Below are 138,549 nucleotides of genomic sequence, written 5' to 3' on the forward strand. Positions count from 1 at the left end.
AGCGCTTAACCACTAAGCCATCTGTCCAGCCCTCATGTTATTCTTATAAACGACCTCCCCCCACACTGCATTACAAGTTTCTTAAGCAAAAACTTCACACTTGGATCCCTTCGTTAAAGAGCTCAGGGGATTCTGAAACAGCTGGGTCCAAGGGTTCACATAACATCATCACTGTGCTTGTGCTCTGGTTTCTTCTGAGCTAATGTCCCAGGAGTTAGGCTCATTCTAGCTGACAACCATCAGCAGCATCTGGCTTACAGCTTCTTCTCCCAGTAGCCTCCTTTGCTTCTTCAAGTGGCAGGGAGGCCTCTGATGATGGAATACAGGATGAGAGATGAGGCGGGGAGGCCAGAAGAGTAGAGAAGAGCAGAGAAGAGCAGAGGGTAAGTGTTGCAGTCCGGTTCACATTGCTGGTAGAAATCACCCAACCAAGAGCAGCTTCTGGGAAAAAGATTTATTTTGGCTCACAAGCTCGAGGGGAAGCTCCACGATGGCAGGGGAAAAGGATGGCATGAGCAGAGGGTGGACATCACCCCCTGGCCAACATAAGGTGGACCACAGCAACAGGAGGGTGTGCCAAACACTGGCAAGGGGAAACTGGCTATAACACCCATAAGCCCGCCCCCAACAATACACTCCCTCCAGGAGGCATTAATTCCCAAATCTCCATCAGCTGGGAACCTAGCATTCAGAACACCTAAGTTTATGGGGGACACCTGAATCAAACCACCACAGTAAGAAAGGGACTACCAAGGAGTTTCCATCTCCTTTCCACCACACACATTGCCCTTGGCCAGACCCAGTAATTTAGAAGGGCCACTTCCTGGAAAGCTCTTTTCTTAGGACCCCAGTCCTTAGAGCTAGGAACAGAGCGCCCTTCCTCCTGGGGTATCCTCACCACTCCCATGACTCTCTTCAGCAGGAAGATTCTTCAAACAGTTGTCAGCTGCAAGTACCAGGTATGTGCCAACATGTCTGGCTGCACAGGGCCCATGACTTGGCCTCCAGCCCTGAAGACTGTCTACTTTGGCAGGTTAAAGGAAAGATAAGAAATTTTTCCTTCAAAAGGATTCTAAGCATCACCTCAGCCTCAAAAACAAAACAATAACAACATGAGAGGTAATAGTAGCCCTGCTGGTATTTTCCAAAGCAGGCTGAGTCTTTTGGATCCATTTCTGTCAGCAATCATTTGGCTTCATTTTCTGGGATGAGGCCAGATTTTCACCTCAAATCAGACAAGAGACATGAGAAGTGGTGGTGCAGGGAGTCGGGGGGGGGGGGGCGGGGGCTGAAGTATCTGAAGTATCTGAAGCAACTGTGTCTGTTGGCATTCAGGAAGAGAGGAGTCTAGACATGACTTTGTCTCAGCCCACTGCTGGCTATGGGATATTGACCAAATCCCACCTTACAGAGCTGAGTGGCTCTGTATGGTAACACATAAAGCCCAGAGACCTGACACAGTAGGGGTCCTCAGTAAATATGCCCGTTCCTCTTTCCTTCCCTTTTCCAGCACATGCAGAGAACCCAGAAGCAGAGTGGCCCTCCTGAGACAGGGAGAACCTGTCATTGTGGAAATGAGTCCTGGGAAGACGACGAGCCTCTCAGAACCCAGCAAAGCTTAGGTCCGGCCTCCCACCCCCCCAACGTTGGAGATTTTACCCTTCAGTGGAAAACTTTCTTTCAGCTAGCCAGAGTGGGCTGCTTACCCTGTAATTGCTACTCAGCTCAGAGACACCCGGGACTCCATACTCTTCCTCTAAGGGTGTGACAGAGGCAGGTCAGTGGTCCTTTCTGGGCCTGGGGGCAAATGTAGCCGAGAAATGAAGCACTTGGCAGCCTCCCAGGCACGCATGCACACACGCACACATCCGCACACACTCGGCGTTCATGCTGACCTATTTCCACACACGGCTCTACATCGCTTAGAGAGAAAAGTCATTCCCGGCTTCTTCTGCCCCCTCTCTCTCTCTCTTAGTTGAGAAATTTGCTTTATTGCTTTTGAATCCACATACTTGTTAAAATGGCTAACAGAGCCAATGGCTACTTTGGGTAAAAACACAGTATTTCAAACCCAAGGTGGGTTATATCCTGTGAACAGGTTTTATTCCCAGGTCATCAAAGCCCTTGGCCATGACCACAGCAACCGCCTCACACAGCAGCACATGCCACATGCTCAGCTTCAGTGTTTTCCCAGCCTGTCCATCTTTCTCCACACAGTAGCAGCTGTCGTGGAACCCTGTGAAGGCAGCTGCCAGCCCCTAGATACAGTCACACGGAGGGTGCAGAGATAAGTCAGCTAAAATCTTCTACAGAATCTCAGGGAAGCGTAAAATGCACCAGCCTAGCTTCTGCTCCTTTTCGTGATCTGGAATGATCTTGGTTTCCCGTGCAGCTTTCTGGAGCATCTCTTCATCAACATTGGCCAGACATGCAATTGACCTGATTCTAGTGAGAGCACACAGTGAGTAAGCCACCGTGTTTCCTCGGTGGTCCAGCATGTTGTCAGGGGAGAAGATAAGGTCATTCACTGGCTTCTGTTTTTGAAGTTGACTTTGAACCCAGGGCTTTGAGAATGCTAGGTGAGCTGTCTACCACAGGGCTACATTCCCACTCCTGTTCCTGACTAGTGTAAAACTTCATTTAGAAACGATTTTTTTTTAATTTATTTATTTGAGAGTGACAGACACAGAGAGAAAGACAGATAGAGGGAGAGAGAGAGAATGGGCGCACCAGGGCTTCCAGCCTCTGCAAACAAACTCCAGATGCATGTGCCCCCTTGTGCATCTGGCCAACGTGGGTCCTGGGGAACCGAGCCTCGAACCGGGGTCCTTAGGCTTCACAGGCAAGCACTTAACCGCTAAGCCATCTCTCCAGCCCTAGAAACGATTTTAAAATTTCAAGTTGCAAACGTAAAATGACTATGAAAAATACCTATAAATCTTCTACCCAGATGGTTACCTGTCACTAACACAAATTCCACTTGTGGTATCATTTGCTTACACACAAGTGCACGTACCCCTTTTATCTGAACTGTTTGGCATCCATTACACAAACTTTGACCCTTCACCACTAGTACTTCATTGTCTATACCTCCCATACTATCCAGATGGGGTAGCCTGGGTCTTTAATCCCACAGGAGGCTAAGGCAGGAGGATCGAGAGTTCGAAGTTAACCTAGGCTATAAAGAGTGAGTTCAAGGCCGGGCGTGGTGGCGCATGCCTTTAATCCCAGCACTTGGGAGGCAGAGGTAGGAGGATTGCTGTGAGTTCGAGGCCACCCTGAGACTACAGAGTGAATTCCAGGTCAGCCTGGGATACAGTGAGACCCTACCTCGGAAAACCAAAAAAAAAAAAAAAAAAAAAGAGTGAATTCAAGGCCAGAGAAACCCTGTTCTACAAATCAGAAAAAGGGGAAATTATTCGCTTACATAACCACAACATAGATATAAACTTCATAAATTTACATTGATATGATATTTTTACCTAAATTATTCATGCTCCAATTTTGTGAGTTGATGTGGATGAAGTTCTTTTTAACACACTCCTCCTGTGCAGGAGCCAGGGTGCTGTTGCGTCTCTCCAGCCCCTTTAACCCATGGCCTTCATTGTCCTTCCTAACACTGTCGCTTTGGAGAACCCAGCCCTCCTGCATCATTGTTTCTCGTGGCCCTGACTAAATACCCGATGAAAGCACCTTAGGAAAGGTTAATATGGGTTCAAGGTTTAAGCAGGCACAGTCCATCATGGCAGAGGCTACTGGGAAAGATGGAAAAACAGAAAGAGATGAATGCTGGTACCGAGCTAGCTTTTTCCTGTTTTATTTTTCAGGACAGCAACCTCTGCTCAGGGTAGGTCTTCCCGCTAACCTCAGTTAAACCTCTCTGGAAATGCTCGTATAGACAAACCCAGAAGTGTGTCTTACTAGGTGATCCCAAGTACAATCAAGTTGCCAGTAAGGATTAACACCCCCTATTAGCCACCATTTGATTGTAATTCTGAGTCCACATACCATAAAATTCACCCAGTTGAAGTGTATATAGTCCAGGGCTGGAGACATGGCTCAGCAGTTAAAGGTGTGCAAAGCCTGATGGCCCAGGTTTGATTTCCCAGTACCACATAAAGCCAGGTGTGCAAAGTGGCACATACATCTGGAGCTCATTCTCACTGGCAAGAGGCCCTGGTGCTCCTAGACTCTGTCTCTTTGTCTGCCTCTCTCTCACTCTCAAATAATGCAAGTATTTTTAATCATGTACAAAATTCAGTGTCTTTTAAATACATTCACAGAGCTGTGCAACCATCACCATACTCAATTTAAAGTGTTTTTCATCAGCCCCAAAGAAACTCTATATCCATTATCAGTCATTTCATATCTTCTTCCAAATTCTTTGGCCATAGACAACTTATAAACTACTTTCTGTCTCTATGGATTTACCTATTCTGGACAGTTTTTATAAATGAAATATGATTGATCATCTGTGACTGACTAATTTTACTTTGTATACTTGTCCAAAGTTCATCCATTTTGCAACATGTATCAGTGCTTTGTTGTGGTCAGATGACATTCCAGTGTAGGCCTACATCACCCTTTGTTTATCCATTCATCAGTGGATTGACATATAATTTGTTTTTATCTTTTTAAAAACTATTTTATTTACTTATTCATTTATTTATTCAAGAAAGGCAGATAGAGAGAATGGGCGCACCAGGGCGTCTAGCCATGGCAAATGAATTCCAGACACATGTGCCACCTTGTAAAGCATCTAGCTTTACATGGGTACTGGGGAAGTGAACCTGGAGAATGTGGTTCTGGAAGGAACCATACTCATCTGAGAGAAGCTATCTCAGGAGACTGGAAGAATTCTTTTTTTTTATTTTGCTTTTCGAGGTAGGGTCTCACTCTGTCCCAGGCTGACCTGGAATTCACTGTGTAGTCTCAGGATGGCCTCGAACTCATGGCGATCTTCCTACCTCTGCCCCCCGAGTGCTGGGATTAAAGGAATGCACCACCACACCCAGCAAGAATTCATTTTACCTTCCAGCTAAGGAGCATAGAGGTTTGCAGAAGGTCTATGAGGCCCCAAGTCAGGCCTATGGCCTTTCATTCCCACTGAAGCAGTCACTGCTATGTAACCAGATGACATTCCAACAGAAAACCTGCCGCTCAAGAATGCTTTCTTTGGGTGGAATGGGAGAAACCAGCAGAATATAGACCCCTAAAAGAATGTGTTCTGTGGGGCTGGAGAGATGGCTTAGTGGCTAAAGGTGCTTGCAAGCCTGGTGGCCCAAGTTTTATTGCCTAGCCACCTTATAAAGCTGGACACAGCATGGCACATGTATCTGTGATCCAAATGCCAGGATCAATAGAGGCATAGCCAGGAGAATTGGGAAGGTCACGGGCCAGCTAGCTTGGCATACACATAAAGTAAAGTGGCAAAACAAACAGAAAAAAAAAAAAAAACCCAAGGGATTTGTCTCAAGTAAAGTGGAAGGAGAGGCAAACATCCCAGGGTTGGTCCCAGACCGCTACACATGAGCTGGGCACGCATGTGGCCATATACACGATAGCATGCCCACAGTCACAATTAAAGAAGTTGGTGGCTTGGGTTGAACTTCTCAAGTCTCCAGGAGTTGAAGGTCTTAACGATGATAACAGTGAACGCTTACTGAGCCCTTCCTACATGCCAGGCAGTGCTTCCAGAGTTTTCCATGTATGAATGAATCCGTTTAGTTCTCTCGGGAGCTGGAGCAGGTATGTTCTGTCACCTTTCCTTACCACCTGAGGACGCAGGGGCACGGAGAAGTTGAGCAACTTGTACGAGGTCACACAGCTCATGCGTGGCAAAGCTGGGGTGCAAGCTCAGGAGTGGCAGAGGACATGAGAGGGCGAGCTTGATGGGAGCAAAGTCTTAGGAGAGGAGCATTTCACTGTGACCCCCCCAATAGCACGGAGTCTCGGAGCAGCACACGAGGGGAGCTGTGAGGAGTGATGCTGAGATAGATGCTGCTTGAGTCGCCCCTGTCCCTCGTGAGGGGCCCTGAGTATAGATTTGCTATCTTTACACTCATGCCCTCATTATGCAAGACTCCAGTTGGGGTCCGTGAGGCAGCTGCTGAGAGCCGCCTTCCTCAAGGGAAGTCACCCAGAACCAGCCTCACGGGTCCCAGCCACCATTGCCATCTTGCACAGTGTGCTCAGCCTTACACCATGACCAGGGACCATACACACACCAGCTGCGTGAACACCCTTTGGCAGTGATGAGTTTGTGGCTGCGCACAGCAGGCTATCCCAAGGCCATGGGGAATGAGCACAGGAGGCCTGGGCCGAGTCATCGAAGCTCTCCTCTTTCCCATCACGCACTTCTGCTGTGCGTGTGGAGTGCGACACATGACCGAGCTCTGTCCTCCCTGTGACATTGGATCCAGTTCCTGCGCAGCAGCGATTCACTTTTGTGACTTCAGAGCAGCCAGCCAAAGCCCAGGGCTGAGGTACGTTTGCATTTCCACTTCTGGCATCTTATAGAGTAGACATTTGAGTAGTCAGACATTTAGTCCAAGTGCCTGACCAAACGCCTGAGGAAAGCAACGTAAAGAAAGCAACTTATGGGCTGGAGAGATGGCTTAGCGGTTAAGTGCTTGCCTGTGAAGCCTAAGGACCCCGGTTAAAGGCTCGATTCCCCAGGACCCATGTTAGCTGGATGCACAAGGGGGCGCACGCATCTGGAGTTCGTTTGCAGTGGCTGGAAGCTCTGGCACGCCCACTCTCCTCTCTTTCTCTCTGCCTCTTTCTCTGTCTGTCGCTCTCAAATAAATAAATAAAAATAAACAAAAATTTTTTAAAAAAAGAAGCTCTTGCAAAAAGAAAAAAGAAAGCAACTTATGAAAGGTTTATTTGGGGGCTGGAGAGATGGCTTAGTGGCTAAGCACTTGCCTGTGAAGCCTATGGACCCCAGTTCAAGGCTCGATTCCCCAGTTCCCACGTAAGCCTGATGCACAAGGTGAAACATGCATCTGGAGTTTGTGTGCAGTGGCGAAAGGCCTTGGTGCGCCCATTTTCTCTCTCTCTCTCTCCCCCTCTTTCTCTCTTTTTCTGTCTGTCAATCTCAAATAAATAAAAATAAACAAAAAAATTTTTTAAAGAAAGGTTTCTTTTGCTCTTGGCTTTAGAGGATTCACTCAGCTCTGTGTTTCTGGGCCCCTTGTGAGGCAGAGCGTCATGGCAGTGGGAGTGTGTGGAGAATAAGGTGGTTCACTTCATGGCAGACAGAAGCAGCAAGAGAGGAAGGGACCGAGGACCAGATATAACTTCAAAGGTCCCCTCCCTCAGATCCACTTTCTCCAGCTGGGCTGTGTCACCTAAAGTTTCCTCAACTTCCTAAAACAGTGCCATCAGTGGGGGGGGGGGGGGACAAGCATTCAGCACAAAAGTCTGTGAGGACATTTCATATTCGAATCATAATACAGGGGAGAGACAGAAAATTTCAAACTGTGCTTCAAAATTATCCTTCAGTCTTGGAAAATAATTTAGGATCAGAGAACAATCTTAAGTCAAGAGGTTAGGTAGCTTCCTGGCACTACAATGCTGAAGCGTTCACTGCACGGGACTACAATCTGGGGGGGAATTTCCCCTCACCATTTTATCAATTTCAACCCCTCACACAAACTCAGCAACATATATCTAGACTAGCCTAGTTACCTAGGCCATAAAAATGAGTCAGGGGCTAGAGAGATGGCATAGCGGTTAAGGCACTTGCCTGAAAAGTCAAAGGATCCAGGTTTGATTCCCCAGGACCCACGTAAGCCAGATGCACAAGGTGGAGCATGCATCTGGAGGCCCTGGAGCACCCATTCTCTCTCTCCTTCTCCCTCCCCCCTCAAATAAATAAATAAATGAACGTAAAAAAATATATTTTTAAATTTTTATTAACATTTTCCATGATTATAAAATATATCCCATGGTAATTCCCTCCTTCCCCACCCCCACACTTTCCCATTTGAAATTCTATTCTCCATCATATTACCTCCCCATTACAATCATTGTAATTACATATATACAATATCAACCTATTAAGTATCCTCCTCCCTTCCTTTCTCTACCTTTTATGTCTCCTTTTTACCTTACTGGCCTCTGCTACTAAGTATTTTCATTCTCACGCAGAAGCCCAATCATCTGTAGCTAGGATCCACATATGAGAGAGAACATGTGGCGCTTGGCTTTCTGGGCCTGGGTTACCTCACTTAGTATAATCCTTTCCAGGTCCATCCATTTTTCTGCAAATTTCATAACTTCATTTTTCTTTACCGCTGAGTAGAACTCCATTGTATAAATGTGCCACATCTTCATTATCCACTCATCTGTTGAGGGACATCTACGCTGGTTCCATTTCCCAGCTATTATAAATTAAGCAGCAATAAACATGGTAGAGCACATACTTCTAAGGAAGTGAGATTATTCCTTTGGATATATGCCTAGGAGTGCTATAGCTGGGTCATGTGGTAGATCAATCTTTAGCTGGTTTAGGAACCTCCACACTGTTTTCCACAATGGCTGGACCAGATTGCTTTCCCACCAGCAGTGTAGAAGGGTTCCTTTTTTTCCACATCCCCACCAATATTTATGATCATTTGTTTTCATGATGGTGGCCAATCTGACAGGAGTGAGATGGAATCTCAATGTAGTTTTAATCTGCATTTCTCTGATGACTAGTGACGTAGAACATTTTTTTAGATGCTTATATGCCATTCATATTTCTTCCTTTGAGAATGCTCTATTTAGCTCCATAGCCCATTTTTTGATTGGCTTTTGATTGATGCATCTGGAGGCCCTGGAGCACCCATTCTCTCTCTCCTTCTCCCTCCCCCCTCAAATAAATAAATAAATGAAAGTAGAAACAAATATTTTTTAAAAATGTGTTAATAGGAAAGAGCTAAAGGCTGGGTAGGAGTGCTCGGGACTCTGACTTCTGGATGCGGTGTGTCCTTGGCATTCATGACTTCAGAGCCACTGTTGCTACCTGCACAATACTGGACTTGTCAACATGCCATGGACGAGGGAGGAAGGGGAAAGAAGGCATCACAATAGAAGAGGGGCTCGTTGTAAAGAAAAGGGTTAAGTGGAAGAGGAATGGAAGACAAAATGTAATGCGAGGGAATCATGATCAAAATATACGGTGTGCACGTGCAAAAGTTGTCAATAAAAAGCTTTAAAAGGATTTAGTAAATATGGAGAAGAGATTCACAGCTTGAAATGACCCAAGTCAATCATTCTCTCTTTTAGTCATTCATTTTTAGGCCAAATGAAAGAAAATATCTAAACCCATATGCTCAGAGGTCTATATAAAACAGCATATCCTTTGCCAAAGGTCGTCTCTGAGTATTTGGTAACATTTTGTTTTGCATTTGTGGCACTGAAACTTCCGGACACTGACAACTGAAACATAGGTCAGCTGCTCCACTTGCAACCGCTAGGTGGCGACATTGCTAGGAGTAGCTTCCTTCACGTGGCGTTTCGGTCCCCTTGGTGCCTTACCTTATCAAGTTCTTGCTGGGCCAGTAAAAGAGGCTGTCAGGGCCAGGGTTGGCAGGCTGGGTCTGGGGATCTAGTGTTTTGTGAAGAATCTGAATTCATGACTCTACTGATAATCTTGCCCTACCTTATCCTCATTGTTTTTAGAAGTATTTTATTTTATTTTATTTATTTGCTATAGAAAGACAAAGGGAAAATATGAGTGGACCAAGGTCTCTTGCCCTTGCAAATGAACTCCAGAATCACGAGCAACTTTATGTGTCCGCCTTTACATGGGTCGTGGGGAACGAATCACACTGAATCATCTCCCCAGCCCCTGACCCCATTCTTTAAATCTACTTTCTTTCTTTTTTTATTTATTTATTTATTTATTTGAGAGCGACAGACACAGAGAGAAAGACAGATAGAGGGAGAGAGAGTGGGCGCGCCAGGGCTTCCAGCCTCTGCAAACGAACTCCAGACACGTGCGCCCCCTTGTGCATCTGGCTAACGTGGGACCTGGGGAACCGAGCCTCGAACCGGGGTCCTTAGGCTTCACAGGCAAGCGCTTAACCGCTAAGCCATCTCTCCAGCCCAAATCTACTTTCTTCATAACACTTAACACTATTTAACATGTTCGGCTGCTTATTGTCCATCTCTCTCCAGTGGAGAGTCCCCAACTTCCAAAGTCAGAAAGACTTTCTTTCCTCACTGCTGTACCCCTAGCCTCCACAATGCCTAGTACTTAGTAGGCCCTCAATAAATACATGTTGTGTAAAGTGAACACATGACACAGAGTTACTAGTAACTAAGGACCATCAGTGAATTCCTCTGATGTGATAACCTGAAAAATCAAGCAATACTGAGTTCCTATCATTGTTTTTAGTAGATGGTCTTGTGATTTTATTTATTTGCAAAGGCAAAAGAGACAGAGATGGGGTGAGCCAGAGCCTCTTACCACAGATGAACTCCACACCTAGGCACGGTCTTGTGCATCTGGCATTACATGGGTTCTGGGGAACTGAACCCAGGTGGTCAGGCTCTGCAAACAAGTGCCCACCGAACCGTCTCTCCAGCTCTGATGGTCTTACTTTGAATTTCATTACTCAGCTAGAGCAAGCAGCTTGTAAATTGTGTGGTTTCGTTTTCTTTTTTGAATTATTTAGTTAGTCATTAGAGGGAAAGAGAGTGGGTGTTCTAGGGCCTCCGGCCACTGCAAACAACTCCAGGTGCGTGTGCCACTGTGTGTACCTTAGCTTACATGGGTTCTGGGGAATTGAACCTGGGTCCTTAGGCCTTGCAGACAAACTCCTTGACTACTAAGCCATCGCTCCAGCCGTAGAGTGCTTTTGTTGTCTAAATCTATTTTGCTTCTAGTCTATTATCTGGGAGATCCGGACAGTACGTATTTTGGACAGGGTCTTGCTCTGTAACCCTGGCCATTCTTGTAGTCACTATGCGTCCAGACTGGCCTGGAAGTCGTGACACTTTCCTCCCCACCCCCATCCCATTGCTGCCATGACAGCTGAGACCACACCTGTGTAGCTGTGTCTCTGTGGCTCCGGTACTGCCTTTGGACACAGGAGCAGCCCTGAGAATGGTCTCCTACAGGCTGATCAGGAAGCCCGAGGGACGAGGTGAGATACCCTAACATTTGCGCACCCGGAGCTGAGCTCACACACCTCTGGAGTAAAGGCAGTCAGAGGAGGGAAGAGTAACTGATGTCTCTAACTTCCCATGGTTGGGGCCCCTCCGGTCTCCCAGGACTTGGACATGGAGGCAGCTGAGGGCTGGTCTGGCAGGAGGCCATGGGTTAGAAGGCGCCCACTGCTTAGCCTCAGCTGGTCCATTCGCCAGCCCCTGGTGAGGAGCGGTGTGGATGTGAGTAAAGCCCATTCCACTGTGCTGAAACGCAGACAGTCCTAGGACCAGCGTCTCTTCCCGCTTGAGACGATGACACCAGGGCCTGGCAGGGGACCTCTGGGTTTCCCTGTGTTTCTGTTGACGAGTAGCAACAGCCGATAGTCCTGGCCATCTTGCTGTCAAGATCTGCCAGAGAGCAAGGGAGTCCTTGCTTCCTGCCTTGCAGCCACCATCCTTCCCTCTTACCTCGTGACTTGAGAATCACTTGCAGAGCAAACTCCAGTGAGTGCCTACGGACTAGCACTTACCCGCTCAGAGGATGATTCAGAGGAAGTTAATCATCTGTTAGTGTGAAGAGGCAAACTCTTCCACTTGCTCACATTGGAAACTCAAGGAAAGGCTGCTGGACCCACAGATGCAGTGCTCTGGTGAGAGACTGTGGACCAGTATCTGGTGCTGGGAGGAAAGGCTTGCTCAGACCCCACCTCCGCTCAGAGCTCGCCCGCCTGAGGAACTAGTTCTTTTGAAGGCAAGGTGGAAGCTCAGCTCTGGTTTCTTCCTCCTGCCTCAAGTCCGGGTCCCTATGCTGCCACCCAGAATCTCAGAATTCAGAGCTCCCCTTCTCTCTTTTTTTAAAAGATTTATTTTATTTATTTATTAAAGAGAGAGAGAGGGAGAATGGGTGCACCAGGGCCTCCAGCCACTGCAAACGAACTCCAGACGCGTTTGGCCCCCTTGTGCATCTGGCTTACGTGGGACCTGGGAAATCGAACCTGGGTCCTTAGGCTTTGCAGGCAAGCACCTTAACCTCTAAGCCATCTCTCCAGCCCAGCTCCCTGTCTCTTATCTACATACACCACCCCTCATAAATTTGGGACACAATGTTCTAAGACATTCTGTGGATGCTTGAAACTGCATAGTGCCAAACCCAGTGTAGACTATGCTTCTTCCTACGGTAAAGTACTTTATAAATCAGGCACAGTGAGAGTAGTAACAATAGTAATATAATGGAACAACAATAAAACATGATCCTTCTGGAATTATTCCTTTTAATATTTTAGGACTCAGGGGTGGAGACTCAGCATACTTACCCCAGGTGACCTTAACTTGGGGAAAGTCCCATATCTTTATTGGGTAACAGTAAGTTTATATGCAGCCTTGACCTCTCCTAGGGCTCCATTCAGTCGCTTGACAATTCTGCCCCACCTGGACAGCATGCCTGGCAATAGGCACCTTGAACCAGACTGGTCTAAACAGAACTCGGTCTGCTCCTCTTTCCCAGTGTCCTGCTGCTGCATCCGAAGCCACTCCCAACTCCAGCATCTCAACACAACGCTAATCAGCAGTTTTGTCACAAATGTGATTTGCGTGTGTTCCCATGAGGACTGCGCCAGGAAGCTTCAGTTGGGGCAGCTCCTCGTGGAGCCAGAGAGACGCCAAGCATCTAGGGACACTCGCTCGTATGGCTGACAAGCTTTACTGGTTGTCTCTGGATGTTCCGCCTGGCATGTGGGTGAGGGCATGGTGACCGTGTTGTGTGTGAGCATCTGAGGTGATGTAGGGAAACTGCTAGAGTCTGAAGTCTGAGGGCACGGACTGGCAAAGTGTCACTTCTGCCATATACCTTCTTCAGTCAAGCAGTCACAGAGCCCTGACTCAAGGAGAGGGGACACAGCCTCCAAGTTTCCTTGGAAAATGATTGGATATCACTCCTTCTGACTAGGCTGAGGTGTGCACACAGGTGCATCCCTGCCCACGCTCTCTGCCTTGGGGTACTTCTCTCTGGAATACTCTTCCTCTCCTCCATCCCGATTTCCCCAGGTTGGTTCCTTCTTGTCATAGTAGTTTTCATTTGAAATGTCATTCCCCCCCATAGAGATCATTTACAGTCCCCAAACCTAAAGTTAAATTAACCTGTTTTAATTGGCAACATAGCACTGAACACAAGCCAGTCATTTTCATGCTCATTATCTGTCTTTTCTAAAATGCAAGCTCCATGAGGGCAGGGCCCTGTATGTCTTGTCCTTGAGGCCCTTGGTGAATCCCCTGGACCTAAAAGAGTGCCTGCTACAGAATAGTTGTTCAATTGGATAGTTACTGACTTAGCAGGTAGCGACAGCTGCCTCGGCCAGCCAGTCTTCTGTGGTGACCAGAGCGTCTCCCCGGGGAGCTAACAGATCTGGAGCCGAAGCTTCAGGATCTCGCGGCGGAAGCCCAGCTCTGGAACATGGCCTGCCACAGGAGGAGGCCTGACAGCCACCGTCTCTACGCTGTCTCCTGCCAGACCCCAGAGCTCGCCCAGCCCCGGCCTTTGGGAATAGCAACACGGAACCCCGCTGTCACAGGCACGGCCACGGAAGGCTTGGACGGGACGCAGAGCTCAGCCCGCCTCGCCTCTAGATCACACGCGTGACTAACTCAGGTGGTAGCAAGTCTGAATTATCCTCTGTTTAGACTCAGAAAATAGGCCAAATTCCAGCTGCTTAGTTTAATGATTTTTTTTTTTTTTTTTTTATGAAGCTGGTTTTGAAACAGGTTCTCATGTAGCCCAGACTGGCCTCAAATTCTTTTTGGACCCAAGGATGACCTTGAGATCTGGATCCTCCTGTTTCCATGTTCCAAGTACTGGGATTAGAGGCCGACAGTAGTGTGCCTGGCATGGTGCTCAAATTCTTGAGAGAAATAAGTTTGGCAATAATGAAATCATCTATTTTTAAGGAGTTAAAAAAAAATTTTTTTGAGGCAAGCCCAACAGACTGGCCTCTTTCTTTTTTGCGAGAGTATGTGAGAGAATTCGCATGCCAGGGCCTCCAGCCACTGTAATCAAACTCCAGACACATGAACCCGCTTGTGCACGTGTGCGACCTTGCACGCTTCCATCACTCTGTGTGTTCGGTTTACATGGGACCTGGAGAGTTGAGCATGAGTCTTTAGGCTTCACAGAAAAGCACCTTAACTGCTAAGCCATTTCTCCACCCAAAATTTATTTATTTATTTTGGTTTTTCCGAGGTAGGGACTCACTCTGGCTTAGGCTGACCTGGAATTCACTGTGAAGTCTCAGGGTGGCCTCAAACTCATGGTGATCCTCCTACCTCTGCCTCCCTAGTGCCGGGATTAAAAGGGTGCACCACCATGCCCAGCTCCAAAATTTATTTATTGGAAAGAAAGAGGCAGGGTGGTGGGGAGGGAAGGAGAGAATGAAGGAGGGAGAGAATGGGTGTGCCATGGCCTCTAGCTACTGCATATGAACTCCAGATGCCTGTGCCACCTTGTGAATCAGGCTTTACATGGTACTGCAGAATTGAACCTGGGTCCCTTGGCTTGGCTGGCAAACACTGTAAATACTGAACCATCTCTCCAGCCCTGTCTCGGCCTTCTTTAAAACTACTTGTTAAACATTTGTAGTACTTGGGTATTGAGAACTGCATGCGTCTTTGTCACTGAGATAACAAAACTGCCATATGCAGATAGTCTGCCCGGGGATCAAAACCAGGGCCTTGTTAGACACGCTCTAGCCCTGGGCAAGCCTTATCCTTAGTCCAGTTGGATTCTTTTTCACCCCTCCATAATGAGATTTCTGCCTGGGGATTAAAATGTTTAAAAACTCCCTAGGACTGAAAATTCAAGCTCATGTGGGAAGCAATGAGGGCGAGGTCCCAGTGTACTGACCAAAAGGACATGACCGTGGAGCTGAGAGAGCCAGAGCGAGGATGCTTTCCCAGAATGCATGCTGCCATTGCGGCCATCTGAGAGTGAGTGCCCTGAGCAGTGCCGCCTGCGGCCTTGGCGCAGACTCACTTCTGCCCTGCGGGGTGGGGGAGGGGAGACGGCACGTGTGCCAGGCTGGGCCTCGCCCGTCACACCGGCCCTCAGGGGACGAGCCTCTGCAGTGCTGACTCCAACTCTGAGCTGGTGAAACCTCCATTCCGTGATGGTGGACAACTGTCATCCACACAGATCACAACCAGGAAGAACTCTCCAGGCCATAGCCCCGTGCTTGGCGTGACGGAGGGCACAGCCGGAAGTGCCATGGCCAGCTCTGTGCATTTGCAGCAGGCTGAGCTGGCAGCTAGGAAGGCAGACAGCATGTTGGCACTGATGTATCTCCAGAAGGGCTTTGTTTTCCTTTCTATTTCTAATTCTTTCTGCTTTTCAGCTGTTGATTTTTAAAATTTATTTATTTATTTGCAAGCAGAGAGAGAGAGTTGAGTGTACCAGGGCCTCTTGCCACTACAAATGAATTCCAAATGCATGCCCCATTTTGTATTAATATCATGTGGGTACTGGGGAATCAAACCCCAGCTATCAGGCTTTGCCAGCAAGCGCTGTTAACCTCTAAGCCATCTTTTCAATCCAGGTTTTTAATTTAATTTAATTTTATTTTATTTTTGGTTTGGCTTTTCAAGGTAGGGTCTCACTCTAGCTCAGGCTGACCTGGAAATTACTGTGTAGTCTCAGAGTGGCCTCGGACTCACAGTGATACTCCTACCTCTGCCTCCCGAGTGCTGGGATTAAGGGCATGCGCCACCACGCCTGGCTTGTTTTTTGGTTTTTTAAACATTCAAGGTGTGGGATCAAACTGGTATCACAGGGGCTAGAGAAAGCTGAGCAAACATGGAGTCCTCCCACATCTCAGGGTGAACAGATATCTGCTGGAATGCTTGCCTGTTTGGCCCAGTCCAAGCCTATAGTTTCATACAGGTGTTCCTTGGGTCAGGATGGGTTTAGAGGAAGTAATATTTCTACAAAGCAGCTCTTCTTTCCTTTCCTTTTCTTCTGCCACGGAGTGTCAGAGGAGGGCTGAGAACCAGGAAGGCCAAGCAAGTCTCCCCTGCCCTGACAAGGCCAGCTCAGCCAGCCTTCCCTGCATCTAAGACATCTATCTGTCCACAGTAAGGAGAAGCAGACACCGCTCAAAGCCATTCTCAGTCCACATCCACAACACTGGGAAAGAAAACCCAAGTTCAGTTTACCAAAATATCTGTATTATCTATAAAAATTGAACTCTAACGAGTCACTGATACAGGAGATAACCGTGTGCTGGCACACAGGAGACAGACAACCACACCCCACAGCAAACATGCTCTGAGTGAAACAAGGGCAAAGTCATTTGTAAGGTCTCAAGAATCTGGACACTTTGGAGCGTAGCAATCTGATGAAAGATCTTGGAAACATCTCTCGGGACTCCTGGGCTGTATATTTAAAATAGTTCTGGGGATGGGCCAGGACGTCAAACAGAGCCTTGATCAGGTTCTTATCCTAAAAAGAACAGGATTTGTGTTACTTGGACAAAATAGTTAAACACTCTCACATTTGGCCAATGGAACCATAATGACCCCACTACTAAATGATAGGTTGACTAGCTGAAAATCACATTGTGAAAATTGTTTCCTCTCCTTTTTATCTTCTTCCTGGTTTTAATTTGCCCTAATTATAATAAGTATGCTATGCATTGCTTTTAGAAAAGAAAGATTAGTATATAGAATTTTTTTCTCAACCAGATAAGATACAATATGGAGATTTGGAGAATATGAGTAATATGATAAATATTTGTTAAAGACATTTTTTTGGGGTTTTTTTTTGTTGTTTGTTTGTTTGTTTTTCAAGGTAGAGTCTTGCTCTAGCCCAGACTGACCTGGAATTCACTATGTAGTCTCAGGGTCGCCTCGAACTCAAGGCGATCCTTCTACCTCTGCCTCCCAAGTGCTGGGATTAAAGGCATGTGCCACCACACCCAGCTAAAGACTTATTTTTATTTTTGGGAGCTAGACACAGAGAGAAAGAGAATGTGTACACCAGGGTCTTTCAGCCATTGTGAAAGAAATGCAGATGCGTGCGCCCCCTTGTGTTCATGCACAACATTGCATGCTTGCCTCACTGTGTATCTGGCTACATCCGACCTGGAGATTCGAACATGTGTTCTTAGGCTCCACAGGCAAGCGCCTTAACTGTTAAACCATCTCTCCAGCCCAAGACTTTTAAGTATTTCAAATTTGGTGAACTTTGGGCTTAAATCATAGCCTTTACTATTGAAGATTAATATAAAAACACCATATGTCCCTGGATTTATAAGCAAGTCCCCCCCTTCTCATCACAATCCTCCACTGTAAATTTCCAATTTAAAAAACACAATATAAGGCTGGAGAGATGGTTTAGTGGTTAAGCGCTTGCCTGTGAAGCCTAAGAACCCCAGTTCGAGGCTCAATTCCCCAGGACCTACGTTAGCCAGATGCACAAGGGGGTGCACACATCTGGAGTTCGTTTGCAGTGGCTGGAGGCCCTGGCATGCCCATTCCCTCTCTCTCCCTCTCTCTCTCTGTCTTTTGCTCTCAAATAAGTAAAAAAGTAAATAAAATTTTTAAAAAACCCACAATATATTCTAGGAGTGGTGGCACACACTTTTAATCCCAGCACTCGGGAGGCAGAGGTAGGAGAATCACATGAGTTTGAGGCCTCCCTGAGACTACATAGTGAATTCCAGGTCAGCCTGGGCTACAGCAAGACCCTATCTAAAAAATAATTAACTTAGCATCACTAATGACAGAAACTTTTTCTTTTCAAGCCAGGGGAAGGGATGAAGGTAACCATGCCCTGGACAGACTCGGCGTCCACAAAATCGAAAGGGGGACTTGCTCCGAGGGTGTGTGGGGAGCTGTGTGGCCACCGTGTCCACTGAGGCAGAGCGTTACTCACCTTCAGTATTTCCTGGTGGTTCTCTGATGCGTAGAGCCTGCCATCTCGAACTATGTCTTCAATGAGCTCCTGGTAGTCTTCTGTTGGAATAAGGAACATATCTTGCTTCGTATGGCTGCATGATTTCCAAACGTGCCCTTCCATTTTTGATAAGGCATTGAAAAGGGTGCCATCCACCGCTGCACTTCCCACTTGGGTACGGAAAAGGCACTTGACACAGAACTGCCAGACTCCCAGCACCTCCGCACAGCCATCATCTGCCCCGCCTCTCTCCTCTCCTCCTAGAGGAGTGCTTGGTGCCTCCAGTCAAGATCCACCCCCCCACCCACCCACCAGATCTAGTTTTCCTTCCCAAATCAAGAGTGTGTGTTTGTATTTTGCCCTACATAAACATGCAGTTATATCTCTGGTCTTTAAAAATGTCTCCCTTGGGCTGGAGAGATGGCTTAGCGGTTAAGCGCTTGCCTGTGAAGCCTAAGGACCCCGGTTCAAGGCTCGGTTCCCCAGGTCCCACGTTAGCCAGATGCACAAGGGGGCGCACGCATCTGGAGTTCGTTTGCAGAGGCTGGAAGCCCTGGTGCGCCCATTCTCTCTCTCTCCCTCTATCTGTCTTTCTCTCTGTGTCTGTCGCTCTCAAATAAATTTAAAAAAAAAAATGTCTCCCTTACCTATTTATTTATTTATTTGCAAGCAGAGAGAGAAGATAGACAGACGGAAAGAGAATAGGCACACCAGGGCTTCCAGCCTCTGCAAACAAACTCCAGATATATGTGCCACGTTGTGCACCTGATTTTATGTGGATATTGGGGGATCGACTCAGTAGGCTTTGCATGCAAGTGCCTTAATGGCTAAGCCATCCCTCCAGCACATCCCTCACCTTTTTTTTGTTTTATTTGAAATACACTGGCTTATTTATTTATTTGAGAGAGAGAGAGAGCAAGAATGAGGCAGACAGAGATGGAATGGGCACACCAGGCCTCTAGCCACTCAAATGAACTCCAGATGCTTGTGCCGCCTTGTGCATCTGGCTTACATGGGTCCTGGGGAATCAAATCTGGGTCCCTAGGCTTTACAAGCAAATGCCTTAACCACTAAGACATCTCTCCAGCCCACCTTTTTTTTTTTTAAATCAAAACTCCTTGGGCTGGAGAGATGGATTGGCAGTTAAGGTGTTTGCCTGCAAAGCCAAAGGACCCAGGTTCGGTTCCCCAGGACCCATGTTAGCCAGATGCAGAAGGAGGTGCATGTGTCTGGAGTTCATTTACAGTGGCTAAAGGTCCTGGCATGCCCATTCTCTCTATTTTGCCCATTTCTATCTCTTTCAAATAATTTTTTAAATGTTTTTAATTTTTTTTTTAATTTATTTACTTGAGAATAACAGAAAGAGAAATAGGCAGATATATATAGAGGGAGAGAGAGAGAATGGGCACGCCAGGACCTCCAGCCGCTGCAAACGAACTCCAGACGCGTGCGCCCCCTTGTGCATCTGGCTAACGTGGGACCTGGAGAACTGAGCCACGAACCGGGGTCCTAAGGCTTCACGGGCAAGCGCTTAACCACTAAGCCATCTCTCCAGCCTTCAAATAATTAAAAAAAAAAAAAAAACTCCTTGAAAGAATAGTCAACCTTCACTGTCTTTAGTTTACTTTTTCCTCCTTTCCTCAACCCACTGCAATCAGCTTTTGCCCTCACCACTCCTCCAGAAGGGCTTGTTGAGGGCAGTAGTGGCCTTCATGGTTCCATCTCAACAGTCAACTCTTGGTCCTCGCTCTTCGTGACACATCAGTTGCATGTCACCTGGCTGGCCCCCTCCTTCTCCACCTACCTCTTCTTTCAGCTTCCAGAACACTTTATCTTTTGCTTTTCCTGCTACTCATTGGCTGCTCCTTGCTTTTCCTTCTCTTCCTGGCCTTTTATTGCAGAAGGGTTCTGGGGACCTCAGTTGGTGCTCTGTTCTTACCTATGCTTGTCCTCTGATGAGCTCATCCAGGCTTTTCTTACTTTTATTTATTTATCTATTATTTTTATTTATTTATTTGAGAGTGACAGAAAGAGAGAGAGAGAGAGAGAGAGAGAATGGGTGCATCGGGGCCTCCAGCCACTGCAAACGAACTCCAGATGCACCTTGTGCATCTGGCTTACATGGATACTGGGGAATTGAGCCTCGAACTGGAGTCCTTAGGCTTTACAGGCAAGCAGTTAACTGCTAAGCCATCTCTCCAGCCCAGCTTTTCTTACTTTTTAAAAAAATATTTTTTTTTAATTCATTTATTTATTTGAGAGAAAGAGGGAGAGAGAATGGACAAACCAGTGCCTCCAGCCACTGCAAACTCTAGACATGGGTGCCACCTGGTACCTCTGGTTTACATAGGTACTGGGGAATCGAACCTGGATCCTAAGGCTTTACAGGCAAGCACCTTAACCTCTAAGCAGTCTCTCCTGCCTTTACTTTTTATTTGTGTGTGTGCACACACACATACACAAGCCAAGCTTTCTTGCCATTGCAAACAAGCCTCAGATGCAAGCACCTTTGCATCTGGCTTTCTGTGGATGCTGGGGAACCCCACCTGGGCCAGCAGGCGTTGCAAACAAGTTTCTTTAGCCACTGAGCAATCCCCCAGCCCCATCCAGGCTTTGCTTTTCCTCTCTACCACCTGCTGTTCCCCTGTCTCTTTGTCCTTATATTATGTAAGTTGACTAAGCTTCTCCCCCACCAAGCAGGAGTCTCCTCTACTTGAAAGGATGGAGGACTTGGTTGGATGAGAAATAGGAAAGCTGTGCTTACTTTCTCATTAATATTTCCCCCTGACATATGCATTATATGCAGCGCACACCATATTCCTTCTCCAAATGTACCTTCTTTCCACTTTGAAGTCTAGGCCATTTCCCATAGTCATAACTCAGATCATGAACATGCAGAGCACAGTCTTTTCCAATCCCAGACACATGAAAAACTGCCTCTTTGTATGCATAGCATGCGCCACAAAACCACCCAAACTATGAAGCAATCCTTGCAAGGGCGTGGGAGGCACTCCAGAGAACTTTCTTCAGTCAAGAGATGTAAAATGGGAATTAATACTGGACTGTTTTATAATTGCTGATTTGATACACACATAATAGCATTGCTATTCCATTAGTGTCATATCTGTCTCTTTATTCTTTTATTTATTTATTTATTTTGCAGTAGAGTCTCAGTCTAGCCCAGGCTGATCTGGAATTCACTATGGAGTCTCAGGGTGGCCTCGAACTCACAGCGATCCTTCTACCTCTGCCTCCCGAGTGCTGGGATCAAAGGTGTGCGTCACCGCGCCCACTTATTCTTTTATTTTGATGAATATAATATATGAGTAAGTATACAAGTTTTAACCTCAGTGTGGCAGTGAACATCTGTAACTCCAGTATTTTGGAGGCTGTGGCAGGGGAAACACAAGTTCAAGGCCAGTCAGAACTACATAATGACATCCTGGGCTATAAGTTCCAGTCCCCCCCCCCCGCCACCAAAAAAAAAGTAAAAGAGGACATGAGATTTTTTTCTCCCATACTTTGGTGTGTAATATAGTGTGTGTATGTATGTATAGTGTCTGCATGTGTGTGCAGATGTGCATGCCCTGTGCATATATGTGTGGAGGCTAAAGTGCGTGGGTGTCCCCCTCAGTCACTCTTCCGAGGGACTCCTTGGGATGGAGTCTCTCGCTGAACCTGGAGCTGCCAGTCTTTCATGGGCTGACCTGTGAGCCCCAGCGTTTCTCTCTCCTCTCCCCACCCCCACCCCCACACACAGGACTGCGGTTACAAGTGCGGGGAGCCACCCCCAGCTTTTTAGGGGTGTGCTGGGGATCAAACTGAGGCTTTCTCAGGTTTTCTCTTTCTTTTCCACAGCAAATGCTCTTACCTGCTGAGCCATTTCCACAGCCCCGCAAGTTCTATCTTAAAAAAATTTTTTTTTCAGCATCCAAGTAAAATGTAATCAGAGTTGAGGGAGGCAGAGATGGGAGGATCCCTGGGGCTTCCTTGTCAGTCAGTCTAACCAAAAAACGGGGAGCTCCAGGTTCAGTGAGAGACTATTTTATCTCAGGAAAATAAGGTAGAAGAGCAATAGAGGAAGACATCCAATGTCTTCCTTTGGTCTCTGAACACATGTGCATAGGACACATACATGTGCACATATGTATAACATACACACACACACACACACATACACACACACACATACACACGGCAAAAATACTCTGAATAAAGATGGAGAAGGAGGGCTGGAGAGATGGCTTAGTGGTTAAGTGCTTGCCTGGGAAGCCTAAGGACCTGGGTTCGAGGCTCTATTTCCCAGGACCCACGTTAGTCAGATGCACAAGGGGGCGCACGCATCTGGAGTTTGTTTGCAGTGGCTGGAGGCCCTGGCATGCCCATTCTCTCCCTCTCTCTCTCTGTCGCTCTCAACTAAATAAATAAAAACAAACAGAAAAATTTTTTAAAAAAGAAAAAGATGGAGAAGGAGCCTTCTGTATGGTCAAAGTGGCAGTTTTTAACATCTTTTACTGTAACACATACACAGTATTCTCATGAGCCTAACCAGGCATGACTTTCCCTGGTCTAAGCTATAATTTAATTCACTCTCTCCCTCTTCCCTTCCCCAGGATCTCATGTAGCCCAGGCTATCCTCCAACATGACAAGAATGACCTTGAACTGCTGATCCTCTTGCCTTCCCCTCCCCAGAGCTAGAATTACAGGCATATTTATATGGTACTGGAATCAAACCCAAGGCTTTGTACATGCTAGGCAAACACTCTACCAGATGAGCTACATCTCCAGTCCTTATTTATCTTTTCTTTTTAAATTTTTTGTTTATTTTTATTTATTTATTTGAGAGCGACAGATAGAGAGAGAAAGAGGCAGAGAGAGAGAGAGAATGGTTGCACCGGGGCCTCCAGCCACTGAGAACAAACTCCAGACGCGTGCGCCCCCTTGTGCATTTAGCTAACGTGGGTCCTGGGGGATCGAGCCTCGAACTGGGGTCCTTAGGCTTCACAGGCAAGCGCTTAACTGCTAAGCCATCTCTCCAGCCCCAATCTTTTAATTAAAAAATAAAAATCAAGACATGTTCATGTGTCACAAAGGCTGAGTAACAACAGCCATCCTAAAGTGTGTGGGCTCTGGTGATGCCTGTGCAGGAGCCTCGGGCTCTGCTTGGCTTCCTTCTTGATTGCAGACAAGAGAGCTTTTGCTGGGCAGCTGCTTCCAGGTAGGAACTGGACTCTGCCTCTCACAGCACAGTCACAGGGAGGCACTGGTGTCCATTCCAGGAGTCAGGTACTAAGAGCCTTGGTCTTGGGCGTTGCATGTTATTTCATGCAACTGCGGGATAAGGAAGGTGATCTCAGGTTTTGTCACATGTTAAAAATAAATGATGTGGGGCTGGAGAGATGGCTCAGTGTTTAAGGTGCTTGCCTGCAAAGCCTAGCTACCCTGGTTGGATTCCCCAGTACCCACGTGAAGCCAGATGCACAATGTGGCACATGCATCTGGAGGTCGTTTGTAGTGGGTAGAGGCCCTGGCACTCCATTCTTTGTCTGTTTGCCTGTCTTCTTTGTCTCCCTCTGCTTGCAAATAAATAAATAAAAATATCAAATTAAATAAATAATATAAAGAGAGCTTAGGAAAACCAATAATGCTACCTCTCAAAACATCTAATTTTGTCACTCAGCCTAAAAGCCTTCAAAGGTAGCGTATAAAACTTAATCTACTCTCCTGAGCTTGGTATTCAAGGCCCTTCACTGCCCAGCTCTACCCCTCTCGTCCCTGGTCTCTACGTACTGGCTAAACCAGATCCAAGTCATGTAAGATGCTCCATCCTTCAGCCTCTTCCTGAATATTCTTCCTCCCGTGAAACCGCACCCTCCGAAGACTCATGCAGAAAACTGCACTCTTGCTCTGTTCACACAGTGCCCTGTACACTTTTGTAAAAGCATCTACGACAATACATGCATTTCTGTGTCCTGCTCATCAGCCAGGCAGTCTCCACTGCTTGGCTCAATGACCGGCACAGTAGATGCTCACTAAATGTGTGCTGAACAGGTACACAAATAAATTTACCACCAGACAATTCCCCCCTCACTAGACTATGAAGTCTTTCAGGACCAAGTCCCATTCATTTTACGATCCTAATACGTATTTGCGGACCAGCTCTCAGAGCTACACAGGGCTTTGGGCATCAGAAGAAGCTACTTCACTTACAATGAAAGACTAAACTTAAAATAAAGCCAGAAGTATAATGTGACTTACCCAGGATGACATCAAGTCAGAGGAAGGGCCAGATCAGAAGTTAGGCTTTTTCTAATCTCTGTCTCTTTTTTTTTTTTTTTCCCTCAGGGTAGGGGTTTCACTCTAGCTCAGGCTGACCTGGAATTCACTATGGAGTCTCAGGGTAGCCTCGAACTCATAGCGATCCTCCTACCTCTGCCTCCTGAGTGCTGGGATTAAAGGCATGCACCACCACACCGGGCTTTTTCCATTCTTTAGGAGTGTATACAATAAAGCCACAGTCTTAAATTATATTCACTGTGTGATTACTACCTGCTAGGCACTGCACCAATTCCTTTAGGAACTTCTATGTTAAACTGTAACATTCATTCAAATGATTTTCCTCATCATACATTAAGAAAGTGAGGCTTCGGGGCTGGAGAGATTGCTCAATGGTTAAGGCACTTGCCTGAAGATCCTTATGACCTGGGTTCGATTCCCTAGTACCCACATAAGCCAAGTGCACAAAGTGGTGCATGCATTTGGAGTTAGTTTGCAGTGGCTAGAGGCCATGGTGTACCCATATACTCTCTCTCTCTCTCTCTCTCTCTCTCTGTTTCTTTCTGCATTTCTATATTTGTGAATAAATTTTAAAAAATTTTAAAAATTGCTTTTTGTTTTTTCGAGGTAGGGTCTCACTGTAGCCCAGGCTGACCTGGAATTCACTATGGAGTCTCAGGGTGGCCTCGAACTCACAGTGATCCTCCTACCTCTGCCTCCACACGTGCCACCACAACTGGCAATAAAAGAAGTTTTAAACAAGAAAGTGGTGCTTGGCTGGGAGTGTAGCTCGGTGGTAGGACTGGCACTTAGCATGTGCAAGGCCCTGGATTCAATAAATAAAGAAAACAAGGCTTTGAGATGGAAGATAGCAGATAACCTATACAAGTCCCAGGAGAGGTAAAGATCTGCCATCTGGCTCCAGTGGCTATGTTCTTGCCCACCAAACTATGCTTATTTTTCATTTATTTTCCAAGCTATCTTTTAATCCCATAGTCAGGGTCCCCAGATGTCTGCTTAAAATGTGACTCCCTAGCCAGGAGTGGTGGCGCATGTCTTTAATCCCAGCACTCGGGAGGCAGAGGTAGGAGGATCACTGTGAGTTCACGGCCACCCTGAGACTCCATAGTGAATTCCAGGTCAGCCGGGGCTAGAGTGAGACCCTACCTTGAAAATCCAACAATAAAATTAAATGTGGCTCCCATGAGTCAGCGACATCCTCTGCCCTTCCCTGTGTGCATGGCTGAGCCTGTGCTCTTGCCAGTGAGCTGCCAGCTGGCTCCGAATCTGGTTCCATTCGGAGCAGAGCCGCTCCTGCCAGGAATACAGTCTGAGCTGCAGAGCTCTCACTTACCATCGTATGTCACATAGGGGACCTGGAACCCTCGCGCACTGTTCCCTTCGTTGGACTTGAACTGAATCCACAGCTTCTTTGATCTGGAGGTGAAGGCGATGGGGCGTTCATAGGTCTGGCAGGTTTCATATGTGGTCACAGAATTGGGTGAAGCTACCAAGGGAAGCCGGATGGGGTGGAGTTCAAGAGGTGTCAGCATCATCTTTTTCTTTTTTTTTTTTTTTCTTTTTCGAGGTAGGGTCCCACTCTAGCTCAGGGTGACCTCAAACTCACAGTGATCCTCCTGCCTCTGCCTCCCGAGTGCTGGGATTAAAGGCATGCACCGCCATGCCCAGCTGTCAGCATCCTTGCCCAGATGAGCCACCTTAACATTGGAAAATGCCAAAAATAGAGTAGATTCTGCTGGGGAGACCCCAGCCACCAAACACTTGTACTGTCTTATCTACAGCAGGGGCTGGGACCGGGTCCCCGAGTTCCATGGCCAGTCACTGGGGTCTGACGACAGCAATGCCCACTGACTACAGCTACCCAGGAGTGCACTGAGCATTTTGTGTGCGTGGCATCACCAAATCCTTTGAAGACCACACACGTTCACAGATTACTACCTCTCTTCCAGAGATGAAGGGCTTGTGGCCCAGAGTCACAGACAGAGCTAGTATGTGATAAATACTTTACAAGATCTCTTCACCTTGACCAGACATTTTTCACCACAAATAAGAATGGCAAACATGGGCTGGAGAGACGGCTTAGTAGTTAAGGCACTTGCCTGTGAAGCCTAAGGTACCATGTTCGACTCTCCAGATCCCACGTAAGCCAGACACACAAAGGTGAGGCAAGCGCAAGGTCACACATGCCCACTAGGTAGCACAAGCATCTGGAGTTCAATTGCAGTGGCTGAGGCCCTGGCATGCCAATTCTCTATCTCTCCTCTCTCTCTAAAAATAAAAAATAAAAATAAAAAAAAGAAGAGCAAACATTGACTTGGTTCCTTCTAAGTGCTTAGAAATCTGAACTCTCTGAACTCTTTCTAGCCAACTTACACATTAGTAACTATCCTTTCCCCCATTTTATCCAGTACCGTACAGGGCACTACAGTGCAAAAGGTTTAGAAAATTGCTCAAGACCACAGAACCAGTGAGAGAAGCAGCAGTGGTCAGGGCACTGCCATTAAGCTGTGCTAAAGGTGGCATCCCTTTATTAACACAGAGTCCCAAGATAGGATATGAGAGGGTTCTCCTTCTAGGCTGTGCCATGCTTTTGGCCTTGGGTAGTTCTAGCCATGAGTTGCTGCTGTAGGTGGCAATGTCTGGAACCAGCCCTGCTAAACCTCACTGGATCTCCAGACCCTGGTGGGGAGGCTCCACTGTGCCCTAGTAAGCACAAAGGGCAAGCCTGACTTCCCCCATCCCTGTGGGGTCAGCAAGAAGCCTTCGTGCATGAGCTTAGTTTAAGTTCTGTTTTGTGGTGAGGCTATGAACCCAGGCTCCATCTCTGTTCTACTGCAGAGATGCCATCTAGACCTGCTCCTCATGTTTAAAGTTGGGGGCAGGTCGTCAGGCCTCCCAGCAGGCCTTAGGGGGAAAGAGAGGCAGAGGGAGAGACGCACAGGTTTTCCGCATCACCAGGTAGTCTCCGCAGTCATCCTCTATGGGCAGGAAGATCTCGGGGACCACGATCAGGATGCGGCGCTTGGGAGGTGGGTTGATGGTCCAGGTGCACTCCGTGTTGGCTGGATAATTGCCCGGGTAGTTTGGAGACTCTATGTACCCTGTGAAGTCCCCCAGGTCCCCTCCACATCTTCTGTCTGGAAAGGAAATGTGAAGCGTTAGGAGGGCACAATATGATCATCTTTGTTATGGTCACAGCTAGGCTGGCTGGAGGCTGCAGCCTTCCTGTTGCCATTGAGGACTGGGGCAGGGTGGTAACAGTACCTCGGGAATGAGGGTCCTGTGATGTTCAGGGCCTCTTTGGGAGCCAAGTGATACAAGTTCTACAAAGTAGCCCTACTTTTTGGTCATTAGCTAGCAGGCACCAAGGTCAAGAAATTTAGCTCTTGCTATTTTGTTTACAAACCCACATGCCAGGGGAACCCAGGACACAGATCCCCTAGGTCTGTCAAAGGCAAGAGAACCGAGCTCACGGCTCAGCAGAGAACATTTGAGAACTTTGCTGATGATAAAACGACCATGCTTTCTCACTCTTCTCTGGTTAAAGCCACATTTCATGTTTTGGTGGGGAGGGAGGGTTGGTATGAGGTAGGGTCTCACTCCTAGCCCAGGCTGACCTGGAATTCACTCTGTAGTCTCAGGGTGGCCTCAGACTCACAGGGATCCTTCTACCTCTGCCTCCCAAGTGCTGGGATTAAAGGCGTGCGCCACCACGCCCGGCGTCACATTTCATGTTTAAGGAGAGAAGAGAGCTCCAATCAGCTGTTAGTTGGTATTGCACATGCTGCATATTTCTTTACCTCTGGCACCAAAAGCCAAGAGCTCACCTCAGTCCTATTCACTGAATCACACTCATCCAACACACACAACACCCCAAAGCTCTGGGGCTCAGAACCAAGAGAGTCATGTGGTTCACCCTCAGGGAGCTTATGTCATGTAAACCCGTGCAAGAGACACTAAAGGGGTTACGTTGTCTTCTCTAATTATAACTGTGAGGTAGTAGCAATAGTAATGAAAATAGGTAGGCTTTTCCTCTTCAAAGTAAAACGGGGGTGGGGGACAGCTGGGGAATTGACGGCTGCCCAAGAAACTATGCCATCGGGTTCCTGAAGGCCAATCAAGGGCCAGGGGCCAGGATGACAAGGAACGCTGTCATCTTGGCAGGAGGAAGAATTCCCTGACACTGTGGACCACCCCAAAGCCTAGCCTATCCGTGTTTTCATTTTTATGAAAACCAGTGAGCTTGCTGTCGTAACGGGTATTTAAGAGGAGTGCCTATGGCAACGTATGAGGACGCTGCTAAAAAGGACTCCATTGGAAGAGAGAAAACCATACAACCTTCCAATCATAACATTCCATTGAGTCACTGCCCCTGTGAACCCCAAGCTCCTCCAGTTTAGGGGGGCCTTCTTGCTCCCTGGAATTGTTGATTGTAACATACACCATGAGCTGAGCTGTACTGGAGACCTTTACTGGAGGATTTGGCATCTTGAGTAAGGTGGGACACAGCTGGTCCTTAAATGACTTCCTCCCCACTGCTGTGGAGTTCACACCAGCCCCTTACCCCTTCTGGCCGGCCGGCTCCTCTCTGCTCAGGTCCACGAGTCTGTCCCCAGAAAGCCTTGCCTGAGTGCCCAAATGCCTCAGGCATGAGGCTCTTCCACGCTGCCCTACCCTTCATCCATGCCCTCCAGGAACCTTTCTTCTCTCTCCAGACTGCTGTCCCACAGCCTGGCTTCCAACAGCCCACACAGGCTGCCTGGTGTGGAAGACAGGCTCTCAGACAAAACGTGTTGAGCTGGGCTCAACTGCAGTTATTCCTCACTGGGGAATTAAGGCAAGTACAGCTGGGAGAGCAGGGTTTGGAGTGGGGCTTCGTTGCAGAATATGCACAAGGCCCTAGGTTTGATCCCATATAAAAAAAGACGAACCTGGGCTGGAGAGATGGCTTAGCGGTTAAGTGCTTGCCTGTGAAGCCTAAGGACCCCAGTTCGAGGCTCGGTTCCCCAGGTCCCACGTTAGCCAGATGCACAAGGCGGCGCACGCGTCTGGAGTTCATTTGCAGAGGCTGGAAGCCCTGGCGTACCCATTCTCTCTCTCTCCCTCTATCTGTCTTTCTCTCTGTGTCTGTCGCTCTCAAATAAATAAATAAATAATTTAAAAAAAAAAAAGGCGAACTTCCAGGTCAACATTATTGTCTCTGTTTTAACGGCAGAAATGATTACAGCCCTGCTGAGCACTGGTCCACATAGCTATAAGTAGAGTTAACAGGGTGCATATGGTCCTGAATGGACCTTGGAGCCCAGCTAACTCCTGCCTTCCCTGCCCAAGTTGGACCCAGACACTTGCCCTCTAAGCCAGACCATGGAAGGCCCTAGGGAGAAACTTACTTTTACACTGCGTTATGTTGGTGGAGCCATCAAAATCAGTGGTAGTGTCTCCTGGGCAGAAGACACAGTTATTTTTTCCAAATTCAGGCTGGTATGTCCCCGCTGGGCAACGGATACAGCGGTGAGTGGTGGTGTTGTAGAAATGTCCAGGCGAACATTGAACTGTGGAGGATGGAGTGACGATAAAAAAAATATAGAACACAGAAGGTTGCCAGGTTGGTGAAATAGATTGTTGTGCCCAAATGAAGCAATGCTTTCCTGCCCACATGGGGCTAATCAACACTAAATTCCCTAAATAGCCAGTATGGGAGGGACTCATGACACTGCAAAATAAAATGCTGAGGAACACGGGATGCATGTGGCTTATAAAGTTCATGGCTCGCACTGCCGGGAAGTTGGGTCATCACTGAAGTCTCTGGGCAGAGCTGGGCCTGAGCCCTGGGGATACAGACTAAGGTTGATGGGGTTCCGGGAGGGGCACGGGAGTGGGGCTCTGGAGGAGGACCGTATCTGGGAGAAATTCTGGATATAGGAGGGATGGAGATGGAGCTCAGGAGGCCTGTGAGCAAAACCTGCTCACTGTTCCTCAATCATCCCACATTAGCCTTGACTGAAAGGGCCAACATGGCTGGGAGAGCCCTGAAGCCCTGGCCATGGGAGCACCCTGGCCCAGGCTCAACTGTCCCTTCACCAAACTCAATACTGTAGACATTCAGTTCCAGCAAAGGGCAAGCCACCAAGTAAGCGCTCACCTCTGGTTTCACAGTCCTGGAAGGAAGTGGCTCCCAGACGTCTAGTGGGAAGGCCTCCTCCACAAGAGAAACAGGAAGTACGGCCCACATCAGGTTGGAATGTGCCCAGGCCACAGAGCTGGCATGGGGAAAACCCATCTGCAGAATATTCGCCAGGTTGGCACAAGCCTGGGGGTGGGGAGCAGTGGCCCTGGGTGAGTGAAGGTCTCTGAGAAAACCCTTTTGCATATGAAATTAGCCTTTAGTGAGGTGTGATACCCTATGCTGACATCAGCACCCACATCAGTGTAAAGCACACAGTCATTCTGCCCTGCTCTGACCCTCAGGGGACAGGTGAGTGCCTGACCTTTCCATGCAGGGACACACATACACACACAAGCATCACCTGCTGCCAGTATGGGAAAGGGCTGGAAATACCTGGGCCTAAGCCTGTCCTATTCCCAGGGAACCATAAGTGAGAACAAGGGGAGGGGAGGGAGCGAGAGGGAGGAAGAGAGAGCACTGCTTTTGAGCCAATTTGGACATTAGACCCATAAATCCACCCTCCCCTAGTAGATTGCATGAAGGGTCACCTGAAGACCATTTCCTCATTAACTCAGTTACATCTCTTTGTACTAAGGTGTCCTCAATTAGTCTCCCAATGCCAGCTGATCCAATTCACATGGGTTGAAGGATCCAGAGACATTGATTTTAAGCCATAACTTATTCTTTTTTCCAAGATTAAGAAAGGAAGCAGAGACATTAAGAAAAAAGATTCCTTTGGGGCTGGAGAGATAGCTTCATGGTTAAGCGCTTGCCTGTGAAGCCTAAGGACACTGGTTCAAGGCTTCATTCCCCAGGACCCACATTAGCCAGATGCACAAGGGGGCACACACATCTGGAGTTTGTTTGCTGTGGCTGGAAGCCCTGGTGTGCCCATTCTCTCTCTTTCTTTCTCTCTGCCTCCTCCTCTTTGCTTGTCACTCTCAAATAAGTAAAAAAAAAGTAAAACAAAAAAAAAAAAAAAAAGAAAGAAAAAGATTCCTTGGGGGTAGAGAGATGGCTTGATGGTTAAGGAGTTTGCCTGCAAAGCCAAAGGATCCCGGTTCGATTCTCCAGGACCCACACACGGCAAATGTACAAGGGGGCACATGCACCTGGAGTTTGTTTGCAGTGGCTGGAGGCCCTGGCGCACCCATTCTCTCCCCCTCTCTGTCTCTTTCTTTCTCTCAAATAAATAAAATATATGTTAAAAAAAGAAGAAAAAGATTCCTAAAAGTACATATTCCCAGCCAGGCATGGTGGTGCACACCTTTAATCCCAACACTTGGGAGGCAGAGGTAGGAGGATCGCTGTGAGTTGGAGGCCACCCTGAGACTCCATAGTGAATTCCAGGTGAGCCTTAGCTAGAGTGAGACCCTACCTCGAAAAACCAAAAAAAAAAAAAAAAGTATATATTCCCTAGGAATATTTGTCATAATTGGCAAGATGCTATTAAAATCTATTGTTTCTTGCAATTCTAGCCATCTCCCATCTATTATTTACTTTATGTGTGTATATATATATATTTTGAGATAGGGAGTTGTGTAGCCCAGCATGGCTTCCAATTCACTATGTAGTTGAAACTTAAATTCCTGATCCTCCTGCCTCCTCCTCTCCAGTGTTGGGATTACATGCACAAACCAAAACATCTGGCTTCTTCCTACTAATTTTAATGTTCTTTTTAGTCACAAGTTGTAGCTTTGAAAATGGCATTAAAAAAACACACACACTGAAGGAGGAGTGTGGAGCTGGTTGGACCTGGCTCTGTGTGTGTATGTGTGTGTGCGTGTGTGTGTGTGTGTGTGTGTGTGTTCACAGGCATACACACGGAGGTATGGAGGTCAGAGGAAAAGTTCTGAGGTTGGTCCTTGCTTTCCACCTTGTTTGAGGCAGAGTCTCTTTCACCAGGGTAGCTAGTGGGCAAGCTTCTAGGAAATTCTTCTGTCTCCCCCTCCCCGCTCACCTTAGGCATTCTGGGACTATAGAAGCCGGCCACATCTTCCAGCTTTTATGGCTTTCACACATGGTTTAGCAGATGAGAACCGAGGTCCTCATGCTCATGTGGCAAGCACTTTATGTACTGAGCCATCTCCCCAGTCCCTAGTTCCAGATTCTGACTCCAATCCTCCACTTCCCAGCTGTGTGACCTTTATCAAGTCACTGGAGGGTCACGAAGTTATTATAGTGGTTCAACAAGTTCATGTTATATACTCGGTATGGTGCTTAGCAAAGTTATGTAGTCAATAAATGTTAGCTATTAGTATGCTATTTAATTTTACTATTACTTTTTTTTTTTGTCATTTGAGAGAGAGAATGGGCATGCCAGGGCTTCTAGGCACTGCAAATGAACTCCAGGTGCATGAACCACCTTGTGCATCTGTCTCACGTGGGTTCTGGGAAATCAAACCTGGATCCTTAGGCTTGGAAGACAAGCACCTTAACCACTAAAGCCATCTCTGGCCCCTATAGATATATCTTTTTTTTTTTTTTTTTTTTTTTTTTGAGAGCGACAGACAGAGAGAAAGACAGATAGAGGGAGAGAGAGAGAGAATGGGCACGCCAGGGCTTCCAGCCTCTGCAAACGAACTCCAGACGCGTGCGCCCCCTTGTGCATCTGGCTAACGTGGGACCTGGGGAACCGAGCCTCGAACCGGGGTCCTTAGGCTTCACAGGCAAGCGCTTAACTGCTAAGCCATCTCTCCAGCCCTATAGATATATCTTAATAAGGTCATATACAAGAATGAACTCAAGGCCCAAATTAGTTCTGGAGTTTTATAACAAGCTATAGATATGGTAGGAGTCAAACACCCCATCAGAAGATCTAATTTTTAAGCTATAAGTCATTTAACTGGGAACTAAGGCTGGTGCCAGGAAGCATTGGCAGGAAAGCCACAATGGGCAGGATGGGAGCTTGGCATGCCATCATGCCCGTGAGTTAGAAAATACCACAGAGATCACAACTTTCCCTCCAAGCCCACGAAGAAGCCAAGCAACCAGTCCTCCCATTTAGTAAAAGGATTAATGAAATAGAAAAGCAGCCCTGTAGAACCTAGCTGAGCTTGGTTTCAAAGTTAACCTTTTATGATGCCATTAAAAACTTCACAGAGGGGCTGGAGAGATGGCTTAGCAGTTAAGACACTTGCCTGCAAAGCCAAAGGACCATGGTTCAACTCCCCAGGACCCACGTAAGCCAGATGCACAAGGTGGTACATGCAACTGGAGTTTGTTTGCACTGTCTAGAGGTCCTAGCATGCCCATTCTCTCTCTCTCTCACACACACACACACAAATAAAATATAAAATATAAAAACAATTTTGGGCTGGAGAGATGGCTTGGTGGTTAAGGCACTCGCCTGAGAAGCCTAAGGACCCATGTTCTACTCTCCAGATCCAGTGTTAACAGATGCACATAGGTGAGGCAGGCATAAGGTTGCACATGCCCACTAGGTGGTGCAAGTGTCTGGAGTTCGACTGTAGTGGCTGAGGCCCTGACATGGCAATTCTCCCTCTCCTCTGTCTCTCTCTCTCTCTCTCTCTCTCTCAAAAAAAAAAATTAAATAAATAAATTAAAAGAAAAACAAACTTCAGTGCTGGGAGTGGTTGTGCACACCTTTAATCCCAGCACTTGGGAGGCACAGGTAGGAGGATTGCTGTGAGTTCAAGACCACCCTGAGACTCCATAGTGAATTCCAGGTCAGCCTGGGCTGCAGTGAGACCATACCTTGAAAAAAACAAAACAAACAAGCAGAAAAAAAAAAGAAAAGAAAACTTCACAGAGGAGAGAGGTATTGTTGTAACAAAGCAGCCAGAGTAGTATTTTGTTTTAATTTTTTTTAAGCTGTGGATTTGAGACCAAAACTGGGAAAAAAAAGTCTTATTTCTTTTCTCCACTGAACACTTTCCAAGAGTCGCTATAGACCAGGAGGTGACTCAGGGTTCAGGGTGCATATTTGCATAGAGTGAAGAAACCGTGTAATTGCAACATTTACACTTTTCTGCCAATGTATTCTCCATCTTCATCCATTTGCTCATATTGGCATCAGTACAGCATGTCAGGCACCGACCCAGGCATTGGAGAACCAAAGATGAACCCAAGCATGGTTCCTACTTGTAGGAAGGTCCAGTGTGCATTATCCAGTGTCCTTAAGATGCCACTATGCCTCAAACAATGACACTGGAGACTGGAGAAGTAAGAAGGGACAGACAGCAGCGTCCTTACCTCCACATTCAGACACATTCCAAGCTTCTGAGATCTTCAGGGCCCCAAGATTTTCTGGCCTTGGGCATGGTTCACAAGTGACTTGTCCTTCCTCATTTTGGAAGGTTCCACTGGGACATAAAATGCAGCGTTCTTGGGCTCCATCATAATATGTCCCGGCCCTGCAACTGACTAGCCAAAGGGGGGAACAATCTGGTCAGTGTAGAGACAGAAGCTGAGGAAGGATGATCTGAGGGTACCAGATGGAGGTAGCGGATGGTGTGGGCCTACCAAACCCCTCAAGAGGAAGTGAGCGTTGCCTCTGGGTTCCTTGTCCCCATCACCCCCATTCGATGCATTTACAGGTCTGTCTTTCCCTAGACCAGCAGCTCTTCGCAGGCAGGGATCACAGAAGCCTTCCTGATTTTAGTGGCAGATGTATTTGGTGGTTGAAGTGATATGAGATATTTGGATTGCCCCCTTTTTATGGGGCTATCAGAAGGATATAAAGGTAAAAGTTACTCGTTGACCACAAGCTTAGAGCTGGACAAATAGAAGAAAGTGCTCATAATTCTGGCTGACAGCAACCTGGGCCTGAAAAGATGGCCAGGATTTCCCCACGTAGCAAAGGGCTGGAGAGATGGCTCAGTGGTTAAGGCACTTGCCTACAAAACCTGATGGTGTGGGTTTGAATCCCCAGACCCCCATAAAGGCAGATGCACAAAGTGGTTCATGTATCTGGAGTTTGTTTGCAATGGCTAAAGGCCCTGGCATGCTCATATTCTCTCTCTCTATCTTTCTCTCCTTGCAAATAAATATAAAAATAAGAAAAATAAAAACAAAAAGAAAGGAGCCAAGTCATAAAGATTCTTACATGGCATATCCAAGCAGAGGGAAGAAAGGTTGAGGATAGATTTCAAAAGTTCTTGAATGCTAAGCATTTGGATTTTATTCTTCAGGCCAAAAAAAAAAAAAAAAAAAAAGCCACTGGAAGCTCGTGATCAGAAGCTGTGTTTTGAAAAGCTTCCCCTCCAGCTGCTGGAGTGGGTTAAATCTCAATGGTCTTATAAAACAGCACACTTCAGATTTGTAATAAAATGCATTTCAAAGAGCAAACCCTTATAATGTCTCCTGAAAGAATAAATGGAAGAAAATTCATAACTGTGCTTCTAATTGCAGTCCAAACGGTTCTTGTTAAATAAGGATTTGTACCTTATTTTAGGGCATGAATGTGAAGTAAATGTACTCAGTTTGGCTCCTATTGCAATGGCCAAACATCATCCTCATAGCCATCAAAATAGCCTTTCTAACAGCTGACATTTGTTGAGTCCTTACAATGGACAAGACACCATGCAAAAGCTTTACTTCACTATCTCATTTATTCCTCAGCAAAACCCTTTGGGGTCAGACGATGTCACTAGCTCCATTTTATAGAAATAGATATTTGGGGAGGTTAAACAATTTTTTTTCAGGGTCTCGCAGCTAATCTGTGAAATACACCGATGATAAGCTTAAGAGCTTTGAATTTAGAGAAGGAAAGGGCTACTTAACAAAAGCAGAGACCAAAATGCAATTCAAGACGTTGTGAGGGATTCCCTACAGGGTTAGGAGAGTTTGACTAAGCAAATATTCCCTTTTTAGGTTAATCTGCCAAGAAATAGCTGAGCAGGGGGGAACCCACAAAATGAAGTAAGGTACTTCATCTTAATATATCTCTCAAATGTCTATAGAAGGAACGTTTCTTTCCATCCTGTCCTACAAGTATAATTGGCTTATGTCCTCTTAGGGTTAAGAATGGAAAAGCTGCCTGTCATCAGTAATCAAGACTTTCACTACTCAGTTTTCAGTATTTGTTCCATAATCTTAAAAAACAGAGGCTTGAGGATCAGAATGAAGATGTCATATTTAAAAAGTTATTTCTACAATTAAGTACACTTGGGAGTCTGAGCTAGGAGGATCACCATGAGTTCAAAGCCAGTCTGGATTATATACTGAGTTCCAGGTCAGCATGGACTAGAGTGAAAAAAGTAAAAGATAAAACTAATAACACATTCAAATAATAAAGTCGATGATTATATCTAAATCTCAGTAATTTTTTTATATTGCTTGGGTTTTCTTTTGCAATACTCACATACTGTTGTGTACTACTTTGTGATTTTTTTTCAATTAAAAACTTGAAAGTGGGTCCATCCTGCTTCCTTTGGACACAATATTATAATGAGTAGGATCCATTATTCTATGGAAGTCTGTAATTTCATATTTACCCCCTAAACATAGCCTACTGGACACTGGTTCCTATAACCACTCTGCCTCTGGCCCATGAAAAACTGGGCTGAGGTATGTACCAGGAATGCTATGTCCCACCATCAATCCCAGGGTCCCTAGTGGGCCAGTAAATAAGAGAAAAACACCATGGCTCCCTCCAGACAAGCTGTCGTGAAGACCAGCAGAAAGTCCACAAAAGCAAGGCTGTCCAGAGCTCCTGAGTCATTGCCCTTTGTGGCAAGTGCCCAGATTTTGACCGTGATCCCTGTAGCTCCATTAATCACAACACAGAGAATGTGATCTGCTCCATTGGCTTCTCTGGCACCAAACACATGCCCTCCACTGACCAGAGTAACTGCATGGGCACTGGCCGCTCTCTGGGTGTCACTCCTCCTTGCAACTATTTAAATATTTTTTTATAGTTTATTTATTTATTTGAAAGAGAAGGAGGCAGAGAGAGAGAGAGAGAGAGAGAGAGAGGGAGGGAGAGAATGGGTGCGCCAGGGCCTCCAGCCACCGCAAACAAACCCCAGATGCATGCGCCCCCTTGTGCACCTGGCTTACGTGGATCCTGGAGAGTGGAACTGGGATCCTTTGGCTTTGCAGGCAAATGGCCTTAACGACTAAGCCATCTCTCCAGTCCTCCTTGTGACTATTGTGCCCTTTACCCTTTGCAAGGTTCCATTTTGGAAAACCTTCTCAATATCCCACATCTGCTGCGATTTCTTAACCAATCAAAGGCTGAGAAATAGCCCTTGGGCTGCCCTGTGGACAAGAGGCCCTGGTTCTTTCTGTGAAAGGCCTGCTTCACACCAGCCACCACATGTTGGTCGGTCATGGAAATAACTAGTGCCAAACACACTTGTTTCTTAAACAGGATGACCATGAGCTGAACGGTGGAAACGGACTCTGGGTGACACGATGGGACGCCTGCAGACAGCCCTTTGCAAACGTGCTGGGGCTCTGGTCCCCATCACACATCTCAGTGGCTTCTCACTTCTCCTTGAGTGGCCAGCTTGTGTCGCTGCCCCCAGACAAAGGAGACAATTGCCCCCAGAACACTTCGCCATCACAGCAGAGCCTTTGTGCGTTGTCAGTGACCATTAAAATCCCACACAGCTGTTTTATCCCCCTTTTAAAAAGAAATACGAGGACGTTTTTTCTGATGCAAAGAGGAGAAACCAGCAGGATGAGGATTAATGGCCACAAAGAGGCCTGAAGTCTTGCCCTCTTTTCAGCACCCTGGCCTTTGAGTATTTCAGGCTATGGGCAAACACTATGGTCTCTCTGTGGCTAAGATGGTGAACCTATTAAAAGGGGTCACTCTGTAGCATCTAGCTGTTTTCTTAAGAACCGCCTCCACTTCTGAAGGAGAGCCACCCGCGGCCCACTTGGATTCCCAGGGTGTCCTGGGCTACTGCTTTGTTTCAGCTCAGAGATAATGGGGTCCCAGGCAGTCTTGTGGTCCTCAGAGATTCTGGTTTAAGCCCCTTTAAATAAGTGCCCCAGGGTAGCAGCGGATAGCACCTCCTTGGGCTAAAATGTTGGGTGTGTGCTCAGATTTGCTGTTTGGAAGCATTCTCATAGCTGGGGTACAGAAATGAGCCCAGCTTGATAACTTCCTTGCTGAGAGCCCAGCTATGAACTGTGGTCTCTTCCCACCTACTTAACTAGAGCTGAAATGTCACTGCCTTTAGAGGGACTGTCTTGTCCTCAATGTAAATATTTCCTATAAGAGTTATACTTTGCCATCTTTTCATGTTATCATCTGCCCTTGAGATTTCACCTGTGATTCCTATAAAGACTCATTTGCTCCTTCTTTTATGCCAAGCATGACTTATATGTGTCTGGGGCTGTTCTAGAAGCTCTAGAGGCCCTGCTCTCATAAGACCCTTGTCCTCGTGGAGAATATGGACAATAAATGGGCAAATACATGGACACATGTAGAATGCCAAGCCATGGAATGAGGAGTAAAACAGGCCCATAGACAAAGTGTGGGAGGAGAGGAGTTTGTGTGTGCTTCGGAGTGGTGGCCAGGGAAAGCCTCTCTGGACAGAAACTACAACGGAATGAGGGGAACGACCTTGTAATGGGACCTACTCATGGCGGAAGACCTGTGTCACAGGAACCTAATCAAACTGGCTGCGCGACAGGAGATGGATTTTTAAAAGTAAGCAAGGGTGAGCTGGGCGTGGTGGCGCACGCCCTTCATCCCAGCACTTGGGAGGCAGAGGTAGGAGGATTGCCATGAGTTCAAGGGGGAAAAATGCTGACGTCAAAATAGAAAAGAGACTTGTCGGAATGAAGAAAAGATTAGTGGGGAGGGTGGTGGGAAGGGACTGGGATCATGATATATTGCCTAGATGTATGGATGTTAACCAATAAGAAGTGTTTTAAGGGCTGGAGATTAGCTGAGCAGTTAAGGAGTTTGCCTGTGAAGCCAAAGGACCCAGGTTCAATTCCCCAGCACCCACGTAAGCCAGATGCACAAAGTGGCACATGCATCCGGAGTTCATTTACAGTGGCTGAAGGCCCTGGTGTGCCCATTCTCTCTCTCTCTCAAATAAAATAAAAATTTTTTAAGATTAAAAATCAATAGATTTTTTAAAAAGTTTTTAAATTGGGCATAGTGGCACATGCCTTTAATCCCAGCACTCGGGAGTCAGAAGCAGAAGGATTACCATGAGTTTGAGGCTAGCCTGGGCTAGAATGAGACCCTACCTCAAAAAAAAATTTTTTTTTCTTTTGGTTTTTCAAGGTAGGGTCTCACTCTAGCTCAGGCTGACCTGGAATTCACTAGACTCAGGGTTGCTTCGAACTCACAGCAATACTCCTACCTCTGCCTCCCAAGTACTGGGATTAAAGGTGTGCACCACCATGTAAGGCTTCAAAACAAAAATTTTTAAGTGAGCAAGGAGCAAGGTATGCAGGTGAGTGCCCATAACCCCAATGCTGGGATGAAGCAGGGGATTCACTGAAAGTCAATGAGGGCTACATAATGAGACGTGAGACCACACGGGCAAGCAAACAAACTTATTGCAAGCATGGGCCAAATCATGCAGGTTTTTTTTTTTTTTTTTTTTAATTTGACAGAGAGAAAGAGGGAGAGAGAGGGAGAGAATGGGCACACTAGGGCCTCCAGCCACTGCAAACAAACTCCAGACACATGTACCACCTTGTGCAGCTGGCAAATGTGGGCCCTAGGGAATTGAACCTGGCTCCTTTGACTTTGCAGGCAAGCACCTTAATTGCTAAGCCGTCCGTCCAGCCCATGCAGGTTCTTGAAGGCCATGATAAGCAAACAAGGCCTTACCTGCAGTGTGTTGGAGGTTCTGAATAGGGAAGTGATAGGATGGAGTGGTGGTTTGATCCAGGTGTCCCTCATACACGTAGGTGTTCGGAATGCCATCATCAAGCTTCCCCCTCAAGCCTGTAAGCCAAAATAAACCTCTTTTCTTTTTCTCCCCCCACAAGCTGCTCTTGGTTGGGTGATTTCTACCAGCAATGAGAACCTGACTGCAACAGATGGGATTTATGATTCTAAGCCACCTTTTGGCTGCTGTGTGAGAACAGACTAAGGACAGGTAAGGAGAAAGAGACCATTCCCATCCTGTCAGGACAGATTGGAGGAGAAGACAGTGAATTGGACCAGGGTAGTTATGATAGGGAAGGAAAAAACTAGCTGGTTTCAGGAGACAACCTGGAGGTGGACTGACAAGGTCTGCCAGTGGACAGCTGAGGAGCACAGCAGAGAGACCCCAGAGTTTTAGACTGAGCTACTGGATGGGGTGTTATTGACCGAGAGAAAGAGAAACAACTTGGATTGGGAGGGAGGAGGAAGCATGAAGGAAGCATTGATCCTGAGAGGCCTCTCAGCCATCTTAGTGTTAGACTGGCTCCCTGGTGTCTTTGAGACAGGGTCCAATACCTCATAGGCTGGGTGTAGAAAAAACATTCTCAGATCTATGTATATAAGTTTTTTACCTATTAAACAAGAGAAAAAGCTCTACTGGTTATGTATAAGGTATAAGGCTGATTTCTTAGTCCATGTGACACTTGCGGAAAAAAGATCCCCAAGAGGCCGAGTGTGGTGGCATATGCCTGTAATCCCAGCACTCAGGAGGCAGAGGTAGGAGGATCGCTGTGAGTTCAAGGCCAAGGCTACCCTGAGACTCCATAGTGAACTCCAGGTCAGCCTGGGCTAGAGTGAGACCCTACCTCAAAAACCAAAAGAGATATATATAGAGAGAGAAAGACAGAAAAGAAAGATCCTCGAGAGAAGAGAATTGTGGGCATTTCACAAATCTGGGGGTGTGGAGAGACTGACCGATTCACTTCTTCCACTGCACTGAGGATCCTTACAGTTTAACTGTACTAATCAAATAGACTTAGAATGCCTCCTTTTAAATTTTTTTTAATTAATTAATTAATTTATTTGAGAGCGACAGATACAGAGAGAAAGACAGATAGAGGGAGAGAGAGAGAATGGGCGCGCCAGGGCTTCCAGCCTCTGCAAATGAACTCCAGACACATGCACCCACTTGTGCATCTGGCTAACGTGGGTGCTGGGGAACCGAGCCTCGAACCGGGGTCCTTAGGCTTCACAGGCAAGCGCTTAACCACTAAGCCATCTCTCCAGCCCAGAATGCCTCCTTTTAGAGCTGAGGAGATGACTCAGTGAGGAAGAGTACTTACTACCAGATTCATTCTCTCTCTCTCAACTGCAGATGCGATATAACCAGCTGTCTCATCCTTTTGCCACCATTTCTTCCTGTCATGATCAACTGTACCCTCAAACCATGAGCCAAAAGAAAGAAAAAGCATAAACTTCCCTTCCTTAACTTGCATTTGTCAGGTACTTTATTACAGAAGTAAGAAAACACAATAGCTCTGCCTGGAAATCTCAAATTCAAGTTGCCCAGGGGAATATTTCTCCCTCTTGCCTCTGGTTTCACTCTTTTTTTTTTTTTTTAATTTTTAAATTTTTTTTTTTTTATTTGAGAGCAACAGACACAGAGAGAAAGAGAGATAGAGGGAGAGAGAGAGAATGGGCGCGCCAGTGCTTCCAGCCTCTGCAAACAAACTCCAGACGCGTGCGCCCCCATGTGCATCTGGCTAACGTGGGACCTGGGGAACCGAGCCTCGAACCGGGGTCCTTAGGCTTCACAGGCAAGCGCTTAACCGCTAAGCCATCTCTCCAGCCCTGGTTTCACTCTTTTAAGCAAAGGGCATCTCTATTCTCTGGGTCTCCAAGGCTCCCTGCTCCATCCCTCAGCCCCATGTCCTTTCTGTCTTCACCACCTCTTTCTTTGGTGACTGCAAGAGCCTTCCACCTACTTCCCGTGCTCTCTGTACGGGGATTGGTGCTTTTGATGTTTTTCTCAGATCGCTTCACTCCTGGTCTCAAACCCTCCTTGATTCAACTCCCAGAATTTTTCAGTTTCTCTGATCAACATTCAGTTTTGAGCTTCCCCCTTTTTTTTTTAATCTGAATATTCCTCCTTTCTCATGTTCTCCCAAGAGCCTATTTTTTTTTCCTGATTCTCCTATAAATCTTTTCTGATTACTTCTTCTCTAGTGATCATTCATCTAACCATTCAACCAACCCACTGACTTTTTCTCAGCACCTCCTGCAAACAAAGCAAGGCTAAGTAAGATGAGGGAACAAGGGGCAAGATCAGAGGCCGTGTCAGAAACCCCTGGCTCACCCCCCCGCACTTCCACACTTGTTCCCAGTGCTGCTGATCTTCCCTCCTGAGTGCTCCTCTGACCCATTGCTTTCTCTCCACCTGGTCAGGGTCTTGATGGTCTCGCTGGGTCATGTGATGCACTCAACCTCAACCACCCCAGCTGGTCTTTATGCCTGTAGTCCTATCTGTCCCAATGGAGGCAGGAAGATCTTTCTTGAATACATAAGTGACAGGGACACGTCCCAATTAAATCCTCTAATGAGACCATGTCACCTAATGTGGGAGCTAGAGCACCCCACCAGAACATTCAAGGTTTCCCATGACTTGGGCATGCCTTCCCCTAGCCTACTTGCCCACCACACCCTATCTAGTTCCCCAGGTTCACGGCACTGATGTGCAGGAATCCTCTGTGCCCAGGCTTTCCCGGGGCTGTGCTGCTGCCCGAACACTCGCCCTGTGGCTGTCTGGATGTTAATGTATGTCCCCCATGAGTTTCGATTAAGCTTCCTACAATCTCCAGCAGCCTGCTGGAGGAAGTAGCACTGGGGGCAGCTCTTGTAGGGCAGACCTAAGGTGTGCTCTGAAAGCAGTTGGAGCTCTGGCTGTTGGCTGTGTCTCTCTTCTGTGGATCTGCAGAAGTGGGCCGTCTTCTTCTGCCCTAACGGTGCGTCCACTGGGTTCTGTAAGCCTGAAATAAACCCTTTTGTTCTATAAGCTGCTTCTGGCCGGGTGTTTGTGCCAGCGCTAGGAAAGAGACTGCAATACCTCCCTCTCTTGAGAAAGCTCCTCTGATCCTGCCCTGAGGCGCTGTCTTCAGCTCAAGAGGATAGTGACTTATTTACCCAGGGCTCCTCAGCACCTACCACAGGGCTGGCCCTTGGAGGGAGATGACTTCAGGGCACAGATCTCAGGACAGGTAAGAGTATTCAAATTGACAAAATGAGAGACAGGGTCTTGAGCCAGACCTAGATTTGAGCCTTGCCTCTGTCATTTACGTGCTGGTGGATATTGGGAAAAGTCATTCCTTCCTACACCTTAGTTTCTGCAATTACCTTCTCATTGCTGGGACAAAATAACCTGACTAAAAGGAGATGTGGAAAGAAAGAGCTTATTTCAGCTTACAGCTTAGAGGGGAGGTTGTGTCATGGCTGTTGAAAAGCAGACAGCGGGAGGATCGTATCTTGTCTCAGAAGCAGGAAGGAGGGCTGGAGAGATGGCTTAGCTGTTAAGCGCTTGCCTGTGAAGCCTAAGGACCCCGGTTCGAGGCTCGGTTCCCCAGGTCCCACGTTAGCCAGATGCACAAGGGGGCGCACGCATCTGGAGTTCGTTTGCAGAGGCTGGAAGCCCTGGCGCGCCCATTCTCTCTCTCCCCCTCTATCTGTCTTTCTCTCTGTGTCTGTCACTCTCAAATAAATAAATAAAAATTTAGAAGCAGGAAGGAAGTGGTCTGAGTTAGCTATACCGAATGTGGCTGAATAAACCTCATAGCTCGACCTCAGAGTCACATCTCCTTCAGCAAGGCTCCATTTCCCAAAGGCTCCACAACTGTCCCAAACTGCCACCTGCCGGAGATCAAGTATTCAAAACACCTGAGCCTATAGGGAGACATATCATTCAAACCTCAACAATTTCCTTCTCTGTAAAAAAGGCCATGATGCCATATAGACTTGCGAGGGTTAAATGAGATCATATATGTGAAGCACTTAACATGATGCTGAACACACTGTAAATGTTCAGTAAATGTCAACAGTTTATTAAATTATTCTTTGTTTTTTTTTTTAGAAACTTTTATTTATTACAGAGAGAGAGAGAGAGAGGATGGGCACGTCAGGGCCTCTAACCACTGTAAACAAACTCCAGGTTTGTTGTTTTATATTGAGACAGTCTTACTATGTAGACCTGGCTGGCCTCCAACTTGAGCTCCTGCTTCTGCCTCCTGAGTGCTGGAATTTCACACGTGTGCTACCACATCGCCATGAGTTCAAGGCCATCCTGAGACTACACAGTGAATTCCAGGTCAGCCTGGTCTAGAGTGAGACCCTACTTTGAAAAACAAAACAAACAAACAAACAAAAAAAAACAAAAAAAAACTGGCATAATTTTTCTTTTTTTTCTTTTTCTTCAAGGTAGGGTCTTGCTCTAGCTGAGGCTGACCTGGAATTCATTTGGTAGTCTCATGGTGGCCTGAACTCATGGTGATCCTCCTGCCTCTGCCTCCCACATGCTGGGATTAAAGGTGTAAGACACAACGCCCAGCATAGATAATTTTTCATGTGGTTCTTAGGGTTTTATTTCTGTGGTGCTGGGATCAAACCCAGGGTTCCACTCATGCTATCAAAGAGTTCTATATGAGCTACAAGTCTAAGCTATGAAGCTGTTCTTCATAACATAGAATCTCTTTTCTGTCTTTCTTTCCTCTTGACATCTTGCTAAAATGGATCACAGATGGTGCAAAGGTTACTTGAAGAGCAAGATGTTCCCAAATGCCAAATTAATACCCTTTATTATGTATAAGTGACAATAAGAATGGTTTCACCAGGTGTGGTGGTACACACCTTTAATCCCAGGCAGAGATAGGAGGATCACTGTGAGTTTGAGTCCAGCCTGGGACTACAGAGTGAGTTCCAGCTCAGCCTGGGCTGGAGTGAGACCCTACCTTGGAAAAAAAAGGTGTGTGTTTCAGGGTGCTAAGAGATGGCTCAGTGGTTAACGCACTTGCCTACAGAACCTAATGCCAAAACCTAACTACCTAAGTTTGATTCCCACTACCCATGTAAAGCCAAATGTATAAAAGGGGCACATGTGGGCTGGAGAGATGGGTTAGCAGTTAAGGTGCTTGCCTGGGGCTGGAGAGATGGCTTAGCGGTTAAGCGCTTGCCTGTGAAGCCTAAGGACCCCGGTTCGAGGCTCGGTTCCCCAGGACCCACATTAGCCAGATGCACAAGGGGGCGCACGCATCTGGAGTTCGTTTGTAGTGGCTAGAGGCCCTGGTGTGCCCCTTCTCTCTCTCTCTCTGCCTTTCTCTCTGTGTCTGTCTCTCTCAAATAGATAAATTAAAAAAATTTTTTTTAAAAAAAGGTGCTTGCCTGTACAGTCTAGGGACCCAGGTCCTGTTCCCCAGTATCCACATAAGCCAGATGCATAAGGTGGCACATGCATCTGCAGTTCATTTGCAGTGGCTAGAAGCCCTGCTGCAACCATTCTTTCTATTTGCCTCTTTCTCTCTCTCTCTTTCTCTAACAAATAAAAAATCAGGTTAAACCAGGCATGCTGGCACATGCCTTTAATCCCAGCACTTGGGAGGCAGAGGTAGGAGGATCACTATGAGTTCGAGGCCAGTCTAAGACTACAGTGTGAGATCTGGGTCAGCCTGGGCTGAAGTAAGACTCTACCTCAAAAAAAAAAAAAAAGAAAAAAAAGAAAAGAAAGAAAGAAAACAAAATAAAAATAAGGGCTGGAGAGATGGTTTAGTGGTTAAGGCACTTGTCTATGAAGCCTAAGGACCCAGGTTCAATTCTCCAGGTCCCACGTAAGCCAGATGCACATGGTGGCACATGCTTCTGGAGTTTGCAGTGGCTAGAGGCCCTGGCATGCCCATTCTCACTCTCTCTCTTCCTCTCTCTCACTTTCTCTGTCTCTAATAAATAAATAAAAATAAATCTTTTTTAAAAAAAATAAATAAATAAAAACAAAAAGGGGGTACATACATCTAAAGTTTATTTGTGATGGCTACAGGCCCTGACATACTCATTCCCTCTTTCTGCTTGCAAATAAATAAATTAAACAAAGAATGTTTTAAATGTGGTTAAAAGTAATTCTTGGGCTGGAGAGATGGGTTAGTTGTTAAGGTGCTTACTAGCCAAGCTAAAGGACCCAGATTTGATTCCCCAGGGCCCTCATAAGCTAGATGCACAGGTGCTTTGGTACATCTATTCTCTCTCTCTCTCTCAAATACATAAATAATATATATATATATATATATATGTTTTTGGTTTTTTGAGGTAGGGTCTCACTCTGGCTCAGGAAAAATATTTTTAGAAAGTGATTCTTGGGCTGGAGAGATGGCTTAGTGGTTAAGCACTTGCCTGTGAAGCCTAAGGACCCCGGTTCGAGGCTTGGTTCCCCAGGTCCCACGTTAGCCAGATGCACAAGGGGGCGCGCGCGTCTGGAGTTCGTTTGCAGAGGCTGGAAGCCCTGGCGCGCCCATTCTCTCTCTCTCCCTCTATCTGTCTTTCTCTCTGTGTCTGTCGCTCTCAAATAAATAAATAAAAACTTTTTTAAAAAAGTGATTCTTTAAAAAAGTGATTCTTTTTGGTATAAGTTGAGAGTACTAATTCCAAAAAGATTAAAATTATTTTATTACTATTTTTGGCTTCTTAGGTTTGAAGATTTAAAAAATGATCAGTGACGAATAGTTCCTGTTTGTAAGGATGTGGGATAGTGTGATAGTTTGATTCAGGTGTCCCCCATAAACTTAGGTGTTCTGAATGCTAGTCTCCCCAGCTGATAGCAACTGGAAATTAAAGCCTACTGGAGGTGCTGTATTTTGGGGGGCGGGCTTATAGCCAGTTTCCCCATGCCAGTGTTTGGCACACTCTCCTGCTGCTATGGTCCACTTTATGTTGGCCAGGGGGTGATGTCCACCCTCTGCTCATGCCATCGTTTTCCCCTGCCATCATGGAGCTTCTCCCTCGAGCCTGTGAGCCAAAATAAACCTCTTTTTTAATACCACAACCTGCTCTTGGTTGGGTGATTTCTACCAGCAATGTGAACTTGACTGCAAGAGTTAGTAAACACAAACGCAGTGTTGAGGCAATACACGTCAGCATGGTGCTTTTGAGAGAGAAGTTGGCAGCGTCTACTACTGTTTACAGATGCACATTCTTTGATCTAGTAACTATACTTTCTGAAGTCTATCTTTCAGAAACATTGGCATGCACACAGAGAAGGATCTTCATAGCAGCACTGTTTATAACAGAATAATTAGGATCCACTGGCTGGGGAGATGACTCAGTGGTCAAAGACGCTTGTTTTGACCGGAGTTTGCATCCCCAGCACCCTCAGAAAGCCAGATGCAAAAGTGGCGTGTGCAGCTGTCATCCCAACATGCCTATGACAATGGAAGGCAGAGTCAAAAGCATCCCAAGGCCCACATACCCAGCTAGTCTGGCCTTCCTAGTGACAAAAGCAAGAGAGACTCCATCTCAAACACAGTCAGTGGAAGGAGAGGACAAAGGTGCCCTCTGACCTCCACATGTGTCCCAGCACACACACACACACACACACACACACACACACACACTCATACACTCATCATCATCATGCACACACAATTTTTTTTTATTTTTTTAAGTTTTTTTTTTTAATTTTATTTATTTATTTGTTTGAGAGTGACAGACACAGAGAGAAAGACAGATAGAGGGAGAGAGAGAATGGGTGCGCCAGGGCTTCCAGCCACTGCAAACGAACTCCAGATGCGTGCGCCTCCTTGTGCATCTGGCTAACGTGGGACCTGGAGAACCGGGCCTTGAACCGGGGTCCTTAGGCTTCACAGGCAAGCGCTTAACCGCTAAGCCATCTCTCCAGCCCACAATTTTTTTTTTTTAATGGGGCTGGAGAGATGGCTTAGTGGTTAAGGCATTTGCCTGAAAAGCCAAAGGATCCTGGTTTGATTCTCTAGGACCCACGTAAGCCAGATGCACAAGGGGGTGCATACATCTGGAGTTCGTTTGCAGCGGCTAGAGACCCTGGCACACCCATTTTCTCTCTCTCTTTGCCTCTTTCTCTGTATCAAATAAATAAATAAATAAATAAATAAAATATATTTTTTTTAAATCTGCATATGCTGAGTTCTGAAATATAGGCTGGGACGTAGCTCACTGGTAGAGTGCTTGCTTAAAATGCCCGGAAGACCACTTGTTTGATTCCAGGCACCAGTATAAAGCCAGGCGTGGTGGCACATGCCTAGAATCCTAGCACTGGGAAAGTACAGGCAGGAGGATCAAGAGTTCAAGGTCAATCTTGGCTATGTAGCAAGTCCCAGGCGAGTTTGGGCTACATAATACCCTGTTATAAAAAAAGGAAAAAGAAAAAGAAAAAAGAAAAAAAGGAAGGTGGGTGTGGTGGCGCACACCTTTAATCCCAGCACTGGGGAGGCAGAGGTAGGAGGATCGCCATGAGTTTGAGGCCACTCTGAGACTAGAGTGAACTCCAGGTCAGCCTGAGCTAGTGAGACCCTACCTCGGAAAGAAAAAAAAGGGGGGGGGGCAGCTGCTTTAACACAGAAAAATGCTTGTGAAAACAAATAAACCAGTCACATGAATATTCAAAATGTATTGATATGTACTTTTTAAATATATTCATTATGCTGGGAAGATGGCTCAGTGGTTAAAGGTGCTTGCTTGCAAAAAATACAGTATAGGGCTGGAGAGATGGCTTAGCGGTTAAGCGCTTGCCTGTGAAGCCTAAGGACCCCGGTTCGAGGCTTGATTCCCCAGGACCCACGTTAGCCAGATGCACAAGGGGGCGCACGGGTCTGGAGTTCGTTTGCAGTGGCTGGAAGCCCTGGCGCGCCCATTCTCTCTCTCTCTCTCTCTCTCTCTCTCTCTCTGCCTCTTTCTCTGTCGCTCTCAAATGAATAAAAAAAAAAACCCAAAATTTTCTTTTTTTAAATTAAAAATACAGTATAAACCCAGTTATTTTTTAAACATAAGCCAGATCCAAGCCGGGCGTGGTGGCACACGCCTTTAATCCCAGCACTCAGGAGGCAGAGGTAGGAGGATCACTGTGAGTTCAAAGCTACCCTGAGACTACAGAGTGAATTTCAAGTCAGCCCGGGCTAGAGTGAGACCCTACCTCGAAAAACCAAAACAAACAAAAAGATAAGTCAGACCCTTTAAATCCTCTGTGCAATGCCCTCGGCTAGCTTTCTCTCTCCTTCTGACTCAAAGTCAAGGCCTCACCTCTCTCAGTTCCCAGCGGATTTAGGCCTTTGTCCCATCATCAGCGCCCCCTTCCTCCCCTCAGCGCTCAGCATCCTGGGCTTCCTTCCAATACCTGTTTGTTTTGTTTTTTTAACTTTCTGTTCCCTTTGCCTAGAACACTCTTCCTCCAGATAACCCCATAGCCTGCTCCCACTTTCCTCTGTGTCTACAGTGTCACTTGCGGTGACCCCTTCCCTGACCAAGTCGATATCGTGGGGGGTACATTCCTCACCCCTCACCTCGCCAGGCTGATCTGTTTGTTCTCCATACCCTTCTCACCACCTGCCACACAGTGTGGGTCCTTGTCTGTGGGGTTAGCTGCCAGTTTCCTTCTTCTGGAGTTTGAACTTCATGAGGTCTGAGATTTGTGCTTGTCTTTTTCATGTGTGTGTTCTGTTGAGGTGGGGTCCCACCCTAGCCCAGGCTGACCTGGCACTCACCATATAGGCACACAGGCTGGCCTTGAATTCACAGCAATCTCCTTACCTCTGCCTCCTGAGTGCAGGATTAAAGGCATGCATCACCATGCCTGGCTGCTCAAAAGCATTTTTCTTTCTTTCTTTATTATTTTATTTATTTAATTATTTATCTTTGCAAGCAGAGACAGAGAGAGAGAGAGAGAGAAGAGAGACAGAGACAATGGGCACACCAGGGCCTCCAGCCACTGCAAACGAACTCCAGATGCATGTGTCCCCTTGTGCATCTGGCTTACACGGGTCCTAGGGAATTGAACCTGGGTCCTTTGGCTTTGCAGGCAAACACCTTAACCGCTAAGCCATCCCTCCAGCCCTCAAAAGTCTTTTCTAATAAACACTCCTGACTTCTTTGTTACACGCTCCCTCCAATGGGAAAAAAGGAAAGCCAGTAGTAATGCCTGTGTCTTCTTCTCTGCACAGTGACATCTTCAGCATTGCTGTCACGGGAGCTGATTTGGTCCCATGTGGTACAGGACTCATCAAGTGTCAAAGAAAGCGTTGGAGGGGCACAGAAGATTGCTCAGTGGTTAAAGGCACTTGCTTGCAAAGCTTGTCAGTCCAGGTTAATTCTCCAGCCATCCACATAAAGCCAGACAGACATTCGTTTGTAGAGGCAAGAGACCCTGGCACGTGCGAGTAAATAAAAACTTAAAAAGAGAGAGAGAAAGCTTTTGAAGGAAGACACACTCCCTCTTTCAGAAACCAACCCAACCACCTCAGGGACACATTCATGCAGCACGACAGTGACATAGCCCTCTCTCCTGAGTGCCAGAGTGGGGAGGCCTGTGGCAGTAACTCCTGCTCCTTAACCTTGGGTCTTTGCTCCCCAAACATATTCCTGGGGATTCTGGCAATATGCTCCCTGGGAAAGGGCCCCCAAATATTAACACTAGGTTTTCTAGTCCAGTCCAGGCTGACGTGGAATTCACTTATGTAGTCTCAGGGTGGCCTCAAACTCCGGGTGATCCTCCTACCTCTGCCTCCTGAGTGCTGGGATTAGAGGTGTGAACCACCACTCCTGGCTTAGTTTTCTAGAATTCTTGGCTGGCCACAAAACCTCCCTGGTAGGCCTGCAAGGCTTCATCCCAGCAAAACAGCAAATGGAGGAGGTCCGGTTCATCTCTGAGAGTCCAGGAGGAGGACGCCTGCCTGCTCTGAATTTCTACGATACCCTAGAAAGCAGGGCAGCGACAGCCAGCTCTCAGCACTCATTTGGAATGGAAACTGGAACGCTAAATGAGAACAAACCAGCCAGCTGGGATGGATTTACTTTCTTTTTAAGAGAATCAGCTGGAATAAGAGTCAAAAGTATCTGGGAATTGGCCCCTGGTGGACAGTTACATTTGAAGTTCTCTAAGCTTTGGCAAAGCAGCAGATTGAAGCTGTGGCACTCTTGTGGGCAAATCTCCAGAGCCAAGCTGGGCTCAGCTTTGCCTGTGCAGGGCCATGGCTTGTGATGCCATCCCCAAGCATCTCCACTTGGACCTGAGTCCGCTGACACTTCGCAAAGGACACCTGTGTCCCCTGGTGAGATGTGGCCATTGAACTTCATTGTATGTGGGAGCAGAAAATAGGCTCAATAATATCTTGAGCACTAGTGGGGTTTTATTATTATTATGTTTTTAATTTTGTTAACTATTTTATTTTTATTTATTTATTTGAGAGAGAAAGGGGCAGAGAGAGAGAGAATGGGTGCACCAGGGCCACTGCAAACAAACTCCAGGTCCATGCACCACCATGTGCATCTGGCTTACGTGGATCCTGGGGAATTGAACCTGAGTCCTTTAGCTTTGCAGGCAAGTGCCTTAACTGCTAAGCCATCTCTCTAGGCCACCAGTGGGGTTTTGAGCCCAAGAACTTAGCCCTCTGTGTACAGTCTATCCACCTGTTAAGCGGAGATGACAGACCCTATGTGGGAAGGGTTCCATCAGGATCAAGTGAGATAATGCGGTGGCAAGCCTGTTCCTAACGGTAAAGAACTGAATAAACCACTATGTTCACTATAAATTGAGACCCCGATTTCCCCATCCAAGACTTTTCAGGTTAGCATCTTCCACAACTGTCCAGAAGAAATCTCAAAACCAACCATCCTGGAACCCCTCATCCTGAGCTACTTGCTTGGTTGTGTTAGAGGTACAGGGCTGATACTGCTCTGGAGCGCCCACATACCGACACCAACAACGTAAGACGAGGTTGGTACGGAAGCCCAGGGACCTGCCGAGGGCCCGAGTGCCACCAGCTTGACTCTGCATGCAACCATGGGCGGAGTCCATTTGTTACCACCGGGGGTTCACGCCAAAGGACTGTGACTACAGAAACCCAAAGTGGAATATGGAGAGGGCTGGGGAACCCTCATTCACCCAGTCCTGCCCTAGCCAGGAACAGTGCTCCAGAGATTCCTCATCTCCTGACAGGGCAGCACCCCCAACCTTGCCTTCCTGTCCCCCGACTGGACAAACACTGCCCATCACAAGCCAGATGGTATTCCAGTTGGGGGGGGGGGCAGGTAATGGGAGATCAACATCTCAACCCCCTGGGGAGCTTCAGGTCTAGTAAGCACAGCAGTGACCCCCAGCAGGGCAGTTAGCAGATGAGAAAGGGTATCCAGAATGTTCTCTGCAGTGAACCCAGAAAAGGAGGAAGGATGACCCAGACTTGCTACTGACTCCCCTGGCTGTCCACAGGCCTCTCTTGACGCAGATCCGTCAGGGAGGACATCCTGGCCTACTCACCACACTGGTTTTCCACGCGGCCCTGGCCCACGGCGCAGGCCCCGGGGCGCCGTTCGGGGGTCCGGGCGGGCTTCCTGGCTACGTCGAGGTCCACGCCCGAGAGCTGCAGGCGAAACTGCTCGCGGTGGGCCGCTTTGCGGAGCGTGCGGATGGCCTTGCGCAGCCGCCTCTCGGTCCGCTTCACGGTGCAGCTCAGATTACAGGAGGCTGCGGGGAGAGGGGGGGACAGTGGCGTGGGGAGAGGTCAGGCCGCGGGGCGCGAGGACGTCCAGGCTAAGCTGGAGCCCCCTGCCAACACCCCGAGTTCCCTGGGCACCGGGAGGGGAAGAGACCTGGACGTGGGCACCTAGCAGGCTGGGCAGCGGTTCCATTCAAACAGAAATTTGTTGACCCAAATGCTGGCTTCGGGTTTTTATGTAGCACAGAACAAACCATCAGGTTCTAAACCAATTCAGCAGAATTTGGGGGTGAAACTAAAACAGGAGATACTTCCGTATTTGCGCTAGGTTCCAACCCCCCCCCCCCCAACACACACACCCCCAGGAATGGTGCAAAGTGAGAGGTGAAGAAAGAACGAGCAAGCTGTGAGGAGCCTGGCACCTTAGATGGCTTTCAGACCAACCTGTCACCTCCTTTTGGTAAGTTTCACGCTCAAACTCAACAGTGACAAACATTTCCTTGGGGGCGGTCGGGCGGACTTGCTTGCCGGAGCTGCATGTAAGGTTTGCATAGCGGAAGCTCTCTTTTATGGAGCTGTGCTTCTCTGTATGAAGAAACAGAATTATCGGAAGCCAAGTCCTGGCCCAGCACTCACTTGAACATTCGCTAGAGCTCAGTAAACATTTCATTAAAACAATGCTCCAGGGGCTACGTGATTAACCCCACATGCCGAGCTGTTGCAAGCCCCCAGCCTGGAACCCGAAGACATTTTCGCCTGGAAGAGCCAGTATCGCCTCCTATATATAACTTTACAACCCAGCTCTCGAAAATTCGTTTTGTGTCCCACTGACCAGCCCCGTCTGTGGGAGACAGGACCAGGGGTTGTTTTGCATTCTCTGCTGTTTGCAAAGGTGGCACGTCGTGTCATGATGGATTTTCTCAAAACTGGACTGGGGTGGCCAGAGCAGGGCCTGAGGCTTCCCGTGGGCAATGAAAGGAAGCCGCCCAGGGCTCTCAGGCAAGCTGAGGCTGGCGAGAGGCCATCTCGAGGGAGAGCTGGAGAAAGCATCAGCATTGATGTCTCCTTTCTAAATAACCGGGAACAATAAATGGCACCGAGCACGAACAGAACTGAACAGCACTACGCGGGCATCTAGGATGAAAGTGGACTGTGGACTTACGACAGGGCTTTGCATGTCCCATTCCTGACTTGGGGGGCCTCGTCTCTGCCCACAGCTTCCAGTGACTTGGCTGACTGGTAGCCAGTGGACCAGACCACACCAGAGAGTAGGTCCACACAGCCACACAATGAATTTGACTTTATTGGGCTAACGGATTATCTGTACAACACCCTTCTTTAATATTACAAAGCAACAGATCACCAGGGACCAAAGAAAAAGACAGATTCATTTCCCCTCTATATTCTCCACCTCGAAAATCTATTTTACCCTTTTGTAAGCTGATTTCAAATTATTTATTTATTTATTTTTCAAATCTTTTTATTTATTTTAAATTATTTGTTTATTTATTTTGAGAGTGACAGACAGACAGAAAGAGAAAGAGGCAGAGATAGATAGAGAATGGGTGCACCAGGGCCTCCAGCCACTGCAAACGAACTCCAGACGCATGTGCCCCCTTGTGCATCTGGCTAACATGGGTCCTGGGGAGTCGAGCCTCAAACCAGGGTCCTTAGGCTTCACAGGAAAGTGTTTAACCGCTAAGCCATCTCTCCAGCCTTAATTTCAAATCTTAAACAGATGTTTGTTTTTAATGTTTTTCTATATCTATTTTTAAAACTATTTTTCCATTTGGTTTCTAGAAAGGGTCTCATTCTGTAGCCTGTGTCTGGCTTGGAACTCAGTGTGTGTCTGAGGATGACTTCAGGCTCTCACAAACCTTCCTACCTCAGCCTCCTGAATGTTGGGATTGCAGATATGAGCCTCCAGGTCCAGCTTAAAATTTTGTCTTAAAAACAATTGCTTATTTATTTGAGAGAGAGAAAGAGGTTGATTGAAAGAGAGAGAATGGGCATGCCAAGGCCTCCAGCCACTGCAAACTAACTCCAGAAGCATGTGGCACCTTGTGCATCTGGCTTATGTGGGTACTGAGGAATAGAATCTGGGTCCACCTTAACTGCTAAGCCATATCTCCAGCCAAAAACTTTGTCTTTTGAAATAAGTTTGGATTACAGAAAGGTTGCTAAATTAGTAAGAGTTCCTATATACAATCTGTTTCCCTAATGTTAACATGTTCTACAACCCCATATTTAAGAAAACTAAGCAATAAACAGTGGCAAAATCCATTAAGTAAACTCCACACCAAAACTATTTATTTTTATTTTTTTAGAGATAGCAAGAGAAACAGAGAGAAAGAATTGGTGCACCAGGGCCTCAACCACTGCAATAGAACTCCAGACACTTGCGCCACCTAGTGGGCATATGCAATCTTGTGCTTGCCTCACCTTTGTACATCTGGCTTATGTGGGATCTGGAGAGTTGAACTTGGGTCCTTAGGCTTTGCAGGCAACAGCCTTAATCGCTAAACCAGCACACCAGCCCCAAAACTATTTTTAAATAAGACTTCCTTTCTTAATTTGAAAATATAAAATGAGGATGTATGGATTATATAGAGAATAATTAACATCATCCACTATTCTCCTCAAACATATTAATGATAGTGTACTTTCTGGGTTTTATTTCTATTTCACTTCCTCAGATACACTTTTGATTGCATTAGACTTGCAAAATGTTACTGTCTCCTCCATCTGAGCAACACAGCAATAACATTTGCCGATGTCATTAACATGCTTGGAATACATATAATTAGTGGGTGCAAATATTCCATCAAATGGAGGCACCAGAATTGATCTTGACTAGTAAATTGATCTTGACAGTCAAAGGTGACTAGAAAACCACGTCAGGATTATACTTGCCTGTAATCCTAGCACTTGGTAGGTAGAGGCAGGAGGCTTAGAAGTTCAAGGTCATTCTTGGCTACATAATAAATTTGAGCCCAGCATGGATTAGATGAGACCCTGTCTCAAAAAAAAAAAAAAAAAAAAAAAAAGCTGGGCATGGTGGTGCATGTCTTTAATCCCAGTACTGGGGGGGGGGGGGGCACTCGGGAGGCAGATGTAGGAAGATCGCCATGAGTTGGAAGCCACCCTGAGACTCCATAGTGAATTGCAGGTCAGCCTGGGCTAGAGCAAGACCCTTTATCAAAATAAAAGAACTTTTTGAATGATTCATTTGAGGGCACATTGAAGAAAGGAACCTTATAATACACATCCTGAGCCGGGCCTGGTGGCGCACACCTTTAGTCCCAGCACTCAGGAGGCAGAGAAAGGAGGATCACCATGAGTTTGAGGTCAGCCTGAGACTACAGAGTACGTTCCAGGCAGCCTGGGCTAGAGCGAGACCCTACTTCCAAAAACCAAAAAAAAAAAAATTAAATATATATATATATTTTTTTTTAAATCACCATAAGTATACTCCAAAGTAACTCTAGGAATATAAGCTAGGGCAGAAAGAAGAATGTTAGATTCTGCTTTTTTCAGTAAGACCAGTTATACTTGGATGATTTGTGTTCTGCTAAAGCCAATAGACTCACAGCCTCCAACAACTAGACCATCAAGAATGTGGAATGAAGCCGGGCGTGGTGGCGCACGCCTTTAATCCCAGCACTCGGGAGGCAGAGGTAGGAGGATCGCCGTGAGTTCGAGGCCACCCTGAGACTCCATAGTGAATCCCAGGTCAGCCTGGGCTAGAGTGAGACCCTGCCTCGAAAAACCAAAAAAAAAAAAAAAAAAAAAAAAAAAGAATGTGGAATGTTACGTCTTTGTTCCTCAAAGTTATTTCTAGCCAGGTTTGGTGGTGCAGGCCTAGAATGCCAGCTACTCAGGAAGCTGAGGCTGGGGCAAGAACGTGACAAGTTCGAGGTCTGCCAGGAGCGTAGTGAGTCCAAGGCCACCCTGGGCAATTTAGTGACTCTCTGCTGCAAAGTAAAAATTAAAGAGAGGGCTGGAGAGATTGCTTAGTGGTTAAGGTGCTTGCCTGGAAAGCCAAAGGACCCAGGTTTGATTCCCCAGGACCCACGTAAGCTGGATGCACAAGGTGGCACATGCATCTGGAGTTCATTTGAAGTGGCTGGAGGCCTTAACACATCTATTTTCTCTATCTGCCACTTTAAATTTCTCTCTCTCTCTCAAATAAAAATAAAAAGAATTTTTAAAAATTTATTTATTTATTTATTTATTTATTTGAGAGCCACAGACACAGAGAGAAAGACAGATAGAGGGAGAGAGAGAGAATGGGCACGCCAGGGCTTCCAGCCTCTGCAAACGAACTCCAGACGTGTGCGCCCCCTTGTGCATCTGGCTAATGTGGGACCTGGGGAACCGAGCCTCGAACCGGGGTCCTTAGGCTTCATAGGCAAGCGCTTAACCGCTAAGCCATCTCTCCAGCCCTTTTTACTACGCCCGGCCCAAAAGAATTTTTTAAAAGGAAAGAGAAAGTTGGGGATATAGCTTAACAGTAGAGCACTCACCCAGCATGAGTTCAATGCCCAGTACCACACACCACTCCCACAAAGATATTTCTGAATTGACTTTTTTTTTTTCCTATCATTGGCTTATATATGTCAAGAAAACTTAAAAATTTAACCCAACACAATCACAGGTTGCTAATTCATCTTAAGCTTTTATTGACTCCTGTGAACTCAGAGGTTTCCCCAAAGTTTAACCAATGACCTCACAGAAGCAGCTCAGAGGTGTCACCCTGTGACTACATACGGGCACTTGGCCAGGCTCTGCTCACCGTGGTGAAGAAAGTCCCTAAGAGATTCTGAGTGCTTCAGTGCCGTCTGAAGTGTGCTCGTATCAGCGAGACAGCCACTTGTCTGTCCACCCCTTGGACTTCCAGATCAGCCGGTCACGGGCCCCCTTACCCAACATGCAGGCAGGATCCTATGCCAGCCATCTGTTCCATACCTGATAGCGCTGCTCGCAGACCCTCAGGAAACAGCTCAGCCTTTTTCAAACTACACTTGCCTTCAGTTAGCTTAAAGGTTACACTTGTCCTGATGGTGGCGACATCTTCAGAAAGAAATAAGTGAGAGAAGTTACCTTACAGGCAAAGGACTGGACGCACCCGGCGGGTAACGGTGAACTGTCTACTGACTAGGTTTGCGCACTCTGGGCTTTCTTGGGTATTGTGAAGGGCTCAGTATGCTGTACTGGGGATGCCCGGAGCCCCTTCAGAGTTACAGTTCTCCTGTCAAGGACAAGTGGATCAATGTTCAGATATATCAAAGAGAGGGTCCCGGGCTGGAGAGATGGCTTAGCAGTTAAGGCGTTTGCCTGCAAAGCCAAAGGACCCAGGTTCGATACCCCAGGACCCAAGTAAGCCAGATGCACAAGGGGCACATGCGTCTGCAGTTCGTTTGCAGTGGCTGGAGGCCCTGGAGTGCCCACTCTTTCTCTGCCTCTCTTCTCTCTATTTCCCTCTGCTTGCAAATTTAAAAAAATAATAAAATAAAAAGAGGGCTGGGCGGGGTGGCGCACGCCTTTAATCCCAGCACTTGGGAGGCAGAGGTAGGAGGATTGTCATGAGTTTGAGGCCACCCTGAGACTACAGAGTGAATTCCAGGTCAGCCTGAGCTAGAGTGAGACCCTACTTCACAAAAAAAAAAAAAGACAGGGTCCAAAAGTGACTTCACAGATGAGGAACTTTTGTGTCTTCCTCCAGTGACCTCCAGCTCAAATCTAGATCAGGTCATTGAAAGCAACGGGAAATGAAAGTCTCTCCTTGTATGCCGGCCCTGAGAGGACAGGGCCGAGAGAGCTGTAAGATCAGATGTGCTTACGTCTTCCAGCATCGGAGAGGGAGTGAGGGCCCTGGGTTGAGGGGCGGACATGCAGAACCCTGTTCTCCTCCTAGATCAGTATTAACTATGGTCCAGGCTGTGGAGCGCATGACATAAATTCAAAGCTATTTGACTTATGGGGAGAACTTGAAGCAAGTTTCTTAATCTCCCGCCTCTCATTTTTCTTATCTGTATAGTGCACATAATAAGTTGCTTGTATTACCAAGCTGTTGTGAGGATTAAATGAAATAATGCCCCCAAAAGGTTTAATCTATTGCTACCTGGTACATAGATAGAACTGACTATTAGCTATTTGCTTGCCCATACTTAGGGTGTTCCTAGTCACCAAGGAGGGATTGGTGAAGCAGAGTAGGTTGTCTTTGCTTGCTTGGTCCCAACACCCAGCAAAAAGGCCCCCAAAGAAAGAATAGTGCTTCAAGCCGGGTATGGTGGCACATGCCTTTGATCCCAGCACTTGGGAGGCAGAGGTAGGAGGATCACTGTAAGTTTGAGGCCACCTGAGACTACATACTAAATTCCAGGTCATCCTGGGCTAGAGTGAGATCCTACCTGGAGGAAAAAAAAAAGTAGTGCTTAAGATTCTGAATCCAGACTGCCTGAACTCAAACCCTGGCTCCTGCATTTCTTATCTGAGTCACTTATTTCATTCACCACTCTGAGCCTCAGTGCCTTTGGTTAATAAGGATAATAATAAAATTGATACATACCAGATATTGTAGCTAATGCCTTAATTCTAGCACTCAGAAGGCTGAGGTAAGAGGATGGCCATGAATTCAAGGCCAACCTGGCTAGAGTGAGACCTTGTGGCTCAGATATGGTGGCTCACACCTATAATCTCAACATTTGGGAAGTTGAGGCAGAAAGATCCTGTGAGTTCATGGTCAGCCTAGGCGATATAATGAGTTCTAAGCCAGCCTGGGCTACAGAGTAAGGTACTCACTGATTCAAAAACATTTAATTTAGCCAGGCATGGTGGTACATGCCTTTGATCCCAGCACTTCAGAGATGGACGTCAGAGGATCCCCATTCGTTTCAGGTCACCCTGAGACTACATAGTGCATTCCAGGTCAGCCTGGGCTAGAGCAAGATCCTACCTCAAACTTATTTTTATTTAAAAATGGAAGCAGGGTCTGAAGAGATGGCTAAATGGGTAAAGTCATTCGCTTTCAAAACCTAACAGCCTGGGTTCTATTCCTCAGTACCCACATAAAGCCAGATGCACAGTGGTGCATATATCTGAAGGTCATTTGCATTGGTGAGGCTCTGGCATGTCCATTCATTCTCATCCTCTTTCTCTCTCTTTCCTTGCAAATAAATAATAGAAGTACTTAAATAAAAAATGAATGGAGCCAGGTGTGGTGGCTCACATCTTTAATCCCAACATGCTGAGGTTGAAGGACTGCCAGGACTTCAAGACCAGCCTGGGCTATAGAGTGAGTTCAAGGTCAGCCTGAGCTACGATGAGAAACTGCCACAAAAATGGGGGGGGGGGTGAAGAGATGGCTTAGCAGTTAAGTGCTTGCCTGTGAAGCCCAAGGACCCTAGTTTGAGGCTCAATTCCCCAGGACCTCTCTTAGCCAGATGCATAAGAGGACGCACGCATCTGGAGTTCATTTGCAGTGGCTGGGGCCCTGGCATGCCCATTCTTTCTCTCTCTCTGTCACTCTCAAATAAATAAATAAGTAAAAATTTAAAAAAAATTTTTTTTAAAAACAACAACAAAAAAAAAGGGATGAAGAGAAGTTGAGTATGAATTAAGTCACCCAATCCATGAATTACAGTAGCTGGCATATTCTAACTGCGCAGTTACTATCTTGGTTTGGGTCTCTAGCTTTGCACATAAATGTAATATAGATATGTTGATGTATCCATATGCACAGATACAAGATGTAATGTGGGCCTCATTCAAACCTTCCCAGGGAAAAAAAATGGCAAATGTGATGTGTCTATATTTTGGAAGATTAGGCTTCCTGAAAACACTGGACTTTCCACTCTTAGTCCTTTGACAAATTGGAACACACCTGCTCTTTCCTCAAGGTTCTGCCCAGGCCCATTTTCACCAATGTGATATGCCCCGGGCATTGTTTTTGCACAGAGACCTGTATGTCCTGGTTCTAGAACTCTGTGGGCCTCTGTTCAATATGATGACTCGCCAGGGCTGAACAGGACCTCCAAACATACAGTGAACCCTCAGAGAGTGTCTGTTCCATGGGTAAGCCAGATCTTAGACACACACTGAGGCGGGAACGTGCTCACAACATCCACTATGAAACGCATAAACAAAGCCATGCCCCCAGCACCCCATAAATGAAGCCCATGGACCACAGCGAACCCCAGTGGGAACACGCAGATTTGGTAATTACCCCCAAAAGCAGAGTCATTGGACTTTTGCTGTCTGCTCCTGGGAGGAGAGGGAGAGCCGCAGGTGACAGAGTAGGTCTCTTGTTGTCCTGACAGACAGAATATGCATTGTCAAAATATGTAAGCAAGGTGACAGGCCACCCTGGAAGCAGCTAACAACACCCCCACCCCACTCCACGTGTGCAGTACATGGGCTCTCAAAGCACGGGCCCTTTGAGGGTATCTAACGCCTACCAGCCCTGGCTTATCCCACTCACCTGAAGAGAGGTGAATGCCAGAGTGACATCTGAGGAAGCACCTGTCTCCTCCACCACTCTTACTGCAGTGCAGGGACACATGAGGTGACACACTAGTGGACAGGAACCCCTTCACTTCTAGACGGGACAAAACATAGACACTTATAGGAAGAGAAGGACATATCCAAGTGTGAGAAGGAGAGTCCTGTGCACCAAAGGGCCCAAGAACAGAAGGCAGAGCTAACCCCAAAGAGCAGACGCGGGACCCCATTTCCCATCAGGTCAAAAAAGCCTCTTGTCTGCTATGGATTTTTTTTTTTTTAATGCAGAAAAGCAACCAGGAAAAATAGAAGTAAGCTCCAATCTACGCAGAAGCACAGATCAAAATGCCGAAGAGCCTGAAAAGTATCTCCTGTTTTTGCACTCTTTAAACGCTGCCGTGGGGGGAAGCTGCACGCAGAAGTCAGGGGCACTTCGGGCCCAGTGTGGGGAGACCCTTGAGGCTGAGCGTGAACCACGGCAGGACGGTGCCTCTTACCCACACAGTCTTTTTTATTCCAGTGGAGCTTGTACCCGGGATGGCACTGGCATTCGTAGCTGCCCACTGTGTTCACACAGACCTGCTGACAGCCTCCGTTGTTGATGCCACACTCGTTGGTATCTGCGGAACAAAGCGCTCCCCTGTCACGACCGTGTGTCACAGGCTGACTACCTTCCCTTGAGGAAGGAGCAGTGGCGGAGTCACAGGGATGCCAGTCACATTCAGGGTGTGGCTGGCACCTACTGGGTGCACATCCCACCACTGCCTGCTGCGTGAGCCTTGCTGAGGAGGTCTTGAGCCATTGCAAGTCAGGGACAGTTAGAAGCAATCACACTGTAGTCTTAGGGGTCCAAACTCACACCTTGCACAGGCTCATAATTTAAAACCCCACCAGCCCCTGGGCTACACCAATGGAGATGGAGTTCAGACTCCTTGGTGACTGTTTCCAGGAACAAAAGCCTGAGGTCCCCACCACTCTGAGGCTAGACTTCCAGACAGTGGTTCCCAGGCCCAACACGTAGGCTCACATCTGTACTCAGAGTATAAACCTCACTGGGATTTCTCAATGGACTGCATAGAATGCAGGGTATGTTTTTAGTCATGCCACGGACGTGTTGAGAGGGAAATGGCAGACATCATTATACCCACATTCTTCTTAAGGCACAGGACATGAGGTTTAGCAAGAAGTATTCTGGCCAGTAACTCCCAAATGTTTCAGATCCTCAGAATCACCTTGGAGACCCCTGACTTGACTCTATATCTATTCTCAATGACTGCTGATGGCCAGGAAAGTGGAGTGTAAGTCAGTTGGTATCAAATCTGATTTACATCCCAGCCTGCTTGATCATAAGGTTATGAAACTTGAGAGCACATTGCTAAACAGAATGGAGAAACAGACTCAATGTTCCACTTCCAGCTCCAAGCCATAACTGTGGGGCTTGACCCAAGGCTTGGCAGCCAGTGCCCGGGCACAGAAGAGAACTGGGTTTGGTTGGTACCCTGCTGTGACTCTCTTAGGACTGCTGGGAAGGGTTCTGGGTAGGGTCTCAACTCCTGAGAGACTTTTCCACCCCCCAGCTACAAGTGTGAGTAAAGAGAATGAAGAATTCACAGCAGAAATAGCTCAGCTCTTCTCTGCTCCGTCTCAATCTCCATGTGTTCAGGGGATAGATGTGAGCATGTTCCCCTCGGCAGAGGCTTCTCTCGAGTCGACGGACCCATTACCACCACCCGCCCTTCTCCTAAGTGTAGGGAGATCTACCTCCGGGGTGGCCCTGCTCCCAGACCCAGCTTCACTCGAGATCACTCACCGCCACAGTGGGTGAAGCCATAGAGGGTGTGTCCTCTGTTGCAGGTACAAGTAAACGTGCCAGGGTAGTTGACACAGTTGTGGTCGCAGGTCCTGTCCAAAGAGCACTCATCCACATCTATAATGGTCACAGGGAGAGGGGAGCTGAGGCCAGTCAGCTGTGTGCGGGGAGCGGTCTATAATAAACACCTCGCTGCCCACAGCAAAAGCAACACACAAGGGGAAAATAATCTACCCATCCTCTGCCCTCATTTGTGTCAAGGAAATTCTTGAGGCGCCACCGTAACTATACTCACTACCAGGGCCCTGGTTCCCAGATCTCTTGCAAACTTCATTTGCCCTAAAGTTCCCTGGGTCTCTCAGCCATTCTTACATACCTACAACTTCATATCTACCACACTTATATACCCTAACCTGTACTTACATGCCTACAAAGAGGTTTGTAACCTATGTTAGAAATGTGGGGCTGGTGGGCTGGAGAGATGGCTTAGCGGTTAAGCGCTTGCCTGTGAAGCCTAAGGACCCCGGTTCGAGGCTGGGTTCCCCAGGTCCCACGTTAGCCAGATGCACAAGGGGGCGCACGCGTCTGGAGTTCGTTTGCAGAGGCTGGAAGCCCTGGCGCGCCCATTCTCTCTCTCTCCCTCTATCTGTCTTTCTCTCTGTGTCTGCCGCTCTCAAATAAATAAATTAAAAATTTTTTTAAATAATAATAAAAAAAAAAAAGAAATGTGGGGCTGGAAAGATAGCTCAGCAGTTAAGGTATTTGCCTGAAAAGCCCAGGGATCCAGGTTTGATTCCCCACTACCCATGTAAAGCCAGATGCACAAGACGGAACATGTGTCTAAAGTTCGTTTGCAGTAACTAAAGATGCTTGTATGCCCATTCTTTCTTTTTCTCTCTCTCTGCCTCTTCCCTCCTCTCTCTCTCTCCCTTTCCCTCTTCTCAAGTAAATAAATAAACTATTTTTTAAAAAGAAATAACAATCCGGGCATGGTGGCACATGCCTTTAATCCCAGCACTCTCGGGAGGCAGAGATAGGATTGCCATGAGTTCGAGGCCACCCTGAGACTACATAGTGAATTCCAGATCAGCCTGAGCTACAGCGAGACCCCACCTCGGAAAACAAAACAAAGAAAAAGAAAAAGAAAGAAATAACAAATGGGGGTTGGAGAGTTGGCTCAGTGGTTGAGGAGTGCTTTCTGCAAAGCGTAAGGACCCAGGTTCAATTCTCCTGTACCAACATAAAGACAGATGCACAAGGTGGCACATATGTCTGGAATTTGTTTGCAGTGGCTAGAGGCCCTGGGTGCCCATTCTCTCTCTACCTGCCTCTTTCTCAAATAAATAAATAAAATTTTAAAAATAATAATGCTAACTATGAGTTAATATTATTATACTACTGTGGATAAAACAGCAACTACAAGTTTATAAGCCATGGTGAAATGAAGAGAGAAAATACTGTAGCTGGAGGCAAGTCTGGTTTACATCTCTGCTCTTTCCAGAATTAGTCTTCTGGTCCTCAAAGGTCAGCTACTCAGTGTTATTGCCCTCCGCATCAAAATAACTCATTGATGCTAATACCAGACATCTTCTGTGAAAGACACTGAAAGTAGGTACTTGAACTCTGAACTGGATCTATTTGAACAATCTCTTGGGTTTGTTCCTCCTCTGTGGTAGAGCCCATTATGTCTCCTATCTTCCTAGCTTAGTGGGGATATACTTTTTGCTGCAAGTAGGGCCATGCCAATTCTCCTTGGGAAGTTGCACATGTCTTATCTGATCATGTCTTCTCCCATGGTCTGGCCCTTGCATCTTTCCAGTAATCTAGAATGTCATTGTCGCCCTCAACTCTTTGGAAGGTTTTAAACTCAGAATTTGAGTCTCTACATCGATAAGCCAGGATCAGCATTACAGTCAGAGGAAGCCACCCAGACCACCGCTAGAGTACGTTTTCCACACTGAATGTGCCATGTGAAACTACATTTATAAAAGATGAACACTAAAGCCAGGTATGGTGACGCACCCCTGTAATCCCAGCGGAGGCAGGAGGATCACCATGAGTTCAAAGGCTGGCTGGTTTGCATAGCAAATTCCAAGCCAGCCAGGGCCTGTCTCCAGAGAACAATAAAAATCAAACAAACAAAAACACAAATAGATCTGGGTGTGGCGGCTCACCCTTATAATCCTAGCACTCAGGAAGCTCAGGTAGAGGATCTCTGTGAGTTCAAGGCCAACCTATACTACAGAGTGAGCATTATGACAGCTTGGGCTACAGTGATAGACTGCCGCAAAAAAAAAAAAGTTGGATAGATTGGGAAGAATGAAAAAGCAAAATATAAAAGGGCAAATTCTTGCAAAACCTCTTCATCTCTAGCTTTTCCCAGAAATTCTGACAATTTCTTCAGCAAATTTGTTCTGTGCAAATATTTGTTCTACCAAGAGTGATCAGTGAGAAATGGGGAAAAGTCAGTTTCTTCCCTTGTAATTGATGCCGTTCCGTGAAATCTGTTATTAATATCAGCCAGTCGCTGAGAAAGTGCCCTTGTTCAGTAGCTGACTTTGGCTGCTCACTGTGGGCTTTTGCTCTGCCAAGAATAATGAGATCACTGTCCTAATTCCTTTTTAATGTGTTTACACAGCTTAAATGGCATTGCTTGCTCTATACATTATGAAACATTGTGTGCACCAGCAAATTTGCTTTCCAACTCAAACTGAAGAAAACCACACAATAATCATCTAGAATGAACTCGCTGAATTTAAGAGAACACACTTGAACTGCGTGGCAAATTATGGAGTAAGAACAAAAAGGGAAGAAAAACCTAATTTACACCAAAAAGCTTTTTGAAAAAAAAAAAAGTTATACCTCTATTATGTGAAGTGAAATCAGATTTTCTATGACATGCTTTGATCTTGATTTAATGCTATAATTTCTCCTCTTTCTTTCTTTCTTTCTTTCTTTCTTTCTTTCTTTCTTTCTTTCTTTTTTTCTTTCTTTCCTTTTTTGAAACAGGGTCTCCTGTACTCAAGGTCGGCCTTGACTTTCTGATCTTCCTGCTTCTACTTCTCAAGTGCACTGGGATTACAATTTTGCAGCATCGCCCCGAGTTTATGCAATGTTAGGGGCTGAGCTAGGCAAGCACTCTACATCAGAGCTACATCCCCAGCCCACGCTGCTGAGATTTCTAACAAAATAAGCCACACAGCCCTTATTCCCAGAAATGAAGCAAGGTCAATGACAGCACATCTTTTCTGAGACATCTTCCTGTATATAGATAGGACACAGTGGTTCTTGTCTAAGCCGGGTGTGGGGGTGCACGCCTTTAATCCTAGCACTTGGGAGGCAGAAGTAGGAGTTTGAGGCCAGACTAAAACTACATAGTAAATTCCAGGTCAGCCTGGGCTAGAGTGAGACCCTACCTTGAAAATCAACCCCCCAAAAGGTATTTACCTAAATATAGAGATAGTGATATATCCTAAAACAGATTACCACTACCCAAAACAGTTAGCACTGACAGCTGTTGCCCCTTATGGAGGGAGGGTACATTTGAGAGGGGTCTGTAATCCTCCTATGGGCCAGCCAGCATTTCTTCCCCATGCCTTCCTCCCTCCCTTCCCACCCTGTCTCTGAAAGCATCAAATGCTAGTCATTCAAAACAAGGGCTAGAGAACACCGACAGGTGAGCGTGGGCTGGCCTCAAGTTTTGTTAGGACGGAATGCAATCTAAATAAACGTATATTTGCCATCAGCTTTTGTCATTCAATAACATTTTTTAAAAAGTTTAGAGAAGGAAAGTTATCCATAATCCTTTTAAAAATATATTATTATTATTTATTTATTTGACAGAGAAAGAGGGAGAGAGAGAGAGAGAGAGAGAGAGAATGGGCACGCCAGGGCCTCCAGCCACTGCAAACGAACTCCAGATGTGTGCGCCCCCTTATGCATCTGGCTATCGTGGGTCCTGGGGAATCGAACCAAGATCCTTTGGCTTTACAGGCAAGCACCTTAACTGCTAAGCCATCCCTCCAGCGCAGTTATCCATAATTTTAATGTGCAACTATAACCTGTTTGCATCATACACTCCATCCCATCTCTAGCAGTGAGCTCTGCTGTCATCACATCCAATGGGTTCTTTGAAACGTTATCTAATCATCAACAGCTTAACTTCCAACATATAAGTGAGAGCCGCCCCAGTGGTTTTACTCTACCTAAGATGAAATAAGTGAAGCCCAGGTTAGAAGTTGGGTCAGTGACTCCATCAGGAAGCTGGGTGAGCCAGTCCACCAAGCTGGGAGATACATTTTTTTCTGTTCCAACCAGGGGACCACTGCAACTCACAGCTGTATTTTCTGTACCTACCTTGGCATGACTTCTCATCTGTTAACAATTTAAATCCTTTTTTGCAGCTGCAGTCAAAACTACCCACGGTGTTTTTGCAGAAATGATCACAACCTCCGTTTCGGGTCTGGCATTCATCAATATCTGTAATAGGCAGACAGACCAATCAGAGAACAAAACACCTCTCACTTCTCCCAAATCCCTGAAATGCTATTGTGTGTGTTCACTATCCCATGAAATAAAAACAGACCTATAAAAGCATGTTCACTGATGGTTTACTCTTACACATGTTTGCTTGTCTGACTAAACCCATTTTGAAAGACAAGTGCCTCAGATAGCTAAGAATTCTGACTTCTGATGCCTTCGATAAGCATTAAGGAAAGAAAGGCTGGGAAGGAGTGGTGACATCCTATTATATTCTCATCCTACAGTGCTGTCTTCAGATAAGAGAGCTCCCATTAGTAGACTTTATATTCTTGTTTAATGATTAAAGCTACAAGGCACTAGAGCATTTGTTTGGGCAAATTAAACCATGATCAAATGACCTCAACCTTTCTAAATGATTCTTGATACTCAACCTTATCTTTTCTCAGTTTCATCTCAGATCTAGTTATCTTTTTTTTTTTTTTTATCATGTTAAAGAACTAATCCTTTGTACTCTTGCCCGTGAAATGGTAGCAAGCCATTGGAGTCTATCCCCTTTAGTAAAAGTTAATGGTACAGTTATTCGTTGTTAAGTGCTCTGAATAATTATCTTGGTTGATATTTACATAGTAATCTGAAGGCTATTATTTATGATAGGTTGATGTTATCTCCTGCCAATGAATGTTTCCTTGAACTGCGTTTTCCTAATAAGGCCACTGCCTGAAATGGATTATTTGATACTTGTAGAGGCTGACCTTCTCAACAGTTAGTGTAATTAAGATGGTTCTAATTACACTTACTCAATTACAACCATTCACTAGCCCAGGGAAGCAAAGAAAAGCTCCCGCCAATATGAATCACAGACACATCTGGAGTCACTGAAAGGGTGCAGAGGGGTCGAGCTGCTCCCTCCCACACACCAGCCGCAGGGGGGCTCCCCCACCCCGCCCCCACCTCCTAGACAGAGGACAGCTACCTTTGCAAGTCTTCCCATCCAGCTGGAGAGTGAATCCAACAGGACAACTGCAGTGCACACCTGTCGAGGTGTCCTTACAGGTGCGATCACAGCCTCCATTGTTGACAGCACAGGTTTCTGCCGAAGGGGTGGAAAGGGCACTTAGCTTCCTGAAGCCTTGCTGATACAGCTGTTAATGTTTGACCAAGTTTCTGAAAGCATGGTGGGGTGCTCATGGTCACACCCCAAATCCCTGCCCCCTGCAAGTGAGATAGAGGGGGAGCAGGTGCGGCTCGTCCCACCCATCTACATGGGTTATGACTTCTCAAGCAGCTGCTTATGTGACCGAGGAGGAAGGGGGCTTCTGACCTGTGCAGCCATTCCCCACCCACTTCCTGCAGATTGAACGTCACAGAAAGTGCCTGCTAAGTCTGACCATTCTATCTGGTGGGCTGGACAGAATACAGAACAGGGCAGAGGGGTGTTCCTTTCCTAACACTGACACTTCTTTGAGCATCAAGAAAGAGTAAGGTCGGGCTGGGGAAATGGCTTAGTGGTTAAGGCGTTTGCCTTTGAAGCCTAAGGACCCCGGTTCGATTCCCCAGGACCCACATCAGCCAGATGCGCAAGGGGGCGCATGCGTCTGGAGTTCGTTTGCAGCAGCTAGAGGCCCTGGCATGCCCATTCTCTCTCTCTATCTGCCTCTTTCTCCCTCTCTCTCTCTCTCTTTCTCTGTCTCTCTAATAAATAAGTAAAATATTTCTTTAAAAGAAAAAAGGCACCCCAACCATCCCTTGTTGTAGACTAACGACCTCATCCTTGCGAGGCCAGATTACTCAGTGGTTTATCTTTCTCTACCGCTAAAAAGGCCCGTCATTGCTGTGGAAAAGAAAAAAAAAAAGGCCACTGGTGGCTAAAGTGCAACTGTGGGGATGAGGAACAATGAACAAATGGCCTGGTTCTTCATTTCGTATGGTTACTCCAAGTGTGAGTCAACATCCACTCAACTGCTAGCGCCTAGACGTCCATAAACTTCCACTGCAACCTCATCTGTAAAACCTGCTAGAACAAGATTAGTATTAATTCAATATGACAGCACACCTGTGCTTCCCTCAAAGCCTGCTGAACTGAGAACAGACTTTTTAATGTACTGATCCTTAAGGACAAAGAAAATGAAAGAAGAGACAGCAGATAAAGGATATGGAGGATTCTGGACGGGGCATGTGTAGCAGAGGGCTGAAGCCTGTGGGTCTGCAGAGGTGCCAATAGGTGCAAAGGTCGCAGGAGCCCCAGAAGGCCCACGGACTGGGGTTTACAAATTACTCTAGAAACAGAGGTGAGGATGGGGTAAAAGCCTGAAAGAGTGACTGGGAACTTGTATAAGAAGCAGATAAGCCCCTGAAGCGCTTCCTTCCTTCTTATTTTTTTTAAATTTTTTAAATTTTATTTATTTGAGAGCCACAGACACAGAAAGACAGATAGAGGGAGATAGAGAATGGGCGCGCCAGGGCTTCCAGCCTCTGCAAACGAACTCCAGACGTGTGCGCCCCCTTGTGCATCTGGCTAACGTGGGACCTGGGGAATCGAGCCTTGAACCGGGGTCCTTAGGCTTCACAGGCAGGCGCTTAACTGCTAAGCCATCTCTCCAGCCCTGCTTCCTTATTTCTGAGCAGCCATGTGACTAATGCTTATATTAGCCACAAACTAATGCAACAGACTAATGGCTACAGGACAGTTGAAATTTTGGAGAAGTTGGACCAGAGAGACATTGGGAATAGAGGAAGAGAAGGAAGCAAGTTAGATAAAAGTGTGGTGCCTAGAAAGAGAGATCCCAAGCCAGGTATGTTGGTGCACACCTTTAATCCCAGCACTCTGGGGAGCAGAGGTAGGAGGACTGCTATCAGTTCAAGGCCACCCCGAGACTACATAGTGAATTCCAGGTCAGCCTGAGCTAGAGTAAAACTCTGCCTCCAGACAAAAAAAAAAGTACCTTGGCTACATGTTCAAGAATAGCCTAAACTACATGAGACTTTATTTATTTAAAAAAAAAAAAGAGGGGTCAGAGAGATAGTTTAGTGGTTAAGGTGCTTGCCTGCAAAGCCTAAGGACCCAGGTTTGATTCCCCAGTACCCACCTAAGCCAGATATGCAAGGTAGCACATGGGTCTAGAGTTCATTTGCAGTGGCTAGAGATCCTAGTGTGCCCATTCTCTCTGTCTCTCTCTAATAAGTAAATAAAATATTTTTTAAAAGAATCAAAACAGGGGGCTGGAGGGATGGCTTAGCAGCTAAGACATTTGCCTGCAAAAAGCCAAAGGACCCAGGTTCAATTCCCCAGGATCCACATTAGCCAGATGCACAAGGTGGCGCATGCATCTGGATTTTGTTTGCAGTGGCTGGAGGCCCTAGCATGATAAAATACTTTTTTAAAAGAATAAAAACTAATGTCAGAATTCTACTGGAATATTCTTTCCCACTCTGAATTCTATATTGAGCCAAATTCTTAATGAAGGCTGAGGGGAGAAAATAAAGGCATTTTCAAACATGCAAAGTTTTCAGAACCCTGTACTTGACATGAACTAAAGTGACAAAAGACAAGAGCTCGGATCTGCCAAAACAGGAGAGCGAGAGCAGTGAGGAGTTAGTTGCTAGGGTCATGGGAACGGCCCAGCTGAGAGAGGAGCTGCCAGCCAGGACCCGGGCCACCCGCGGCAGCAGGGAACCTCAGAAGAGACCGTCAAAGGAGAAAATGAAGTATCCTGCTGTATTTGAACAGTTTGAAAAGGGTTTTGGAGAGCTCTGCCAAAGACTTGCTGAAGAATGGCAAGAGGTACTCAGAAAACAACATCCCTAGCTGTAACTCAAATTATAATGCTAACACATTATGTGACTTGGGTGAGTCACACATAGATAGTCATAGTCACCATAATGTAAATACTCAGTACTGATTTAAACTGAGGAAAACTGTACTCAGGGTGTGGGGAGGGAGGGTGGACGTGGGTGTGCTTGGGGAGGAGGAACAGGGAGAATTAAAGCCTAGTTTTCTCCATAGTGGGAAGTCAAAAGCTACTATCAGAAACAGACACATCAGGGCTGGAGAGATGGCTTAATGGTTAAGCACTTGCCTGTAAAGCCTAAGGACCCCGGTTTGAGGCTCAATTCTCCAGCACCCACGTTAGCCAGATGCACAAGGGGGCGCATGCATCTGGAGTTCGTTTGCAGTGGCTGGAGGCCCTGCATTCTCTCTTTCTCTCTCCCTGCCTCTTCCTCTCTGTCTGTCGCTCTCAAATAAATAAATAAATAAAAATAAACAAAAAAATTAACTAAAAAAAAAGAAAGAGACACATCAAGAAAGAGCTGTAGGCCTTGGGAGAGAGTGGAGAGTCTGTGAAGTGCTTGCCTTGCAATCACGAGAATCTGAGTTGTAGCCCCAGGAAGCATGTAATAGTGTTGGGTATTGTGCTGTGTGCTTCTAATCCCAGCACTGGGAAGGCAGAGACAGGAGGAGCTCTGGGGCTCACTGACCACCCAGCCTGGTCTACAAGGAAAGCTCCAGGCCAATGAGAGATCTTGCCTCAAAAAAGGGTGGACAGAACAGGGCATGGTGGCGCATGCCTTCAATCCCAGCACCTGGGAAGCAGAGGTAGGAGGATTGCCGTGAGTTCGAGGCCACCCTGAGAAAACAGAGTGAATTCCAGGTTAACCTGGGCTAGAGTGAGACCCAAGCTCGAAAAACTTAAAAAAAAAAAAAAAAAGGACGGGGCCTGAGGAAGGATACCCAAGACTGTCCTCTGGTCTGCACGTGCACCCACACATGTGCATACACGTGCATACACATAGAAAAAAAATTTAAATACACTTCATTTTGGGTTTTTTTTTCCCCCTAGACATATAGGGAAGGAATGAGAATAAAGTAAGAGAGTTGAAAATTATGACCTCTGGCAAATGGGATGAGGAAATGGGAAGTTATGACATAAAAAAGGATGTGTTTCATGGGCTGGAGAGATGGCTTAGTGGTTAAGCACTTGCCTGTGAAGCCTAAGGACCCCAGTTCGAGGCTCGATTCCCCAGGACCCATGTTAGCCAGATGCACAAGGGGGCACACACATCTGGAATTTGTCTGCAGTGGCTGGAAGCCCTGGCATGCCCATTCTCTCTCTCTCTCTCTCTCTCTCTCTCTCTCTCTCTCTCTGCCTCTTTCTCTGTCTGTTGCTCTCAAATAAATAAATAAAAATAAACCAAAAAGGATGTGTTTCATTACAAGCTGAATAGTTTTTATAGTAATTTGTATTACTATTTTTCAAATATTTTTAGATTTATTTATTTGCAAACAGAAAGATATAGAGAGAAGAGAGAGAGACAGAAAGAATGGGTAGCCAGGGCCTCTAGTTACTGCAAACAAACCCCAGATGCATGTGCCACTTTGTGCAACTGGCTTTACATAGGTACTGGGGAATCAAGCCTGGGTTGTTGGGCTTTGCAGGCAAGGGCCTAAACAGCTGAGCCATCTCTCCAGACCCATATGACTATTTTAAGACAATTTTTTTGTTGTTTTTTTTTGAGGTAGAATCTCACTCTAGTCCAGGCTGACCTGGAATTAACTATGTAGCCCTAAGTTGGCATCAGACTCACAGTGATCTTCCTACCTCAGTCTCCTGGATGCTAGGGTTAAAGGCATGTGCCACCACATTCAGCTCAAGACAATTTTCTTTATTTACTTACTTTTTTTGTGTGGCACTAGGGATTTAACTCAGAATCTCATGCATGCTAGGTAAGCGATCTATTTCTGAGCTACAACCCTAGCAAAAACAATTTTTGTTTGTTTGTTTTTGTTTTTCGAGGTAGGATTTCACTCTAGCCCAGGCAGACCTGGAATTTACTATGTAGTCTCAGGGTGGCCTTGAACTCAAGGCAATCCTCTGTCCTATGCCTCCATAGTGCTGGGATTAGAGGCATGTACCACCATGCCCAGCTCAAAAGAGTTTTTTTAAATAATTTTTAAGGGGGAAGCGCTGAGAGATGGCTTAGCAGCTAAGGCATTTGCCTTCCAAAGCCAAAGGATCCTTGTTCGAGTCTCCAGGACCCACATAAGCCAGATGCACAAGGGGGTACATGCATTTGGAGTTCGTTTGCAGTGGCTGGAGGCCCTGGCATGCCCATTTTCTCTCTCTCTCTCTGCCTCTTTCTCTCTCTAAAATAAATAAAATACATTTTTTTAAAAAATAGTAATTCTTAAGGGGCAAAAATTGGATCATAAACCTTTCCTGTTTGGTAACCAATGGTTGATCAATATCTTACCTGAATAGTAAATCCAGAAGCTGTCACAAGGTCAGATTTCTTTTTTTTTTTTAAGGTAGGGTCTCACTCTAGCCCAGGCTGACCTGGAATTCACTATGTAGTCTCAGGGTGGCCTCAAACTCAGGGCGATCCTTCTACCTCTGCCTCCCGAGTGCTGGGATTAAAGGTGTGCGCCTCCATGCCTGGCAGAAGGTCAGTTGCATTTATGCTAAACCAAACTGTCTCCAGAAAAAAAGTGTCAAGGGGTCTGTCCCCAGCTCCACTGTCGAGCCCGCTGGCCAAACATCCCCCGGGACACAGCCAAATGCCACTCTTCTCCATTCATCTCCCCCACTGCGAACGCTGGCTGAGTCAGCGGTGGGAGATGTGGTGGGCACGGAAACAAGACAAATTGTCATGCCTGGCCGGAGGGTGCCTGAAGTCCTCTGTCATTACAGATCTTCAGAAGGAGAGGAGCGGGGACATTCCCTTGCAATCCACTGCATCCCAGGCTGGATTCTGGGCACTTAGGCATTTTATCGCCTTGATCAGCATTTTCTTGTTGTTTTTTTCCGAGGTAGGGTCTCACTCTAGCCCAGGCTGACTTGCCACTCGCTCTATAGTCACAGGCTGGCCTTGAACTCACACCAATCCTCCTATCTCTCCCTACCAAGTGCTGGGATTAAAGGCATGTACCACCACACCTGGCATTAAGCACCTTCTTGATAATCCTAAGGGATAGGTTTTATTCATTTTACTTTTCATTTTTGTTTTTGCTTGTTTTTTGAGACAGGGTCTCACATATCTCAGGCTGGCCTCAAACTCACGATGAAGCTGAGGATGACCTTGAACTTTCTCCAGCCTCCACCTCCTGAGCGCTGGGATTCCAGCCACGTGCTAACACACCTGGTTTATACTGGGGAATGAGCCCTGGGGTTCATGAATGCCAGGAAACCACTCTACTAACTGAGCTGTATCCCTATCCCTTATACCTACTTTAAGGAAAGACCTGGAGACAAAATTCAGGTCGACAGCTAGTCAGGCATCACCAGGACATTATCCTGGTTATTCTAATGGCTTGGCAGCACTGACTAAATGATAGCAATGGGCAAAAACCAGACACACCCTCATGCCAGTCCAGTTGGCCTGGGGGCATATGGGCCCTGGGCTCAGGCTTGATACTTTGAGCTGGGGAGGAAAGGGACAATGACAGTGGTCAAAGAAGGGAGAGGAGAAACATACCCATGAGAAGCCGCCGTTTCACCCGCTTGTCCCCATCTGCCACTGACGTGGCATTGCTCTCTGTCACCTCCAGGGCAGTGCTCTCTGGCTCTACAAGAGAAGCAAAGACCTTAGTTGTCAGGTTGGATGAGTCAGATTGATTTATTCATCCCTCGCACAACTTATTCCCACTGAAATCCCAGACGTGACGCCCACACAAGGATGTGTGACCATTCACTCCATAAGAAATGACATTGCTTGGTGACCCACCAAAGGTTTATGACAAGACCCTACTGCCGAAGACACCACATGCTGTTGGTACGGAACATGGAGAGACCTGGCTGGAATCTGGAAGAGAGTCAGTCCCCAGACATTTAGCTTGTCTAGAGCCAGAAGTTGCTAGATGAGCAACTGGGGGAAAATGCTCAACATCTGTCCAAGCAACTTGTGGTCTAAGCTACTCAGCAGCAAACAGCCTGATGTGGTGCTCACCCAAGTACAATAGTGGCACACAGCCATGGTGGGTAACCAACTGCTCTTGGATTGGCTGACAGACCCATTCAGTGGAGGGGAACCCATAGCTGGAACTGGGAAACAAATCAGAACCATATCCAAAAATCGAGTCCTCTCTCCATTATCAAGCTCACACCAATCTTGGGCTACAAGAGGGCCTACACATATTGAATTCTCTCTAAAATAATAATGGCTATCCCATTTATCTGGTACTGACTTGACTCTCCATTGGAGAATCTGCTTCTCTTTTTCAGATGGACACAGAACCCAAGGAGAGAATGAACCCATCACACCTCACCAGGGCCCCAGCTGAAACCATAGAGGAATTGAAGAAATGAGAAAGAGTGCTGCTTTCTTGGTGAACCTGGTACCAGCACAAGGGTGAAGGAGATAGCCACAGAGAACACTCAACTCCTACCAAACCAGATATCCAGAGATACAGAGGATCCCAAGACTTCATCACTGAAGGAGACCTAAAACGAACCCAACATGGCTCAGGGAAATTCGCGGAAGAGGGGGCAGAAAGATTGTTACAGCCACTCATTGGGACATTACACACAGAGACATTGCCTCTTCCCCATAACTGATGGCTACCCCCACAATGCACAACCCACATTCCCCAATGTGGAGGGGGAAGGACAGGGAGGGGGCTAACGATGGTACCAACATGGCTGTTTACACACTGAGTATGTACATAACTCATAAGGAAAACAAAACTGGAAAGTAAAAAAAAAAGAATGAAAGAAAGAAAGAGTGTGACATTGCATGACTCTGTGGGAAACAGCATTCTGGGTGGCTACAGATCCTTATGAACGTCAAATGTGGAGAGGGTTGTGGAAGTATGGTGGACTGGCCAAAGAGACTTCAGGGAATATAAGCTTCAAAGGGCATACCATGAAGGGAAGGACAGACATCCCACCAGAAATATGCACCCCTGGCTTCCACTGATAGTGAAGACTTCTATGGAGTAAAGATGGCTGTGACATCAGGAGCAGCCAGCTCTAGCTTCTGTCACCCTGGTCCTTTGGGATGCATTGTCCCCGTTTCTAGAATACCAGCTTCAGGGGTAGCCTAGGGCTTTCCTAGTAGATAAGGATCCCCACCCCCAAACTAGGCCACTCCCACTACAATATGATGGGGCACAGGGACAGATGTACCAGCAATGCATTGCTTCTGGTGCTAATGGTACTAAGGGTTAAGGTTACAGTTGGAGATGGAGTTAGGGACGCGTGGGGACAGCCCCTCCATGTGGGGGACACCACTCACCGAGGCAGCTCCTCCCATCTGTGTGCAGCTTATACTGTGGATGGCAGCCACACTCAGGGCCTTCAGCAGTGTCTTCACAGGAGTGCTGACACCCGCCGTTTCCATGGTTACAAGTCACTGAGATCAAAATGAGTCAAATCAATACACACAGAGCACAACCAGGGTCGTGTTTGTTCCTGGGGAATCCTGATGTCCTCCCGACAACTATGTGAGGACTTTGCACAGCGCACGAAGAAAGAACTTCTTGTGCAAGGCGTGGTGGCACACGCCTTTGGCCCCAGCACTCAGGAGGCAGAGAGGGAGGAGGATTATCATGAGTTCGAGGCCATGCTGAGACTACATGGTAAATCGCAGCTCAGCCTGGGCTAGAGCAAGGAAGGAAGGAAGGAAGGGAGGGAGGAAGGGAGGGAGGGAGGGAGGGACAAACTTCCCCTCAGACCCTGTCCTGGTCTGTGTCCACAGTCACAGTCAAGACCATGGAAGTGTGCACCACAGGCTTGAATGGCTATCCTCAGGGTGGAAATGGCAAAGCTGGGGTGGAAGATTCTAGATTTTTTTGTTTGTTTGTTTTGTTTTTGTTTTTTCGAGGCAGGGTCTCGCTCTAGCCCAGGCTGACCTGGAATTCACCTTGGTAGTCTCAGGGGCCCTTGAACTCACAGCGATCCTCCTACCTCTGCCTCCCAAGTGCTGGGATTAAAGGCATGCACCACCACGCCCAGCAGCATTCTAGCTTTTTTTTTAATTAAAAAAAATATATTAATTTATTTATTTATCTGAGAGATCGAAAGAGGGAGGGAGAGAGAGAATATGGGTGCGCCAGGGCCTCCAGCCACTGCAAATGAACTCTATATGCATGCACCCCTTGTGCATCTGGTTTACATGGGCCCTGGAGAATCAAACATGGGTCCTTTGGCTTTGAAGGCAAGTGCCTTAACTGCTAAGCCATCTCTCCAGCCCAATTCTAGCTTTTAAGGGGGAATTATTCCAAGAGACTCTAGACTAACGCTTCGCTATATCTGGAGAAGTTTGTCATCACAGCTGCACTGGAGCTATGGGAAATTCTATTAATACTTCATGTCTAGAATAAACCGACAATATTTAATTTGTACATAAATGTTAGTATTTCTCTCATCAGATTCCACCTGGATCCATTACAGAGGAAGTTAATCATAGGAAATGAGTCTTTGCACCCAATTAATGCAATATTAACCAATAATTATGAAGACTATGTATGAATATACTGATAGGCCAAAAAATATATTTTGAAAGGCATAAAACTACCTACTCATCAAACTGTTGACAAAATGACCTCTGGCAAAGGACATGGGAGGGGACTTCATGCTTTTTTTATATATGCTTCCCAGTGAATTGTGGTTGGCCTTTATATAATTATTCTAATTTAAAAGAATTAATTACATATTTGCAATGTGAGAAGAAAGCTGTTCTATGATTATACCTATGTAAAACTTGTTAGTGCGCATGAATCACAACCAAATAGGATCAGGAAAAAAAAAGTCAAAATAGTTGTATGTGGTGTGATTTTTTGATTGTGAGTTTTCCTTGAACTATGTAGTTAAGGATGGCCTAGAACTTCTGATCCTCCTGCCTCCATTTCCCAAGTTCTGAGGTTATAGGTATACACCACCATGACTGGCTCCTTTAATTCTTCAGATATTATAATGTTATTTAAACAATGGCATCGTAACATTTAATTATTTTTATTTTATTTATTTATTTTTGGGTTTTAGAGGTAGGGTTTTGCTCTAGGCCAGGCTGACCTGGAATTCACTATGTAGTATCAGGGTGGCCTTGAACTCATGGCAATCTGCCTACCTGTGCCTCCTGAGTGCTGGGATTAAAGGCATGCACCACCACATTTAATTATTATTAAAAAAAATTTTTTTTTAATTTTTATTTATTTATTTATTTGAGAGCAACAGACGCAGAAAGAAAGACAGATAGAGGGAGGGAGAGAGAGAGAATGGGCGTGCCAGGGCTTCCAGCCTCTGCAAACGAACTCCAGACGCATGCGCCCCCTTGTGCATCTGGCTAACGTGGGACCTGGGGAACCGAGCCTCGAACCGGGGTCCTTAGGCTTCACAGGCAAGCGCTTAACCGCTAAGCCATCTCTCCAGCCCTTTTTACTTTTTATTTTTATTTAGTTATTTAAGAGAGGGAAAGAGGCAGAGAGACAGAGAGAATGGGCACACAAGGGCTTCCAGCCATTGCAAACGAACTCCAGATGCATGAGCCACCTTGTGCATCTGGCTTACGTGGGTCCTGGGGAAATCGAACCCAGGTCCTTTGGCTTTGCAGGCAAGCGCCTTAACTGCTAACCCATCTCTCCAGCCCACATTTAATTATTTTTAAGTAATCTTATAAGTGGTGTACTTGAGCAATTGGTCCCTGAAAACCCAGCATGCTGAATTTTGCTCCACAGGTCATTTCTGAAGAGGTTAGGGATTCCTTTGAAGGTCTGGAGGCAGGAGAAGCCCTCGGGGACAGCCTCGCTTTTGGGAGGTATTAGACCTGTCAGAGCCTGTTGTTTGAGGGTGGTGGTGACATGGCCATGACTTGGCAGGCCCTGGGTCTGCGCTCTGCTTCAGGTCGGAGCAGTGGAGGGAGCAGAGGGAAGGAGGTCAGGCTGAGACTCCATAGTGAATTCCAGGTCAGCTTGGGCGAGAGTGAGACCCTACCTCGAAAAACCAAATAATAATATTATTATTAATATTAATAAATAAAATCACAGCTGTTTTTTGCATGTCATTAGGTGTCAATCACTTGGCAACTTATTTTTTGAGCCAGAATCTCTCACTAACCCTACAGCTCACCAATTCGGTTACACTGCTGGCCAGCACCAGGGATCTCTTGTCTCTACCTCCTCAGCACTGGGATTATAGGTGTGAGTTGGTTTTGTATGAGTACTGGACATCCAAACTCATACTTCACAGCAAGCACTTTACCAACTGAGCCATCAATGATAATTATTAATGCAAGCTAATTGTACTTATTAATGGGTTTCACTCTGACATTTCCAAGCTTGTATCCATGGTACTTGGGTAGCATCCACCCTCCCAACTACCCACCTCTTACCCAGTGATTGGTGTCTTATACAGCTCCCTTCCCTTAGGGGACAGCCCTCCTGCAGAGAACTAAGCACTCAGAGAGGACAGGTCTTCCCGATGCTGGGCAGCACAAGGCAGCCTCTGGGCTGGGCCGCCCCCAGCATGGAAGAGGGCAGCATGCTGGTCCATACTTACACACGCAGTCTCTCTGGTTCTTGGCCAACTCAAAGCCAGGCCTGCACTCACAGGCGACGCCGCCCCTTGGGACCTCCTTGCAGATATGACTACAGCCATGATCCTTGTTCATGCAGCTCAGGCCCTCTGCAAAACAGCAGCAGATGTCTGGACTCTGATTCGAATCCTGGGAAACCAGGAGACCTACATACAGGGTCTGAGAGATGAGATGGACCACAGACCTGCTCTCCGAGGTCTCCATCTGCCCCACACTTTATTTTGTTTTACTATTTTATTTTACTTTTTTTGTTGTTGTTGTTACTGTTGTTTTGTTTTGAGATAGGATCTCTAGTCCAAGATAACCTGGAACTCACTCTGTGGCCCAGAATGGCTTTGAACTCACAATAATCTTCCTACTTCAGCCTCCTGAGTGCTGGGATTACAGGAGTGAACCACCACACCCCACTTGTTATTTCTGAGATAAGAGTTTTGCTATGTAGTCCAGACTGGCCTTGAAGTCCCTATACGTAGTCCATACTTACCTGACATTTGCTATCCTCCTGCCTCTACCTCACAAGTGCTAGGATTATAGACATGTGCCATTTTACCTGACCCAACCCCACATTTTAAAAGAATGTATTGGGCTGGACAGATGGCTTAGCACTTAAGGCATTTGCCTGCAAAGCCAAAGGACCTAGGTTCAACTCCCCAGGACCCATGTAAGCCAGATGCACAAGAGGGCTCATGCGTCTGGAGTTCGTTTGCAGTGGCTGGAGGCCCTGGCATGCCCATTCTCTATCTGCCTTTTTCTCTCTCCTTCTCTCTCTCTCTCTCAAATAAATAAATGAAAAAAATTTAAAAATTTTTAAATGTGTTATTAAAATCAAGCTGGGGGATGCAGAGATGGCTTAGCAGTTAAAGTGTTTGCCTGCAAAGCCTAAGGACCCAGGTCAATTCCCCAGGACCCATCGGCCCATGCATTTGGAGTTTGTTTGCAGTGGCTAGAGGCCCTAACGGGCCCATTCTCTCTCTCTCTCTCTCCCTCTTTCTCTCTGTCAAATAAATAAATAAATATTAAAAAAAGAAAAGGGGGGCTGGTGAGATGGCTTAGTGGTTAAGCGCTTGCCTGTGAAGCCTAAGGACCCCGGTTCGAGGCTCGGTTCCCCAGGTCCCACGTTAGCCAGATGCACAAGGGGGCGCACGCGTCTGGAGTTCGTTTGCAGAGGCTGGAAGCCCTGGCGCGCCCATTCTCTCTCTCTCCCTCTATCTGTCTTTCTCTCTGTGTCTGTCACTCTCAAATTAAAAAAAAGAAAAAAGAAAAAAAAATTTTAAAAAAAAAAAAAAGGGACACGTGGCTAGGTTCTTTGGAAGTTTAACATGCATCTGAATGATGGGAACTGGAGCAAGGGAAGCCCCCACATGGGGTCCTGGTATCCCGCCTCACCCAGAAACCAACTGCTGCCTGCCAGCCCTGGGAAGGAGCATGAACCATACTCAAGCATATTTCTAAGATATCTGTTCAGCTGGAACCAAATTATTAAGGATGGGTTCATGTGTTGTGTCTTGGCATCTGTGTGACACAACTTTAAAATGTCCCTTATAGGCTGGAGAGATGGCTTAGTGGTTAAGACGTTTGCCTATAAAGCCGAAGGGCCTCAGCTCAATTCCCCAGGACCCACGTAAGCCCAATGCACAAGGTGGAGCATGTGTCTGGAGTTCATTTGCAGTGGCTAGAGGCCCTGGTGCATCCATTCTCTCCCTCTCTCTCCCCCCCCCTCTCTCTCTCTCTCTCAACATCTATCTGCCTTTCTGTCATAAATAAATAAATAAATATTTAAAATGTCCCTTAGAAAGCCAGGCATGGTGGTGCATGCCTTTAGTCCCAGCACTCAGGAGGCTAAGGTAGGAAGATTGGAGTGAGTTCAATGCCAGCCTAGGGCTACATAGTGAGTTCTAGGTCAACCTGGGCCTGGAAACCCTGACTCAAAGCAAACAAACAAACAAAAATTCCCCAGGAGTAGAGACTTAGTTCTCAAAGATGCTGTATCAACAAGATATTTTCTAGTGCTGGAAGTAGGACTATTTTAAACATGAATATAGAAGAGTTTTAGTCAGCTCCTCTAGGATCTAACAGGATGCTATCCTGTGCCCCTAAAACCTCGGCCAATAGGCTGTAATGAAGTAATGATTCTCATTTCTCCACCTATGTGTCTTAGGACAGTTGCTTCCACGTTGCCATTTCTATTTCAAAAGCGCAGCAGTTAAGACACCCTGACTCGCTTGAGTCTCTCCAGAGACCACCTTCTTTTTCTTGTGACACTTCTGAGTTGTCTGTGCCCTACCTCCCCCATGCACCCAATCTGTTCCATGCTACTGGGATGCATTAGCCCCTGTCAAGGGCTACCGTCAAGTAACACAGAAGGAAGTATGCAGGGCTGGAGAGATGGCTTAGTGGTTAAGTGCTTGCCTGTGAAGCCTAAGGACCCTGGTTCAAGGCTCGATTCCCTACGGTAGCCAGATGCACAAGGTGGCGCGTGCATCTGGAGTTCATTTGCAGTGGCTGGAAGCCCTGGCGCACCCATTCTCTTTCTCTATCTGCCTCTCTCTCTCTGTCTGTCGCTCTCAAATAAATAAATAAATTTTTTTAAAAAGAAAAGAGGAACAATAAAAAAGAAGGAAGGAAGGAGGGAGGGAGGGAGGGAGAAAGGAAAGAAGGAAGGAAGGAAGTATGTAGTGAGTAGCTGGAAGCAATCTGCTCTGGCTGGCACTTTCTGAAAACATCACTCACTCCCAGTACTGAGGTCGCACAGGAAGACAGCTGTCTCTCGAGGCATGGCCAGCCCTCCTGAAAGAGCCAGCAAGCATTGTATGTGTGTTTGGGTTAATGGAGCACTTGAAATAACTGTGGCAGGGACATGATGGGCAAATGTTAATAGTGCTTAAGGAATGATAGAAACCCCTGGAACTAACCTTCCTCTTTGGTGTCCTTTTCATTCTTTTTACAAGTCTGAAACATTTACAAAGTGACCATTACTGCCTCAGAGTAGTTCATTTACACAAGAAATACTTTGTAATAGAGACCATGTGGCAGACGTCAGCCAGCCAGACCCTGATATCTTAGCACAGAAAGCCAGACCTGAAGTTATCAGGAGCTGATGCGAGTCTTTAGACAACCCCAGAAATGCTGGTGGCTTTTCAAGCGGTGACTCCACAGCCCATCATGGCACCCTGACTTACAACAAGGTCACCCACAGCTGAGGGAGGCAGATGAATCAGGTCCAAGCCAGGAAGCCTAACAGGAGACCCTGTTCCCTGGGGACCTGTTCTGCAGTCTTGGCAAGAGCTATGGGCTCAGCAGAGGGCAAACAGATTCAAAACTACGGAAATGCCCTGTTCTGATGTTCTACGGCCAGGAAATCAGGGGACAGAATGAAACAGAGTCACAACAGAGGAGAAGTGAGTCCTCCAGGCCTCCCAAAGGAGGGGAGGCTACTGCTTGGTCAGCACAGCCCTCACTCATCCTAACGGACACCACCAGTCCCAGAGAAGCCAAGCGCTCCTCCGGGTCCCTACAGTCTCCTTTGGAGAGCCATTAGTGACCTCCAAAATTATAGCTTAGATTAAATGTTGGGGGCTGGAGGGATGGCTTAGCGGTTAAGGTGCTTGCCTGCAAAGCCAAAGGACCCTGGTTTGATTCCCCAGGACCCACGTTAGCCAGATGCATAAGGGGGCGCATGTGTCTGGAGTTTGTTTGCAGTGGCTGGAAGCCCTGGCGCGCCCATTCTCTCTCTCTTTCTTTCTCTCTCTCTCTCTCTCTTTGTCAAATAAATAAATAATTAAAAAAATTTTTTTTTGGCTACCTGCTTGGTCGTGAACAGTTAAGGGAGAAAAGTGTGACCAAACACAAAGGGGTACGACACAAGACACAAACAGGTAAATCTCTGTTCCTCTCACCACAATGCACGCCTCGCTTGCTGTCGCTCAGTCTTTTTGTTCTACCTGCTGAGACTCGGGATGAAAATGCATCCTTTGCACGGGCCCAAGAGTATACACAGGATAGTGATCAGAGTGGCTGCCAGGTTTGTGGGTTTGTGTCCACTGCCAGCACCTCTGGACTTTCATGGTGGGCATCTCCTCTCCAAGGAGATGACTGGAAACAATTACAAATATGTCAACCAGGCAAGAGCTTGCTTTCCTACCCTAATCCAGGTTACTAGATGGGATGTTTCCCAATGACTTATCCACTCTACCAGGGACAGGGACACAGAAAGAGCTTCTCAAGAGAGGAGACTGACAAAGTCCTGAGAAAGTCTATGGGACCCCTCTCTGACAGTTCTAACTCCGTGATAATGGAGAATGGTCATAGATATCAGGGTGGTTATTTTCAAATCTGGGCTACATATATGTGGATGACTCTGACTAAAGGTCATTTAAGTCAAAAGGCTCCCTTATGCTGGGAACAAAACAAAAAAAAAAAACTCTCCCCAAACATCCCAGTAATGTTTGTTAACTAGGATGGGTTTTCTCAGACTTATGCCGGAACATCATTACCCTCCAACCATCAGAATGGTTTGCTACTGAATGGGCCCTGAGGCCAAACATATGCTGGAGAGCCCCTAATAGCACCCAGTGGTTCTGTGGTACCAACATTCAGCCTTGGTTACCCCCAGGATGGACTGGGATTTCCTTGGATGCTGGGGCAACAAGTAAAAACCTTAGAATGCTCAGCCAATTCACAGGTTTTGAAACCCCAATGAAATAGGAGTGTTTAAAATGGTACGATCTCAGCCCTTATTCCATCTATTAGCTTAGAAGATGTCACCTGGCACAAAGAAACTCTCACTAACTATACTCAAAAGGCTTTAAATGACACGGCTGAGGGAATCTCCCTTTCTAAATTCTGAGGTTCCAGTGATGAGGAAAGCAATCACACTGAATCGCATGGCTCTGAACATCCTCACGGCAGCCCAAGGTGGCATGCGTGTACCGCTGTCAAGGTTAAATGTTGTATATAAATTCCTGACAAGTCTGCTAATGTCTCACCTGCCTTACACGACCCGCATAAACAAACTCAGACTATGTTGGATGCTCCCGTGCCATTCAGTGAACACTTCTGGGAGTGGATTTCATGTTTTTCATGATGGAAAAAGATTGTATCATTATAATCGTTGAGGTTATTTTGTTAATCTCTGGACCTTGTATACGCAACTGCTGCTTTAACTGTATCTCTGCTCACATCCAGATGGTTATACAACAACCTCTGAGACAGACTTCAACATTTATTTTACTAATGTTTACAATTTTTGTACCAGGCCAGAAAAATCCACACACCAAAGGTGATACTATGTCTGAGCCTTTTTTAAAAAAAAATATTTTATTTGTTTTTATTTATTTATTTGACAGAGAAAGAGAGACAGAATGGGCACACCAGGGCCTCCAGCCACTACAAATGAACTCCAGACACATGTGCCCCCTTGTGCATCTGGCTAACGTGGGTCCTGGGGAATTGAACCTGGGTCCTTTGGCTTTGCAAGTAAATGCCTTAACTGTTAAGCCATCCCTCCAGCCCTCTCTTAAACCTTTTTATCTTATTTATTTATTTTTTTATTTTTTGGTTTTTCGAGGTAGGTTCTCACTCTGGTCCAGACATAAGCCTTTTTAATAACCACACACACATGCTGGGACAGACTAACTGCCATATTTCTGTGCCCCCATTCAGCAGGAGGTAGTTCAAGACCTGGTCATCATCCCTGTTCCTCTAACAGCAGTTGGTGTCCTCATGAGAGGGGGAAATGTGGGGAACTAGATTAGACAGACAGACAGCTTTTTTAAGGCACTCAGCCAGGGACAGGCCCACCTACAACCTCATACCCTCACCATGCCTAACTCAGCTCACCGTGCCTGCTTCAGTTGGAGATTTCCATGTCTGCCCATCTCACCCAATCAGATCTCTCTTGAGTATGCACCCTGCCCAGGGGTGGGTGGATTCCTCCTCTGAGCCCATGCCAATTGGCTAGGACACCTGGCACAGGTATATCCACCTCCTCCTAAGCTCAGACTCAAAAAAAAAAAAAAAAAAAAAAAAAAACTATCTTATTTGGGTCCATGGAGAAAGCGTCTTCTCCTCTCCTGGCCCTGAGCTGCTCACAAAAACATGCCTGGTTTTCATGCTGGTAAGACTATCTCTCCCATCCTGTTTATTACTGTTTTTACTTTTTGATCTCTTTGAAAGCATACTTGTTTTTCTTCCTTCTTCTTCTTTTTTAATTTGTATTTATTTATTTATTTGACAGAGAGAAAGAGGAAGAAAGAGAGAATGGGCACACCAGGGCCTCTAGCCACTGCAAACGAACTCCAGATGCATGTGCAACCTTGTACATCTGGCTAATGTGGCTCCTAGGGAATTGAACTCGGGTCCTCTGGCTTTGCAGGCAAACTCCCCACTAACAACTAAGTCTCTTTTTCGAGGTAGGGTCTCACTCTGGCCCAGGCTGACCTGGAATTCACTATGTAGTCTCAGGGTGGCCTCGAACTCATGGTGATCCTCCTACCTCTGCCTCCCGAGTGCTGGGATTAAAGGCGTGTGCCACCACACCCGGCTCCAGCCCTCTTCTTTTTTTTGAAAGCACATTTTTTTAAACCTCTTCTCATATTTTTTTTAATCCAAGGTCCATGTTAGTGTACATAGACCACATGGTGCTTTTCCCTTCTCCCCACTTTATCTTTTCTTCCTCAGCCCATTCCCTCTCTCACATCCCTGTGATATTTGAATAAAATGTGGTAATTTAAAAATCATTTTCTTGTGGTACATGCCTTTAATCCCAGCACTCAGGAGGCAGAGGTAGGAGGATTGCCATGAGTTCAAGGCCACCCTGTGACTATAGAGTGAATTCCACAGGTCAGCCTGGGCTAGAGTGAGACCCTACCTTGAAAAACCAAAAAAAAAAAAAAAAAAAAAAAAAAAAAAATCATTTTCTTAGTCTGGATTGCCAGTTCTTTGGTTAATTAAAAGATAAACTTGGGCTAGAGAGATGGCTTAGGACCTTGGTTCAATTCCCCAGGACCCACATAGGCCAGATGCACAAGAGGGCACATGCATCTAGAGTTCGTTTGCATTGGCTGGAGACCCTGGTGTGTCCATTCTCTCTCTCCCTCTCTCTCAAATAAATTTTTTAAAAAGTTTTTTTTTTTAAAGACAAGCTCAGGGCTTGGGGTTCCAGGATTATTCCTAGGCACCCCAGCATTCCATTTTAGTTCCAGCTCCCCATATCAGTTCCCCATATCAGTTTAGGATATATTTGGAAACCTAAATAAAAGCAGAGTATGCCTTGAGGAGTGAAACACATATAAATGGGAAATGAGCCCCCCTGAGAGTGTATAGTGCTTTCCTCACCTTGACATCATCCCCAAATCCTAGACAGGGCAGCCTTGCCCCATCAAAACACTCAGAGCAGACAAAAGAGAAATGCTCATTTGGAGAGCCTGAGCACCCTGAATAGGAACAAAAGCAGGCCAGGAGAGGCTTCTCTCCAGCCTACTCCCATTACACTGGTGAAAACACACAGTCTCTTTATCAGAGATTAAAAAGAAAAAAAATCAATAGCTTGAGTTTCCCTCAGAATGTTATTAGAATCCCCTTTATTGAAGAATACTCAGTAATTTTATTTTTTTTTTAATTATTTTTGTTTTGTTTTCTTTTGCTTCAAGTTAGGGTCTCGCTGTAGCCCCGGCTAAGCTGGAATTGACTATGTAGTCTCAAGGTAGCGTTGAACTCACGGTGATCCTCCAACCTCTGCCTCCCAAGTGCTGGGGTTAAAAGCGTGTGCCACCACGCCCGGCAGTAACTTTATAGAGTAGTAATAATAAATAATTTTAAATAGTAATAATAGAAAATACTAGCCTCTGACCTTTCCCTCTTTTAAGCATTTTTAGTATATCAACCCTGGGTTTTAAAGTCTGTTCTAATACGATTTCTGAGAGATTAATAGGCATATAAGGAAGTCCGAGAGGAGCACCATTTGGAAGTTGTTCTACTTGAAGCAGGGTGGAAGGGGTCACCATGACAGGTAGTCATGATCCTTGCCTCACAGAGACATGAATTTGCCAAGCAGTCAGGTTGAAAAGCAACAGAAAATCAGCAAGTGCTTCCAGACCACAGCTTCAATTCTTAGATTTTGGTTTTAGTTCCAGACAAGTATGTTCATTTTAAATACTCTTCAGGGGATCCAAGAATGTCTGAATGGTAGAAAAGTTAGAAAACGCAGATCACAGAAAGAAAAATGCATGAGGATTTACCTCCGTTCGGAGAAGTCTGGCTCTCTAATCAGATGTCTAGGCCTTGCCAGAGAGGAGAGGAGGGCTGAGCAGGGCTGTTAAGCAGCAGCCAATCAGAGTCCCTGAGGGACCTCTGTGGTTGGGTAGGGGTCTATACCAGTGATATACAGGCAATGGCTTTACTTACAGGTCCTTTCCTCCTCCCCAGCCACTGGGAAAGAAAGCCAGAGTAACTTCCCATGAAGCAGCTATGAGCAGCCAAAAGGAGTGAGGGATCCAATGATTCTCTGCTTTTGGCATCGCTCATTCTTACCACCAGTTCTGCATGCTTCAGATAAGATTTCAATGTCTACCAGAATTCACAGCAGGAAAATGGGACCCACCACTACTCAGTCCTGGGCCACACCCAGCATGAGGTAAGAATTGATACCAGGACTGGAGAGGTGGCTTCACAGTTAAGGCACTTGTCTGAAAAGCCAAAGGATCTAAGTTCGATTCCCCAGGACCCACGTAAGCCAGATGTACAAAGTGGTGCATGTATGTGGAGTTCGTTTGCAGTGGCTGGAGGCCCTGGTGCACCCATTCTCTCTCTCTCAAATAAATAAATAAAAATAACTTAACAAGAAAAAAGAAGTTGGGGCCAGTACAGGTGGCATCTTTCACCCTGAACACTAAGCAGGAGTAGGCGAATAACAGCCATCAAACCTATTGCCAGCTCCCCCGCCCCCGCCCCCTCCCACCCCATTCTCTGAAAATTCTTAGTACACAAACAGGTATTCTAGTTAGGTGTAATGTATGAGTCATCATTCTAGGAAAATGAGACAAGATCATCTTGCATGAATAAATCCTCGAAAAGACACTAAAACCATGGTAAATAATAAATCTACAGATTTTTTTTTATTAAATAGTAAAAGAACTTGAAATGACCTCACTCTTAAGTTGTGGGAATGAATAAGCAGCACATGCTGAAAGGAGTTAATGATCTAATATTTAGGGCCCTTGTCCTAGAAACGGGCAGATGCAACCCCAGAGAAATACGGCCACCACAATGTGGCTATTTGGCTTAAGAAAAAAAAAGCAGAGAATTAAAAAGATGACTTTTGTATAAAAAGAACTGACTGGCCACTTGCCCTTAATGCCTCTCCCTCATAAGATGCCAACAAAATAAAAGGAATTAAAAAGAAAAATAGTCTAAACTAAAAGAAGAGAGAATCAAAAAGGAGGCAATAAAAAGAGAAGGGCTTTTTTTTCTTTTCTTTTTTTTTGCAAATTTAGAGGTGACATGAGTGAAAGAAACCAGAGTGCCGAGAACCCAGTGCAGGGACAGAGTCCTCTCCCATCCACCCCAACTGCCACAATGCAAAACTCAAACTCAGGGAAGGGCCAAAAGTGACTTGGGGCTGAAAGCAGAGCCCATGGCACGTCCCATAGGGGAGAATCCAGCCTCTACCCCCACCCATCAGCCCAGAGAGAGGGGCAGGTTCACACTGGTACTGTGGTTTTTCTACACCTTTTGGAAAACCTTGGCAGATAGTCCATCCTATTTCTCCAGAGCTATGGATTCACGTTTGAAATGTACTCTGTAAAGATTAGAATCAGAATCAGAGGGTGTGAGAGTTTGCAAGGACCTCAGAGCTCCCACAGACTGCCACACTGATGTGGCTGGGCGAGGAAGATGAAGAAGGTAAAATAACCTGCAAAACAGTCTGGACTTGTCCTTGGCCTCCAGACTTTCTGGCCACTTGGCTTCCCTGTGCAAGTCATTGCGAGGGGGGAGGGGACTCTGCTGTGACGCCCACCCCTAGCCGGGCGAGGTACCTTCTGAGCGGTGAATGCACGTGTGCTGATTGTCACTCAGGAAGAAGCCTTCTTTGCAGCGGCACTCATAGCTCCCCATGACATTAACACAGGTGTGCTGGCAGCCTCCGTTATTCTCCAGGCATTCGTCCACATCTAGAACGACACAGGAATCAGGCGTGTGTGTGTGTGTGTGTGTGTGTGTGTGTGTGTGTGTCTTGTTTCAAACACCCCATGCATCCTGGGCACTCAGGAATTCCTGCTAAACAGAGATGAGGTCCCTCGCTCGGTCAGGCTCAAAGCCAAAGGGACCCACAGATGACTCACCCCGACCTGATGGATCTGGGGCTCACCTAGCCAGGCCTCTGGCACACATACACACATACAAGATAGTCAGTTCCAAAACACATGGATGGAACGCCTTCACTTTTCAAAGCATAATGCAACATGGGCGTGATGACTCTTCCCCCCACCCTGAGCACGCCTGCCTTGGGGAGAGAGAAAGAGACACTGTACAAAGGACTCTGAGATAAGCTGAAAGGTGGGACTGAAGAAAGAGGCTAGCATCTGATAGGAGTGTGGTTTCGGGCATGGCTTTTATGAGAAAGCTGATAAGGGATGAGCCCTTAGGATCCGGAGAGAAGAGAGTGTAGGCAGGAGGCCAGGGCGCAGGAGGCCAGTGAGATACTGGCCTTACAGCAGTGAGTCATCCCATTTGGCTGGAGCACCAGGGATGTGGAGGGAAGTCACAGGAGACACAGCTGGGAAGATAGTTTGAGGTCACGCTGTGGGATCTTAAATAGCAAGACTTCATCCAGGAGGCTGCTGGGAGGCGCTGGAGTGCGTGACACAGTTGGTCATCTACTTAGGGAAAATTAAAGGGGAGGATGGAGCAGGGAAAGCAAAGGATGGGAAGTCTGGGCTCCAGCACGGCAGGGGCATCTGAAACAGCCTAGCTGGCGTTGCCCTGGTGGTGGGCGGGGCGGGGTGGAAAAGCGGGGAGTGCTGCTGGCAGGCGGTGCTGGGAAGGCAGGAACAGAAAACTGTGGTCCAACAAAGAGCTGGTGTCACCTCCCCACTGTGAGGGAACGTTGACAAAGAGGCCTCCTAGAAAACAATGGAAGACCAGCACTAGATTCAGAAATAGGAATGAAGGACTGGAGCGATGGCTTAGCGGTTAAGCGCTTGCCTGTGAAGCCTATGGGCCCTGGTTTGAGGCTCGATTCCCCAGGACCCGCGTTAGCCAGATGCACAAGGGGGCGCACGCATCTGGAGTTTGTTTGCAGTGGCTGGAGGCCCTGGTGCGCCCATTATCTCTCTCTCTCTCTCTCTCTCTCTCTCTCTCTCTCTCTGCCTCTTTCTCTCTCTGTCTGTGGCTCTTTAATAAATAAATAAAAACAAAAAAAAATTTTTTTTAAAGAAATAGGAATGGAGACATGGTCACCCTCTCTCCTCCAGGCAGGGAGGGGACATGGCCAAAATGCTGAAATGCAGGGCTGGACCCAGCAGGCAGGGAGAACCTGAGGGATAGGTGGACAGAGAACCCGGTGGTGTGGACACAGCTTTGAAAACCATTTGCTTGCGCCAGACATGCAGTTCAGTTGGTAGGGTGCTTACCTAGCATGTACTAAGCCCAGGGTTGGATGCTTAGTACCACATAAAGAGAGCGTGGCACCGGAAGCCTAGAATCCCATGGCTAGGGAGGTGGCGGCAGGAAGAGCAGAAGTTTAAGGTCATCTTTGACAATATAAGTGAGTTCATGAGACAAACAACAAACACACACACACACACACACACACACACACACACACACACACACAATAGGCCTGGAGAGATGGCTCAGCAGTTAAGGCACTTGCCTGTAAAGCTGAAGGAACCAGGTTCAACTCCCCAGGACCCATATAAGCCAGATGCACAAGGTGGCGCATGCATCTGGAATTCATTTGCAGTGGCTGGAGGCCCTAGTGCATCCATTCTCTCCTCTCTCTTTTTCTTCTCCTATTTCTACATGCCTCTCCCTCCGGTCTCTCTCAAATAAATAAAATATGTTTTTAAAAGGCTGTATAAGGTGGTGACTACAGACAAAAGAGAAAAAAAGGAGGAATAGGGAAGATAGAGAAAGGAGACAGGGAGCCAGAGGGAGAATTCTGGGCAATGCCAGGAGCAAGGAGGAGGTGGGGGAGATAGCAGGAACCCCAGGAGTCCAGGGGAGAAGCTATGAGGAAGACAGGAAGGCTCTCGTACCTGCCCTGCACACCCACACCCATGTGGCCTTATGAGACCTTCCTTCCACTGTGGCCCGGGACCTGGACACAACGGTACTGGAGTCTTCACTAGACCACACTCTCCTCATGGCCAGAGATTTATTTGACTTAGCAGAGCACTGGAATGAGACAGATGTCCTCCAATTGCCAACAGGTAAACGCCTAACAGCGGAGTGCAGCCCACCGGAGCCAAAGAGAAAACTTCCAGAAGCATCTCAGATACTACAAAGGCTCAAGGAGAAGGTTGATTTAAAAAAAAAAAAAAAAAAGCCATTTATCTTCCCCAGCCTAATATCTCATGTGCCTATTGCTAACTCCTAGGTGTATTTGTAAGCAGAAAATTCACATTTAAATACCTGTTATCTGGTTTCAAGCTTCAGATCTTACAGGCATGGTCCTCCCACACTACCGAGCAATGCTCCCCTAAACTGATGGGACTCCAGCCATGCCCTGGAGCCTAACAAACTCTCCCTGTCTATGCCAAAGGGCAAAGGAAGCACATTCCAGAGTCTGAGCTGTGCTGGGACACCTGGCCCAGGCGGTCTACTCCGCAGTAAGGACTCAAGGTGAGCCGGAGAGGTCTGTCTCCCTGAGCACACATCCAGGATTGGCTGTGGGTCCCGTTGAGCCACTGTGTGGTCTTAGCGGTGTGTCATTAAGCTGGGAGACGCACTGTGATTGAACAAATGCAGTATGGCAAGCAGGTATCACCAGCTGGGGGTGTCTCCAGACCCTGCCTCCATGGCAGCTCCCCACCCCCCCCGCCGCCTCCTTCAAAGACACCAATGTAACTCCGCAGCTCAGGTGAAGCCTGGGCAGGTGTCCATAAAACCTTCCAGGAGCGTTAATAAACCACCGCGCAGGGAAAGGGAAGGCAGTCACGGTGCGGCCCGGTTGAATCCCCCTTCCAGGCTCACAGTGCGCGGGGTCCTGAGCATTCTATTCGGGGCACAGTCCAAGTCTTAGAGAAGTATCTGTGTGCTGGCCCTACTCTTCCAACGGGCAGCATTCTCTTACACCTTCTTCCTCTTCTTTTAATTTTTAGTTATTTATTTGCAAGCAAAGAGTGAGAGAGAGAAGAGACACAGACAGAGAGAGAACGGGCACGCCAGGGCCTCCAGCCACTGCAAACGAACTCCAGACGCGTGTGCCCCTTGTGCATCTGGCTTACGTGGGTCCTGGGGAATCAAACCTGGGTCCTTTGGCTTCGCAGGCAAATGCCTTTACCGCTGAGACCTCTCTCTAGCCCCTCTTATACCTTCTTCTACCACACCTTGCCACCCAGTGAGTTACAGGCATGTGGGCCACCACTCCGGGTTCATGTAGTGCTGGGGCTCCATGCACACATGCTGACAAGCTTTCTATCCACTGAGCTGTGTCCCCCAAGCTCTCCTGCCCTCCTTCTAAGGAGCCCTTTGCCCTGCACACACGCTCAGTGGATGCTCAGGGTGCCTGCAAGTCAGGTGCTTGGTTGGGTGCTTGTTGCTTGTAGGCGCTCTTCCCAACCCCCAGGCTGTGGATCAGAGCACCACAGTAATGACCAAGTCTGTCATCAGATGTGAATCCTCAAAACACCACTGTTGGCACATGATGGGAAATTTCTTCCCAAAAATGGAAAACAAACAAACCCATCCCGGGTGCTTTCTAACAAACCACACCTGGGAAGGGGTTTCCCTTTGCTGAGGTTTTAATTCCTCCTGATTGATTTTGGCTCTCAGGATTGCTTCTCCAGAGTGTCTTTTTGTGGTACGGCTGCCCGGAAAGTCTGAAGAGGGGCTTTTGCTCCCCTAGTCATCCATCAAGTCTTACTGACAGCTTCAGGCTTGGAAGGTCACCCGCACTGTGCACCCAGAGCCTGACCTCTCCCACGGGCACAGATGGGAAAGGACAGTCTTTACATCAAGATAGACTGCCAGGTGACACTGAAGTGTCCCATCAGCACTGAGACCCAGATGAAAACTTTCCCCTCACCCACCCCCAGAGCCCCAGTCTCAACACAGAAGTTCTGCCTGGACTTTCTGAGGGCCTTTCAGGCTGATCTCAAAGCATCTGGTGAAATGGCTATTTCCACGCCACCATAAAGAAGTATTTGAATAGCTGTGCCCCAGAGACAAAGCCCAAAGCCTGCCTCAAGTCGCTCCTTCGTTGGCCTGAGGGTCACCCACATGAACAGCCATTGGCATCAAAGGAGCATGAGACCATGAGTCTCCCACGGTGACCTTCTGGGCAATCGGTGACATCACCTCGCAGAGCACGCCACCTGTAAGGTGTGCTGCCTCCTCAAACGCAGCCAAGCCTCCAGCCCACCGGTGCTGTTTCTAAGGTCTACCCTACTTCTCACACAGGGACCCAGGGAGGCCACCCCGCAGTCGACTTCAGGGACTGAGAGGCCAACAGATGTTTTTTTTTTGTTTTGTGGAAGGCTAGGAGGATGTTCATGGAAAGTTTGTGTTTGATTTTCTCTTACAAAAGAATTCTGTCTAGCTGTGACCCAACCACACATTTGAAGTCTTAAGGACAGGAAGTTTTACCTAATTTTAGAATTAAGACACAATTCTTTTAAAAGAAATGATTAATAATACCCTTACAATACAAGACCTAAGATGCAAATGGTGATCAGTCAATACCCCCCAAAAATCAATAAATAATAATGACAATTCCATCCATCTCCTTGGACTGATGAAGGACTTAATAATAACCATACATAGGCTAAAACATTTTAGCTAGCTTGTTTTCTATCCCATAGTCTGCTGTCTAAAAGGGTCTAAACTGTTTATTTCTTTTCTTTTCTTTTTTAAAAATATTTTACTTATTTATTTATGAATGAAAGAGACAGAGAGACAGCGAGAAAGAGAATGGGTACACCAGGGCCTCTAGCCACGGCAAACAAACTCCAGATACATGTGCCACCTTGTGCGTCTGGCTTATGTGGGTACTGGGGAATCGAACCTGGGTCCTTAGGCTTTGCAGGCCAGCTCCTTAACCACTAAGCCAACTCTCCAGTCCCTAAACTGTATGTTTCTGATCCTCTCTTTTCCTCTTTTCTTTTGCATGTGTGTGTGTGTGTGTGTGTGTGTGCATGTTTGTGTGTGTATGGGCATACATGTATGTCCAGATATGTGTGCATATGCTTGCAAGCACATGTAGAGGTCAAAAGTGGCTGTCAGTTGTTATCCTTGATCACTCTCACCTTATTTTTTGATCACTCTCCACCTTATTGCTTAAGCCCAGAACTCACTGATTTGGCTAGACTAGTTGGCCAGGTTGCCCCACTTCCTGAGTGCTGGAATTCTAAGCATGCCACCACACCTTCCTGGCATTCACATGGGTGATGGGGATCCAAACTCACTTTACCAAGTAAATCATCTCCCCACCTCAAACCCCACTTTTTTTTTAAGAGAGAAACTCATTATGTAGTCCTGACTGGACTGGACCTCTCTATATAGACTAAGTTGGTTTGAATATATAGTGATTCTCCTGCCTCTGCCTCCCAAGTGCCTAGATTATATAGGTATGTGTCACCATTCCTGGCTTCCTTTTTTGTCACAAGTATTCACCAAAGGAAAGAGGATGCTAGAGGGTGGGTAGAGAAGAACTGCCACTTCCAGATGTTTTTCTTACCAAGACAATTGTGACCGTCATGCGCCAACATGAAGCCATCAAAACAAGCGCAGCGATAGTTCCCTGGAATATTCAGACATTCATGGACGCAGCCTCCGTTGAGTTCATTTTCACATTCATCAGTGTCTAAGGAATAAAACAGAAGTAAACTGTATAGCTTTCTTTTAGAAACATATACATTTACCTTTGAGCCAGCCACCTCACTTCTCAGAATCACTCCCCCGCCCCAAAACACCCAAAAAAATAAATATGTACAAGTTATTATTCCCTGTTGCATTGTTTGGATTACAAAATGCTGAAAATAACCTAAAAGTGTATAGTTGAGAGCAGTTTCATGGATATGGTATGTGTACTTGATACATTAATTAGATGGTTCTAAAAAAGAATGAAGATGAGCTCTATGAGCAAATTATTTGGAGTAATTTGTAAAATATTATTAGATGGAAAAAATCAAATACAAAAGAATGTCTTAGTATGTCATATTCCTGCAATAGATGATATAAACACATACACACAAATTTTCAGCATAGACTTTTAAAGAACCTGTCAAGTATATCCTAAAATTTATATGGAAATTAAAAAATCTCAGGTGACCTAAACCAGTTTTGTTCTATTTGGAGGAATTTTATTTACTATAAAGCTATACTTATAGTAAGCCTGAGGATAGAGTCACAGATCAAAAGAACAGAACTGAAAGTGCAGGGGGAAATCCCTTTTATTCAAGATCATTTTATTTTAAACAAAAGTGCTCAGGCCAGGCATGGTGGTGCATGCCTTTAAACCCACAACTCGGGAGGTAGAGGTAGGAGGATTACTGTGAGTTCAAGGCCACCTTGAGACTACATAGTAAACACTTTTATTTATTTATAAATTAGAGACAGAAAGAGGGAGAGAGAGGGAGAAAATGGGTGCACCAGGGCCTCTAGCCAGTGCAAACAAACTCCAGACGCGTGTGCCCCCTTGTGCATCTGGCTAACGTGGGACCTGGAGAATCGAACCGGCACTCTTGGGCTTCGCAGGCATGTGCCTTAACAGCTAAGCTATCTCTCCAGCCCAGAAATGCCATTTCTACAAAAAGATGGCCTTACTCCATTCCACACAAAAATGGATCAGATACCTAGATAACTAAAGTTTTAGTATGAACTAAAATTATCAAGTTTTTAAGAGAAAAATATATGAAAAAGTCTTTACAATTTTGAGCAAAATAAATATTTCTTTGATATGCCAAACACACAGTCCATAAGTTTAGCATATATTTTAAATATTTTATATTTATTTATTTGAGATGGAAGATAAAGAAAGAATAAAGCAGAGAGAGAGAATGGGTGCGTCAGGGCACTGCAAATGAACTCCACACACATGCACCACCTTGTGCATCTGGCTTTACATGGGTACTAAGAAAATGAACTCCACCATGCCGGGTGTGAACTCAGGTCATTAGGCTCCTTAAGCAAGCAACTTAACCACTAAGCCATCTCTTCAGCCCACTATCCATAAACTTAAAGTGCTTTATCTGAATTAAAATTTTACACTTCAAAAGACATCATTAGAAAATGAGGAAAGCTAGCCAGGTGTGGTGGTACATGCTGTTAATCCCAGCACTCTGGGTTTAAAGGTAGGAGGAGGATCACTGTGAGTTCGAGGCCAGTTTGGGACTACAGAGTGAGTTCCAGATCAGCCTGGGCTAGAGTGAGACTGCACCTTGAAAAACCAAAGAAAAAGTAAATGAAGAAAGCCAGGCATAGTGGCCCACACCTTTAACTCCAACACTCTGAAGGTTGAGGGAGGTGGATCAGTGTGAGTTTGAGGCCAGTCTGTGCTCCAGAGTGAGTTCAAGGTCTTTCTGGGTGTGGTAGTTTGAATATATGTCCCCCATAGACTCAGGTGTTTGATTAAAGCTTGCAACTTGTACCTCCAGCCACCGAGCTAGACGGCTTCACTGGGGACAGAGCCTGGAGTCCAGCCCTAAGGTATCATTGAGGGTGGATCTGAATCCCAGCCCCAAAGGGTAAGAGGAGAGTGTGAGCTCTGGGGTCCTGCCTGCTGCTTGTTGGTGTTGGTGTTGGTTTTGGCTGACTGGTGACGGTTCTCTCTGTGCTTGGATGGAGGGAACAGCTGCTTCAGCCACTGATCTGTAAGCTCAGAATAAATCCCTTCCTCCCATAAACTGTGCCTGGTTTGCTGTTCATCCCAGCAACATGGAGCTGACTACCATACCGGGCTAGGATGTTTCAGAAAAAAAGAAAATGTAAAAGAAATAAAAAAACAAACAAGCCAGGATGGAGAGATGGCTTAACGGTAAAGGTGCTGGCCTACAAAGCCAAAGGATTCTGGTTCAATTCTCCAGGACCCACATAAGCCAGCTGCACAAGGGGGTGCATGCATCTGGAGTCCATCTGCAATGGCTGGAGACCCTGGTGTGCGCATTCTCTCTCTCTCTCTCTCTCTCTCTCTCTCTCTCTCTCTCTCTCTCTCTCTCTCTCACACACACACACACACACACACACACACTTTCTGCCTCTTTCTCTCTCAAGTAAATAAATAATTATATATATTATATATATATATTATATATTATATTATAATATATAAAATATATATATATTGTTTTGTTGTGTTTTGGTTTGGTTTTTTTTAAATATTTTGTGTATTTTTATTTATTTATTTGAGAGTGACAGAGAGAGAAAGAAGCAGTTAGAGAGAGAGAGAGAATGGGCACGCCAGGGTCTCCAGCCACTACAAACGAACTCCAGAAGCATGCGCCCCCTTGTGCATCTGGCTAACGTGGGTCCTGGGGAACTGAGCCTCGAACTGGGGTCCTTAGGCTTCACAGGCAAGCGCTTAAGCGCTAAGCCATCTTTCCAGCCCTGGTTTGGTTTTTTGAGGTAGGATCTCACTTTAGCTCAGGCTGACCTGGAGTTCTCTATGTAGTCTCAGGGTGGCCTCGAACTCACAGCGATCCTCCTACCTCTGCCTCCCGAGTGCTGGGATTAAAAGCGTGCACCACCACGCCCAGCAAATAAAATATAGTTTCAAAAAACAAACCAAGTGAATTATGAATTAATAATACATACTCACCCTGAAGGGAACAAGAAAGAAAAGTTCTAAACTAAGTATTTGAAAAGCAACACCTTGCCTGGATGTTACAAAACTAGACCACAACTTGCTCTCTGCTGCATGCTGTTTCGTCAGTCATGTACTATAGCTAGTAAACCGGTGGTACACACAGGGATTATGGGTCAGCAATTGTGTAAAGATTTATGTGTACACTAGGATTTTACAAGGAAGAAATAACGCTGCAACAATGAGGGCCACACTTCTGACTGTCAAACAAAGAAGTTATAAATGAAGGGGATGGTTAGAATGAATCTTGCAGTACTGGCATGGAATTTTAAATGTCAGCATCGCCAGGTGTGGTGGCGCACGCCTTTAATCCCAGCACTCGGGAAGCAGAGGTAGGAGGATCGCTGTGAGTTCAGGGCGAGCCTGGCGCTACAAGGAATTCCAGGTCAGCCTGAGCTACAGTGAGACCCTACCTCAAAAAAGCAAGATAAATAAATAAAATAAAAAGCCAGGGCTGGAGAGATGGCTTAGCCATTAAGCATTTTTGCCTGTGGAGCCTAAGGATCCCAGTTTGAGGCTCAATTCCCCAGGACCCACGTCAGCTAGATATACAAGGTGGCACATGCATCTGGAATTCATCTGCAGTGGCTAGAGGCCCTGGTGCACCCATTCTCTCTCCCAATCTCTCTCTCTCTCTCTCTCTCTCTCTCTCTCTCTCTCTCTCTCTCTCTCTCTGTCGCTCTTAAATAAATAAATAATAAAATGTCAGTATTACCCACTGTTTTTAATTTATATGTAGAGGAACAGATATAGGGAATAAATAAGCTGGACATGGCAGCATATTCCTATGACCCCAGTACTCTGGAGACAGAGACAGACGAATCACCACAAACTTGAGAACAGCCTGGTCTACATACTGAATTCCAGGCCAGCCAGGGCTACATTGTGAGATGAAACACCAAACAAAACCAGGAAAAGAGTGGCTGGGAGAAAGTTGGATAGACAAAGCCCTTGCCACTTGCCTGTGAGCACCTGAGTGTGGATCCCTAGGAAAAGCCAGACACTGTGGCGGCAGCATCTGTTATCCCAGCACTCCTGGGGTAAGAAGGGAGAGGGAAGCCAGCTATAGCACTCCTAGGCATATATCCAAAGGACTCATCTCATTTCCTTAGAAGTACATGCTCAACCATGTTTATTGCTGCTCAATTTGTAATAGCTGGGAAATGGAACCAGCCTAGATGTCCCTCAGCTGATGAGTGGATAATGAAGATGTGGCACATTTATACAATGGAGTTCTACTCAGTGGTAAAGAAAAATGAAGTTATGAAATTTGCAGAAAAATGGACGGATCTGGAAAGGATTATACTAAGTGAGGTAACCCAGGCCCAGAAAGCCAAGCGCCACATGTTCTCTCTCATATGTGGATCCTAGCTACAGATGATTGGGCTTCTGCGTGAGAATGAAAATACTTAGTAGCAGAGGCCAGTGAGCTAAAAAGGAGACATACAGAGAAGAGAAAGGAAGGGAGGAGGGTACTTAATAGGTTGATATTGTATATATGTAATTACAATGATTGTGATGGGGAGGTAATATGATGGAGAATGGTATTTCAAAGGGGAAAGTGGGGGGGGGGGAGGGAGGGAATTACCATGGGATTTTTTTTTATAATCATGGAAAATGCTAATAAAAATAAAAATAAAATTTAAAAAAAGAAGAAGAAGAAGGGAGAGGGGAAAACCCCCCAGAAATGCGCAGGCCAGCCAGCCTAGTAAATGAGGCATTGAGCCACAATGGGAGACCCTGCCTGAAGACGAGGAGGAAGGCAAGCACCGACTCCAAGTTGTCCTCTGACCTCCGCGTGTGCAACAGTGTACACACTTGTATTTCTTATCTCTGTGCATGGGGACGGCCTGGGAATAATGACTCCTCAATACTAATTACAAGACCAGGCACTCACATCTCGGTTTCTAGTCAAGGGAACCAGAGCTCACTGGAGAAGAGGTTGAGTTCAGGACAAGATAACAAGTTTCTGGAACATCTTGTGGTGCCAGAAAATTATACATATGTCCATGTGTGTGTGTGTGTTGGTGTGTGTGTGTGTAGGTTTTTTGAGGTAGGGTCTCACTTTAGCCCTCTGCCTCCCGAGTGCTGGGATTAAAGGAGTGTGCCACCACGCCCAGCTGAAAACTTCCTTTTTTTTTTTTTTTTGCTTTGGTTTTTTGAGGAAGGGTCTCACTCTAGCCCAGGCTGACCTGGAATTCACTATGGAGTCTCAGTGTGGTCTCGAACTCATGGCAATCCTCTTACCTCTGCCTCCCGAGTGCTGGGATTAAAGGTGTGTGCTGTTTTGCAGTTTTGGGTTTTTCAAGGTAGGACGTCAGTCTAGCTCAAGCTGACCTGGAATTCCCTGTTTAGTCTCAGTCTGCCCTTGCATTCACAGTAATCATCCTACCTCAGCCTGCCTAGTGCTGGGATTAAAGGCACGCACCACCACACCAGGCTGTTTGGTTTTGTTTTTGAAAACACGTATCCCAAGCTGGGCTTCAAATCACTATATAGCCCAGGCATACCTCAAACTCAAGACAATCCTCCTGCCTCAGTCTCCTGAGTGATGGGTTATGGTGTGAGACACCACATCCAGTTCCATTAATTCTTTCTATTACTATTTGTGTGCATGTATAGTGGTCAGATGGCAACTCTTGGGTTGGTCCTCGCCTGTCCACATCATTTGAGGCAGGGTTTTTCTCTCCCTGGATTCTCATTCTGCTGGGGTTTTTTTTGCTGAGCTAGCCTTGAGCTTCTGGGAAATTCTCATGCCTGTGCCTCTCGTTTCACCATCCACATCGGCATCCTGAGATTGCAGAAGCCCACCATAGCTTCTGGCTTTTCACATGGGGTCTGGGGGATCAAACTCAGGTACCAGCTTGAGCGGTGAGTTGATCCACTGAGCAGTCTCCCAGCCCATTAAAGCTTATCAGGAGAAAACATCAGGCCAAGGAATTGAGTAGCTCTCAAAGTGGGGATCTCATGACAGATGAAGAAAGACTGTCAGAAGATGAATGGAGACAGAAGACACACAGCAGCTGGACATAACGTGGGACCTGGAACGGGTTTCTAGGGCAGAAACAGAATGCTAGGGGAAAACTGATGAAATGTGAATAATGTTTACAGTTTTGTTAACAATATTGTGTCATTGTTAATTTCCTGGTTTGGATAACTACACTGTGGTTTTTGTAAGTTGATAATATTAGGTAAACATGATTGAAGGGTATACATGAACTCTGTGCTGTTTTTGCATCATTTTTGGTCTAAAATTATTTCGAAATACGAAGTTATTTTAAAAAGAAAGTCAGGCATGGTGGTACATGCCTTTAATCCCAGCATCCTGGAGGCAGAGGTAGGAGGATCACTGTGAGTTCGAGACCAGCCTGAGAGAGACTCCATAGTGAATTCCAGGTCAGCCTGAGCTAGAAAAACCAAAAATGAAAAATAACTTTTTAGTTGTTTTCTTTAATTAACTTATTTATTGGAGAGAGAGAAAGAGAGAGAGAGAGAAAGGAAGGAAGAAAGGAAAGGGGCACATAGAGAGAATGGGTGTGCCAGGGTCTCTAGCCACTGCAGACAAACTCTAGACACATGTGCCACTTTGTGCATCAGGCTTTACATGGGTACTGGGAAATTGCACCTGGATCCTTAAACTTCATGCACCTTAACCATTAAGCCATCTCTCCAGCCCAAATAAATTTTTTGTTTTCTGGTTTTATGAGGTAGGGTTTCACTCTAGCCCAAGTTGACCTGGAATTCACTATGTAGTCTCAGGTGGCCTTGAACTCACAACGATCCTCCTACCTCTGCCTCCCGAGTGCTGGGATTAAAGGCGTGTGCCACAGTGCCCAACTCCAAATAAATATTTTTTTTAAAAAAATTAGGACTGGAGAGATGGCTCAGCAGTTAAGATGCTTTCCTGCAAAGCCTAAGGACTCAGGTTCAATTCCCCAGAACCCACATAAGTCAGATTCAGTTCTCTAGACCTAGAAGTAAGCAGTATGTACTACAGATTTACCACTGAGAGCAAAGGCATCTGGAATAAAACAACACTAAAGCCACGTCATCATCATGTTACTTTTTTATGTTACTTTTTTTTTTTTCAAGGTAGGGTCTCACTCTAGTCCAGGCTGATGTGGAATTCACTCTGTTGTCCCAAGGTGGCCTCAAACTCACAGCAATCCTCCTACCTCTGCCTCCCAAGTGCTAGGATCAAAGGCATGCACCACCACTCCCAGCTTGAAAATAAATAATTTCTTTTCGAGGTAAGGTCTCACTCTAGCCCAGGTTGACCTCGAATTCACTATGGAGTCTCATGGTAGCCTCAAACTCATGGCAATCCTCGTACCTCTGCCTCCTGAGTGCTGGGATTAAAGGCGTGTGCCACCACGCCCAGCTAATAAATAATTTTTTAAAAGGAACTTTTCTCCCCAAGCAAAGTACCAACAAATGTAGATTTCAGTACTGTAAACTAAATATTTAAATTTTTTTGTTTATTATTTATTTATTTGAGAACGACAGACAGAGGAAGAGGCACAGGGAGAGAGAGAATGGGCATGCCAGGGCCTCCAGCCACTGCAAACAAATTCCAGACACGTGTGCCCCCTTGTGCATCTGGCTAACGTGGGCCCTGGGGAATTGAGCCTTGAACCAGGTCCTTAGGCCTCACAGGCAAGCATTTAACCGCCAAGCCATCTCTCCAGCCTGAAACTGAATATTTAATACAAAGAAGATCCACTAGGCTGGAGAAATGGCTCAGTGGTTAAGGTGCTTGCCTGCAAATCCTAAGGACCCTGGTTCAATTCTCCAGGTCCCACATAAGCCAGATGCACAAGGTACAGCATGTGTCTGGAGTTCATTTGCAATGGCTGGAGGCCCTGGTGCACCCATTCTCTCACATACTATCTCTATCTCTCTCTCCCCGCTGCCTCCCTCTCTGTCTCAAATAAAATTAATTAAAACAAATTTTTTAAAGGGCTGGAGAGATGGCTTAGCGGTTAAGCACTTGCTTGTGAAGCCTAAGGACCCCAGTTCAAGGCTCAATTACCCATGCCCCACATTAGCCAGATGGACAAGGGGGCACATGCAATCTGGAGTTTGTTTGCAGTGGCTGGAGGCCTTGGCGTATCCATTCTCTCCCTCTCTCTCTCTGCCTCTTTCTCTCTGTCACTCTCAAGTAAATAAATAAAATAAACAATAAAATAAAATAAAAATTAAAAAAGAAGATCCACTGTGAAGGAACTGGCATAGGTATTTGTGGGAGAGAGACTTTTGGCATCCCACGATGAGAGGGACAGAGAAAGAGAAAACACCAGCATTCCTGATGACTGTGTACCTCTAGGAAACCATGAGTTTGGCTTCAAAGACCCAAGGGTTTTGGAAGAGACCACTAACCCCAGTGGCTGTGAGCCTAACCAGACTCCTGCCTCCTCTGATGAGACAGGCAGGAACTATGTCTCCTTGGCACAGAGGACTTCCCAGATGATTTCCCAAGGGGCGTCTTTACCTATCACAAGATCCAAACCTACTCATTATAATCACATGTGGCATTCATATTTGCTAGCTGTGTTTTGGGTTTTTTGTTATTATTTTGTTTTCTGTTGTATTTTTTTTTTCTTTTAGGCAGTTTCATATAGCCCAGACTGGCCCTAGAACTCTCTATGTAGCTATAGATGGCCTTGAACTCCCGACCCTCCTGCCTCTGTCTCTTTGGTGCTACCTCCTCTCCTCTTCCTCTTCATCTATGTCCTTCATTTTGTTAATTTTTATTTATTTGTTTGAAAGCAGAGAGATAGAAAAGAGATACACAGAGAGAATGGGTATGCCAGGGCTTCCAGCTGCTGCAAATGGACTCCAGACACAGGTGTCACTTTGAGCATCTAGCTTTATGTGGGTACTGGGGAATCAAACTTAGGAACTCGGGTTGTTAGGCTTTGCAGGCAAGTGCTTTAACCACTGATCCATCTCTCCAGCCCTCCTTTGTGTTTTTTTTTTTTAAGTTCATCTTTAAAATCCTGTGCAGGCAGTGTAGCTCAGTGGTAGAATGCTTGCCCAGGATCTACAAAGGGCCCTGGGTTTGATTCCCAACCAAAAAAAATAAATGAATAAAAGATGCCGTTGAAGGTAGGTGAGGCGGCACGGACTTACAGTCCTAGCACTTGAAAGCTGAGGCAGGAGAATCGCTTGAGCTCAGGACTTTGAGACCAGCCTATACACATAGTAATAGCAAACCTCAAAACAGAAAAATTGCATCTGAGCTGAGAAGACGAGGAGGAGGCGGGGGGGGGGGGGGAGATACAGTCACTACTGAAGCCTCCGGCACTTACCCATGCATGTGGTCAGCACACACTCTGCTTCAGAGATGTCATTCGCCGGCTTCTGTGTTTGTTATTAAAGACCTTGTGGTAGCCAAGCGTGGCACCACAGGCCTGTAATCTCAGCACTTGGGAGGCTGAGGTATGAAGTTTACAAGTTTGAGGCCAGCCTGGGATTCTGTCTCAAAGCCTCGAAATGGTAAAAAACAAAAACCAAGCCCCAGAGACCTTGTATTAAAGTGCCACTGATCGAGTAACTTATTAAAGAACAAAAATGAAGGCAGCTGTGATGGTACACACCCGTACTCCTGGCACTTGGGAGGTAGAAGTAGATGGATCAGGAGTTCAAGGTCATCCTTGGCTACATAGTGAGTTCAAGGCCAACCTGGACTACATGAGCCGCTATTCAAAAAAATAAAAGGGGGGGGGTGCTGGAGAGACGGCTTAGTGGTTAAGCACTTGCCTGTGAAGCCTAAGGACCCAGGTTCAAGGCTCGATTCCCCAGGACCCACATTATCCAGATGCACAAGGGGGCACATACATCTGGAGTTCGTTTGCAGCAGCTGGAGGCACTGGCATGCCCATTCTCTCTCTGTCTCTCTCTGCCTCTTTCTCCCTCTGTCTGTCACTCTCAAATAAATAAATAAAAATAAACAAGTTTAAAAAAAAATAATGGGTGTCTTGAGGGCTAGGAAGATGGCTCATCTTTAAAAATCCATAAAGTCATGCATGCATGAAGACCTGAGTTCAAATCCTGAGAATTCATACAAATGCCAGGTATGGTGGTACACACCTGTAATCCCAGCAATCAGGAAGCAGAGACAGGAATCCCCAAGGCTCACTGACTAGCTAGACTATCTGAATTGCTGAACTCTGTGTTCAGTGGGAGGCCTTGTCTCAATAAATAAGGTAGAGCCAGGCGTGGTGGCGCACACCTTTAATCCCAGCACTCGGGAGGTAGAGGTAGGAGGATCACTGTGAGTTCGAGGCCAGCCTGAGAATACATAGTAAATTCCAGGCCAGCTGAGGCTAGAGTGAGACCCTACTTCAAAAGACCCAAATAACTAACTAAATTGATTAATTAATTAATTAAAAGGTGGAGAGCAACAGGGAGAGATCCAATGTCGACCTTTGGCCTCCACACGCACACGTGCACATGCAGTCACACACAGACACACACACACACTAAGGATGGGTGTACAACACATACCAGGTACCCCTGGATTTACACACTGCTCCACGAGTAAGAACTTGACTACTCAGAGGCTACGAGATGAGATGGAGTCATTTGACATATCAGGTTATGAATCCTACATCATTAACAACCACCAAGATAAGCACTTCTGAGAGTTTTCCTCCTGTCTGAAAAGGTTAATGTGTTTTTCAAAGTTGGGTGGAACTTTCATATTCACTGCATAGATTTAGGTCCTGCACCTATTTAGACCAATTCCCACCAGAGTTAGGTCCAAGGTGTAAAGAGTTTAAACCCTCTGAGTGGGAAAAAAAAAAAAAAAGCCACCAATACACTGGTCAAGGCCAGGTCTGGAGACAGGAGGGAATGGCAGCGATGAGGTCAATGTCCCTCATCCAGTTTAAACTTGACTCTCCCCCAACCAGAGGGGCAGCAGTGTGCTGTGCATGTGAGAGATTTGGAGCCTGGGCACAGATGCAAAGGAGACCAGCTTTTACCTGGAGGCTAAATGTGTGGCTGTGGCCCCAAGTTCCCTGTCCTTAGTGTCCCCATCTGTAAAGTGAATAATGGAATTGGCCCAGAGCTCTGTGAAGAGCTCTGCCAACCCAACATGGTATGATTTTCATCCCTCAACACAGCTTCCTCATGACTGCCCAGTCTCCAGCCAGTTGTGAGCTTGAGTTCAAACACCAAACACTAAGCTCATCCCTAATGGGCACAGTCCAGATTTCGGGCCCCCAAATCTGGAGCACCAAGGACTAAAATTTCCCTCTTGCTGCTCAAATGAGGCAGGGCCTTAGCATAGCTTGAAAGCTTGGCAGGTCCCAATGCTAAACAGCCCAAAGCCAGGAAGAAGATGGAGACTCCCAAACCAGTAGAAGGCAGGCCTTCAGCCCTTAGTGTCCGGGGTGGGAGGGCAAACTGTCCCAGGAATACAGGATCCGCCCCACCCTGCTAGGCCTGGTTCTCCCGGTAAGAGCTTTTTCTGTCCCCAAACTGAGTGTGACCCAAAGATACTAAAGCACTTCATTTCCTTTCCAGAAGCTAGACAAAGGGACCTTTCTGAGCCAGATAAAACTAGGATCGGGCTGGAGAGATGGCTTAGCAATTAAGGCACTTGCCTGCAAAGCCAAAGGAGCCAGGTTTGATTCCTGAGGACCCACATAAACCAGATGCACAAGGTGGCACACGTGTCTGGAGTTCATTTGCAGTGGCTGGAGGCCCTGACATGCCCATTATCTCTTGTTCTCTCTCTCAAAATAAATGAATAAAAATTAAAAATGGGATCACTAAAAAAAAAAAAAAAAAAAAAAAAAATCCTAGGTTCGCTTCTGAAGCAGAGGATCTAATGGCCCCAGCAGTCTAGGAAATGTCAGAGAACAGGTGACATGATTCAGATGTGGGAGTGGCCCTTTTACCACCCTGGGTAGCTCCTGTTAGAGGTAAGAGGAGGGGACTTTCCCAGCTCGCCCACCTACGGTGGTCCCCAAGTCGCTTACCCTCACACTGCTTGCCCTCCCCTTGGTAGCCGGGCTTGCAGGCGCACTTGTAGGAGGCGGCTGTGTTCTGGCACAGTGCATCTTCGTGGCAATCATCTAGCCCTTGGGCACATTCATCCACGTCTGCAAAAGAGGACAGCCCACACCTGGCGCAGTGCCTGAGCCACGCGTGACCTGGCCGTGGCCGGCTCAAGAGCAGTCTCCCGCCAGCCCACTCCGCACAGGCCCAGACCACTGAGGCGCCCTGAGGTGAACCACACCATGCCCAGGCCAGGTTCGAGGTACAGATCGTTCCCTCTCCTTGGAATCACCCCGTCACTGCCTAGTGGTCTTCAGGACAGTTCGGATCTGCTTGCTCCGGGAAGCGGCCCTGACCACCACCACCCCCCATTCCCGTTAGAGAGGAAGGAGCCCCACCAGGAGTTCCCATGTATTTAACTCCATTTCTAGCACAAATCAGCGCAGGGTTGTCCCTGTCCACTCTCCTGCCTGCCTCTCTGCTGCAGTGTGCCAACAAGCCACTGCCACCTGCAATTCACGCCAAGCTGCGCGGTGCCTGGCACGCGAGGGGCATATAGTAAATGCCCGCTACAGGAGAAGAGCAGAGCTTAGAATCTGGTTGGCACTTAAAAAAAAATTAGGCTGTGGACGAAGGCCAAGCAGCTGTCATTCAGCTTTCTCAGGGTTTGGGGTATGGGAGTGAAACTTGCCCCCGGGGTCGGGGGGGGGGGGGGGCGGTGGCGTTGAGCAAACGCCGCGCTGAGCCTCAGGTGCCCCCACCCACCCACTCAACCTGGAAACCTGCCTCGGCCAAGTCACCCCCTGGGTCCACAACTCCAAGATGGGAATACAAAACAAGAAGAGATTCCAAAGCCCAGTGCGCGCAGAACAGCGCAGAGTCCCGGGAGAACTTCCCCAAGCCAAGCCCAGAAGAAAAGGAAGAGCAAAGGTGCCACCAGGGCCCGTGCCTCAGTTTCCCCATCTACGCAACAGGGTTGCTGAACACTAACGACCCCCAGTACCCTCCAGCCCGCTGAGCCCGCGGGCCGTCTGCCCAGCAGGCACTCTCCGGCGACCCCAAACGGCCGGGAACCGGGACGCGAACTGTCACCGGCCCGGGGGAGAAGAGGGCTTCCGATCGGCGCCTCGGATCCGCACACACACCCACCCCCCCCGCGCTCCGGGGACGCCGCAGCCGACCAGCGCCCGGTCCCGTCCCGTCCCGTCGGCGGGGGCCCCCGGACACCCTTCCCCGAGCCGTGCCAGGTGCGCTGCCCGCGGCGGGACACTCACCCTCGGGCGGCCCGGTGGCGCGGCCCCGGGCTGGCGGGACGGCGGCGGCCAGCAGCAGCGGCAGCAGTAGCTTCAGCGCCCGGGACGCCCCGGGACGGCCGCGGCCCGCGACCCCCATGGAAGGCGCAGGCGGCGGCGGCGGAGCGCGCGGGCGGAGCGCGGGGAGGTGTGTGCGGGGCCCGCCCGCCCCGCCGCGCGCAGACACCCCCGGCCCCGCCCGCCGGCCCCGGCCTCATTTTCACACGATCCTCCCGCCCGCCCTCGCCCCTCCCTCCCCGGCCCCGGGCGGAGGGGGCGCGGCCGCGGTGGCCCCGCATCTGCCCGCCCAGAGCCGCCGCAGCCCGGCCCGCAGGCGCGCACTGGCCCTGCAGACTGGACGCAGGTGAGGCCGGTCGACTCAGCCTGAAACACTGGGTCAGGGGACTCCCAACAAGTGTCCCGCACAGTCCCCGCACAGCAGGGGAGCTGAACCCCAAGACGGTACCCTCCAACACAGACCCGACCCCGTTCCGGAGAGCTGTTGCTCCCATCAGCACCTAGCCTATGTGGTGCCCAGCCCCAGGGCCTCTCTGGTCCTGTCTCAGAGTCTCAGAGTCAGTCTCTCTCTCAATCCTCAATCCCTCTCTCTCTCCATCTCTCTACCTCTCTCTTTTCTTCGTCCTCCTCCTCTTCTTCTTCTCCTCCTCCTTCTTCCTTTCTCTCTCTCTCTCTCTCTCTCTCTCTCTCTCTCTCTCTCTCTCTCTGACCTCAAAAATCACTGCACAGAGGCTGGAAGCCCTGGTGCGCCCATTCTCTCTCTCTCCCTCTATCTTTCTCTCTGTGTCTGTTGCTCTCAAATAAATAAATAAATAAATAAATCACTGCACAGAGCTGGGTGTGGTGGCACACACCTTTAATCCCAGTACTCGGGAGGCAGAGGTAGGAGGATCGCCGTGAGTTCAAGGCTACCCTGAGACTACATAGAGAATTCCAGGTCAGCCTAGGCTAGAGTGAAACCCCACATCCAAAAAAAAAAAAAAAAAAATCACTGCGCAAGCCAGACGTGGTGGTACACGCCTTTAATCCCCGCACTAAGGGGGAAAAGGTATGAGGATCACAGTGAGCTCGAGGCCAGCCTGAGACTACATAGTGAATTCCAGGTCAGCCTGGGCTGGAGCGAGACCCTGCCTGAAAAAAAAAACAAAACAAAAATGTCACAGCACAAAATGTTCATTTTAAGGAAAGCATGGTGGCCCAAGCCTTTAATCCCAACAGTCCTGAAGCAGAAGTAGGAGGATCACAGGGAGTTCAAAGCCAATCTGGGCCAGAGTAGGTCTCTACCTCAGAAAAACAACAGCAAAAAAAAAAAAAAAGTTCATTTCTCAGCTGTCTTACTAAACTTTTTTTTTTTTTTTTTTTTTGTGAAGTGCTTAAGGGGCTGGGGAGATGGCATATGGGACAAAGGTGCTTGCTTGCAAAGCCTGTTCACCCTGGTTCAATTCCCCAGCCACCCACTCAAAGCCAGACTTGAAAAAGTAGCCCACATGTCTAGTACTCATTTGCAATGGCAAGACTAGCACACCCGTACACACGCACACACACGCACACACATGCACACACACACACACACACACGTAAATAAATATTTTCAAAGGAATGGACAGGAGACGACTCTATCTGCCCAAGGCACAGGTGCCATCTATGGCCACGGGAACTTAGAAATGTCAGGCCTGGTCACCTGCAAATAGAGGCAAGGCTGCCACCTGGCCCTCCAAGCAACACCATCCCGATAGAGGGTAGTTCACAGCCCCTGCCCACCCTTGGCTGGGCACAGACGGCTGGAGCCCCATATCCCGTAACAGCCCCTAGAAGAAATGAAGTCCATATTCAGGAAAAGGAAAGTTTTTGAGCTTTTCAGGGCAGTGTTTTTTCCATCTTCTCCTGTGAATATATACCTACATATTTGTGTGTACATGTGTGCATTCGTACATCCTTATTCCTCTGATAATTAGAAAAAAAATGTCACCCAAAACCCCACCTGTCTCATGCACAAGAACACACATGTCTTCTTGGGCCCACCTACCACCCAAAGCTTATACCTGAGAACCCCAGCAACTTTGCCTGCCAACCCAGCCCAGGTACCTGCTTAGGGGCCAGACTGAGCCTGCCTCCCTGGGGGGGCGGGGGTTACTCATCCTGCAGTTGGATGGAGAATCGGAGAAAATAACTTTTCTGTGATTGCTTGTCCTTTGACCTTTTCATCCCCAGTGAATGTAGGGCAGCCTGCACCCCCTTTCTCTGCCTTCTCTCCCTCCCACCACTTTTGTATTTGGTGCTGAGGGAGAGACTCGGCTATTTCTACTCATAAGGGTGTTTTTTGTGTGGTTTTTTTTTTTTTAACACATTTGTAAATCTTCACTTAGTGAAACGTTCACTCCGCCTTTGTCTTTGTGTCCTTAATGGTAGCCATAAATTACCTCTTTTTTTTTTTCTCTCTCTCTCTCCCCTCTGCATCAGGCTTCATTGCTTTTGAAATGATCAAAGTTATTTCTTTTTAAATCCAACTAGAAACTTCCCATTGTGTGTCTGCAGAGCGCTTGCGCTTCGGTCAAAGCACATAAATACATAAAGCTGCCCATTAAACGCTAGGGAGCCTCCCCCAGAGCCCTTGTGCCTTGTAAAGAAAGAAGACATTGCTGTTTTTCTCTGGTTGCTGTTTCTCCAAGTTTGTGTATCAGGAGGAATACAAATTACTAATGATAAGGTCCAGTGCTTTTTGCCTAAGAAGGTCAACTTTGGTCATGTTCTCCAGTGGCTCGGATCTCAAAAATTCTTCTCAATCCTATTTTGTTTGCCCTGGCTTCAGTTGGTCAGCTCCCAGACTCCTGGGCAACCTTTCTGACATTTGAGATTAAAGTCAAGATGGTTTACAACTGGGAATTTCCATAAAGGAAAAGCTCCTGGGGGAAACTGTGTCCAAATGTCACTAACCTTCAGTGCTGGGAGGGAGGGCTTGATTGGCTCTGCACTGGCTGGCTTCTGTCCTCTGCCGTCCAGCTGAGGTCTCAGGGGGGACTTGGGCACTGTGTCTGGACTGGGGCTTCTCCCTGCCTCCTCCCCTCCCCCCACGACTGGGGCCATGAATCAGAACTGAAGTTGGACAGCTCAACCAGCTTTGTCTCACTGATATGGGCTTCTGGCCCATGCCCAGAGCAATCAGAAATGCCTAGGTTAAACTTGGCATTCACTGGGCACCTTTAGTGCCCATCTTCTCCGGTGCCTGATAGCCCCTGAGTTGCTGAGGGCTTCTTGTGCAAACTGCTTCCCCAAGGTTGTCACCATGACACCAGGGTCCTGCCCAGATGGGAACGCCTAGCTGAAATGCCTTACTCTCTCACCTTCTTGGGTTCCTATGTCCTCACCCCGGAAAGTTCCCTCGATTCCATAACATAAATCAGCTCCAGGCTAGAACGTTCCCTTAGCTTCCAGCATACACACCTCAATTTCCCAAACTTCTCTCAAATTCAACATGTTCAAAAGAGAGCTCAGTTTATTATTTTTTATTTATTTGTTGTACTTTGTTTTTTGAGACAGAGTCTCTCTATGTAGCCCAGTCTGGCCTTGAACTCACAATCCTCCTGCCTTAGCCTCCTGAGGGCTAGGAGTGCAGGTGTGCCCCACCTCACCCCACTCCAGAGCTCGTTTTCTTCCTCCCACCTGCTCCTTCTCTCATACTCCCCCTGTTAGGGAAGGCCACCGCTACCCTGCCAACATCCAGAGAAAGGTCTTCGGTTATCCTGAACTCCATTCCTCCCTTATTAGCACATTCAAACACATCTTTTCTCCCTACTATTTATTTAGTTATTTATTTATTTACACACACACACACACACACACACACACACACACACACACACACACATACACAGGAGAGACAGAGAGGAAAGACAGAGAAAGAGAGAGAGAGAGAGAGTATGGGCACTCCAGGGCCTCCAGCCATTGCAAACGAACTCCAGATGCATGTGCCACTTTGTGCAAGTGCCTTTACATGGGTACTGGGAAATCAAACCCAGGCCGTTAGGCTTTGCAGTCAAGTGCCTTAACCACTGAGCCATCTCTCCTGCCCATTTCTACTTTCTTATCATAGCCCCAAACCGTCCTTTATCACCATGCTCGTTGGTGAGCCGGGGCCACACCATCTCTGATCTGGACTCTTGCTTCTCCTTTGTAGTCCCCTGCTGGGCTCCCTGACTGGAATCACACCTCCTTCTGTACTTCTATTACAGGGTATGCCAGAGAAAAATGCAAATTTTATTACATCATTGCCATCCTTCTTGAGCCAAAGTCAAAATTGCCTTGGTGAGCTGGAGAGATGGCTTAGCAGTTAAGCACTTGCCTGTGAAGCCAAAGGACCCCTATGATTCGAGGCTTGATTCCCCCAGACCCACGTAAGCCAGATGCACAATGTGGCACATGCATCTGGAGTTCATTTGCAGTGGCTGGAGGCCCTGGCATGTCCATTCTCTCTATATACCTGCCTCTTTCTGTCTCTCTCTGTGTCTGTCGCTCTCAAATAAATAAATAAATAAAAGTAAACAAAAAAAAATTTATTTAAAAAAATGCCTTGGTACTATGAAGAGTGTTGGGAAGTACCTACTAAATTGTAACATGCCTGACCACTTCTACATGTATGACTACGAAAAAAGATGTATCTGGTTACCAAGAGATGTGAGTGGGAAGGTTTCTAGCAGCTTGTATTGTTACTTTTGTCATTGCTGTGACAAAATACCTGACAAAGCAACTTCGGGAGGAAAGGGTGGGTTTTGGCTCATGGCTTGAGAGGCTTACGGTGGGAGATCACACTGAGCCACAGTCAGGAAGCAGAGAGAGGCGAAGGCTGGTGCTCAGCTTCCTTCACCCTTTGATTCAGTCCAGCGCTCCAGCTGTTGGGATGGGGCCGTCCACATTCAGGGCAGGTCTTCCCCGCTCAACGAAGCTTTTCTGGAAATCCCCTCCCAGACACACCTAGAAGCGTTCGTGCTGATTCTAACTCCAGTAAAGCCGACGATGAAAGTTACCCATCACACAGCTGTGTTCACACATGTGCATGAAAATAACCCAAAAGCCCACTGACTAGAAAATGGACAACTTGTAGGATATTTACTCAATGAGTACCAGGAAGCAATAAAATGAACAAAATCTGATGTTTTTCAACAACACCAAGGCATTCATGAACATTATACACACTGACAGAAGCCACTTCCAAAAGGGTAAATGCTGTATAATCCGCTTCCATGAAGTTTAAGACAGGCAGAAGTAATTAATAATAGTAGAAGCCCAAATGGTAGTTTCTTCTGGGGGTGAGTATTCTAGGGAGGAGCATGGAGGAACCTTCGGGAATACTAGAAATGGCCTAGATCTTGATCTGCTTAGTGATTGTTTAGTTTTCTACCTATGTAAAATTTCTTTTTTTTTTTTTTGGTTTTTCGAGGCAGGGTCTCACTCTGGTCCAGGCTGACCTGGAATTAACTCTGTCATCTCAGGGTGGCCTTGAACTCATGGCAATCCTCCTACCTCTGCCTCCTGAGTGCTGGGATTAAAGGTGTGCGCCACCACGCCCGGCTCCTATGTAAAATTTCTTGTAATGTTGTCTTTGGCTCGATGCATTTTACTGTAAGATATGTGTCTGTTTTACCTCAGTTGAAACAAGAAGACATTGAAGGCCTGATTCAATTCTGCCTGTCCAGCCCTCTGTCCTTTCACTCCCTCACCCAAGGTACACTCCAGAAATGTCACAACATGTCCTTGTACTTGCAGCCTGTCCCTTTCCCTCGTGTCTCCTTTAGCTCATTACTGTTCTCTTTGCCTGAAAGACACCAAGAAGCAGCTCTCAACAAATACAAGAGGCAGCCTTTAAAAAAAAATAATTTTTTATTTATTTGAAAAAGAGACAGAGAGGCATAGAGAGTAAAGAGAGAATGGGCGCGCCAGGGCCTCCAGCCACTGCAAACGAACTCCAGACACATGCGCCACCTTGTGCATCTGACTTTCATGGGTCCTGGGAAATTAATCCTAGGTCCTAAGGCTTTGTAGGTAAGCGCCTTACTGCTGAGCCATCTCTCCAGACCAAAAGCAGCTTCTTCTTTCTTTCTTTCTTTCTTAATTTTTATTTTTATTTATTTTGATTTGAGAGCAACAAAGAGGCAGAGAAGAGAGAGAATGGTTACACCAGGGCCTCCAGCCACTGTAAACAAACTCCAGATGTGTGCACCACCTTGTGCATCTGGCTTACGTGGGTCCTGGGGAACCTGAACTGGGGTCCTTAGGCTTCACAAGCAAGCACTTAACCACTAAGCCATCTCTCCAGCCCCAAAAGCAACTTCTTTTTTTTTTTTTTCAAGGTAGGTCTCACTCTGGTCCAGGCTGACCTGGAATTAACTCCGTAGTCTCAGGGTGGCCTTGAACTCACAGTGATCCTCCTACCTCTGCCTCCCGAGTGCTGGGATTAAAGGCGAGTGCCACCACAAGCAACTTCTTGATTAACATATGTTACTAGACTCCAAGGACAACATCTTTTGTTCCCTGGGATGTCCCTTCAAAAGCAATGAGGTATGTGTGAAAATACTTGGGCCTTCAGGTGACCGGGGTCTAAGGACTAATGCAGAAAGGAAAACCATCCGCTCCTGTGTGCGCATTAACTTCCACGAGTGGCGGACGTTTCTCCAGGAAAGTGTTTGCATATCTAAGGCAGACATGAGGTACATTTTTCTGGTGGTTTATCCATCCCACCCACTCCTTCCTCTTTCCTGGCAGTTCTTCTTACTTCCTTGGCACCTCATGTCCCTCAAAGAGAAGCTTCTCCATCCCCAACTTCAGGCTTTGGAGACAATTGGTACCTTTCATTCTCTTTTTTCTGGAAGAGACATGGGTTCAAGGATGAACACTTGACAACAATCCAGCCAGGGGGTCTCTTGGACCCTCAGCTTAAAAGACTGAGATAGAGGCCTTTTTCTTTTCTTCTTCTTTTTTTTTCTTCCTCTCCTTCTCCTTCTTCTTCCTCCTCCGCTGCTGCTGCTGCTGCTGCTGCTGCTTCTTTTTGAGGCAAGCCCAACAGACTGGCCATTTTTTTATTTTCATGAAAGAGTGAGAAGCAAGTGAGGGAGAGAGAGAGAGAGAGAGAGAGAGAGAGAGAGAGAGAATGGGCATGCCAGGGCCTCCAGCCACTGCACTCAAACTCCAGATGTATGTGTGACCTTGTGTTCTTGTGTCACCTGTGTGTCTGGCTTACGTGGGACCTGGAGAGAAGAACATGGGTCATTAGCCTTCGCAGGCAAGTGCCTTAACCACTAAGCCATCTCTTCAGCCCTTTATCTTCTTTTTGATGTAACTGTGGTGCAAACACACCTGTGACAGCCAGAAGATGCACCCAGGAAGTCTATCAGGAGACATTCCCCCTCCTCAGGACCTCCAGTTTTATGGGTTACTATGTTATATGGGTCCTGGGGAATCAAACCTGTGTTCTTTGGCTTTGCAGACAAGTGCCTTAACCATGAAGCCATCTCTCCAGCCCATTTTTATTATTTCTTGTGACAAAATAGAGTTGGAGATGCAGATCAGTTGGTAAAGTGCTTACCTAGCATGCATGAGCTCCTGAAGTTGACTTCAGCACCACTTGGGAGGCCGAGGTAGGAGGATCACTATGAGTTCAAGGCCAGCCTACATAGTGAATTCCAAGTCAGCTTGGTCTAAAGTAACATGCTACCTAATAATAACAACAACAACAACAATAATAATAATAATAAGCCAGGCGTGGTGGTGCACACCTTTAATCCCAGCACTTTGGAGACAGAGGTAGGAAGATCACCATGAGTTCAAGGCCACCCTGAGACTACACAGTGAATTCCAGGTCAGCCTGAGCTACAGTAAGACTCTTACCTCTAAAAACCAAAAAATAAATAAATAATAAGCAAACAGGGCTGGAGAGATTGCTGAGTGGTTAAGGTACTTGCCTGCAAAGCCTAAGGACCCAAGTTTGATTCTCCAGTACCTACGTAAACCAGATGCAGATAGTGGTTCATCTAGGAGTTCGTTTGCACTGGCCAGAGGCCTTGACATGTCCATTTTCTCTCTCTCTCTCTCTCATCCTCTCTTTCTCTCTCTCCAACACACTCTTTCTCTATCTCTCATAAATAAATTTAAAATGTCAAAAAAATATATAAGCAAACAGCTGGGCTCAATGGCCCACACCTTTAATCCCAGCACTCAGGAGGCAGAGGCAAAAGGGTTGCTATGAGTTCAAAGCCAGCCTGACACCAGGTAGTGAATTCTCAGGTCAGCCTGGGCTAGAAAAGACCCTACCTCAAAAAAAAAAAAAAGAAAAAGAAAAAGAAAATTCCAGAAGTTTGAAGATGAAATTGTTAGCAGTTTCAAGATGGACACAGTACGACCCACCACCAAATGTGGGCATCTCCTGAGAACAGGGCTCTGCCTTCTGACACGCTTCCCACCAGCCCCTGTCGTGAGCGCAGCACTCAAGAACGTGCATAATCTGATTCACCCTTTGTTTATCCATACATGAGGCCCTCTATCTCTTACAGCTGTTCCCTGTTTTCCACCCTTTAAAAAAAATATTTATTATTTACTTAATTGAGAAGTAGAGAGAATGGGCATGCTAGGGCCTCCTGCCTCTGCAAACCATCCCCAGATACATATGCCAATCTGTGCATCTGGCTTTACATAGGTACTGGGGAATTGAATCAGGGCTGGTCAAGCTTTGCAAGCACAGGACTCTAACTTCTCACCCATCTCTCTAGCCCAGCTTTTTGTTGCTTGGTTGGTTTATATGTTTAAGACAGGGTCTTGTGTAGTCTAAGAATGCCTCAGACTCACTATGTAGTTGAGGATGACCTTGAACTTTTACTCCCACCCCCCCAATACACTTCCTTAGTGCTGAGATCACAGGCATAATAACATAATAACTAAATGGGGTATATTTCAACATGCAAGTAGACTGAGGTAGGAAGATTGTCATGAGTTCAAGGCCAGACTGAAACTACAGAGTAAAATCCAGATCAGCCTGGGCTACAGTAAGACCCCATCTCGAAAACACTACAAAAATAAAATTTTTAACCCCTAACCCATTCTCTCTATCTGCCTCTCTCTCTCTCGATGGATAAATAATATATTTTAAAAAATTTTTAAACTACCATAAGCAAGAAGAAAACACAAGCCAGGCATGGTGGCACATGCCTTTAGTCCCAGGACTCAGGAGGCAGAGGTAGGAAGATCACCATGAGTTCGAGGCCACCCTGAGACTACATAGTGAATTCCAGGTCAGCCTGGCCTAGAGTGAGACTCTACCTCAAAAAAAAAAAAAAAAAAAAAAAAACAGAAAAAAAGAAGAAGAAGAAAACACAAAAAGGAGGAAAAAGCAAAAGCAATATCTGGGGGGAAAAGGTTTCTCAGTATAAATGTGTTGAAAGAAAAGACTATAATAGCAACAAAAAAAATTGAATACCCGGAAACAAACTTAGCAAATAATATTTAAGACCTTTGTAAAGAAACTTTCTGCTGGGCGTGGTGGCGCATGCCTTTAATCCCAGCACTCGGGAGGCAGAGGTAGGAGGATCACCATGAGTTCGAGGCCACCCTGAGACTTCATAGTGAATTCCAGGTCAGCCTGAGCCAGAGTGAAACCCTACCTCAAAAAACCAAAAAAAAAAAAAAAGAAAGAAAGAAACTTTCTAATAGAACCCAAAAAAGAAAATTTGAGTAAGTGGAAATATAACATTCTTGGATTCAAATATTCAACGCCAATAAAATATCAATGCTGGGGGCTGGAGAGATGGCTTAGTGGTTAAGGTGCTTACTTGCTTGCAAATCCTTAGGACCCAGGTTCAACTCCCCAGAACCCAAGTAAGCTAGATACACATGGTGGTGCATGTCTCTGGAGTTTGGTTGCAGTGGCTAGAGGCCCTGGAGTGCCCATTCTCTCTCTCTCTCACTCTCTCTTAAGTAAAAATAAAAATAAAATAAATTAAAAATATCAGTTCTGCATAATTTACTTCTTTAATGTGACGCAATACATATACAAACAAGCTATGTGTTTACTAAAAGAAATGATTGTAGGACTGGGTCTATAACTCAGTTGGAACAGTGCTTGCCTAGCATTCACAAAGCTGTGAGTTCAGTCCCCAGCACCTCATAAAACTGAGCGTGATGGCACACATCTGTAACCCCAGCACTTGAAATGTAGAGACAGGAGAATCAGAAGTTCAAGGTCACCCTCACTTACATAGAGAGCTCAAGTCAGCCTGACATACATAAGCCCATGTTTCCAAAAAAAAAAAAAAAATCTTGGCTCCAGAGAGATGGCTCAGCAGTTAAAGGCACTTTCGTGCAAAGCCTAACTAACAGCCTAGGTACCCTTCCCCATGTCAAGCCAGATGCACCAAGGGGCCTATGTGTCTGGAGCTCATTTGCAGTGGCAGGAGGCCCTGGTGCTCCCATACTCTGTCTGCCTCTTTCTCCCTCTCTCTCTCTCTCTTGCTTGCTCTCTCAAATAAAAAATGTTTTTTAAAAGCCTTCAAAAGTAGGGCTGGAGAGATGGCTTAGCGGTTAAGCGCTTGCCTGTGAAGCCTAAGGACCCCAGTTCAAGGCTCGGTTCCCCAGGTCCCACGTGAGCCAGATGCACAAGGGGGCGCCCGCGTCTGGAGTTCGTTTGCAGAGGCTGGAAGCCCTGGCGCACCCATTCTCTCTCTTTCCCTCTATCTGTCTTTCTCTCTGTGTCTGTCGCTCTCAAATAAATAAATTTTTAAAAAATTTTTAAAAATTAAAAAAAAAAACCTTCAAAAGTAGCCGAGCGTGATGGCACATGCCTTTAATCCCAGCCCGAGGAGGATCGCTGTGAGTTCGAAGCCATCCTGAGTTTACATAATGAATTCCAAGTCAGCCTGGGCTAGAGCGAGACCCTACCTCAAAAAACAAAACAAAGCAAAAACTTAAGAAGTACAAAACCAGGAGGGATTTAGCTTTTCTCTTCATTATGTGAACCTTTTCTGAGGAGCTGTGAACAAGCATCTACTCACCTTAGACAGAGCGCCAACAACAGAAATAGAAATGTTTCCGCACAAACGTAGCTTGGTGGGCCCACGGGTTTAACTGGGGTTATTATAGGAGCATGAGCGAAAGGTGACTTACAGGAGCATGGGCAAATTATGGGCAGCTGCCCTGCTGAAGAAAGTGTCTCTCAGTAACGATTAACCACACATAAACCCTCGGGGGGAGGTAGGGCATGCTGAGTCCCTCCCCCTCAAAACCGGTTACTGCCTATAAATCCTGTAGAGGGGTGCGGCCTCTAAGCCCTTCTCCCCTAGTAATCCTTTGCTCTATAAATCCTTCAGCAAGGGGCATGGCTTGGTGAGCCCCTGCTCCCGTCCATGATGAAAAGTTAACGGGCTCAATCTCCTGCAGGTCTCCTTGTAACCACAGCCGCTGAGAGTTCCAGAGGGTAATGCCCCGCCATGCCCAGAGACAGCATTCCACAGCAATCTTATAGCAAGAGAGCCTCTGTCTCCTGAAATCCAGAAACCAATAAAGATCAACAAGTTCAGTGAGGCAGGTTCAAGGGCAGCCCGAGTTACAGGAGACCCTGTCCTAAAAAAAAAAAAAAAAAAAACAGAAGCCAGGCATGGTGGCTCACACCTTTAATCCCAGCACTCGGGAGGCAGAGGTAGGAGGATTGCCGTGAGTTCAAGGCCACCCTGAGACTACATAGTGAATTCCAGGTCAGCCTGGGCTAGAGTGAGACCTTACCTCAAAAAACAAAAACAACAAAAAAAAAAAACAAAAAAAAAACAGAAGGCTGGAGAGAGGGCTCTGCAGTTAAGGAGTTTGCCTGCAAAACCTAATAGCCCAGGTTCCATTCCCCAGTACCCATGTAAAGCCAGATACACAAAATGGCTTGTTTGCAGTGGCTACAGGCCCTGGCATGCCAATTCTCTTTCTTTCCCTCTCTCTCTCTCTCTCTCTCTCTCTCTCTCTCTTTCTCCCACCTTGCAAATAAATAAAAATATAAAACAAAACAAAAAATAGGGCTGGAGATATGGCTTAGCAGTTAAAATGCCTGCCTGCAAAGCCAAAACCCAGGTTTGCTTCTCCAAGACCCACAGAAGCCAGATGCACAAGGTGTCACATGATTCTGGGGTTTGTTTACAGTGGCTGAAGGCCCTGCTGTGCCCATTCTGTCTCTTCTATCTCTGCCTCTTTTTACCTCTTTCTCTCTGAAATAAATAAAAGAATTTTTTTGAAAAGTTAGTAAAAGATGAGGAAAGTTAAGTGGCCACCAGTGAGGCACTAGAAATATAAATTATATGACATTCATAAGAAAGAGCATTACCCAACTGTGTACATGCACAGAGAAACACCAAGAGGGCTGGAGAGGTGGCTCAGCAGTTGAGGCACTTGCCTGCAGAGGCTACGAGCTCACGTTCGAATCTCCAGGTCTCACATAGCCAGGCGCACAATGACACAGCGCACAATGTCGCATATCACAAAGGGGACACGCTGAAGGCCCTGGAGTGCCCATTCTCTCAAAATAAATTTTAAAAAGTGAGACACCTAGAAAAATCTCCAAGGTATGTCTTTGAACAGAAAATATGTTTATTGTGATACACTTTGCATAAAGAAGGAGCAAAATAAGAACCATATTTGTATTCACAAGCAAGCACCTTTAACCACTGAGCCATCTCCAGCACTTAAGAACTCTATTTGTACTTGCTGGTATATAAATACAGAAAGACTCTAGGGGGGTAACACCAGAAATGAACAGTCAGCAGCAGAGGTGGGAACCTGGAAATGGGGTAGGAGGAGCTTCCAGCACTGTCTATACTTTTTTTTTGAGGTAGAATCTCACTCTAGCCCAGGCTGACCTGGAATTCACTATGTCGTCTCGGGCTGGCCTCAAACTCACAGTGATCCTCCTATCTCCGCCTTCCAAGTACTTAAAGGCATGCGCCACATTAACAGTGTGACTAGAATTCCATAATGGGAGAAGGAGGAAGAGAACCGGAGTGGAGGTGTCTTCATTGTCGTGATTGTAGTAACTTAAAACAGAACGAAGCAGAGCTCCCAGCCACGCTAAGAATCGTTGTGGAGATCACATGGGATTTTTCAATGTGACTTTTGCTCATAGTTTATTTTCAGCCACAGAGGGTGACATTGACTTTCTTCTATAGCCTTAGAATTGTTGTCACAATCATGGTGAATTATTCTGGACAAACTGAGACCAAACAGATAACATATTTCATTTGTAAAAAACACTGATGAGGGCTGGAGAGATGGCATAGCCGTTAAGCGCTTGCCTGTGAAGCCTAAGGACCCTGGTTGGAGGCTCGGTTCCCCAGGTCCCACGTTAGCCAGATGCACAAGGGGGCGCACGCGTCTGGAGTTCGTTTGCAGAGGCTGGAAGCCCTGGCGTGCCCATTCTCTCTCTCTCCCTCTATCTGTCTTTCTCTCTGTGTCTGTCACTCTCAAATAAATAAATAAATAAATAAAATTAAAAAAAAACAAAACAAAACACTGATGACTATTGCCTGTAGCCTGTGGGAAGACAGTAGGCAATCAACATTCTGTTTCTGCCTCTCCTCTTCTCTCTTCCTCTCTGGTCACTGTGATTTTTAGGTGATAAAAATCATCATGTAAGATTACCGATAACAGAAATGCTGTCATCCTTTTTAATTAGCTCCTAGAGCCAATTAATAAGATAACAAAGTAAGGTGTGACCTATGATTTCTTGCAATTATCTGCTCGTCTATTTTGCAACTTTATGGTAGGTCGCTGGCAATGCCCTTTCACTTATTAATAAGTCAACCCAAAGCCAGTTTGTAAGTTATTTATGTCTGCAATAGCCCATATCAGCATTCGTGACAAAAGAAAAGGAAAGGAATAGAGTTCACCTTCCTTCTATCAGACCCTGGGCAGCATGGGTAAGATAAGCAGCAGGAATGTTACAATGATGTAAATACACGTGTTGAAGGGACTAGAGAGATGGCTCAGCAGTTAAGGTGCTTGCCTGCAAAGCATAAGGACCCAGGTTTGATTCCCTAGTACCCACGTAAGGTGACGCATGTGTCTGGAGTTTGTTTACAGTAGCTAGAGGCCCTGCTACACCCATTCTCTCTCTTTCCTTTGGCTTGTTTGTTTGTTTTTCGAGATAGGGTTTTACTCTAGCCCAAGCTGACCTGGAATTCACTCAGTAGTCTCAGGGTGGCATTGGGCCTTGAACTCATGGCAGTATCCCAGCCTCTGCCTCCCAAGTGCTGGGATTAAAGGCGTGCACCACCATGCCTGGCTGCCATTCTCTCTCTCTCTCTGTCTCTCTCTGTCTCTCTCTCTCTCTCTCTCCCTCTCTCTCTCTATTTGCCTCTCGCTCTCAAATAAATAAATAAGATTTTTTAAAATTTATTTAGTTGAGAGCGACACACAGAAAGAGGCCCATATAGAGAGATTGAGAATGGGCACGCCAGGGCTTCCAGCCACTGCAAATGAGCTCGAGATGGTGCGCCCCCTTGTGCATCTGGCTAACGTGGGTTCTGGGGAATCAAGCCTTGAACCAGGGTCCTTAGACTTTACAGGCAAGCGCTTAACCGCTAAGCCATCTCTCCAGCCCACCTTTTTTGCTTTTTGATCGTGACTCCACGTTGAGGTTGACTGAGGAAACCTAAAATAAAGGTCCCACCCCTGGGGTTTCTGATTTGGTACACTGGGATGGTTCCAGCATATGCTTGACAAGTAATCTACATCAATATGGAGATAAATTCATAGGCCTTGGGCAGCCCTAAATCCCCATCTCTGACAAGCTCCCAAGTGATGCTGACCCCGAGACTGGTCCACGGACCACGGAGGGCAGGCAGAGGCCCTAGGTCAGGCCAGCCAGCCATCTGTGGAGGCCAGATGGGAACTATGTTAAGCTGTGCGGGCCACAAGGTTTCTTTTGCAGCTTCTCAGCTTTGCTCTTTCCAGAAATAAGATATTTTTTTAAATACATGTGTTGGAAAAGTTGTCCGAGGCTGGGGATGAGCTCAGTTGGCAGAGTGCTTCTCTAGCATGCACAAAATCCTGGGCTGAGCCCCCATCACTGCATGAACAAGTGTGCCCAGCACTCAGGAGATATAGGCAAGAGGATCAGAAGTTCAAGGTCATCTTTGGAGACACAGGAAGTTTGAGGTCTGCTGTGGACACGTGAAACCCTACCTCAAAAAGGGCGGGGGAGGAATGGAGAGATGCTCAGCGGATAAAACACTTGCCACGCAAACACATAACATGAACACCTGAGTTCGGATCCCCAGAACCCATGTAAAGCCAGACAATGCAGTGCTAGCATCTGCAAAAACCTGGCCAAGGGCTGGAGAGACGGTTTCGGCGATTAAAGACACTTGCAAAGCCTAACAGCTTACGTTTGATTCCCCAGTACCAACATAAAGCCAGATGTACAACGTGGTGTATACATTTGGAGTTCATTGGCAGTGGCCAAAGGCCGTGGTGCTCTCTCTACTGTCTTGCAAATAAATGTTTAATTTTTTTAATTAAAAAAATTAATTTAATTAAATTAAAAACACAGTTAAAGGACTAGAGAGGTGGCGTAGTAGTTGAGACACTTGCCAGCAAAGCCAAAGGACCCAGGCTCAATCCCCCATTTGGAGTTCTTTGCAGTGGCTAGAGGCCCTGGTGTGTGTGCTCTCTCTCTTTTTCTCTCTCTCCATCTCTCTCTCTCACATTCTCGCCATCTTTCTCTCTCTATCAAATAAATAAATAAATATAAATAAAAAATATTTTTTTAGGTCTGGAGAGGTGGCTTAACGGTTAAGCGCTTGCCTGTGAAGCCTAAGGACCCTGGTTCGAGGCTCGATTCTCCAGAACCCACGTTAGCCAGATGCACAAGGAGGCGCACGTGTCTAGGGTTCGTTTGTAGTGGCTGGAGGCCCTGGCGCGCCCATTCTCAATCTCTCTACAGCTGCCTCTTTCTCTCTCTGTCACTCTCAAATAAATAAATAAAAAATGAACAATTTTTAATGAAATTTTATATATATATATAAAGTTTTTAAAATGGCTGAGAGGGGACTCAGAGGCAGGAGAATCTCCCAGAGCTTTTAGGCCACCTTGTCTGACAAATGGAGCAATGAACAAGTCTTGTCTCAAATGAGATGGAAGGTGGGGGCCAGCACCCAAAGTTGTCCTCTGACCTCCACGTGCATACTGTGGCACACACATGCACACATTCGTACACACCCCAAAAAGTAAAACGCCCCTGCTTCCATCTTGCCACCACACAGCAAAGGAGGGATACCAACATTTCACAGTGAACATACGCTACCTCCACAATTCAAAGGAGAAGGGATTTAAAAATGTAAATGAGCCTAAGATAAGCACGCAGAAGGACCTAGATGTCAACTCTGGCATTTATTGGCTGGGGCATCTTGAGAAGCTCACTTTAACGTCTCTGAGTCCCACAGTCTCCCCATATGAACACTGACAACCACCCCCTGGCTTTGCCGGTTGGCAGTGCCTTGGGGCTGAGATGACATTTGTGAATTGCTGAGTATCGACTGGAACAGGGAAGGCGTGCAGAGGCAGGACTCTTGAAGTCTAGCCTAGCCTGGGCCACAGCTCCTCAATTCCTCCACCTAGGCTACTCCACGCTGTGCAGAAGAACAGACACTTGCCCCTGCTTGTTAGGAGAAACCGATTAATCCATACCCATGGTGTGGCCGTAATTAGGAAACCTGGAATTTGGGGAGACAAGCCAGCTCTGTCCAGATCCCAGAAGGCATCTTCCTTATGGCGTCCAGGAGATCTCAACATAGGAAACCGAAATGGCTGCAGATATTTAAAGCAGATATAGGCGTATAACAGAGAGAAGTGAGAGCTTGAAAATCCCTGGGGAAGGATTTGTAAACATTCCAGAACTGAAGCCACGTGGTCTGTAGGCAAAGCTCAAGAGCTCACAGAGTGGTCATGAATTCTTTTAAACAGCGTTTTAAGAGCCGGGAGTGGTGGTGCACGCCTTTAATCCCAGCATTCGGGAGGCAGAGGTAGGAGGATCGCTGTGAGTTCGAGGCCACCCTGAGACTCCATAGTGAATTCCAGGTCAGCCTGAGCTAGCGTGAAACCCTACCTCGAAAAACCAAAATTTAAAAAAAGTGTTTTAAATGTATACATGTGTATGCATAGATGTTGAGATGTTTTGTCCCCTCTTTCAACCTTCTTTTTGAAACAGTCTCTTCTCTCTCTCCCTCTCCGCCTCTCCCTCTCTCTCGTTTGCTGCTCTGTGCACCAGTCCAGCTGGCCCCGAGCTTCCAGATTCTCCTGACTCCACCTCCCATCGCCACAGGTGCACTGGGATCACAGACACGTGCACCAGTTCACACTCAGCTTTACGTGGGTGCTGAGGAATTGAGCTTGGGCCAGCACGGTTGCCTGCGGAGTCTTCTTCCTAGGCCTGAATTCTGACACTGAGCGTGAGCTCTCAGGGTGTTATCCGCCTCACCCCTGGTTGTGCTATTGAACCAGGGCCAGGGCACCGTCAGCCCAGCAGCTTCCTGCACTCGATACCTGCTTCACAGGCTCAACTCTACAACCTCTTTCTTTTTCTTTCCTCCTCCTCCTCCTTCTTTTTCTTCTTCTTTTTGCTTTGCTTTGTTTTTAGAGATAGAGAGAATTGGCACGCCAGGGCCTCAGCCATTGAAATTGAACTCCAGACACTTGCGCCACCTAGTGGACATGTGAAACCTTGCACTTGCCTCACCTTCGTGGGTCTGGCTTAGGTGGGATCTGGAGAGTCAAACATGGGTCCTTAGGCTTGGCAGGCAATCCCTTTAATGGCTAAGCCATCTCTCCAGCCCCTTTGTTTTTTGAATCAGGGTCTTACTTAGCCCAGGTCTTACTTAACCTCAAACTCACAGTGATCCACCTAACTCAGCCACCAGAGTGCTGGGATTAAAGGCATGCACCATCACACCCAGCTTTCTGCAGCCTTTCTTTTTACCAGATTTTAAAAATTTATTTATTTGAGACATGGGGGGCTGTGGAGAGACTGGGTGTACCAGGGCTTCCAGCCATTGCAAACAAACTCCAGACACATATGCTACTTTGTGCATCTGGCTTACATAGGTACTAGCGAATTGAACCTGTGCTTCAAAATCAAATGCCTTAACTGCTAAGCCATCTTTCTAGCCCCACAATCTTTTTTAAAAATATTTTTTATTTACTTGATTAAGAGAAAGAAAGAGGCAGAGAGGGCAGGGAGAGAATGGACACGCCAGGGCCTCCAGCCACTGCAAACGAACTCCAGATGCATGTGCCCCCTGTGTATCTGGTTTACATGGGTCCTGAAGAATTGAACCGGGATCCTTTGGCTTTGCAGGTAGACGCCTTAACTGCTAAGCCATCTCTCTATCCCCTCAACTTGTCTTACAAGTAGACAAGGGCCAAAAGCAGTTGGAAAATGGATTCTCACTTCTACTTTTCTGTTCTCCCATGAACATATTTCACTGGCAGAAAATAAGTCATGCCCAGAACCCGAGGTACAGGAGAGCCTAGAAATGCTGCATTCTCACTTGTCAAGCTTTGCAGTATAGAAAGACATTCCACAAGCTGGAGCTGAGTGCCAACCAGACTAGACCATCCCAGAAAGCCACATGCAACCTCAACCAATGCCTGTTTGTGCTGAGAAACTGCCAGGACCAGAGGAGGCTTTAGGCTCATGGTCTCGTTAGAAGATGTGCTGGGCAGCGTCTCATTGTGTTTCAAGTACATGTTCCTCCCCTCTTCCTGACAATGCATAGATTTTCACTTCATTTACATATCCTTTTCTCTTTTCAGCAACACATGTGCTTTGGAAAAGTGATCCCACCTCCAGTTCCAAAAGTGAACCCTAACTGCATTAACCAACACATTCCATCTTCCCACCCACAGACATTGGTCCAAGAATAGGCATGTTAACAATAATCTCTAATGGGTTTAAATATACAACTGTAATGTTTATTATTTAGTTATTTGGTATTTATAAGCTGAGAGAGAATGGATGCCTGTGCCACCTTGTGCGTTTGGCTTTATATGGGCACTTGGGAATCAAACCCAAGTTGTTAGGCTTTGCAGGAAAGCATCTTAAGTGCTGAGCCATCTGCACAGTCCATGTTTATTATTTATTACATAGATTTATTATCGTATATAATATATACAAGTATGTGTATATTCATATATAGAGAATGGTAAAATACAAAATAGAAACAGCACATAAATTCAGATGAATGAAGTTACTATTCTAAGGGTCCATACATTGTCTGGAAAGAAGTAAGAGTAATATATATATATATGTATATGTATATGTATATGTATATGTATATGTATATGGTTGTTGTTGTTGTTTTTTGAGGTAGGGTCTCACTCTGGCCCAGGCTGACCTGGAATTCACTCTGTAGTTTCAGGGTGGCCTTGAACTCACAGTGATCCTCCTATATTTGCCTCCCGAGTGCTGAGATTAAAGGCGTGCGCACTTGGGAGGCAGAAGTAGGAGGAGCACTGTGAGTTCAAGGTCACCCTGAAACTACAGAGTGAATTCCAGGTCAGCCTGGGCCAGAGTGAGATCTTACCTTGAAAAAAAAAAGTCTGTGCCATCATGCCTGGCTAATAATTTTTGTTTTCTCACGTATGTTTGTGTGGTATATGAGTGTCTGTGTGTGTATATATATATGTAGTATATGTGTACATATGTGTGTGTGGTACATGTGTGTATGTGTATAGTATATGAGTGCATGTGTGTATATATGTGTGCACATGTGTGTATGTGTGTAGTATATGTGTGTGCTTGTGGGTGTATGTGTGCTGTTTGCACTTGTGTGTGCAGATGGGTGTGCCCTGTGTGCCCTATGCGAAGGCCACAGGAAGATGGCAGGTATCCTCCTCCGTCGCTCTTCGGCCTTGTTTCCCTGTGACAGAGTTTCTCCCTGAGCCTAGAGCTCTGCTTTTCTCAGACTGGCTGACCAGGGAGCCGCAGCAATGCTCCTGTCTCCACTGCCTTCAGTGCCAGGGTCACAGGCAGGTGCAGCCATGCCCAGCTTTTCTTCCATGGGTGCTGGGGGGTCAAACTCAGATCCTCGTGCTTACACGGCAGGTTCTCTTACCCGCTGACGCACCCCCACCGGGATAGTAATTTATATTAAGCATTGATAAGTCAAATCATATTAGAATTTAATGGGTAATCATTAAAAGAATAAAATGTCCAGATGGATTCAAAGAAAGAGTGCACCCACCACTGACTTGGACCACAGTCCAAACTAAAATAGGTACCCGCATTCCCTCTGATCTTGGTGACATTGACAAGCCAGGAATACGCAGGGAAGGCACTTCCTGTTGGGGCCACAATGCTGGGTGCCTGCCCTGTTCCTCTTGACAAATGGACAGTAGGACAGCATTTCTACTCCCCTCTGCTGGGTAGGAGAGCCTCACTTAGTAAGGCCTGCAAGCCTCCCCCATTAGCAATAGTATCTCCACACAGAACGCCACAAAGCCCCTAACAATGTTGTCAAAGATGAATATTCTCCAAAATAGAAAGGTGCTTATACTATTGTGCAAAGTGAGAAAGGCAGACTGCCAGTGTGCATGTTAAATCTCACTTTAAAGGGAAGGGCTGAGAGCCGAGAGGGCGTGGTGATGCACACCTTTAATCCCAGCATTCAGGAGGCAGAGGTAAGGGGATCCCCAAGAGTTCAAAGCCACCTTGAAACTACATAGTGAATTCTAGGTCAGCCTGGGCTAGAGCAAGACCCTATCTCAAAAAAAAAAAAAAAAAAAGTCAGAGCTAAGAGCTGGTGCACACCTTTAATCCCAGCACTTGGGAGGCAGAGGTAGGAAGATCACTGTCAGTTTGAGGCCACCCTGAGATTATATAGTGAATTCCAGGTCAGCATGGGCTGCAGTGAGACCCTATGTCAAAAACAACAATAACAACAAAAACCAGGGCTAGAGAGATGACTCAGTGGATAGAGCCTCTCAAAGTGAGGGATCCACTCAAAGTGGGGTAACCACAGACCCCTTGTAAAAAACTGGAAGCCATGGTGAGTTTCTGTAATCCCAGTACACTGGTCTTGGCACTGATTCTAACAGTGAAATGAGAGGCAGAGGCAAAAGAACAGCAGAGCAAGAATCCAGAGCAGGGGGCTAGAGAGATGGCTTAGCAGTTAAGGCATTTGCCTGCAAAGCCAAAGGACCCAGGTTCGATTCCCCAGCACCCACGTAATCCAGGTGCACAAGGTGGCACATGCATCTGGAGTTTGCAGTGGCTGGAGGCCCTGGTGTGCCCATTCTCTCTTTCCTCTCATCTCTCTCACTTTCTCTCTGTATCTCAAAATAATAAATTAAGGAAGGAAGGAAGGAAGGCATGGTGGTTGTGGTGGTTTGATTCAGGTGTCCCCCATAAACCTAGGTGTTGCGAATGCTAGTTCCCAGGCTGATGGATATTTGGGAATTAATGCCTCCTGGAGGAAGTGTATTGTTGGGGGCGGGCTTATGGGTATTATAGCCAGTTTCCCCATGCCAGTGTTTGGCACACTCTCCTATTGCTATGGTCCACCTTATGTTGGCCAGGGAGTGATGTCCACCCTCTGCTCATATCATCGTTTTCCCCTGCCATCGTGGAGCTTCCCCTCAAGCCTGTAAGCCAAAATAAATCTCTTTTTCCCAGAAGCTGCTCTTGGTTGGGTGATTTCTACCAGCAACGCGAACCTGACTGCAACAGTGGTGCACATCTTTAATCCCAGCAAGCACTTGGGAGGCAGAGGTAGGAGAATTGCTGTGAATTCGAGGCTAGTGAATTCCAGGTCAGCCTGAGCTAGAGCGAGACCCTACCTTGAAAAAGAAATGCAGAAGAAAAAAAAAAAATAGAATACAGAGCAAGAAAACCTGCTTCAAATGAGGTAGAAGGAGGGGCTGGAGAGATGGCTTAGCGGTTAAGCGCTTGCCTGTGAAGCCGAAGGACCCCAGTTCGAGGCTCAACTCCCCAGGACCCCCGTTAGCCAGATACACAAGAGGGCGCACGCATCTGGAGTTCGCTTGCAGTGGCTGGAGGCCCTGGCGCGCCCATTCTCTCTCTCTGTGTCTGTCTGCCTCTTTCTTTCTCTGTCTGTTGCTCTCAAATAAATAAATAAACAAACAAACAAAAAGGATAAATGAGGTAGAAGGGGGAAAATGACCCTGAAAGTTATCTCCTGACCTCCGCACATGTGCATACCCATGCAAACACACACACACACACACAGAGATAAATAATTGTTAATTTTTTTGTTGTTTAAATTATTTATTTGTCTGCAAATAGAGAAAGGAGGGATGGGCATGCCAAGGATTCTTGGACTTGTGCCACTGCAAATTTCAGATGCATTTTCCACTTTGTGTACCTGGATTTACATGGGTACTGAGGAATCAAACCCAAGAGCCTTTAACCTCTGAGCCATCTCTCCAGCCCTTTAAAAAAATTTTTAAACACTTAAAAATATTTTATTTGAATGGAATTTCAAAGGGGAAAGTGTGTGGGGGGGAGGGAATTACCATGGGATATTTTTTTATAATCATGGAAAATGCTAATAAAAATTTTAAAAATATATTATTTATTTATTTATTTACTTATTTGAGAGAGAGAAAGAGGAAGATAGACAAAGAGAAACAAAGTGGGCACACCAGGGCCTCTAGTCACTGCAAACTCCAGAAACATGTGCCACAATGTTCATCCGGCCTTACAGAGGTACTGGGCAAGTGAACCTGGGTCCTTAGTCTTTGCAGGTAAGTGTCTTAACCACAGAGGCATCTCTCCAGCCCCAACTTTTTTAAATTATATGTAGGGTTGGGGATGTGGTTCAGGTGATAGGGTGCTTGCCTAGCATGCATTATGCCCTAGGTTCAATCCTTAGCATAATGCCACATGTCTGTAATCACTGCAAGACATTTGAGAGGTAGAGGCAGGAGGATCAGAAGTTCAAGGTTGTCCTTGGCCACATATGGAGTTCAAGGTAGCCTGGTATATGTGAGACCTTGTCGCAAAACAAAATGGGGGGGAAAAAACCAGAATAGAAAAACATAGAAGTGTATTTGCACCCAGAACAGACTGACGGATACACGCCAAGGTGTTTGCAGTTGCTCTGCCTTGGTGGTGGGCATGGAGGGGGTTTTATTTCCTCCCATTTATGTGTATTTGTAGCTCAGTTATTTGTCATCCTTGTCTCCTCAAATCTTCCTTTCTCTGACATTTAAATAAAGATGGCTTAAGTTCTCACCTCCCATTCCGATGCCCACCCCCAGCGCTGCTAGAGATTTCCTGGTCCGCTCTCATGTTCACTTCTACTCGCTCTTCCTGAAGGTCTGGATTTCCCTGGCACCCCACTCCCCGCAGCTGTTCTCTGTCCCCAGTTAACCCAAACATGGAAAGCTGTCCCTTTTCCTTAATTTCTCCATAAATAACTTTATTTCCTGAGTGTGTGTGTATGTATGTGGGCATGTATACATGTTTATGTGTAGGCACACATGTGTGCACGTGAAAATGCATGTGGATGCCAGAGGACAAGCTTAGGCATCATACTCAGAAACCCCATCCACCTCTTTTTTTAAAATTTATTTATTTATTTGAGAGAGCAACAGAGGGAAAGAGGCAGACACATTGAGAGAGAGAGAGAGGAAGAGAGAACGCGCACACCAGGGCCTCCAGCCACTGTAAACGAACTCCAGACGCGCGCGCCACCTTGTGTATCTGGCTTACATGGGTCCTGAGGAATCGAACCTAGGTCCTTAGGCTTTGCAGGCAAGCGCCTTAACTGCTAAGCCATCTCTCCAGCCCCCATCCACTTCTTTTAAGCACCAGGTCTCCCATTAGCCTGGAGCTCACCAATTAGGCTAGCCTGGCTCTCCAGAAAGCTCCAGGGCTCCACCTGTCTTGGCATCCCCAGCACTGGGATTACAGGCATATGTCACCACACCTGTTTGGTGTTTGGCTTTTACATGGATACCAGGGGTTGAACCCAGACCCTCATACTTGCGAGGCAAGCACTTTACCAACTGAGATATCTCCTGAACCCCTTCCCCCAAAGAGTACCCCACAGGAGGTGCTACCGAGGGGCCACAGGGCCACACTGCACAAGTTAAAATCAGCAGGACTGTCTCTCTTCCTGCATGTCCTGGGAGTCCCTGCTTCTGGACAATTCTCACTAAACAATCTCGTCTCAACCCTGCTCCTCGCCATAGGAGAAAGATGTCTTTGTTTCTGTTCCCAAAGAGACTACTCCGTGGCTTCTGGTTCCTTACGTGCCACCAAACCACCAAATCTGTCCTGTTCCTCATTTCTTCTGCACAGGATGATCCCTGTGGGACCTGCTTTTCCAGCTTAAAAAATCTTGGCCTTTCCTAGCCAGGTGATCAAGAAACCTTTAAAAAAAAAAAGACATGTCCTCAAAATAAAAGAGAGACTGATTGAGATGGGGAGGGGATATGATGGATAATGGAGTTTCAAAGGGGAAAATGGGGGGAGGGAGGGTATGACCATGGGATATTTTTTATAATCATGGAAGTGGTTAATAATATTTTGAAAAACAAAAAAGACATGTCCTCCAGTGGGAACAAGCAGCTAGAGTTAATTGCTCGCCCTCCCGTTAGAAGCACAGTGACTGCACAGTGTCTGTCGTGACCACGCATTGCTTCTGTCATTGAATTATCTTCTGTCAGAAAGGCACCATGGCGCTGGGGTTGTCGCTCAGTAGTCGAGTGTTTTTCTAGCGTGCATGAGGCCTGGGGTTCCATCTCCAGCACCCTAGAGAGAGTAGAGAGAGGAAAAAAGGAAATGAGGAGTTGCTTAAGCAGCATCGGCCTGCTAACGAGGGTACGTGCCAAGCACGTGGCCAGCAGCCCCCCGAAGCCCTTGCTTCCCGCAGGCCGGGAGATGCTCACCGGCGCCGTGTGGGATGCCCAGGCCAGGGTAGGCCCGGAATGCCATAGGCTGCGGAGATGAGCATTGCGCAGGCTAGGAACAGAACCCTAAAGAGACATGTGGTAAGTACAAAGTACCATCAAGATGAGAAGCATGCCCCAGGGGACCACAGCAGCATCTTCTTCTTCCCTACTTGCGTCACCAGCCCAGGTTCAGAAGGCTTTCTCTAGAAGCCTTTCCCAAGAAGCCCGGTCCCCACCAGTTCTTTCATTTATCAATTGTGTGACAAGCCGCTTCACTTCTCCCAGGGCTCAGTTTCTCCGCCCATAGAATGGGGGTAATGGTTATAAGCAGCAAACGAGCCAACTTGTAAAGCGCTTGGACCGGTGTATGGCTCTGTTAGCACCCCTGCGTGTAGGCCACCTTCACCGCCACCACGTCTCCTGCCACTTGTCCATGGGCTCTCCCTTGATGGACACTGTGTCTCATGGAGACGCTGCCCAGAAGGGGCCACGGACTTGCTCGCATCCTTACCAGCGCAGACCCCGGCATGGACACGCTCTCAACCCCCGACAGGTCAGAGCTCTGGAGAAGAGAACCAAGCGAGCTAGGAAACCACACCCGGGCCTGACCCCCTGAGCGGTCCTGGGGCGTCCCTACCGAGAGAATTGTTTTCTTCGCGAATTACCTACCCCTCAGAGGAACAGAAAAACAAAACAACTAAAGGTAGGAATCTCTGAGCCCACAGTATCCACGTCGCACAGGGAATCGCTACTAAGTCGGGGGAAGGAAGTGACTAACAGTATTGCTCGGTGTTAGAGGTCTGGCTTGGCATGATTGATGACTTACTTGGGCTTGATCCCCAGCATGTCTCCCCCCCACCTCCGCAAAACAACCTCAGAACTGACATCTAGTGTCTTCTAAGTGGTTCCCTGGCGTTAGAACCCTCCTCAGAGGGTAGTTCTCTCCCTCTCTCTCTCTCTCTCTACCTCCCTCTCCAGTCCAAGCTGTTCTTTGGGGACTGACTTCATAGCCAGATGAAGGAACCCTGGGTCATTTGGATGTAAGACCAAAGAAATCACCCACCAGTCTTGTCTTCTGTTGTGTTCTGAATACTTGTGGCCCATCCAAGTCCGTCTGTTGAAAGCCTCACTTACTCCCTAATGTGGTGATGGAGAAGAAGCAGAGGGTGCTTGGGAGACAACCAGGATTAAATGATCTTAGGATGGCGAAACCCTCATAAACGAGGTTAGTGTCCTTATGAGTCCTAAGACAGTTTGCTTTTTCTATTATGTGACAGCATAATAAAACAATGAAAAAATAAACATGGGTGTTTTGGGGGTTTTTTGTTTTTTGTTTTTTGTCTTTTGAGGCAGGATCTCATGGATGTAGCTCGGGCTGCCTTCAACCTCACGACAGCCTTGAACTCCTGGTCCTCCTGCCATCGCCTCCCAGGTGCGAGGATCACAAGTGGGCACCAGCACACCTGGCATGGGGTCCATTTTGGAAGACCCACAAGACACCAAAGCAGGTGACACCTTGATCTTGGACTTCTTTCTCAGTGGCTGAACAGCAGTAAATAAATAAATGCTTAACATACCTGGTTTGGAAGCCCTGGGACCAGGTACCATCTCTATCCCCAGGCCTCGGCGTGAGTTGAAAGTAAAGTCCCCACGCCCACAGTGGCTGGAGCTCAGGGCCACCCTTTGTCCAGAAGAGTTCATAGCTTCCTGCTCTCCCAGTTGTCTGGCCTTGACAGCAGCTGTGATGGTCACCTGCTGAAGGGCAGTCCTCTCTCAGAGCATGCCTCCTGGTCATGGAGAGACATCACCCCAGGGCAGAGGATGGCCGGCTGCAGCAGTAAGGCTCCAAAAGGACTGCAGAACCGCCATGGGTGACTTAGCAAAAGGGACCGCACACCGTCGCAGCCTGCAGCCTCTTCACATGGTGGTGGCCCTGGAGTCTAGCTCGGCTGGACCAGCAGCTAGGAAGAAAGCTGGGCGGAAGCACATGAGAAGGAGAAACAAGTGGTACCTGTGAGAACCCATCTAAGCCTGTACCTGTCTGTGCCTGACCAGTATGGGTCACATGGCCCTGCCTAGCTTGAGGGCTGCTAGGAAACATATGTGGGGTTGTACATGCATGGTCACTGAGCATAACAGCCTGTTATGAAATGTTCGTGGCTATTATATGACAATGTAACTGAGGAGACAAATGGATGAATACTTAAAAGATTCCAAGGGGGCTGGAGAGATGGCTTAGTGGCTAAGGCATTTGCCTACAAAGCCAAAGGACCTCAGTTCAATTCCCCAGGACCCACGTAAGCCAGATGCACAAGGTGGCACGTGTGTCTGGAGTTCGTTTGCAGTGGCTGGAGGCCCTGGCACACCCATTCTCTCTCTCTCTCTGCCTCTTTCTCTCTAGCTCTCTCAAATAAATAAAACAAAATTCAAAGCCAACAACAACAACCGCAAAAAAGATTCAAAGGCTTTCTTTCTGGTTCGGTTTTGATTTGTTTTGTCTTTTTAACCATAAGGCATGTTTCACTGCCTGAAGGAGATTTAAGGAGAATGTTTCTTTGCACCGCCCAGCACCTCCCAGACAGTCCCTACAGCTTCCTTGAGGTCAGGCAAATGCTAGGCTCCATGCCTAAGCTGTGTCCCTGTGAGATGGGATGTCCAACTTCTCCTGATTTCTTCAGGACTTTCTAGGACTGAGCACAGATTGTCCTGTATCCCAGAGGACCCCTCAGTCTCACGCGGACACCCCACTAAAGGGTATGAACTGGACCTAAGACATTTGGAAAGGCTGCAACAATTTGGATTTGTAAATTGATGACACTGTTTTATTTTGTTTTGTTTTTGCAGAGCTGAGGATCAGAGTTGGGGCCTCACACATGCTAAACATGTGCTCTACTTCTGAGCCATATCCTCACCCCTGACTCTTTTTTTTGCCCATTTTTTAAATATTCTCCTACATGCATATAACATAGTTTGATCTTATCCTCCAATTTCTCTCTTACCCCCTCCAATAACACCCTTCTTCTTCCCCATTAGTCTCTGTCTTACTTCCTTTTATTTTAGTCGCTTTGGGGGGGTTTTCAAATTAGAGTCTCGATCTAGCCCAGGCTGACCTAGAATTCACTATGTAGTCTCAGGGTGGCCTCAAACTCATGAAGATCCTCCTACTTCTGCCTCCCGAGTGCTGGAATTAAAGGCGTGCACCACCATGCCCAGCTACACTTTATTTTTTGAGACAGGCTCTCATTGAACAGAGAGCTCCCTGATTTGGCTAGTCTTGACTGGCCAGCAAGCCCAGTGATTCTCTCATCTGCCTGCGCACTGGGCTCGTGGGCAGGCGCCAGAGACCTGAACTCACGGCCCTGGGCTTGTGCGGCAGACAGTCTCCCATCTCCTCCGCCCTGGGACGGTATTCACATGGCTGAGTACCACTCTACTGCATGGCTACCCTGGCCTCAGTTGAGGGGTCTCTGGATTGTTCCCGCCTCTTCGCTATTGTTCACCATACTGCTGTGAAGTTCCCTGGCACATGAAGTTTGGTGTGAGCATGTGTTTTCTCTTGCCCTGGATAGGTGCTCAGGACTAGAATTGCAAGGCCATTTTACAAACTGTTAAGTTCAGCTGTTTGAGGAACTGCCAGACTGTTTGCAAAGCTGGCTGTACCCGTTCACATTTCCGTTGCCGCTGCTGTTGAAAGTTCCTGCTTCTCCACTTCCTTGCCAGGCCTTCTGCCTTCCTCCCTCCTTTTCTCCCTTCCTCCCTCCCCGCAGCGCTGCGGATCAAGCCCAGAACCTCATACATGCTCAGTCCACACTCGACTACCAAGCTGCATTTCTAGCCTCTGTGAGTGATTCTGCATTACCAGCCTCTGTGCATCACCTGCCAGATTCTCAGCCCAGTTCTAC

General features: G+C 46.8%; 1 protein-coding gene across 3 annotated transcripts; it reads right to left on the bottom strand.

The window, feature by feature from the left end:
- Positions 1–16,328: 16,328 nt before the first annotated feature.
- Positions 16,329–109,802, bottom strand: Scube2 (signal peptide, CUB domain and EGF like domain containing 2). Of its 3 annotated transcripts, XM_045146314.1 has the most exons (23): positions 109,685–109,802; positions 108,392–108,514; positions 96,279–96,404; positions 90,415–90,549; positions 80,344–80,469; positions 77,084–77,200; positions 75,326–75,415; positions 68,829–68,945; positions 67,730–67,852; positions 63,374–63,490; positions 62,061–62,183; positions 61,544–61,660; positions 61,289–61,375; positions 58,030–58,134; positions 53,506–53,646; positions 52,884–53,090; positions 34,759–34,929; positions 30,520–30,687; positions 29,768–29,929; positions 27,317–27,514; positions 25,711–25,863; positions 18,059–18,138; positions 16,329–16,624 (listed from the first exon to the last, which is right to left on the bottom strand). In XM_045146314.1, exons 1-23 carry the CDS (start codon positions 109,800–109,802, stop codon positions 16,472–16,474), a joined length of 3,057 nt encoding a protein of 1,018 aa, XP_045002249.1. In that variant the 3' UTR covers positions 16,329–16,471. The 3 variants fall into 3 exon arrangements, with proteins under 3 accessions (XP_045002249.1, XP_045002250.1, XP_045002251.1); XM_045146315.1 differs by lacking the exon at positions 34,759–34,929; XM_045146316.1 differs by lacking the exons at positions 53,506–53,646; positions 58,030–58,134; positions 61,289–61,375; positions 61,544–61,660.
- Between the last annotated feature and the right edge of the window lie 28,747 nt (positions 109,803–138,549).

The sequence above is a fragment of the Jaculus jaculus genome, chromosome 3, assembly GCF_020740685.1.
Source record: "Jaculus jaculus isolate mJacJac1 chromosome 3, mJacJac1.mat.Y.cur, whole genome shotgun sequence".
In the NCBI taxonomy this organism is placed as follows: Eukaryota; Metazoa; Chordata; class Mammalia; order Rodentia; family Dipodidae; genus Jaculus; species Jaculus jaculus.

What these genes read in the sequence shown, in the direction of transcription:
- Scube2 (XM_045146314.1), bottom strand. Translation starts at nt 109,802, where the DNA reads ATGGGGGTCGCGGGCCGCGGCCGTCCCGGGGCGTCCCGGGCGCTGAAG. An exon ending in AGATGGGAGGAGCTGCCTCG is followed by an intron (nt 75,416 to 77,083) that starts GTGAGTGGTGTC and finishes CTTCTCTTGTAG; the next exon opens with AGCCAGAGAGCACTGCCCTG. An exon ending in CCGCGTGGAAAACCAGTGTG is followed by an intron (nt 34,930 to 52,883) that starts GTGAGTAGGCCA and finishes CCCTTTGGCTAG; the next exon opens with TCAGTTGCAGGGCCGGGACA.